A 144179-nucleotide genomic window follows, 5' to 3' on the forward strand; every position below is an offset into this window, starting at 1 on the left:
CAATGGTGTCATTTTTATCTTTCCAATTGCATATTCCTCGATCTCTTTTTACTAGAGCCTACATTTACTCCATTGCTGTAACTTAAATTTTTTTCAAGGAAAAATAAAAGTTGTATCATTTAAAGTTACTGTACCTTAACAAATGCACCTAAAATGGCACTGTTTTTGCATGCATGAAAGCTCAAAGCCTCAACAACTCCCAAGAGTGATTAATCTTCTAACACTAATTAGATATTTGCTAATTAGCGTCTGATGTGTGAAATGAAAAAACATTTTGAAGCTGAAATGAATAGGGTCTAGAAAGATAGGGCTGTGTTCCAGTTCCCCCTTTTCCATATTATTATCATATTTCATAAATATTAATAAGATCACATGATACCAGCTGCTCTATAAAATTATCTCTCTGAACGAAGGCTTTTGTTTGATATAATAGGGATGTGTCAATATTTTGCATTTGGAAGAAAGGACTCAATGAAGGAAAGCATTTTTTTCCTCAATGTTAAAGAGATGTCATATTTCATGAATCACTTTTATACTGGATCAACCAGTGCTACTTTTTAGCCTAGACTTCCTCCCATAAGGGAAGGTAGAAAACCTTTCTCCAAATTAACGCTTTTCTTCCTGTCTTACACCTTAATCTTATCTTGGTTTAAAAGAGAACTTACCAGAGTGGAAAGTATCCTAAACCTATGATTCTCTGTAATGAAATAATAGAAATCATTACGGAATGGTCAATTGCAATAAGAAATTTGGTAAAAGAGAGATATTTGAATTTCATTAATTGTATGCATGAGGACAGTCCTAAAAAAAAACCCCATATGCCATCTGAGTTAAAAAAAAAAACAAAAAACTATAAAGAATGAGATAGAGGTTTCAGTGCTTCAAGCTCACACACATAGGCTATAATATTCAAGTCATAAATATTAATTCATGTTGTATTCATAAAATGTAACATTTTGATATGAAATATTTCTCAAGGGAGAGCCCACATTAAACATATTTGTTTCTGAAAGAAAAGACCTATAATAATAAACTATTTCAGTTGGTGTGGGATTTTTTGAAAAACCACTCACCTGTGAATGCTGGTCATATCACAAATGATATCTAATTACAGCATTGATACAGTAATTTGAAATGATAGCTAAGCACAAGTTGACAAAGGTGACATTGAAACATAATGACGATGAGATTATCATTTTCTTAGGCTGACATTTTGTGATTATAATAATGCTGATCGAGATGATTAAAACCATAATGAAGGGAAAGCTTCAAGAACCAGAACAAAACACACTGAGATTAGAGAGAGGCTAACTATCATTTTTGTCTTCTGCTTCTTCAATATGCTTTGTCCTTCTGATGTAAAGTTAGGCACTTGTGTTAGTCCCAGGGAACCGTGGAAACTGTGGTTGATAGATGGTGTTTTCTACCTACTCACAGAAGTGTCTGTTTTTCAAAGCTGGAATGAGAAGATAAGGTCATCCATGCCAATTTATCCATTTACACTGGGGATTGTTTTCCAGTTGGCTCTGAGATCGCGTATCAGCTCCCAGATGCAAAACATCAATATACTATCTGCACTGATATTCAGTTACCAGGACACCAGCTTAAAATTCATGGTGATCCCAAGGCTCTGCACTGTTGCAAACAACAAGCGAATGGGAAGAGTCTGGCAGACGTTACCCCTTCACTTATCATTACATGAGAATAAAACCAGACAGCTTTTAATTATCAACAACAGAGAAGTAAGTCAAGGGGAATCATACCCAATCAAGACATCACCAGTCAATCCAGCGGGCAGACTGGCTAAACTTGGGAATGAATGACGCTCTGTACTTTGCTCAAATGAGCCTATTTAAATTGCAGCAAGTTCAAAGTATCTGATGATACTATAATTCCAGCTGAATTCTGAACCTCATTTCAAAAATAGAAGATAAATGTGTCTCAATTATTTAAAATCGCCTTCCAACTATCCATGTGTTCTCAAATTTGGTTTTCATTTACCTATAGTATACAGTGCCTTAAAGGCTCATCACAGATCTATGGATATTCATCTGGAAGTAATTTGCAAAAAATCTCCGCCACCAGCTAGGTAGGTGCAATTGTCCCATTTTACTGATGAGGCAACTGAGACACAGACTGACAGCTATGGGCTATAAGTACTGCCTCCTAATGCGGAACTTCCCATTATCTGGAAGTGTCCTACATTCTGCAACATTTGAAAAGTTTCTTTCCTCCCTTAAAGGATAAGCTGACTGCCTGTTTTATAGCTCAGATATCATGGCTTGGTTATTACCACCTACTTTTCTGCAAATCGTAAGGGTACGTTACAGTGTGAACTGCATGACGTCCAGTGTACCTTGTTCCTTAGTAAAGTCTCTATCTCATTGTAATCTTCATCCTTATATGTTCCATGCTAATGGTACCCACCTGGTTTGTAACAGCACCTTTCCCCAAGGATCACCTATGACTTTAATCTTATGTGCCATGTGCTTAGGAAGAGGGAACCGTGGGAGCGAGGAAAGGCTTATACATGTGCACAGTCAGCGTCAGAGGTAGAAAGCAGTGGCCTTTCCTCAAGGTCGGATTTCGTTTTGTTTGTTTTTCAAGAAAAAGAAATTATCATCATTCCGAGATAAATACACTCTTTCTGGTGGATGAAGTGCGTGTCTCTCCACTTTTAATCACTCTATCCTTAGAACTTTTAATTTTTCCTTTCAAATCAACTGCTGACTATTGATACAATAATTTGAAATGATACCTAAGTGCATGTTGACAACGGTTACACTGGAACATAATGATGATGAGATTATTGTCATTATGTGACTGTAATACACACATTTTATACAGTACCTCCTTTGTTCCTGACGATGTTTTTCTTTGCAATTTATAGATGAAGAAATCCAGCTCAAAAAACTTTAAATCGTTTCAATTCATTCCCTCAAAAATATTTACTGAGCACATACAGCATGGTGACCACTGGGTTCGGGCTGGACATCTGATTTTGAGACAAATAGACAACCTAGAGTCTACACTCTCACCACTATAGGGGCTGGCTGAGAGCTTAGGGCAATGACAGACGAGTTCTATCTATCTGCTGTCTGACTCCATGCTAAAATCATAGGTACCCCAAAATTAATGAACTCACAGACGTCTGTGTTCTTTGCATTCTTTATCATTAAACTGTAGCCCATGAACCAAATCTAGTCCGAAGATGGTTTTTGTATGGCCCATAAACTAAGAATGCTTTTTCCATTTTTACAGTGTTGTTTAAAAAAAAGAAAAATATGTGACAGAGGCATTATGGCTCACAGAGCCCTAAATATTTACTATTTGGCCCTTTATAGAAAAACTTTGCCAATGGATGATTTTTATGAAGGGAAGTTAAATCTGCCTTCAAGGCCTTTTATGTGACTCCTGAATAACTTTGTACAGAGAGTATGTGTTGCTGGTTTTGTGGTAGTGGTTATAATTTATTTGCAGCTATGTTCTAGTCATTGTGAGAAGCATTTTTTAGCAATATGAGCCTAGGGAGGCATTATTATTATCCCACTTTGCAGGTAAAGAGATTTAGGCTCAGGATGGGCAAGTATCAGAGCACACGGTCTGACGACTAGCCAGGATTCAAACCTTACTCTGTCCAGCCTCATCACTAGTCTAGACGGCATCCACACGCCAGTAAGAAAAAGGTGTCCCCTCCTGATGGATGCAGACTGTGCCAGAGCTAACTGCTTGGCAAGGGGATTAGGACCTAGATTTCTGCCCCACTTTCCCTCTTGCCAAGCTTCCTGCACAACCACAAGCAAGCTGAGCTTATAAGTCTCTCTGATATCTTTTCATTCTTGAGCTTTAATTCTCATGCATTAACCTTCAGTGACATCCTCATGTTTGGTACCTTCTTGGTACTGTTTGTTCACGTAAGACTTTGGCTGTTCTCTAAGCAGATTTAGGTTTCCTCTAAGCACCATCACTGTGGCCATCTCTGCTAGGCTTCTACTTGTTTCTCAGGCCCCAATTCCCCTAGCTCCTGATATTCATGACAACGCTTGGAAGCTGCAGGCAGAAGAGGGTCAAAGAGGCGAGTCTGAGTAACTCTACCCACTGACTTGAGCCACAGAGAAGCTAGTGTCAGATGAGTAGGGAACTCCCCTCAAAAGGTCAGTAGCTAATGTTGTGCCTTTGAGCTCCTCACTGGAACCTTCTGAAAAGGCACATCCAGAAGGCACTGGTACAAGCAGAAAAGGAGATGGGCAAGTCATCTGAACTTTGATTTTTACAGTTCTACATCTTTGCTCGAAAAGAAAATACACAACCATTTCATCTCAGAGAAGTGGTGAATTCACTTAACCTAAAACAACCACGTTAACAAGATGTTTCTAACTGACCAGAAAGAAAATGAGGAAAGAAGGTATCACATTAAGGAGAAACTTTGTCCTTAAGACATGGAAAAGGCTGGGCTCAAGGGACTCTTGTTCAGGTCCCCAGGTGTTCTGCAAAGGTAGATATGACATCAGGAACAAGGAAGGATACGAGTGACAGGGCAGTGTAGAAACATGGTTTGAGAGATGGATGGTGGGTGGAAGGAGAAATCTCATCAGCTCTTACCAGTATTATTCCTAGACCATCCACAGCTATCCGTCTTATTCTCAGTCTCTCCTCCATCCTGCACACCAAATTAATCCTTCTAAAAATTGTTCCATCGTGTCACTCCATTGCTCAAATACCCTTCAAATGGTTCTCACTGAAAATTATGTCCAACTGCCTTTCCCTGGCATCCAAACATAGGGTTGCAGGATAAAACATGGGACACCCAGTTCAATTTGAATTTCACATAAACAACAAGTAATTTTTTCAGCATAGTATGATCCAAGCAAAATCACCTGTATTTTTATTTGCTAAATCTGCAAATTCAAAGGCGTCTTCAATCGGGCCCCAACCTCCCTTTGGAGCTTTATCTTCTTGCGTTCCACTAAAGTGGTTTTCTTGCTCTTTGTAATGCTCACGGCACAGTCCAGTCTCCAAGGCTTACTCAAGCCTGCACCCTCACCTGAATGCCGATTTTATTTTTCTCCAGTGAAGTACTACACCGCAGGCCCCCAAGAGTATTCTTAGCCCCTGAGAAATCAGATCTATGAGATGTCTATGGACTCCTCATTTGACCCTTGGTAAATAGCTGCATTGTTTTTTATCAACACTTTGATACTGCTGGTAGGTGGCACCTTTGGTTATTTAAGCCCTGAATTGCTATGCTAGTCTGACCAGTATGTCATGTTCCCAATGTATTCTTCATTACGGACAGACGTGGTGACTCAATTTGGCTTAAACCTCAAACCAGTTGCTCCTAGAGCCACTGAGAGGTTCAGTGGCTTGTCTAAGACCACAAATCTGGCAAATAACATAGCAGGCTTTGAGCCTACTGAAGAGTGTGTGTGACTCCTAAGCTATGCTGTCGATTTCTGTTGATTTTACCCGTACGTGTATCGTGCATCTGATCTTTTTTTTTTTCCATCTCTATGCATTCCACTCCATGCCTTTTAACCAATATGCTGCATACAAGCAATGGCTACCTGGCCAGTTTCTCTGCCTGCGGTATTCCTCCCAAGCTTCTACCATAATTCATTGTACTCAAGCCTGTGAAAAATCTTCCTAAAACCACTATGAACATGGTACCTGCAAGTTCAGGAACCTTCATTCTTCTCAAGGGTATTGGCTTGTTTTTCCAGCTTGTCCATTTTCGGACCCCAATGGACTGTTTTGCTTTACTTGTACTAATCCCTTTCATGGACGTTTTTCACCCAAGCCGTATCTTCTCTGAATATATCCATTTTTTCTGCTTCCCTGTGCTGTCTCCTGGAATTCTCCACTTTCCCATCTCAAACAATCAGGGTCTTTCAATTTTTTACTCATATTCTACCTCCTTCAGGAAGCTTTCCTTGATCATCCTAGTCAGAAGTTATAGAACTTTAAGTTTAGGAGGAAGACCTTAGAGTTCATCTCATATCACATTCTAGTCTGCACATTTACCCATTGGCTACATATTTATCTTCCCACTGAATAAATATTTTGTGAAAGTTGGGGACCATGGTCCCCATGTCATACCTTCATTGCATCATTTGGATTAGATTACTTACCATACGTTTTAGGGTACATATACACATGTATTTCAATTTCAATTAGTTTTTACTAAACTTTTCATATGTCTTACCTAAGTAATAAAACTTTAAATGTCTTACAGTGACAAACAACACCTATCATGGTCCTAAGATCTTAGGCAAGTTACTCACTTTTAAAAATATTCAGTTTCCTCATCTGCAAATGGGGAAAATATTAGCTCCTATCCCATGTGACTATGAGATTGAATGAGACCACACCGACCGCTCAGGGCAGCTTAATAGCTGTGTTTGGAGAAAATTCTAAGTAAAGACATGCTGAATAAATAAATGATGTTGGGGAGAGGTACTCTATTTCCCAATATACCTAGGAACTGTGACCTAACTCACAGAATCAATGAAGATGTGAAAAGATAGCCTGCTGGGTAATAACGTTTCCTGAAGTTCAAGTACTTAGAGAGGAGTACCTAAGTTCTAATGCTCATTACAACATAACTTGTTGGGCCATTATTTATTATAATAAAGCAAAAACAATGGCTTTGAACCTTAGTTCATTTTCTTTCTTTATTTGAACCTTAGTTTATTTTCTAATAAAAAGTTGTAGTCTTGGGCTTCCCTGGCGGCGCAGTGGTTGAGAATCTGCCTGCCAATGCAGGGCACACGGGTTTGAGCCCTGGTCTGGGAAGATCCCACATGCCGCGGAGCGACTAGGCCCGTGAGCCACAATTGCTGAGCCTGCGCGTCTGGAGCCTGTGCTCCGCAACAAGAGAGGCCGCGATAGTGAGAGGCCCGCGCACCGCGATGAAGAGTGGCCCCCACTTGCCACAACTAGAGAAAGCCCTCACACAGAAACGAAGACCCAACACAGCCATAAATAAATAAATAAATAAAATTAAAAAAAAAAAAAAGTTGTAGTCTTTGAAAACAATATAAAGGAAGCCTATAATTCTTGCCTCATGCTTTAAAATCACTAGTAGAAATGCATACAGGGTATTCTTGAGTGTAAGACAGCTGTCACCCATAGCTCCAAGAGGCAGGAGGGGGAACCTACCATTAGAAACCCCTCAAAAAGAAAGGAAGCTGCTACTGCAGCTACTTCTAATGTTTAACCAGGTCTGTAAACATAATATTAGATGTCCTGTGCTACGCTGGTGCCATTTATTTGAAGGCAGTGAGTGAAACCGCTTTAGGCTCCTGTGCTCCTTGCCGTCATGGACCCTTGTATGGCTGCCTTGTTTCCTTCACTTCAGCTCAGTCGAGCCATGTACCCTCTTCAGCCTTCTCCACTCAGACGGAGGAGTTAATGCAGTTAGATTGCTCCTGGGCTTCCAGCAGGACTACTTCAAATGATATTACTTCCATTTGTGACATGCATCACCAGCAGTGCTCACATTTGAGGCCAACAGCAAACAAGACAACTAAGTCCGCTTGCTGGAAGAAAAGCCGCGCTTCCCCCACTGAAAAGCCAGGCAGCGACAAGGCTATAAATTTGTCAATTTCCTCAACAGCCTGGTGGTGCGCGGGGCGCCACCTGAATGGGACTCTTGAGCGAGGCGACGCATTGCTCTGTGCTCACAGGATGTGGAGGGAACTCTGTTCACAGATCACAAGCCCATTTTTGACAACACGGATCGATGCAAGGAGAGTGAAAACTTAAATCAGGGATTTCTTCTGACAGCTGCCATTTGGGGAGAAAATCCACTTTGGGCCAAAAAGAAGAGCCTCAAGAGCACCCACCACACAGAGTTCCTCGAGGATGAAAAGACATCATGGAAGTAACTTAAGAAGCTCAGAGCCTGATAGGACGGTCGGAACTACATGAAGGGTACCGCTCACACATATAGATATTCACGTGCAAACGATTAGACAGCCCTTCCCAGTTTTATTCCTTATTCTTTTATTTTTTTATTTTTATTTTTTACAATTTTTTAATAGATTTCCTAAGCACTTGTGTTTTATTTATTTTTTTATTTTTATTTTTTAAAGGAACTCCTTTATTTATTTATTTATTTATTTATTTATTTATTTATTTATTTATGGCTGTGTTGGGTCTTTGTTTCTGTGCGAGGGCTTTCTCTAGTTGTGGCAAGTGGGGGCCACTCTTCATCGCGGTGCGCGGGCCTCTCACTATCGCGGCTTCTCTTGTTGTGGAGCACAGGCTCCAGACGCGCAAACTCAGTAGTTGTGGCTCACGGGCTTAGTTGCTCCACGGCATGTGGGATCTTCCCAGACCAGGGCTCGAACCCATGTCCCCTGCATTGGCAGGCAGATTCTCAACCACTGCGCCACCAGGGAAGCCCCTATTTTTTTATTTTTAATTATTCCGTGTTACAACTGATTTTTTAAAAAAGTTTCCAAATTATCTGTGTGAGCAACTGATTTTTTTAAAGTTTCCAATCTGTCAGAGACAGAAAATATAATAAAAAAATAAATTATTAGAAAAATGGATATCCTGGTTATGTCAAATTGCTCTAAAAGTTTCTAACATTCTCAGTTTATATATCTTCTTGTGGATTGGTAGCAGTGCATTCTGCTGATCACACTTTGAGCAACACTATTTTGGGATATGTTCTATACAGTTTAGTACAAAGGACTAGTCTCACATAAATGGTTAAGGAGCATTAAAGATTTTTCTTTGTAATATATAAAGTATATATAAACTACACACTGGTTATAATATCATACCCCCAATTCTTTCAAGTTTGGAAGAGTAGTCATTCCTTTCTTGTCTAGTCCACTCATCACTTCAAACATGCTAGTATGGGGTCTCCAGAGGACCCGTGAATGCTGGGCTCTGGGAATGCTGTAACCTCTGTCACTTGTGTTTTCTCTCATCACAGTAGACATTTGAGAATTTAAAAAGACTAAGAGAATATATTACAGAATTTGGGAATGTTAACTTTAAATCAGTGATTTATTTGTGATTTTATAAGCTAACCCAGACAGCCACTTATTTCTGTAGTAACCGACAGAACCCAATCAATAATTTATATTGTTTTACATGTAAATTAACTCTTTTCAAGGCTTCAGAGGCGCTTCCTATTAAAACTACCCTTCATTCCAGCTCTCCCTCTGTGTTTACTCCATGTATTCAGACGCTCTGGGTTGAAGATATATGGTGGGTACTCATGAAAGACATGAAGGTTCTCCTAAGTGCGAAGGTGAACACGTTAAGATGTAATGATAAATTATGTTAATCCCAAACTCCTAATCATATACACACTACTATATATAAAATAGATAACCAAAAGGACCTACTGTATAGCCCAGGGAATTCTACTCAATATTTTATAATAACCTGTAAGGGAAAAGAATCTGAAAAAGAATAGATACGTGTATATGTGTAACTGAATCACTTTGCTGCACACCTGAAACTAACACAACATTGTAAATCAAATATATTTCAATTAAAAAATAAAATTAAAAAAAAAAAGAATTCAATTATCACAATATAAAGAAAAAAAAAAAAAAAGATGTAATGAAGAAGAGATGATCCCAAACCAAGAAATGGGGGAGTGGATTCTAGTTATAGCAACATTAATTAAAATCACAGGACTACAGTTTGTTCCAGGGCTTAAAGAAACTCCTGAGATCATGCCTCAGTTTCCTTATTTGTAAGTGTGAAAACTAGAACAGGGACTTCAGGACCAAGAATCTGGCTCAGAAGGCAAGGGACAGCGATTAAACAGAAATTACTGCTGACCGATTTGCTTTTTCTCCACCTGAGTCTAACATAAAATTGAAAAAAAAAAAAAAAGTATACTTGGTTTATTCACTCAATTACCCGAATCTAGTGTATGTAATCCCACATGAAGAAGGGATAAGAGTTCTCTGGATAAAATGAGGCAAGTCAAGCCAAGGTTTTCTTACTGATGATGGTCTTTACCATTTTTAGAAACAGATTTAAAGCAGACTCTTAGAGAAATCTTTCTCCTATTTTTAATTTCTATTTCAATAGTAGAAAGTAACAATACTTACTCAAGTAAACTAAAATTAAAAGAAAACCATATGGGAATGCATAGTACAGAATTTCAAGAAGCCTGAAGACAGCTGTTAGTGGCAAAGGACAACCAATACTGGGCTAAGAGGCTTCTACAAACACACAAAAGGAGAGACAAGGGTGTGAATAGCTTACCGCAATTCATTGCAATGAGCTCATCAGAGATTATTTTAATTAAGTAATATCAGCTATTGATTGAGCAGCTACAGATGCTGGGCACTTGAAGCACCATACAGTGTATGATGGACTCAAAGAACGAAATTCAGATAAGTTAATTTTCTCCATTTATACAGCTACGGGTTTGAATCCTGGGTCACACAGTATGTGCCAGGTACTACGGTTAAGACTTTTGCACGCATAATTTTATTTAATCCTCTCAACAAACTGCTAAGGTAGCTATATTATTATAGCGTGACTGTAAAGATAAAATTATCGAGACTCAGATTAAGAAATTTAGCTAAGTTAACACAATAAGTAAGGTTCAGAAATGGGATTCTGTACAGAGAGCCCATGCTTTATTCTTGACACCATTCTTTTTCTCCAGTACCCTCTTCCACCTGGCAGCAAGGGGCAGGGCATTCAACCAAACACCAAGCATGCTTAGCCCAGGAAATCTTCCAGTTCATTTTGACTTCCAGATGAGCCAGGGACAAGAAAGCCAATGACCTTTCTTATCTAAGATGAATATCTTTCCAATTATTGCACACCACTGTCACATTACATCATTCAAGATTGCTTCCTAATTCGCAGTCCTCCAAATTGTCAGACTTTCACTGGACACTTTAATTATTGAAGTTTATCTAAATAGAAAAGAGGCAATAGGAAATTTGTCAGAAGACTGATTTTATATAGCTATGAAAGCAAATGCTGAATACCTTGTACGGGCTTATTAAAAAGTATTTAAGGGACTTGAACTCAAACTATTTTTCATTCTTTTTTTTCCCCCCCCCCAGAAAAGATGGAATTTCTCCGGAGTTTTCAGAAAAGCTACAAGGTGTCATGATACAGCCATTTTGATAGGGCAGAAGCATCCTCTTTGCACACTGAAGATAAACTGTTTTTTTCCTCATCAGAGCGAGAACCCCCTAACGCTATGTCATCTGATTAAATTTTCATTCAGTAAGCATTTATTGAGCGCTTACCGTGTGCTATGGTTGAAGTATTTATTGTACAAGGATTCATGGTCTCTGCTCTCTCAGAATTCTGAATCTATAATTCATACGGCACACATAATTTATTCAACAAAAATAACTATAAAGAAGTTTACAGAAAATATTATGGGATCACAGGTGAATAAGCAACTATTTCTACCCTTGGGGTCAGGGAATGCTCTAAGAGAAAAGGGGCCATTTTCTCCTGTCTTTGAGGTATTAGCATCAGTTTACTGAGCAGGACAAGGGGTAGAACAATCCAGACAGAGGGAATGGCATAGATGTAGAGAGGCCAGGAAATGCAAATCGTGGGAAGAAAATGGTGGATTTGAAAAGAGGCCATATACCTACATGAAAAAGGAAAATAATTCATAACATGAAATTCCAATCGTCCAAATTTTTGATATCCTGTACATATAATTTATGAAGGTCTGCTGAACTATTTTTGGAAGGGGCACTGTTTTTTGTTGACTCGTTAGGCCTACTGAACATGATCCTTTGGGTTGGTCTGTGCATGAGGGCCTATGTAATATTTCAGATACATCCTTTTTATATCAGAAAGTTAAATTCAAGAATTATTTTTCCTATGCGGACATGCGCAGTTCCAGCTGTCCTTCTTTGTAAATAACAATTCTCTTTTCCCATCTGAGACGTGGAGGATGGGGGTGTATGAGAAGGGAGTGTGCTGAGTGGGGACTCTCAAATCAAAAATCTTTTTTTTCCAGAGAGTTCATTCTTAATGCCAGGAAACAGGGGATTGATTGTACTTGAATCCATGTGGGCCCCACGCTTTTCTGGGGTAGAGTGTGTCATATAAGGTTACAACATATGCCCTCAGAAATATTTGCATAAACATTTCAGCAAGATTCCATGATCTTCTCTACTTGACTGTAGATTATGAACATTTCAGGAGCACATTTCCAGAGACACTGACTGACATTTGTTCTAGAAAACAAAGACTCTCTAAATGTATGCTGATAGAGAAGGCATTATCCATGGTAGAGGGCACAGACCAAACAATTAGCCACTGAATAGGAAGAAGAAAGAATCTAACTTCCTAGGCATAGAGATCTAGAGAAACTTATGGTTTTTTTTTTTTAATTTTGTTGGTATTTATAAGATAAACTATTTTTTAAAAAAAGAGCTAAGAAACAGTCAATGTTGACTAGGAAGTAATCACGAAGCGCAAACAAGCCAAAAGAAGAAAAACGTAATTCAACAGTTGTTATTGTTGTTTTCTGATTATATAAGCAGTAATATAGGCTTGTTATGGAACATTTAAAAAATACAGAAACATGCATTGCCACTACCCCACTGTTAGGAATCTGTTGCAGAATATTCCATTCTTCTTTTCTAGGTGTGTGTGTGTATGTTATTTCTTACATAGATAGGGAGCATACATAGATAGTTTTGGACACTGGTAGCTGACTACATGCATTCACATCTTGGATATTTTTTTCAGAGAGTACTCCCTGTTATCCAGTTATATTCCAAACATGCCTATTCCTTAACTATCTATTTAGGCATTTTAAAAATTCTGGATTCCTGCAATAGAAGTATCTTTTTGTTGTTCATGAAGGCACAAGAAGATGCTAGGCAACTATTAGATACTGTTCATGTATTCTTCTTGTTTTTAAGGCCATGGATACATTCTTTCCTACTGCAGCTCTTTCTTCCTTGATTAGGTGGGTTGGCCATTTTCAATTATATCAATAGTAATGAATATGAAGAAAGACATTCACTCCCCAATTCCATGCCCTGATAATTGGGAGATAATAGACATCCCTCAAATATATAATAATACCACTAATGAAATAATACAAACTATATTCTTCTAACAGTGTCCACCAAACCACATAACTACTGAAAACGGTCGCTAGGGAATTAGGCAGGTTTCACTACTTGCTTCTCTATTTTCCTCTTACACTTCTCCAAAAAGACTATAACCTGCTAGAAATTTCAAGTTCAAGGTGATTTCTACAGTAGAATTCATGACCTGAGAATACAGAAGGATCTCAGTCTAAATAGAGACACCCATCGAGAAACTGCCATAGGTGCACACAGAAATGGCAGAAGGGTTACAATTGGTCCTTTCGGTCCTAGGTCGATGGGACTTTAGTGATATCCAGGGTGCAGTTTACAAAGAGGAGTCGACCCTATGGAAATTTCCATGTTCTTGAAATCTTATTTTATTTGGTCTTTTGTTAAGGAACTGCCAGCACACTCATGCATTCTTTCTGATAGCAGATCCCAGTAGAGCTGAGCCATATGTTACTCCTTGGTTCTTGGAATAGGGTGCTTAGGTTGACACTATGGAGGCTCAAGACCTATAAATAACTGCTCCAGGAAACACCCTTATATAAGGAGCATCAGACCTAAAAAAAAGGCTGACATTTGGATATTGGTCAAAATATTACTCCTTGACATTAAAGTATGTCATCACAGTGTCATAATATTGTGACACATTATAGTGTCACATCAGACCAACCACCACACAGTACAAGTCTAAGGAATCCACTTGTACAGATTTGCACGTTCAAAATTCCTTCCTGATATTCTAAAGGGTGGTGAGCAGCTTGAAGAGAGGGCAGTGTGTAATTTATGTACTTGATTTGGAAACTGGCCAACACAGTTTGGGAAGATCCACACAGAAACTGTTCATCAAGCTGATTAACAAACACAAACAAGGGATGATTCTTGTTAACAGCACCAGGTTGGGAAATACCAAAATATTGTGTTTCCCATAAGATACTTACAAGACTTGCTGTGGGCACCACTTCAAATGTATCCTTGTTTATGCTGCTAGCTTCTTCCAGGTGGGGTGAGGATTTAATTCGTAACAGAGAGGCCTGACGTTTCTTTTTACCCCATTATACGGGAGGGTATGATAATTTTTATATTGTAAGAGGGTGGTTCTTGACTCTGGTTGCATATTAGATTCCCTTGGCATTATGGGCTGAATGTTCATGTCCCCCCAACACTCAGATGTTGAAACCCTAGTCCTAATATGATGATACTTGGAGGTGGGGAATTTGGGAGGTAATTAAATCATGTGAGTGGAGCCCTTATGAGTGGGATTAGTGCCCTTATAAGACAAAGCCAGAGAGGTAGCTCACTCTTTTTCCTCATGAGAGGATACAAGAGGACAGTAGTCTGCAACCTGCTAGAAGGTTCTCACCAGAACCTGACCATGCTTGGCACCCTGACCTCAGAATTCCAGTCTCCAGAACTGTGAGAAATAAATTTCTGTTGTTTATGGTATTTTGTTACAGCAGCCTGAACTAAGACACTCAGGGAGCTGTTAGAAAAATACCAATCAATAGTCTGGGTTCCTACCACTAGTGATTTTGATTTAATTGGTTTGCGGGTGGGGAGGGAGTTATGCATTGGTATTTTTTGAACGCTTTCCAGATTATCGTAATGTGCACGCAGTCTCACAAGCTACTCAAAGGACGATCTTCAGACAGGCAGCATCAGGCTCACCTGGGACGCTGTTAAAAATGCAGAATTAGGTCCCATTCAGGTCTACCGAATCAGAATCTGCATTTTAACATGATCCTCAGGAGAACAGAACACACATCATATTTTAAGAAGCACTGCCATAGGGAAGGAGACAGAATAATAAAGTGAAGGTATTTACCAATAGTTGATAATAATAAAGATAATTACATAGCTAATGCTTATTAGGTGTTCATTATGTGCCAGGCATTCCTCTAAATACTTCACATGCATTGACCCCTTTAATGCTCAAAACCACCTAGAGAGAGAGATATTGCTATTTTCTTTTTTTTCTTCCAGTTTTGTTGAAATACAATTGACTTATAACATCGTATAAGTTTAAGGCACGTAACATAATGATTTGATATGTATATATTGTGAAATGATTGCAGTAAGTTTAATTTACATCCATCACCTCACAAGTTACGATTTTTTTTTTCTTATAATGAGAACTTAAAGATCTACTCTCTATATCTCTGTTTTCTAAGTAAGAAAACCAAGGTTAATGAACTTGGGCAAGGTCTCACAGCTACTGAGAGCAGACTAGGCACCTACAAGAACTTTCTCCTTTGTATTAAAGAAATATGTGGTTGGACAGCCGATGATGAAGAAAATTGAAGGACTTGATATTCTAACATGTTGGCCTAATTCAGTAGTGCTGACTCAACAGGGATGAGGGGCTATGTGAAATGCGAACGGCTTTTCTGTTGTTATCTACAAAGAATCATAGTCAAGATAGCCAAGATAAATACACAGTAAATGTGAGATATTAGGCAAGTCTAGGGGCACTATTATCTCCAAGGTACTCAAGGATCAGACCACATTTAAAATTTTGAATTTGGGTCTTAAATTCATTCCTGGGTCATAAAGCCCAGTTGATCCCAATGAAGTCTACAGAGTCATAGAAAATATCTCCAAAAAGGAAATATGAAGTGAATTCTGTCTTTTCTTAAGAAAAATTATGAGCACTACAATTTGGGAATAATTTTCTCAAAGTGGCAAGGTCTCCCCTGGTCAATCTAAAATAAATATTATTCTATTAGGTGCTAAATAAATATTTGTTGAGTTAATGAATATGTATACAAAGTGCTCTTTCGAAGAAAATTATATTCTGGCAGCCCTTGCAGTGAATGTGGCCCATACATGGGTTTTATTTGGCACATGTAGTGTTGTTTTTTAAATGAGCCATCATCAGATATCAGGGGATTTCACTCAGAGAGACACAAATCCAGGTTTCTAGTTTTTCTTTTAAAACTGGAAATTCTGGCAACACTGAGCCTGTGCTCCTATGTGCAACAATCATCCAGCACCGCATGGGTGTTCTCACAGCAGTGGGATGCATGTTCACTAGTGACCCGCTGTCCCACCTGGAGTGTGCCAAATGGTGGCCCCCAGAAATATAAGTCAGTGTCCTAATTCCCAGAACCTGCAAATATTACCTTATATAGAAAAAGACTGAATATCGCCTTATATGGCAAAAGATGTGATTAATGGTGATCTTGAGGGAAGAATTTATCCTGGATTATCTGGCTGGGCCCTCAATGACCTCACCTGTATTCTTATAGGAGAGAAGCAGAGAGAGACAGACACACAGAGAAAGTGATGTGAAGAGGGAGCAGAGGGGGATGTGACTGCAAGCCAAGGGAGGCTGACAACCTCCAAGGGATGCTGACAGCCTCCAGCTGAAAGAGGCCAGGAACAGATCCTCCCACAGAGCCTCCAGAGAGGGTGCAGCCCTGTAGACACCTTGTTTTGGACTCTTGGCTTTCAGAACTGTGAGTGAATAAATTTCTGTTGTTTTAAGCCACGCAGTTTGTGGCATTTTGTTACGGCAGCCCTAGGAATCTAGTATACTACCTCTTGAACACAGATGCCCTTGCATCTACACGGGATATTTTTATCAGGACAGAGGCTTTTTGCTGAGGGTGGGGTGGGAGGGTAAAATGGACAAAGGAGACCATAGAAGTAACAGCTCCTGTCTCCCAGGGCACGGTACTCTACAAATCCAGGTGTTATCCCTTAGAATGGATCTAGTTGAGATTCACTCATTTTTGTTCTCTGCCAGGATACTTGTTATCTTAATATGAAAGTTATGGCTTTTAGATAGATTTATATTTTTATATTCTAACTTTATAAAATGCCAGGATGAATGTATTTCCCTTCAGGTATGACATACATAATATAGGTAAATGACCCTTAGAGACTGAATACTCCATAACCCTCATTTTTTCAAATGGGAAAACTAGACCCAGAGAGAAAATGAGGGGCCCAAGGTCACACAGATAATTAGGGCAGAGTTCGGCTTAGACCTTCTAACTCTTGGTTCATTGATCATTTTACATCCCAGTCCCCTTTTATGACCTAACTCTTTCAAGTCCTAACTATTAGCTTTTGATCACTGAAATAAGGTTGACTGTGAGATCCATTTAGCTTAACAGAATGCCACTTTTGTTCAAATGTAAGTGTAGACATGCCCTCAGTCTATCAAAGGGAATGTTTTAAGTCCATGTCCAAATGGGACTTTTTCTGAGCAAACTAATTTGTCCAGAACATTTAAATCACATCATGTTTAACTACAAAAAGGTCTTGTCATGATATAAGCAGTAATTAATACACTAAAGAGTAGGGATATTAAAATAAATTGGACAGGAACAACTCAATTGGTAACTTTCTAAAGGGAAGAGAGAATGCAAGAGAATATATCAATTTATTAGAAAGATCTGTAAGGTCTTAAGAAAACCTGAAAAACATGATTGTGCTATACAAATTGAGGGTTAACAGAGAGAGTTCAGCACTCAGATGATACTATAAATTAACACTGTACACCGATGTTCTTTTTGGTATATGAAAAAAGAGAGTAGAACTTTTAATTAAATCTTTTCTAAAGGTAATTTTTTTTAGAGCGATCAAAGATGCCCCAATAAGGCGAGAACTGACGGTTATAGTGTTGCATTAGCTAACTTGTAGACCTTTTTAAGCCTCAGGTGGCCAAGTCACATTTGGACTCTACTCCACATAAATTTTACACTCCATCACAAGGGCAACATTTTCTTCAATGCTGATCCCAGAACTCCCTAAAAATACATGGGGGGGGGGGTCTCTGCATTGCTGGAACTAATTCATGAAATACTAAGGATTTCTGCAACCAGTCAGAAGGCATAATAAAATATTATGTCAATATTTGGCTGTGCCGAGAACCTACCATACACAACGATAAGCTCGCCTCACCAACGCCCAATATAAAGCATACAGGATGAATGTTTCTGCAGAGTCCCTGAATTAATCCAGTGTCTTGTATCATGTCTCGCTCTAGCCATGCCACAGCCTGTTTATTCAAACTCAACGGACATTCAAAATTTGTACTTCATTTATAGATCTCTCTTCTAGTAAGCAAATGTATTAGAAATCAACCCAACTGGCCCTTTCTCAAGGAAAAAAAAAAATCAAACATTTGAGTAGCGATATACTTGCTTTTTACTGGCTCAAGGAATGGGTTTGGCTTAATCCAATTAATCTGAGATACTAAAAGTTCATTCTGACAACCTCTGTCTCTGGCTATGAATAGCCTGGGTGTTGTTTATTTCTGAGACCTGTCAAAAGTGACACATGATAGCCTGTATCACCCTCTGCAATGGCCACCACAGCCACAGCCCTGCCAGAATGGTCGGCTCCAAATGACCATGTTATTGGCATCTGACCCTTTTGTCACCTCCATCTCACCAAATCTTGGCTAATTAATTAGAGGTGAGTTCTAACTTATAGGCTGTTATGGCAAACATGATCTGGCACCAAAAACCAACCAAACAAACAAAACTGAACTGAGCCATTATTTAGGAATTTGAATTAATACTAAGAAAGAATTAAGTAGTTAAGAATTAGAGCTGAAGGTGAGAGATGAAATTGGGAGACAAGTCAGATAGGCCATCATAGGCCCTATGGAGGCAGAGTTATGGGGAAGCAGGAACAGTGAGTAAGCAATGCCGTGATGCAGAGAAAAGATAGAGTAGATGATAGCAAAGATTAGAGAGAAGAACACACACACAGGAGCCAAGCCACAAATACCATGGACAGAGCACTAAATGATGAACCTTGAACTCTAATCTGCAGAGGTCTTTGGCACCTTTTTGTACCTAGAACAATCTGGCTAGAAAAGTCTACCCATGTCCAGGACAGCTCTCATTCTTCATCTTCTGTAGACATAATGGGACAACTTTCCATATTATTACTCTCATACAAAATCCCACCTTCCCACTCCTTATGGAAGGAACATGAAGGAGTCTGTTTCTGGCAAGCAAGAGATTAACTAAAACCATTATATAAACTTCACCATTCATCTGATGATGTTATACCATTCTCCAGGTTTGATTATGTACTATTTGAGATATCTCTTTGCTTCCTGCAGAGATCCTGCTGTTTCATAACCGCTTTGTTTGAGGTTATATGGGCATCTAAAGAGTAGGCATCTTGATATACATTGCACAATAAGACCTAATCTAACACAGACACATACTGGCTACAGAGAATACAAAAATACTTTAAAGCTCAAATGTGCACTTCTCCAACTGCTCCTTGCTGGGTATTTTAGGGCACTGGTTGATTAAATATCTGGTATCATTAACTTGAATTTTAACTTCAGTTAAATGTTTAGGCTCCATTTAGTCTATGCTCACAAATGGTGAATCAAGGTTCTAATTTTCAACACTCTTTAGCATGATTCTTTGGTTTTAGAAAGTTTCCTATGTTCTTTTAGGTGTCTTAAAGTACTCATTTACCACATCTTAAATGATGCATCTTGCAAATATCATGTTAAAGCTAAAACTAACATTAAACTGAAAATTTAATTTGACATGTTTCTTGGAGTCCCTATCTAAATCTAAACTAATTATGTGTGCATAGATGTGTGTGTTTTAAAAAAAACAATCACCTTTTGATTATGAATTATAGGTCAAAACCCATTTCTAGGAAATAATAAATTCAAACTATTTAGACATCTCGATGAAGTGGTTACATATTTTAGATTCTTCACTGTCTTCTCTTAGTGAACTATAATTCCATGTATACTTAGAGGTAAATGAGATGAAACAGTGAAATCTGGACACACTGAATTTTTTCCTTATTTTGAAAGTAATATAACAATTTTAGGTGTTGAGCCGTTGGCTCTAACATGTAATAAATGTATATTACACACCTAGAATCCTTATTCAAGAAAACGTATTGTTTTGGCATAGACAGTGGTGTTCTTGTTTGAATGATTCAATGTCTTAGAAAGAACTTCTGATGTTAATGTTAGTGCCCCTGGTATTCCTGTTCTATAAATGGATCAATGGCAGATCTGGGAGTAAAACTTAGAATCAAGTACCTTAACTGATCAAGCAGTCAGCATGTATTCAGTGACCTCTTATATGCCCAGCATTGGGACAAACCCTTTAGAAAATGTGAAATAAAATAAGACAGTGTTTCTGCCTTGGAAGAGGTTCTAACCTGGATAGGGGGATAATATTAAAGCAGAGAAGCCATGGGAGAACCACAAAGGACACAATATAATTAAATGCATGGCTGTCCTTTATCAGAACAGGGAAAATAGAGTGGCCTACAGTGGAGGGGAAAGCATTAAGGATTTGAACCCTGCACTGAAAGAGGAAAGGGTGTGGACTAAGTAAAGCTTTGTTCTTTCCACATTCTCTACAGAGGTACTGCTGCACAAACTGTACAAGAAGTAAGCCACCATAGTAGGTTATACCTCTTCTCTTCCCCAAGGCTGAATCTAAACACAGACAGCCTAGGTACAGGCTACATGTATGATTCTCAAGGTCCAAGAATCCTCTCTTTTCCCATCTTCCCAGTGGTTTCTACCACCATCCCCTTGTGAATCAGGCTCAACATTCAATCACTTGTATTCTTTTGGAGACAACATAAAATGAACATGGGCCTTAAAGTCATAAAAATTTTAGTCTAGTTCTGATCTGGTCCTTCTACTGTCACTATGTGACCCTGGGTTGATTACTTCATCTTAATTTTCATGTTGGTAATCAGATTATTAGAGACTTAGCAGATAGAACATAGGGACTTCCTTGGTGGTGCAGTGGTTAAGAATCTTCCTGCCAATGCAGGGGACACGGGTTCAAGCCCTGGTCCGGGAAGATCCCACATGCTGAGGAGCAGCTAAGTCTTGCACCACAACTACTGAGTCTGCGCTCTAGAGCCTGAGAGCCACAACTACTGAGCCCGCATGCCACAACTGCTGAAGCCCGCATGCCTAGAGCCTGTGCTCTGCAACAAGAGAAGCCACCGCAATGAGGAGCCCGCGCACTGCAATGAAGAGTAGCCCCCACTTGTCACAACTAGAGAAAGCCCATGTGCAGGAACGAAGACCCAACTCAGCCAAAAATAAATGAATAATAAAATAAATTAAAAAAAAGAATATATGACAAGTGTTGGCACATATATGCAGTATTGTGGAGACTGTATGAACACTCACATGGTCATCAGATGTTATTTACCCCAGTTAACCCATACACATTATCTGAAAATTACAAACTGAGCTATAGGAAATGACCAACATTCAACTTTTTTGTCCTACAAAATGACAATTTCACACGATTCAACCTAATAGTAATACATTCATCTACTTTTAGTTATTACATATTTTCTCCAATCTTATCATTGAATTGAATAGTTAGTGGTTTCTTGGGACCCTGAGGGGGTGACATAAAAGGCAGGTTTTGATTTTGGTCAAGGTAGAGGAAAATCCAAGTTTTGGATGTTAGCTTTACTGGCACCTGTGGTAGGGTCATTAGACAGAAAGTGAATGTTATTACTGAGTGTCTGGATTTGAACCAAGGGAAAGAGAAGGAGAAATGAATTTAAACTAGTAGATATTTTTTTCATAGGACAGACCCAGCTCTCTCCCTGTCTATCCCTCCTACCCTCCACCACCACCTGTACACAATATTCTCTTTGGGGGACAGGACAGAAATCAGTTGACTGCTATGCTAGGTTGGATGGCATCATTCTTTCCAAAATAGCACAGATCCAGTAAAGAACTCGAGCTAGGCAAGAAACTATAGTCCAAAGGAAACCATAAACAAGACCAAAAGACAACCCTCAGAATGGGAGAAAATATTTGCAAATGAAGCAACTGACAAAGGATTAATCTCCAAAATTGACAAGCAGCTCATGCAGCTCAATAACAAAAAAAAACAAACAACCCAATCCAAAAATGGGCAGAAGACCTAAATAGACATTTCTTCAAAGAAGATATACAGATTGCCAACAAACACATGAAAGAATGCTCAACATCATTAATCATTAGAGAAATGCAAATCAAAACTACAATGAGATATCATCTCACACCAGTCAGAATGGCCATCATCAAAACATCTACAAACAATAAATGCTGGAGAGGGTGTGGAGAAAAGGGAACCCTCTTGCACTGTTGGTGGGAATGTAATTTGATACAGCCACTATGGAGAACAGTACGGAGGTTCCTTAAAAAACTAAAAATAGAACTACCATACGACCCAGCAATCCCACTACTGGGCATATACCCTGAGAAAACCATAATTCAAAAAGAGTCATGTACCAAAATGTTCACTGAAGCTCTATTTACAATAGCCAGGACATGGAAGCAACCTAAGTGTCCATCAACAGATGAATGGATAAAGAAGATGTGGCACATATACACAATGGAATATTATTCAGCCATAAAAACAAACGAAGTTGAGTTATTTACAGTGAGGTGGATGGACCTAGAGTCTGTCATACAGAGTGAAGTAAGTCAGAAAGAGAAAAACAAATACTGTACGGTAACACATATATATGGAATCTAAGAAAAAAAAAAAAAAAGGTCATGAAGAACCTAGGGGTAAGACGGGAATAAAGACACAGACCTACTAGAGAATGGACTTGAGGACGTGTGGAGGGGGAAGGGTAAGCTGGGACGAAGTGAGAGAGTGGCATGGACATATATACACTACCAAACGTAAAATAGATAGCTAGTGGGAAGCAGCTGCATAGCACAGGGAGATCAGCTCGGTGCTTTGTGACCACCTAGAGGGGTGGGATAGGGAGGGTGGGAGGGAGGGAAATGCAAGAGGGAAGAGATATGGGAACATATGTATATGTATAACTGATTCACTTTGTTATAAAGCAGAAACTAACACACCATTGTAAAGCAATTATACTCCAATAAAGATGTTAAAAAAAAAAAAAGAAACTATAGGTTTGTTTACTGTATATGCTTTTAAATGTTCCCATATAAAACCTCCATTTGTCAATGACCCAGCAGGGAGTAAATGAAAATGCTTATTCAGACCCCTCAGTAGAGAGAGCTCCCTTAATCCGCTCACTGATGAGATAACGCTGTAGGATTACAATAATCAACTTGCAGTATGTCCTCTATTAGTACTTAAAACTGCAGCAGTTCATAAGCACTAGGAGACATTTCTTCATTTACATAATATAGTGACAGACTTTCACCCTTCTGAGACCATCCATTATCTCCCTACCCCTCCCCTGAAGTATTTCAAATAGGTACAATTATATTGAGGATCATTTAACAATAATATCCTAAATGCCTGAACTTAGAAGAATATATATATATTCTTTTACATATATATATTTCCTTTTGTGTGTATATATATACACACACACACAGAAAAGTGATGTATGTTTATGTAAGTTTGTATACGTATATATATACATACATACATACACATATATATACACATACATACATACACAGACATATCCCATCACTTACTTTAATCACCAAATTATAAACATATCTAGATATTAACAGTGACATTAAGCTTCTCAGCTTCCTCTTGGAGTGAGAATTACAATGAACTGTCTGTGAGACTGGTATGTAAATAGGGAAAGTAATAATGCACAGACTCTTCTTAAAATACTTTCTGTATCACTATTAGTTTATGCAGTGACATTTTAAAGTTATGTCCCTCTACATCCATTCCTAGTTAGTCAACGGAATGCCCAGTGACAAAGAGAGAAGGCGCTTTCTGATACACATTGTTTTTAAAGTTGGTTAAAATTCATGTTATGAAATTGCAAAAATTTAGATAATTCATTCAAACTTGGCTTTTTTCAGTGCACTTTTCTAAAGTAAATTTTAAGTGTCAAAAATACATATCTTGTGCTCATTATTAATGCTAAATACCACAGTGTTTTGAGCTGCCTCGTGGCAATTGTAAAGAAAACAGGTGTTCTGATAGATTATAAAGTGAGAGTCAGATGATGTGTAGGACAGAATTTTAATGAAGCCGCAAGCACAGAACTCTGACTGGCCTCTTGAATGTGATGTTAAAACCCTGAAAGTAGTTTTAAAGACAAAATAGCAAGAACGCAACTCAGGAAGCATTTGTTAATAATCAACAGGTAAATGGAATGTGGAAAATCATTATAGTTAGAGACCTTAGCATTTCAATGTAATTTAATATAACATTAGCCTAAGGAGAAGGTGGGTATAATTTGAAAGGACATCCATGTCTTTGTGTATGTGCAAATATACAAAGAAAGTAATTTAATCACCACATTAAGTTACTAGTCAAGACCATAAGCAAAAGCCACAATTCTTCTAGATGCAGAGGTGCTACTGGAGATGGGAAAAGGCTCATGATTATGGAATCAAAGAATAATTATCAATGTCTTTAATTAGGCAATATTTAGAGATCTTTTGTGAAACCTAACTTTTCTCCCTTTTGTTTTTCTTTAAAATGTCTAGGGAAGACATGTAAGTGAAAATGCACTGGGAGTTTTATGTGTCTGATGGAATTGCAAAAGAAAAGACCTAGGCTTCATATCTTCAAACTCTTAAAAGGTCAGGAAATAAACACTATATATTAAGGTAGCTGATATCTTTCACTAATAACTATGAATTTATCTAGTTTCTCTTTCAGAATCCTAGATCGCATCTGGTTTTCCTAAATATTTTTCCTCTACATTTCCCCCAATTTTAGAGATGGTTATGTATAATTTATATCACTAGTTTAGTTACAAATATTAGCATTTTGATATGTTTTCTGACACTCGTACACAATCATTATCAAGAGAAATTTCTGAAAAAAAATTGTGCCCTTCGGCTAATATTTTAGCTACTTCAGAACAAAGATTTCTAGAGAGTTCATCAAAAGGAAAGAACTTGCATATGAATAAAATTTCCTTTGGCCAAATAAACATAATTAACAAGAAAACTGGAAATAAACTTGTCCCACATATTTATAGAGTAAACTAAAAATTGTCCTATGCTTTGCTTATCTATCTTCTTCAATGAACTTTAGGCTGTTAGAAGGCAAAGCTCTAGAGACTTCTCCCTTGGTATCCCCAGAACTTACCATAGTAGCTGGCTCCACAGCCATTGGAAATATTCCATCAAGATTCATTTGCATGAATAGAGAACTAAATGTCTATGCATGATATAGAGTTCTGAGAAAATATTAAGACTACATGAAAAGGCAATCTACAAAATGGTTTATAAACTATGTGCCTTGATTTAAATATCGTATAAAATCTATGAATAAAGCAATCCTATATTTAACCTATAAGATTGGCTGTGACATAAATGATGCTACTTTCCTACTACTGGTGTTATGGAGACTTACACATATACTTTGCTTGTAGTCTACATCTTGTAGACAGTCAAAAAATTGTAACTTTGCCAACTCTGTTTATATGAGTGCAGTCTGAAGTGAATATGACTGTTGTTTAACTTTCATGCTTTAAATGCACTTTGCCAATGACCTGTTATCTCTCAGATTAAAAAGGAACGATGAATGGACTTCCCTAGTGGCACAGTGGTTAAGAATCCACCTGCCAATGCAGGGTACATGGGTTCGAGCCCTGGTCCGGGAAGATCCCACATGCCGAGGAGCAACTAAGCCCGTGCACCACAACTACTGAGCCTGCGCTCTAGAGCCCGTGAGCCACAACTACTGAGCCCACGTGCCACAACTACTGAAGCCCACTTGCCTAGAGCCCGTGCTCCGCAACAAAGTGAAGCCACCACAATAAGCCCACGCACCAGAATGAAGAGTAGCCCCCGCTCATCGCAACTAGAGAAAACCCGCGCACAGCAATGAAGACCCAACGCAGTCAAAAATAAATAAATAAATAAATAAATAAATAAATAAATAAATAAATAAATTTATTTTTTTAAAAAAAGGAACCATGAACCCTGGGAAGAAGAAATAAAATAACTTTATAACTCTCACTTCCAATATTTACCTTCAAGAACTTACTGGAGCAGAGAGTTTTCCTTACCATCTCATATGAATTGTTTCCATTTCCAGCTCTACACATCTTGTCCCTTTTGTAGGGAGTGCACTTCCCCTGGCTTGTTACCTGTATAAGTTCTACCTGTCAGTCATTCAGGCCCTGCACTTCCTCTAAGAAGCCTTCCCCAAACTTCCGATGGGATCTCTCACTCCTCTGGATAGCTCTAGCATTCGTTTTCCAACAATTACTTGTCACTTCTTATTTAATGGCTATTGCCATTATTTATTTTTTATGGGAATCCTGGTATTTCTAACCAAATTTCAAACCCTTAAGACACTGTTATGTGTTTCTCTGGGAGGAACATTGAGTTCTCATTTCAAGGATAATTCTTTTTCTTTTCTTTTTGTTTTATCTATATGAGATGATGGATTATAACCAAACCTACTGCTATAATATTTCATAATACATGTAAATCAAACTACAACGCTGTACACCTTAAACTTATACAGTGATGAATGCCAATTACGTCTCAATAAAATGGGGAAGAAAAGAAGCACTGACCCGTTTATCGTTTCATTCACCTAACAATTCCTCTAGGAAGCTGATGGGGCCGTGGACCTAGCTGACTATCCACCTTCCCATCTTCTCTATAAGATGGTTGCTTCCTTGAGGGTAGGGTAGGGATGATGTGTTTGTATTGTATCTTCAGGACTTTGAATAATACCTGCTAAACTTGCATCGCTAGTGAATGATAGCTTTTGGAATGAATATATGGGAACATTGAGATTCAGTAAGCTGCAATGTCCTATGCAAGGTCATGGGGCCACTTAGCTGAAGAGGGCAGGAAGGTCTCCATCTGCATGCTTCCTAGTGACATAATCTAAATGAGATAGCACTGCAACCTAAAGAACAGGTAATCCGGACATTTAACGAAACAGCTAAGAGAACAGTTGACTAAAGAGCAGACAACACTTAGATGCCTTATCATTCTTCCTTCCCAGAGAACTAAGGCATTGATTTGACCACAGTGAGACCCAGGAGAGCAGAGCCTTAGTCAGCAGGACCACGACTGTAGGCCAACTCAAGAGCCAAGCTAACAATAGGATGTCGGCGAAGGATAAACTGCTTCTCCTCTCATGGAAGTGGCTCCTGCATGTCTAGGGTGAGATATTTTGAGAAACAGGAAAGCTTCTGCTGAATGGATCTGGAGGAATCACAGAACATGACTGACCACCCCACGGCTAAGAATAAGTGCATTTCATTAGGGCAGATGAAAAATGTGTTTTCAGTTCATCCAGGCAAGCTCACCTGCTCTAAAGTGGCCGTGCTGGTAGATTTTGAGAATGATGTGATACCAAAGATAGAACACAACATGCCAAAGCAAACATTTAGCAGCATAAATATAATGAGGTTTCACAGAGAATCTACATAGTTAACAGTATTTCCGACCAAACAAGCTCAGAAAGCATTTCTCTGTCTACTCTGAGCATTTTCACTTCCAGGAAGCAGGCTTCGCTCATCACTCCAGTTTCAGCCTATATTTGCTGTTTACTTTCCTTTCACTGAGTTTTACTCTATTATTAAAATGATATTCTGTATTTTATTGCCCCTGAACATCTCCAAGTAAAACATATTTTAGTGCCCAAAGAAGTGCAGGCATATTTTAAAGAGGTCTTTTGAAAACACTCACAGCGTCCATGGGTCATGTAAGTGACATGTTACTAAGGAAGATAAAAGAGAGCTCAAAGTAAACCATTATTCCTTGCTTTCTAGCCAATTAAATTAAAGCCAACAAATGGCTTAAACCCCAGTGGAGCGAGAGTTACAGATTTTATCTAATGTCTATGAAAAATGAGACTTTGGGGAAACCTTTGTGCTTCAACCCTTCCACAATTAAAATCATACCTTCAAACCAGTCATACGTAGTCCCATTTTCTTTCGAAATCCAATCCCCTATCACTTCTTTATTCGTGTACTAATCAATTATAATTTAAGGGCACTGACAACTAGCAGTGTTCTGTGATGGCGCTCATCATCCTTGCTTCACCGTAAGATACAATACCACAACTTATCCATTTAAAAACTGTAAAAGGGGGAAAAAACCACAAGAAAACTACTTCATAAAAATAGACACCACAAAGGCTCAGACACAGGAAGAATTAAATTGGTTTCCCTGGAGTTCCATAGGTAATTCTGACATTTGTGTCACTGGAGGGCAATGGATAAACTATATTTTAAAAATAATTTTGTAATAAATCTTAGCCCTCTTCTAAACCTAAGAGGTGTAGTTAGGAGGCTAAATATACTGCCAAAGAAACATCAGTAAAAGAAAAACAAACAGGTGCAAAAGGTGCTATTCCTTTCTGCTTATTTATAAGAACGGATAGTGCTCATGCTATAAATTCATCACAGCCAATGATTCCAAGGGGTCCCTGGAAGAGTAGGGATTGTATAAAATAAAATAAAGATTAAGTTTATTAAGCACCATCTTGTGCCTCAGCATCCAGTGTGAGGGTAATCATTTTAAATGAACTATTTCGAAACAATGTTGATGAAACTCATAATTTAAATAAGCAAGGTTTAGAGTTGCCAGAATAGCTGTGTGGGCCTTGCCACGTTATTTTAGCAATTAACCAATATATCTCAGTCTATATCAGAGATCTCTTACGGGATACAGCCCACCATTTTAAACACCCAATTGTATGCATTCTCAAGTGCTTTCCATGGATTTTCACGTCTCATTCCTCGTATTACCTAGATAACCCAGTCGCCAAGATGTCTTTTGGTATCGTCAAGGTATCTTTTGAGTTTATATAACCAAATCCAACTGATATTCAACTACTTTCAAATCTAGAGCTTCCCAGTCCACTTCCTAGGCAATTCTGAGGTTGCCTGTCTGCTTAAACTCTCTCTGAAACAGAATGTCACTCGACTCAAATGCTCGGTATTTCAGCTTTGCTTTAACGTCCAGGTGTGCTGCCTATAAAGCCTGATCATGACTTCTCCTAGAAGTGCCTCTACAAATTGAGAAATTCTACCTCAAATCCCACTCTTCATGGAGAAGGCTGGAAATAAAGGCATGCCTTGGTATTAGCAACCCCCAAAGGTGGAATGTCTGCTTAGTTGAACTGATTAACTCTGTGGTTGGAAAGCTGCGGCGAGTGTAACATCACTCCTGCATTCTATGCCAACGGCAGACATAATTATTTGATCACCAACCAGATCCTTTCGGCTTTGTTCAGGCTTGGCCTGCTAGTGTTCAGAACACAGCCTACCAGGAATACCAGGCAGTCACAACCAAGGGGTTGGAGCTGGTACTTGTGACCCCAGTTCAAGTTCATTTCTCTTATTCATAGAGGAGGAAACGGAGAGTCAACAGAGAGAAGTAAATTCCTCTCTGCCCCTAACCTAGTTCACCTAGAGTCCTTAAGATTGCCTTTATGGGAAGTCCTCTTACGACAAAGGCATGCAAATTCCGTATCTACTGTAGGAATTGGTAGGAAAGACGAATTCGGGGTGAGCAGTGTTTAAAGGTGGTTAGAAGGAAGCTATTTTTATTCTAGAGTGGGAGAAGGAGGAGAGAACCAGCGTGCAACCCTTCCCAGCACCTCCACTGGACTTCGGCAGTAGCTGAGTTCTATTCTTTCCTCAAGGCCAGCTCACATTTTACTTTCTAACTGAATTTTTTTCTTACCCTCTGGACCTCTCCAAAATGGAAGATAATCTCTTTTTGTTCTGAATTCCCACAATCTTTTATCTCTCCAACTTGGAGGACAGTCAACATTGTCTTTGGGTGTGTTTTATCTCTTCTCTACTAGATTGTAGATTAGTTTAGGATATAGGGCTATTCTTATTTATCTAGGAATTTATGCTAATCCCTTATCACAGTGCCTCATCCACAGAAGATATTCAATAAATATCTGTGGAATGCATGGCATAGAACAAAATGTGGAAAAAGTAGGGATGGCAGCAAGGAGGTGGTTAATGCCATGTGCAAACATGATCTCACCTAGTTCCCCAGCTCCATTTCTCTCTCTCTTTTTAATTCTGCCCCACAGAGCACTTTACTTGGAATCCATTTCATTTTAAAATGAGAGATGAAGAAAGGCAATAATTTATATTTGTATTTGGAAACATAATGAGACTGGGGATTATATATGTATGGGACAGTACATTGACAGTTTGCAATTACAATTCAAGTGATGTAGATATAATCACAGGTGGAGTTTCCCAGTCCAAAAGAAAGATAACCACCACAACAAAACCAAACTATACCACACTGTCAACATTTTTTCCTTTCCTTTCCTTTCCTTTTCATCTGTTTTATTTTATCAGGTATTGACTTTCTTCTATAACTACAGTTTGGGAAAATAATTATTAAGAAATTTTTATAACGTGAAACATAAAATGCTGATCCTTTATATCCATTTTCCTTTTCATAGAAAGGGTTCTTCCAGGAGCAATGGCATTTTCAAAGAGAATAATGTGAGCTCTACAAATGAGTGACAGTTTTCTTTGATATAACTTAGAAATTCCCTAGATGCATCACAAGGTGCCACAGGACTGGTCATGGACATTATTTTATGGAAATTCATATTACGGGGCACATGCAAACTGCTTTAGAGAAGATGTTGGCAAGCATACTGTTGCATTTAGAAGACAGGAGAGAAAGAAAGTCACTATTAACTTGAAAACTTTAGAGGTTTAATTATTCATGCATTAATAAAGCTACATTCCAAACTGAGCAAATGCATTTCATATTTTAGTACATTTAAAAAATAAACATCAATTAAGTTAAATTGAACAAATATTTATGGAGAGCCCATTTGTGCTGAATGCTGTGCTAGGCTCTGTACGCATATTTATATGACATACTAACTTTCTTTGGAATGGATAAATATGTGGTGTGTACATATAAAATGGAATATTATTCACTCACGATAAAGAAGGACATCCAGCCATTCGTGACAACGTGGGGGGACCTTGAGGACATTATGCTAAGCGAAGTAAGTCAGACTTAGAAAGACAAACACTACGTGATATCACGTACATGTGAAATCTAAAAAAGCTGAACTCGTAGGAACAGAGAGTAGAATGGTGGTTACCAGAGGCTACAGGTTGGGGGAAACTGGCAGATGTTGGTCAAAGTGTACAAACTTCCAGGTATAAGATGAATAAGTTTCAAGGATCTAATGTACAGCATAGTATTGTAGTTAACAATACTGTGATATACACTTGGAAGTTGCTAAGAGAGTAGATATTAAACGTTCTCATGACAAAAAAGAAATAGTGATTAGACAATGCGCTGCAGGCATTAGCTAACACAATGGTGGTGATCATTTTGCAATATATAAGGGTATTAAATCAAGATGCTGTACACCTTAAATTTACACATTGTTATACGTCAGTTATATCCCAATAAAGCTGGGAAGAAACACCTTAACATAATTTAGTGAAAAATATGTTGATAGTAGAAAGGCAGCCAGATATGAGAGTTAAATATCATTCTTCAGTTACCCTCACTTGTATTTTAGGTCTAACTGTGATACATTGTTCTATCATTCTATTTATCCACACCAGATGGGCTAGGGAGTCAAACAGACACAGGTCCATTCCTGGCTCTGCCACTTAATAGTTTTTAAACTACATTGGGTTACTCAGCATCCCTAGGCCTAAAGTGGGATAATAAATAACAAGAGTATCTTCATTTAATAGTGATATTGTTAAAAGTACGTGAGGCAATGCTTGTGAGGTGCTTTCACGGTTCCTGGCACATGTTAAGTGCTCAATAAACTTTCACTCTTATTACCTGTATCACTAATAATAATGACCTCTGTTAGAAAACTCGAAGAGCTTTAATTACCCATTAAATTCCAAATTATTAGATTCTAGAGTATGTAATTGTTACAAATCAAAATATCACAATTGGAATAAGAAATATCATTCTGAGAAATAATCAACCAAAAGTAAACGTGTTAATTAAGTGTCAAGTAAAGGCATCTACCTTAAAATTTGTACTTGAAATAAATCTGCAGAGAATATACAACTTTTCAAGTTATTCCAATAACTTTGGCATCCTGAATGTCCTCAATTATTTTAAGCCCAGTAAAACTATCTCTAAATGAATCTCCCATGTGAGGAAACTGATTCAACAATGACTCAAGGGGAAATACAGCATTGCTTCTCACCACAATTAGAAATTTTAATATATTTAATTTAAGGACAATTAGTCTACAGTCAATGGAGTTGACACTATCTGACGGTTACGGATAACATCCAGAGGTAGAAAAATAGAGACAAGAAGAATGACCTTTATTTGTCACAGTGAGAAACAGTACACCCTAAAATATTAAAAGATATATCAGATATTAGGAGAAAAAAATTGAGCTTGAGATTCTAATTTTGAGAGAGAGGGTTATGAGACCACTCTTTGTTCAGTAAAATTGACCAAGTAAAAGGAAGCATCTACTACAACTCTGTTTCTGAATTTGTAATAAATAGCTTCTAACACTGGCATATTTCTCTTGCACAGGAAAAGATTTTAAAAAAGGAAAACTGTTCTTTCAGTGAGTGCCTCATGGTGGTATGTTTGGTGTGATAACATATGAAAGACAACTGAGGTACTCTGTTGTCCTGACTGTGGTTTTTGGGTTTTTTTTTCCTTCAGATTCTGTGAATACGTGGAGCCATCAGGATCCGGTTTATAATTTCACTGAGCTGAGGTTTACTCTCGTAACTAAACAATAAAGTTAAAGTAATGAGTTTCAATCACAGGACTGCAGCACATAGTTTAATTTACATGGATAATTAAAATCACCACGCCTACTGTCCTTTCTTTGTACTTGGAGCTGTCCTAGAAAGATAGCTGGATATTACCATGATCCCTTTTCCATGAAAGGGTGAGGGAGGAGAGAAAAGGGGTGTGGAGAGCCATTTAATATAATTCACCCACACCCTTTCGAAGTTGAAAATGCCTAAGTGAAATATATTTGGCCCAGTTGGTTTTAAGTTCCAAGTGAAAATTATTCTGATAATTACAGGAAGTTTAACAAACTGGCATGAGCATTTACAACAGAAAACACTACTTCTGCCTTCACTTTCCAGCATGTCCAGTGGGGTTTCCTTGGTAAACGAGTTGCATATCTTTATCTGCTGAGTCACAGAGCTCTATCTATGGGCAGTAATTTCTCATTCCACTAATCATTTGCAAACTATTATTTAACTGTCAGAGCCCCATAGTGAAGCGACAAGTTCTAATTTTATAGGAGAAAGAAAAATAAAAGCTACAGAGAAAGAACCTTCATGGATTTCATTTAAAAAAATTCAGATTCCATATTCACTCCTAGGGTAATTATTATTTATTGGTGAATTACTTTGCTAACCCATCCACAGCAACCTGGTACTTGTTTTATATTTTCTTTTAGTTTTTTTTGAGCTCTGCAACAAAAGTTAGAGCCTAGCAACTTGATATTGTTTGACAGGGCTGAAGGGGAAGCCATTATTACTTGTGACACTAATGCCACCATTTGCATGATGTCACTCGGCCCAGGCCAGGTATGGGATGCTACATCCACCCTGAATTGAAGGTACGTGGTGGCAACAGGTATTTCTGAGAGCACTGCTGCAATCTATGTACTAATTTTTATAGAGGTTGGGAATTTTATATAAACGGTGTATACTCTGCCATAAATTTCTTAGGTATCTTTGCTGGATTATATTGCACTTTTAATATTTTATTGAACACACTGTATCTTTGATATGGACAAACTACTATCAAAAAATGAGAGATTCTATTTTTAATGAGGAGTGGTATGGCGAGTTGATACTAGATCCCAAAGCCGATGAGAAACTTACTCTAAAAAAATTAAATAACTAAACTTACTTGGGAGTAATACAGTTAATGAGATTGAATTAATATTTTCTTTTAATTTCTTAAGAGATAGATGCTATTCTGTTTATCTGAGAGCACAGCATACTTAACAAAATTAGAATTAGTTTACCATTAAGAAAGTTGATAGTTGACTTCTTGTACTTAAGAACAACATACAGAAATCCAATTACAAATTCAAAAATGCTTCCAGCAACTTGTTTTGCTTTAATAATATGTATTAATAATTAACTGACATTTTGCACTAGAAAAGTTGTTGAAGTCTGATGGCTAATTATGTGAGTGAAGATAGAACATTCACAAACAAATTAATTTGGATTTATTTAATTTAGACACGTTTAAAAAGTAGAGTCAAGATGATGGATAATTTTCAAAGCCAGAAACTCATGTCTAGAAATATCTTCAAATGCTATACAGCAAATACTTCTATGTGCCAATTATGAATGATGGTAAAAACAATCACTCATATCCTGCAACTAGAAATCAAGCAAGAATTCAGTAAAGTAAAACAGTTAAGCTGATAGTTTTAAAGAGTTACACTTCTTTTTTACCCTCCCTTTCCTTAATAATGGGATTGGGCATCAGGAAATGGACCAGAAGTCAAGCAACCCTTAAGTGTCATTATACCCAATGAACCTCTATGCCAGCAAATCTGACTCAACTGCTGAGTCTTATTTACTAAAAATAGCTTTAAATAGAACTTCAGACATCAACATATTTGTAACAGTAAGATACCAAATTATTTTTCTTTTTTGAACAGTATCAACACGTGGTTTCTGATCTTTTTATTCCAACCTGGACTGCAAACCAATTTCCACAAAGTTAGCTGTAGTTAAAGCCATTCTCTCCAAGTCATACAAAGAAGAACCTTCTTAGAAGGATCATGAAGGGGTTTGTAAATAGGTAGAAAGAATAAGTCCAATTGCATGAAATTACTTGCACGTATCTCATTGTTCTTACTCTAATAGTCAATTCAGTATTACATGGATTCTAAAAAATTTTGCTAGAGTCCATGTGAAATATTATATGCTACTCTAAAAACACATGATGGAGCATGTGATACACACAAAGGGAACACTCTTAACGACACTGCCATGCTGATATTTCTGTCTGAAATGCTTTTCTTTTCACAGGTCCCTTGGTCAATTCCTACTCGTATTTTAAGCCTGAGCTTAAAAATCGATCCCTAAAACAGATTTCCCCTGTCCAAGATTATGCCCCCTTTAATATTTTCTCATCATCCCCTTAATTTCCTCTTATAGAACCTATCACAACTAATGATTATACATCTTTTGTAGTTTTTCAACTCATGTCTGTTCCTCTTAACTCCATGAAGACAAAGCCTGTTTCTATTTTATGGCTCACTATATTTCTTAGTAAATAAGTATTTTTTGAAAGAATGAATGAATGGCCACCTAGTTTGTACCACTCCTGTTTTGTGTATACTTTACAAAACATCCAGACTCCACACAAACTGACAATTTTAAAGAACAAGTTTACCTGCATTTTTCAACTCCCCTATTTCCATTAGTCTTTATATAATAACAAGAGTTTGGTTGACAAAGCAATCCTTTTCCTGTATCCACATACACAGTTTGTTTTTCTAGGGTCTCTGTACTTTATATATTTAAACTTAGAATAAGTAAGTAGCAGGTAAGACTGTTACATATTCTTCTGCTCTTGCATGAAGCCTCAAAAATAATACTAACAGTAGAGTAATAACCATGGATTTTATAAACATATTTTGTACTTGACTAATTTACACATGTTAAAGATTTGATGTAACTAATAATTCATCAGTCTTTTCTACATGCAATCCAAGAAAATGAAAACATCAGTTTGAATATCAAACATAATGATACAGAGGCAGCTTTCAATCATCACTAAGAAAATGATGGCATCAGTTTGAATATCAAACACAATGATACTGAGGCAGCATTCAATCATCCATGTTAATAGAATAGATACAATCCATCCTCATCAATAAATGCAAAGCCTCACTTTACCCTTAATTTGTTTTCCTCTTTAACCCATTGTAAGATCTGCTAAGAGGCGGAAAAGGAAAGATGGAGGCCACCACTTCTATTTTTGCCTCTGCCCAGCCTCTTCGAATGGGGATAACTAAAAGTAGTATAATGTTTTTCAACTAAAAGTAGTATAAGATCCTTTAGGAAAAAGGAGAAGAGGAGGAAAGAAGGAAAGCAGAAGAAGGAGGAGGCATGGTAACTCACAAAGAGAATAAGGGGTCTCTAGATATTCCACTAGGAATTATATTTTGGAAGAAATTCTGAGCTACCTAACAGAGGCTTGCCAATAACAGAAGAGAGAATGCAATGACAACAGACGTTAATTCTGGATCAAAACTAAACAACTAAAGGCAGGTCTAATCTCAACACTCAGGACAGGCATAACAAAGTTCAGTGAAGTTATCAGACTTTCATGTACACAATCCTCCTGTAAAGAGTCACAAGACTCTTCCTGGTCTTCCTACTTCCAAGTGGTCAAAGCAATATTTCTTCCAGTGAGATGCACGTAATTTTTCATTATATGGTTTCAAATCAAGTGCCAGTCTTAGAAAACAGCAACAGAAAATCAACATTGTGAAGTATTATAGATTTTGCATGTCTCAACAGCTGTGATGAATTAGTCACAGTTACAATGAACTGTAGGAAAAATCTACAGGCAATATATTGCTTTTCCAAGTTCTATATTAAAGTAAAAGAAAACCCTAAAGTAATATTATATAATAAATTATTGTAACAGTGGTTGGCAGTAGGAGTAATTTAAATAAATTAATTTAACAACCTTTAAATATCAATAAGTAATAAATATCTTCATGCATGGAGGTCCACATTTCACTTTATTTAGAAATAATGAATAATGCTAGTAGCCTAATATAACCCTAATAAGAGAATAGGAATACTCTAAACTTTAACAATTTTCATTAGAAGAGCTCAAGTATTGCTTCCATTTGACTGAAACTGCATCTGTTCCACATTAGGCAAGCAAAAGTTAAGTTCTGTAAAGATGTTCCCAAATTAACTTTGCAAAGGAAAAGCAAAATAAACCCAAACACTAAACCAAATCATGCAATCGACCTCACTGGCAATGATCTATTCTTAACTCTAACCTGAACTGGTTGTCACACCTCAGAGATACTACCTGGCTTTTGACAGTGAGATTCTGGTGCCTCAGATAATCTACTGTAGAGTTTTTCAAGTTACTTCTTTATTTCCAAACACCATAAAAAAAAAAAAAAAAAAAAGAGGGTGTTTTCCTATTGGCGTAAACAATACACGTTTGGATTAACTTCCAAATAGCCATCATCATCCTCATCTTCTCCTCTTCCTTCTCCTCTCTCTCCTTCTGCACACTGCACACCACTTCTTACCCTCCTCCTCCCTAAAGACTGAACTTCACAATGGCACTGTCTAGGTTAAGCGTTAGATTCCTTAACTAAGAAAAAGGAAGATGCAAAACTGCATACACATTATGCTCTTTTTTGTTTTTTTTAACATTTTTATTGGAGTATAATTGCTTTACAATGGTGTGTTAGTTTCTGCTGTATAACAAAGTGAATCAGTTATACATATACATATATCCCCATATCTCCTCCCTCTTACATCTCCCTCCCTCCCACCCTCCCTATCCCACCCCTCTAGGTGGTCATAAAGCACTGAGCTGATCTCCCTGTGCTATGCGGCTGCTTCCCACTAGCTATCTATTTTACATTTGCCACTCTCTCACTTTGTCCCAGCTTACCCTTCCCCCTCCCCATGTCCTCAAGTCCATTCTCTAGTAGGTCTGAGTCTTTATTCCCATCTTGCCCCTAGGTTCTTCATGACCATTTTTTTTTTTTTTTTAGATTCCATATATATGTGTTAGTGTATGGTATTTGTTTTTCTCTTTCTGACTTACTTCACTCTGTATGACAGACTATGTTCTTAATAGGTTTTCATTATGTGTTTTCAATGTTTTAAAAATATAATAATAGTAAAGATTTTGCATTGTGGGGTACTGAGTTATTTTTAGCTCTTAGTCGTTTACTGGATTGCCAAATTTCCCACAGTAAAATGTATTACTTTGATTAGTAAATGATAATAATATACAAACTCCCAAATGTTATTTTTAAGCTTAAATTAGCTATGGACCCTGCCTAGAAGAATGTATGATTCCATACATATGTGTTAGGGGCAGGACAGGAATAAAGATGCAGATGTAGAGAATGGACTTGAGGACACAGGGAGGGGGAAGGGTAAGATGGGACGAAGTGATAGAGTGGCATGGACATATATACACTACCAAATGTAAAATAGATAGCTAGTGGGAAGCAGCCGCATAGCACAGGGAGATCAGCTCAGTGCTTTGTGACCACCTAGAGGGGTGGGATAGGGAGGGTGGGAGGGAGGGAGAGGCAAGAGGGAGGAGATATGGTGATATAAGTATATGTATAGCTGATTCACTTTGTTATATAGCAGAAACTAACACACCACTGTAAAGCAATTATACTCCAATAAAGACGTTAAAAAAAAAAAGAATGTATGAAGATCAGACTCAAATATCTTACACAAAAATGTATGTAATCAACTTATGAGGGTTGACTCGGGGAGTGGAAAGGATACAAGTTGAGGTGGTGGGTTGCTCACTGCTCTGCACTGATCAGATAGCTGGACATTTGATCTGAAGAGGCAAGAGAAGACACAGCATGGCTTTGAAGAGCAAAACAGCACAGCTGAAATAAAAGAAGACTAAACAGGTTTGCAGACCAACTCTGTAAAAGCTGGGTTTGATTATGAGTCTGAAACAGAACCTCCAAATTTAGGAAAGAGAGATTTGTTTGGATTGATTTATTAAAATTTAAAAGGGTGAAGTTTTAACCGTAAAGCAGGACAATTAACAAAATAAATAAAATATAATTCATATAAAATATTAGGAGGTTGAAGTTATATTGGTGATTTTAAAAACCTGCTTCTTACTTCTTTGATAAATTATGTGTTGCTATTACCTTTAATTCTGAAACCAGCAAAGCCTCAAAAGTTGGTGTGAATAGGCTCTACTAAAAGGTTGTTAAAAATCCAGATCTCCGTTCACCAGCACACATTTTGATGCATTTAGTCTTAGGAGTGACTCAGGAATGTGCATTTTTAGTGCAATCCCCTCCTGAAGCCGATACAATTACCCAAGAACCACACTTTGTAAAACACTGGATCGCAATGGGATTCAGTGATGTTTGACTAAAGGCAACCATTGAACCAGCATGATTTTCTAGGCTGATATTCTTAGCCATCTTGAAAAGAAGAGAAAGAACTTAACCATGCAAAATGTTATGTCCTATAATAACTAAATACTCCATTATAGACAGTGAAATATAAAATACATTGGAAGGGGCTCAACAAAGATTTGAAAGCTTTTCTGTATTGTTTGTCCAGTGAATATTAAAAGTTGTAGTTAAGTGAAATAGCAGTTAGAGAAAATGAAGGAAATAAATAGATTGCAAAAACTGTAATCTGAAAGTAGCATTTTATTTCTATCTTGAGCATGTAACACATTTTTCTTTCATTAAACTGTGGCATGCTGTTTTCTAGCGTCTATTCATCCTATTAGCTCCTGATTCACAATCTGACTGCTTAGACTCCTGATTCTTAAACAAAAAAGAAGAAATAGGTCACTCAAGCTCTTCCACCAGAGGCTGTAGATACACTAGGCTCAGACAAGTCTGTTGAATCCTTAACATGGCCACAATGCCTCACAATATCATGATCACAAACCCTACCCTGTCTTGGGTAAATATATGCATTCTGGTCATTTACAAGTGAAAAGTGGTCAGAGTTTTATGTCAAAAATGAAATATTCCTAGCACATCTCAGCCATGCCAAAAATATCTAGAGCAAGCAACATGACCTAGTACTTTTTTTTTTAATTTTTAATTTTTTCTTCCAAGTTCCCTGCTATCTTTGTCAAACATCAAGTTTGGAAAAATAGTTCCTTTTAAGGGGTGACAATTACACAAGTAATAACAAAAACCAAGCTTTCTCTTGACATATTCCTATTTCACCTATTTTTTCCCCTCTTTCCCCAGTACTTCTGCTGTGATAATTAATTGATTCGTTCAATAAATATTTTTTTCTAAGCACTGCCACCCAACACCAAAATAAAGTAGGGGGTGTGGTGAAATCCAGCTACCCCAAATGCCCAAATCCTCTTCACCAAGGAAGAGGGAGCAACTGAGTTAACAAGTCCTCACATTGACTCAACCCAGTTCAAGGCAACAAAAGAGCTCCCACTCTTGGTCTCAACTGTAGGGTGGGTGATGTGAAAATCAGCAGAGATTTGGGAAGAATGAGGAGATGGAAGAAGGATTTGGAGGATGGGGATGGGGATGGAGAAGTCAGTAAAAAGCATCAAATGAAATATGAGAATGTACTGAGCTTTACGCCACTGACCACTAATAAGATACGGATTAGGACAACTCTGTGAATGCACCTGTACAAAGTCCACGATCAACATGAACAAGAAGACATGGCATGAGATGCTCACTGAAAATCCAATGATGGGTGATCACCTGGTACAGGTCATATGGTGCCAGTGGCCACAAAGAGAAGATACATGGAGGTGAGGAACATGGTCCCTGCCTGCAAGGAGTTCACTCCTGCCCGCAAGTCAGTTCACTGACTGAGTTCACAGTCAGTCACCCACACTGACTGTGACACTGAAAAGGCCAGCCCACAGAGATTCCCAAGTAAGTGCGATGGAACACAGGTCGTGTGATTTGGATCAAGAAGGATGACAAAGAATTAGCAAGGCAAAGTGGAATAAGAAGGGTGGTTCAGGTAGAAAGAGAAGCTTGACTCAAGTCATCCGGAAATGACAGTAAGCAGCATGTTTTAAAAAATAAATGATTTGCATGACTAGTATCTACAGCCTGGGTATGGACAAAAGTGGCCAGAGAGGCAAAAAAGAAAGGCAGATTGGGGCTGTTTATAAAAGTCCACACTCGGATAGCATATTAAAGGAGTATGGAATTGATTATATAGTAACAAAAGCTACTAGAGATTTTAAAGCTGAAGAACAAAATGAGCAGTTGTGAGTCACGGAGAACACTGAGAGGGACATTTATTATTTGGGGCCACTCAGTAATTTTTCCTTCAGCCAAACAGCTGTCTTCCCTTTGAGGAACTGCCCCTCTCCCCGAGACTCAGAGTTGTTGATGCTGGTTAGTCAAACACCCACTGCATCTCATCACACCCCAGGAGGATCCCATTTTCTCCCAGAATCTTCTACTCATCTTCTAGAGACAGCTAGAAACCAGGCATGAAAAGCAGGCCAGTTCCATCAGACACTGCCTGCCTGGAATTGGGACTTGAGCCCAGTGATGGACACAAAAATAAGGTAAGTACTCATTTTACCTGTTGTTTCCTAATCAGGCAGTTCTTCAACTGCTCACAATTTCTCTCTTTCCTTCTTCTTAGCCATTCAGGTCACCTTGGTTCCTGCCCATTTCTTTTTATTTTTTAAAAATTTTTTGAGACATAATACGGGAAATTTATTGACAACAAACTACATTGCAGGTTATCTTTTTACATTATATTGCGTTGATTGAGAGCATACAAATCATATCTTAAAAAATCAATAATAAAAAATACTCAATGGGGGGGACAAGGACATTTATATTTTGGGTTTAGTATTCACTGGACAGAAACCTCAAAGGCTGAAGTGATTATTAAACAAGACAGTTGCCAATTAAATATGGGACAGACCTGCTGCAGATGACAAGGCACTTCAACCCTGTCACCTCTGTTCTCACACCTCAAACATTGCCAGACTTATCACACACACACACATACACACACCCCTTACAGAACACACACGCTTATATACCTACACACACACACACACACAAACACATATTCCTACACTTACATACATACTCATTTCAAAGGACATACATTCACAGACGTGAGCGTGCACGCACGCACGTGTGCATGCGCATGCACACACACACACACACCTTGACTGGATCAGAGCAGGGCAAATACTATGAACTAAGTGTGTCTTCCTTAGAGGGCATCTTCGATCTACTGAAGAGTCCTAACACCCATCTCCGTCAGTTCAAAGTCATTGGGAAGCTCCCAGGAGCAGCAACGTTGGATCCATCTTTTCATTTTGACTTTTTTTCATGGAAATTTCAAACATGGCCCACAGCAAATGAACTCTCACGTACCCATCATCCAGCTACAGAACTCATCAACTCATGATGATTCTTGTTTCCTTTAGCCCCATCTACCCTCACCCTACAATGGAAAATTTTGAAGCAAATTCTAGAAAGAGCATTACGTTATCTATAAATATTTCAGAAAGCATTTCTACAACAGGCATTTTTTGCACACATTCCCCAGGCCCATTTCTAGCACTCGGTACTTCAGCCTGCCCAGCAATTCTCTGAGTGCCCACATTCTTCCACTGAATTCCTCTTTTGCTCATTTTCCCAGAGTTGTCTATGTCGCTTGCAACTGAGGAATGAGACCTGATAAAGGACCTATGGTGAAAGCCATATGATGGTGGGACAGTGAAGGGCACCCCTCGGACAACGTTAAAGATACAGGACACTTGTTAGCAGTAGTAAAAGGTTCCAGGTGACACAGTGGAAGGGGCCAGAAAGGGGAAGCAGGTTGAAAACAGGCAAGGAAAGAAGACTGGCTGAACTAGGGGAGAAAGCACATATATTTTGGAAGCTACGGTGCGTTTTCATACACTTCAGAATTTTTGTTTTTGCATTAGACCCAGTTTTATTTTTTTTTAAGTGAAATCTTTTTTACAACCATTGCACGTGAAGCTCTCGCCCTCGGTTTTGTAATAAAATATAAACAATCATACATTTTTAAATAATCCCCCAAACAGAGAATATTTTCATTGTCTCACTAATGACACTCCCACACAGGTCATCCTCTCCCGAAATCAAAGAGACAAGGTGGTAAGACAGTTTCAAATTTGGAATAAAACTTTAAAAATAAAATATGAAAAGTATAATTTTTCTTAATTCATGTTTTGCCATCATCCTTGGGAGAAGCCAAAGGCTCTCTGTGATGCCGTCTGTGCAGGGTTGTCTACTTAGTGTTAGGGTAGAAGCTTTCAAAGAGCAAGTGCTTTGCTTCCTCTCTCCACCTCCCCAGCACCTGCGTCAGGATGCATGAGTGTGCAGCTGTGTAGTACGAAACCTTTAGACCAGAGGGTTGATGTCTCAAGTGTAAGAATGAACCCTCTTTGGTTGAAAAAGATAATCCCTGAAATGCTTACTCCTCACGGCCATGTCACACTCCCTTAGAAGTTAAGCTATAAAACCTGAAATCTCCAAATCTGTGAGCAAAGTGGTTGAAACATGGCAAAAGTAAGTGTGGTCACTGAAATACAAAGTCATTCAAGAGACAGACCTAAAATCAGGCTACAAATCAAGATAGCGTCTGGAGAAACTGGAAAAAAAGCACCAGACCTGATGCTTTCTAAGAGTTTCCAGAGCCTCTGCATCCAGTGAACAGAGCTAGATAGCAAAAAAGACTAGCAGATGGTACAGATGACAATGTAATCCTAGACACACGGAGGTCATGTTCAACGTTAAAAGCATGCTGCTCATTAGGACAACAAACTCACCCCCTCCGCGCCCCCCACAAGAGCAGAGGTTTGTAATCTGTAATTGGTCAGATATGAAAGGCCAGCTCACACTCTCTGGTCAGCTCCCACAAAGAGCATCTTGACATAATTCTGAAGCTGTTAGGATCCAATGATCTGAAGGACATTTTTGATTAGAGGTGTACCAGATGGAGAGATATCAGAAGACAGCAAGGTAGCACCATATCACAAGGATGGAGGCTATTTCTGTGATAATGAAGAGACTGTTCAAACTTGGGTCCTCCATGTTCACTCTCAGAGGAGACAACTGGCACTCGGGAACACTTAATTACCAAGTCACCCTGTCCCAAGCCATTCACCCTGTGGGTACCCAATAAATATTAATTAAAGATGATGATAAAGAACAGCTTATTCGGGGGTGAGACCAGTTTGCTGTTTGGCCGTGCAGTACCTATCCTTATACACCACCACAGGTAGAAGAGTGAGGTAAAACGATTTTTCTAATTGAAACTACAGTGGGTCTTTAGGTAACAGAATGTAATTACCTAACCTGGAATTTGGCCAGAGCAATGGGGTGTACGCCTCATGTTTTCAAAGAGGAGGCCACGATTGTGCAAAAGCAGGAAAGCTTCAATCCACGCTGACGTTAAGTGACAAAACTGACCATGGTGAATGTGGAATTCTCAAAGGTAACTGATGGGCCGACAAAGATAAGGCATTCCTGAGGTATCTTAGTACGTATCTATTTTGTAGGAAAACATCTATTTGGAATAATCCATGAAAAGAGTCTAAGGAATTAGACCTTGCTGCAGGCCACACATCTTTCATGTGCCTCTACTTCACTGTGAATTATACTGGGAGGTATACTTCTGTATTGGAAGGTATCAATAGTTCATCAGGTGCCAGGATAGAAGGAAGTGAGGGGCAGATTCTTTCTCTCCTAAATGTCCTGTTAGGACTGGTTTGTCACTCATGCATCTTTCCTCATCCGGATACATTTTATCCCCTTTGATTATAGCATCCTACTTGGTCACTCTGATCGTATAACATTATAACTTGGTCCTCCCTTTAGCCAGAGAACAGGGTTTTGACAGGAGACCCCGGCATAACCAGAAACCAGAGGAGGATACTCCTCTTCAGCAGGAAGTGACCACCAAGATGGATTAAACTGCTGCCCAATTCTAATTATGCAAATACTTTTGACAGAGTCTTTCAAATTTAAATTTTACACGGCCCTTGTTTTTAAATCTGCAACTCATGTGCTTATGTGCCTATTTTATTTTTTAAGTCTTTCTAGGAGTACTGATTTAAATTGCCCCATTTTTGAGGACTACGAGGGGAAAAAAAAAGCAAACCTACAGATGGCTAGCATCTGTGGTTCGACAGCGTTAACATGTGCAATAACACACAGTCTCTAATTGAATACAAGAATGTAACTCAATCCAGGGTCTGTGCTAACATCATAAACCATGACAGTGCAGCCCGAGCAATTAATAAATAGTAATAGCATCTTACAATTGAATTGTCAGGAAGGGCATTGTAATGGAGGTTTTTGCAGGATATTCTTCGTGGATTACACCTGCTAACAAAATAAAAGTGGATACTCTTGTAAAATCTTGTCACAGACATTAATTTTTAATGTGTATCATTAAAGAAAAAAACCAACAACAACAAAAAAGGGAAGATGTATAATGGACAAAGAGGAAGTGATTAATAACTGCCTGTTGTTCGGGAAAGGATTTGGTCTCAGTGACATTAAGTTTCAGCTTACCAAAATCCATCTGAAGGTACAGATCCCCTCAGTGTCATTTTAAACATTGAAGTAAACATCAGAGTTGAAAGAAGTAATACAAAGAGACAGGGCAATCTTCTAAAGCTACAAGGCATTTCTCCCTGTTGCTGATAAACATACCCTTGAACAGTTCAGAGCTAAAAGAGGAAGGAGAATTTTGTGAATATTTCAAGCAATAGGCTGAAATCAATCACATCAAGATCACAGCGTTACCCTGGAAGTACTATTGTCTGCCCTAACTTAATTTCTAAAAGGACTTGTCCTAGCTGTGTTTTAAAATCCATTCCAATTGATTTAGAGTTCAAGATCATCTATATTTGTGGCAAGGCTGAATTACCTTTGCTTGCACTAGGAATTCTCTTTACTCTGGGTTAGTACAGGGTAGAGGAAAGTATGAGAGAACCTATATAATATTCTGCAAAATTTTAAAACCACTGAAAAATGAACCTTGGCTTTGAGGTCACAAGAAACAGTTTTCAACCAATGGCTTCTTATTTCTTAAGCTGAAACACAGTTTATACTGACTATATGTTAGGCTAACTTTATTTTTATTTCTTTATTTATATTCTTAATTGAAGTACAGTTGATTTAAATATTGTGTTAGTTTCAGGTGTTCAGCACACTGCTTTTTGTTTTTTTTCTTGCAGCTTATACTACAAGATACCAAATATAATTCCCTGTGCTATATGGTAAATCTTTGTTGCTTATCTCTTTTATGTATAGTAGTGTGTATCTCTTAATCCCATACTCCTAATACTCTCTCCCCTCCGTCCCCACTTTGGTAACCAGAAGTTTGTTTTCTATGTCTGTGAGTCTGTTTCTGTTTTGTATATAGATTCATTTGTATATAGATTCATTCACTGTATTATTTTTGTAGATGCTACATATAAGTGATATGATATAGTATTTGTCTTTCTCTCTCTGACTTACTTCACCAACTATAATATTCTTTAGGTCTATCCATGTTGCTGCAAATGGCATTATTTCATTCTTTTTTATGGCCGAGTAATATTCCATTGTATACATGTACCGTATCTTCTTAAGCCAATCATCTGTTGACGGGCATTTGGGTTGTTTCCATGTCTTGGCTATTGTAAATAGTGCTGCTATGAATACTGCGGTGCATGTATCTTTTCAAATTAGAGTTTTCATCTTTTCTGGATATAAATCCAGGAGTGGGACTGCTAGAGCCTACTGTAGTTCTATTTTTAGATTTTTAAGGAACCTCCATACTGTTCACCATAGTGGCTGCATCAGTTTACATTCCCACCAACAGTGTAGGAGGGCTCCCTTTTTTCTGCACCCTTTCTAGCATTTATTATTTGTAGACTTTGATGATAGCCATTCCGACTTCTGTGTGGTGGTTGTGTGATACCTCATTGTGGTTTGTATTTGCATTTCTCTAATAATTAGCCATGTTGAGCATCTTTTCACGTGCCTGTTAGCCATCTGTATGTCTTCTTTGGAAAAATAACTATTTAGGACTTCTTCCCGTTTTTGGATTGAGTTTTACTTATTTATTTTTGATATTGAGTTGTATGAGCTGTTTGTACATTTTAGATATTAACCCATTGTCAGTTACACCATTTGCAAATATTTTCCCTCATTCCGTAGGTTGTCTTTTTATTTTGTTAATGGTTTCTTTTGCTGTGCAAAAGCTTTTAAATTTGATTAGGTCCCATTTTAAAATTTTTGCTTAGGCTAACTTTAAAAATTCAAACTGTTACTGTTTCTAACTATAAAAGAAATGTAAGGATTAAGTTCTTTTTGTTTTGTTTTGTTTTTAGGTTGCAAACAATAAAAACTAATTTAAGTTATCCTAAACAAGACAGGGGTTTCATTGCAAGGATGCTGAACACCTGAAAGGATCCACATAAGAGAGGAACAATCAGGGACCAGGAAGGGCAGAAACCAAGGCATTTCCACAGAGTATTGGTAGCAGTTATTTTGGGAACTTCCTTAACATGCATTATTGTTCTTGCCCTAATCATTTCTGGGTCATAAAACACACCTGACCACCACTGTCCTACCCTTGTGAACCTATCATCAGAGACTGCTTTAAAGGAAGATTGCTACTGTAGGCTGAAGAAGCATTGCCAAAGTATTTTCAAGCACAACTCCCATTTTGCTATTGCTGACTCTGTCTCCATATTTATGTCAATTCTGGTTGTCTACTCTCAATTATGCAAAAATTTAATTTTATAGAGGAAACTTTACATTACTTTGTGATCTTGAAAGGAAAGCAGTATGATTACGTACCAGTTTATTTAACTATGAGTTTGCATTAGCTTACAAAACTGAGGGTGGCATTTGAAAAATTTGACCTTGAGGGCTTCTCAACAAATGTGTGTGGTGTTCATTTTAAATTATTAAAATAAAAGCTTTATATGAAATAGTCCCACCATTGGAAAGATTGCATATCATCTAAATAAATTCATTTGCTTTTGTGGATTGAAAATGTCATCTAACTACAGTTCATAAATTTTAGAGACTGTATATTAAAATTATTCATAATAGTCTAAATGAAATCTTAAAAATATGAATTATTGCAATTGGTTGAATATATTAGGTTTTTCTTATTCCTAGCGTTTTTATCTAGGGTCATCTGTTCAGTCCAACTTTAAGTCTTGCTCATAACAGGCTAAGGTAGACAGTTACAAAAATGGCATAATTGGATTTTTAAAAGAATCTTCTATTTTTCTAACAAAGAATAGAGAAAACACATATACAGTTATTTCTTTAAACCTTCATTTCACTTGAAATTATAGTCCTCTTCATGTATTGGCTTCAGATATGTCTGTTTCATACTTGTTTGTATCTGTAATTCTCTCTATTAGTAGGGAAACCCCCTACTAATCCTCTTGCCCTGGACTGGACACATAGGGTCAGTACTTGCTGAATTAATGAATGTATGAATGAATGAATGAGAAAGAAGTCACATAAGTATTGAAAGCATTTCCTAACTGTCCCTGAGTTGGTTTTTCAAACATTTGATCACATTACTTCCTTGTCCAAAGATTTTAATTCGTTAATATCTAAAGAATCAAGTTCCACATCCTCTAAACCTTTAAAACTTAAGTTTACTTTTCCAGCCTTTTCCCCCACCAATTAATTGTTACATCTTCTGCAAGAAGTGTGCTTTCTTACTTTTGGTACTATTGTTGCTCTCTTGCATCTCAGAGACAGCTGCCTATTCTTTATCTAATGCTCCACGGGAGAATATTCTCTTGAATTTCCAATACTGATTATAGTGAGTCTCACATACACATGAAGTACTAGTTGATTGAATCAACTAATGGATAGTGATAGGTCATGAAATTCTAATCATCCTTTAGGAATGAACTCTAATATCATTTTTTGCCATGCAGGTTACCTAATGAGTCCATCTAGTAGCCATCTTTCCTCCCTCTAAACTCTCTTCCATCACCCAAGTAACAGATCCTGTTGCCTTCTCGGCCAGGTAGGTCCTGACCACTCCTGCTATCTCTATGTCATTCTCCATGCCTTCCACCCTATTTTATATGGTTTATTAGCTTGAGATTCTTCTTCCACTATAATAGCACACCAACTTCCTGATGTCAGGAGTCTATACTTCCTGTTAATAGGTATAGACACATATACGCTGAATAAATGAGTAGGTTCCTACAGAAACATATGGAAATATTATTTACTCCATTGGATTCTAGATATTTGTGCTCAAGTCTTTCTCATTGACAAAATTCTCAAAAGTTAAGATAGCAGGTAGGACTTCTCTGGTGGCACAGTGGTTGAAAGTCTGCGCGCCAATGCAGGGGATACGGGTTCGATCCCTGGTCTGGGAGGGTCCCACATGCCACTGAGCAACTAAGCCCGTGTGCCACAACTACTAAGCCTACGCTCTAGAGGCCGCAAGCCACAACTACTGAGCCCGTGTGCCACAACTACTGAAGCCCGAGCACTCTAGGGCCCGCCTGCTGCAACTCCTGAGCCTGCGTGCTGCAACTACTGAAACCTATGTGCCTAGAGCCCGTGCTCTGCAACAAGAGAAGCCACTGCAATGAGGAGCCCGTGCACTGCAACGAAGAGTAGCCCCCGCTCGCCACAACTAGAGAAAGCCCGTGTGCAGCAACGAAGACCCAACACAGAAAAAAAATAAAAGATAGCAGGTAATTCATCTTTGATCCTGCACACATAAATGTACTTTCATTTATTCAATATTAATAATAATAATCACAAATATTTATTGTGTGCATAATAGATACCAGGAACTGTGCTAAGGTTATTACGTGCTATATTTTATTTGATACTCCTAGGAAACCTTTTAGGTAAAAACTATTACTTCCACTTTTTAAAAAAGATTTATTTATTATTTATTTATTTATTTTTGGCTGTGTCGGGTCTTAGTTGCGGCAGGAGGGATCTTTCGTTGTGGCACACGGGCTTCTCTAGTTGTGGCACGCGGGTTTTCTCTTCTCCAGTTGGGGCGCGCAGGCTCCAGGGCTCATGGGCTCTGTAGTTGTGGTGCGCAGGTTCCAGAGCATGTAGTTTGTGGCATGCAGGCTCTCTCGTTGAGGTGCACAAGCTCAGCAGTTGTGGCTCATGGGCTTGGCTGTCCCGTGGCATGTGGGATCTTAGCTCCCTGACCAGGGATCCAACACGCATCCCCTGCACTGTAAGCTGGATTCTTTACCACTGGACCACCAGGAAAGTCCCACTATTACTTCCATTTTAATATGAGTAAATAAAGGCTTCAGAGATGTCGAGTCATTTGCCCACATCATAATAGATTCAATGCCAAGACCAGGACTGAACACAGGCGTATCAGACTCCACAACGTATACACTTAATAAACAAGGTTCCATGACACTTCTTGTTGTATCAATAAAGTTTTCCTGAATGAGTGATTCAATGAATACACAGTTCTCGAAAACAAAAATATCTGACTTTTATTTAAAAACCAGAATCATGGAATCCCACAGCAGGAAGTGCTCCTATCAACCACCTCACCTAACCCATGCTCACTCCCTCTTCCACAAATGCATCTTCTCTATAATTTCCTGGCTAAGATTTTGCCCAGCTTCTACTTGGAGTTCTCTAGGGAAAAGGAGCTGACTTTCTCTAGAAGTAGACTTTAGCACTGTAGGTTAATTTTGAATTTTAGGGTGAGTCAAAATCATATTACAGTGAACCGAAATCTGTCTTCCTGAACGTTCTATTCACACATCTGTTTCTTTTCCCTGTGACCACATAGGATAAGTGTAACCTCTTCCTTATCATGACCAATGAGCCTTCTCTTCCAGAGACTAAGCATCCTTGTTTCTTTTGTCTGCTTTTTACCTCTGCGTAGTACCAGGGATAGCTTACTGGAGAATATGCAAAGCTTTATACAAATTATTAAAGAGAGTCATATAAATTTTATAAAATTACAAAAGCCTAAAGATAAAATAAAAGGGATGATTTGCTCACAACCTTCTTAATAACATTATGCATTACTGAAAGAAAGCTAACACACTGATTCTTTCTTTCTTTGTGGAGAGGCTGTAGTCAACGCATTACATGCATTATCTTGTTGCATCCTTATAAGGTATCACAATGTAGGTGCTATAATTAGTAAGTTTAGTAATTCGATCATGAAACTGAGTCTCAAATAGGGTTATGCACTCTTCAAGGACATTCAAGTAGTAAGTGAAATCATCATCATCATCATCATCTCTGATTCTAAAACCCCTGCTCTTTTTTTTTATTGGGGTAGAGTTGCTTTACAATGTTGTGTTAGTTTCTGCTGTAGAACGAAGTAAATCAGCTATATGTATACATATATCCCCTCCCTCTTGGACCTCCCTCCCACTCACCCCCATCCCACCCATCTAGGTCACCACGGAGCACTGAGCTGCTCTTAACCACTACTCTATACTGCCTCATAATTTGAAAATTAACTATATATAAATAGACATTTACAAAGTGAATTATGCCATTTGAATTTCAAGGATTTCTACAGTTTTATGATGATATAAATTAAAGGCTTCTCTGCTATCTCACCAACTTCTCTCTTACCCTACCTCAAGCAATAAGTTTTACATTGAAAACACCCTTTTAGTCTTTAAAACACTTATAATGCAATAGCCATAAAATTGAAAAATTGCCCATCATCCCCTTGCTCTCTCGCTCTCTTTATTTACATCTTTTCAGTCTGGTTTTGTTCTGCTTTGTTAGGGCAGCAATTACTTGAGATAACATTGCCATAGCTATTATGCGATACCCAAAGATCCCATGTACTTTGTTCATTCTCTTGATGACTCCTGACCCCTTGGTATTTTTTAGATCAGGTAGTTAGTTGAGTGTGGGTGGGTGAGAAAGTAAAGAGATGAATGTACAGGTGAATGGCTGTACAAGTTTAATTGGGACTTTTAATAAAACACCTTGTGGACTGTTCAGACGAGAGAGTAGAGAGCTGGGTATCCTTGACAACTGTGTAGGTATAGAGCGAAACAAAAGAAAGACCAGGGAATTCACAGTAGGAGATCTAAGCAGTAGATCATTGGGGTAACAGCTGACAGCCTTTTGGTGAAAGCCTCAAAATTTTTCAAATGTGTTCGTGAAATGTACCATGGATAGTGGGTCATTAGAACATGTGAACAAAAGGCATTAATAACTGGCATAGTAGCTGATGGACCACCGTAAAAACTGATGTTGAGTGTTAAATTTTCTGTGTGGTTACAAGTAATGGTTCTAAGTAATGCAGTTACAGATGGAAAGAATGATCAGTAAATAAGGAGTAAGAGCCAGCTTTTAGCACCACTAACTATGTATCATTGAGCTGAGTTTCCCCATAGGTAAAATGGGGTAAAAAAAAAAAAGTTTATCCTACTTATGCCACAGGTAATTGAAAACAATGCTCATGACAGTTTTGGGATACTGAGTGGTCTCATCTGAAATTAAAGTGGACTTCTTAATGATCATGTGTGAAATCCAATAACAGCAGACATTTAGTTTAACTGCAGGACATTCATACTCACCCCAGGAAACAGTTCACAATTTTAATTCAGGGATATGCATTCTTTTGATGTCAGTACATGAGATTCTGTCTACCTCTAGGAGTTGACACTTGCCCCTGGAAAAAGCCGTTGAGCACAGCTTATTCCTCGTGTCACCGTGATTGGTTTAGGAACAAATAAGTGATCCATGAGATTTTTGCTGGAGGCCCTCTTACTATCCTGACAAGTGAAGTCAATGTGGACTTGAGAAATAGAGAGACACCAAGTCCTAATGACAACATTTGATTCCTGAATCTAGCTACCTTACCCTGGGACTTATCATTACATCATACAATTCATTACCCTTTTGTGTTTAAGCAAGTTGAGTTAGAGTTTTTGTCACTTGTAACAGAGATTTAACTAATAAATCATTAACTAATAAATCAAGAAATAACTTGAATCTATTTAATCTTGGTTAAAAAACCATGCTTGCACTATATTATATATTAGTGTTTCCCAAATACTTAGGATGAGGCAACGCTTTTGTCATAAAACATCTATCAATTTTGGAGAAATTACTGATAATATGATAGACATTTTGAGACATGCAGGTATAAATGATCACTGCTTTCAATAGATCTTAGTCTACCATATCTAAAACAGACAATGCTAATTCATCAAAAATACATTATACACTTAAAAAAATTGGCAAATGACATACAATTACATTTCATGAAGGAAGACATACAAATGACAAATGGGTAAGGTGGGATTCAACCCAGTAAAAACAAATAACTCAAAACATTAATAGACGGAGTTAGTTAATAGGAATATACCAATGTTAATTTCTTAGTTTTGGCAAATGTACAAAGATTATGTAAGATGTTAACATTAGGGAAAATTCTCTATACTATCTTTGTGACCTCCATAAATCTAAAATTCTTCCAAAATAAAAAGTTAATTAAAATTCATATGTATTTTGCATATTAAGTTGGCAAGATTTTTTAGCAGCAATATAAAATGTGGCTCAGTGTGCTGGAAAAGGGTATCCTTATAACTTATGATGGAAGAGTAAATGCCAACTTTCTGGAGGTTTATTCAGTTAACATATCTGAACCCATAAAGTCAGCTCACACTTTGGTCCAAATTACCTCTTCCAGAAAAATAATTCTTAGGAAATAATCTGAAGGATGTACAAATATTTATGTAGGTAATATTCTTCTATTAGTTAAAAATTCAAGCTATGTACATATCCAGTAATAGGGATCTCATAAATGATGGAACATTAATACAACGGGATATATTTTACCAGAAACAAATCATACTGTACTAGATAAAAACACCTAGCAAAATCGGAGCTTTCTTGGGTAATATTAAGTGGGAAAAAAGCACATCAACATGTAATATATATAGTATAATGCCAATCATATTATTATTTATTTCTGAAAAGAATATATATATATCAAGCACCTATGGTGTTTGGCATAGGGGATTTGGACAGCAATGAAGAAAATACACAAAAATCTCTGCCGTAATGGAGCATATAGTGTAGAGGCCAATAAGAGCAATAAGCAAGTATGTTGAATAGTATGTTAGAAGGTGGTAAGTTTCATAGAGAAAAACAAAGCAGGTTGGGAGATGGGGAGTGTGGGAATGCCATAGGGAAGTGCTGGAATTTTAAATGGGTTGGTCAGGAAAGATCTCTGAGAAAATGATACTTGGAGCAAAGGCCTGAAGATAGTGAGGGAGTGAGGCTGTGGCTTTCTAGGGGAAGAGTAATCCAGAAAGAGAGACCAGAAAGTGCCTGGGTTTGGAGGTAAGGCCATGCCTGGAGATTTCTAGGATCTGCAAGGAGGCTAGTGTACTGGAGTATAAAGGAAGTGGGTAAGAGTAGTAAAAGTTCAGCACAGGGTAGACTGCATAGGTCCTTGTAAGAACGTGGCCTTTACTTTGAGTGAAATGGAGAGCCACTGCAGGGATTTGAAATGAAGGGGGACGTGGCTTGATTTACCTTTTAAAGAGATCATTTTGGCTGCCATTTTTGAGAACGGAGATTGAAGGAGGTAAGAGTGAAAGCAGGCCAATGCAATGGTGCAGGGGAGCAATGATGGTGGCTTACACCAGAGCAATGGCAGTGCAAGTGGTAAGCCAGTAGTTAGATTCTGGAGATATTTCTAAATTATAATAACTGAGAGAATTGGATGTGGGATGAGGTGTGACATGAATCAAAAACTACTTTAAGTATTTTGACCTGAGAAAACGGAAGGATGGAGTTGCCACTGGCTGAGATGGGGAAGGCTGCAGCTAGGGCCAGCTGGATGGTAAGACACGGAATTCAATTTTAACATGTCAAGTGTGGGATATTTATTAGACTTTCCAGTACAAATATTAAGTAAGCAACTGAATATTTAAGTATGGAGTTCAGGGTAAATCTCATGTAACACTGGATCTCATACAAATAGAGACACAAGACTGGGTAAGATCACCAAAGCAGGGGAGATATTAAGTAGTGAAAAGCAACTTCCAGGAGTAAACCACGGCAAACTCCAAAACTAAGAGGTCAGAGAAAACAAACTCTTGTTCTTGTTAGAGAAAAGCAAAGCAAAGGAGACTCAAAAAACCAGTTAATGAGTTAGGAGCAAAACCATCCTGGAGGCCAAGGGAACAGAATATTTCAAGGGGAAGGGAGTGATCTGTTGGATCAAATGATACTTATAGGTCCAGTAAGATGAGACTGAGACTGGACAATTGGATTTAGCAACATGGAGGTCATTAATGACCTTTACAAGGTCAGTTTCAGTGGAAAAGAATGTGTTTTAAGAGAGGGAGAGAGGACAATGTGTTGACAGTGATTTCCAGGCATTTTCCTATTAAGACAAGGGAAGAATTACGGCCATTGCTAGCAGAGGAAGTGGGATCAAGAATAGATTTTGAAAAAATAACATGCGACATAAAAGCACATTTCATACATATAGCTAAGCTCCAAGAAAGAGAACTGATGATGAAAGAAGAGAGAGAAAAATTCCTGGAGCAGGAAGAAGGAATGTGACCTAATAGTTCAGGTTGGTGTGTGTGCAATTCTGTTTATCTATTCAAATAGTATCTGTGAATTCTGTGGGGTTTCATGCAGTCTTCATCGTCTCAAATATTTCAAAATATTTTCACAATAATTTTACAGATTATTAATTTTTGGACCAGAAAATACTATGTTAAGAAAGCATCAAGCATTTCTTTAGATTTTGCATTACATATTGTTGCAAGAGATGTGGAGGAAAACAGCTGAACACAAAATAAGTAACCCAAACTTACGTGAGGTATCCCACCTGAAATTTTCAAGAGTAACACAGCTAAGGAACCATCCTATACTTTTATCTGCCATATTATATTTCATATAGTTCTTTATTTGGTACTTAACTAGGCAAATGAGGTAACAGAAGAGGTTTGTGAAAGCAGAAATTCCTTGAGTTAATGCTATGATCTGAATGTTTTTGTCTCCCTAAAATTCATATGTTGACATCCTAACCCTCAAAGGAGATGGTATTAGTAAGTGAGGTCCTTGGGAGGTGCTAAAGCTATGAGGGTGGAACCCTCTTAAATGGGATTAGTTCCTACAAAAGAGGCTCCAAAGCAATCCCCAGTCCCTTCCACCATGTGAGGATACAGTGAGAAGTCTGCAACTGGAAGAGGGCCTATGTTTGATCTCAGACTTAGAGCCCGCAGAACTGTGTGCAATAAATTTCTGTTGTTCATAAGCTACCCAGTCTGTGGCATTTTGTTAGAGCAGCCTGAATGGACGAAGACAGTTAATCAGAAGAATAAATGAAGAAAGAAAAACTTCATGAGAGTTGAAAAGGCATCGAACCACAGTCACAGACACAGAGCTCACAAACATAGTCATACACGCATACCACACACACAGGCATACAAAACACATGCATAAACACGCACAATCACATGCATACATATGACTCACACAAACATCCATACATGCGTATAAATACACAAACATATGTATACAAACATACACAAATACACGCAATCACATGCACTCACACCTACACACATGCACACATATTCACACACATAGATACACACAAGTCTGTCTAGTTCTGGTTTAGCTTGAAGGCCTTTGGTTTCCTCTGGTGCTTTCTTTTCTCACAGATAAATACCCCACATGTTTGTGCAAATTCAGGTATTAGCCTGAATAACTAAGATTCTTACAGCTAACTTTTTAAAGTGACACTAATATCCAGGCCCCAAACCAAAGATAACTGGAATTAGACTAGATCATGGCCTGAATACTCAAAAAAAAAAAAAAAAAAATCTCCACAAACCTCCACTATAGCACTGTGTAAGACGAGATGTCTTCAGGTCATCCTATCAGAAGTCCAATCTAACTTGTAAGTTATTCTGCTTCCCCATTAAGATAGCACAACAATCTCTTGATATTTTCATACGTATATATGTATATTTTTTCTGAACTTTTACATAAAACTTTTCATTAATTTATTCACAGATGTGAAGTATAATTGCTCATTTGATTTTTTTTGCTCCCACTCCATTTTAAATCTTGCATAATATAAAAAGGTGTACACCAGGCGCAGATTTGGTCCTTTGATAAGGCTCAACTTGCCTGGGCAAAGCATACAGGGGATGGGGTTGTCACTTCCAACTTATACAAGGTCCTCAACCAAATCCTATCCAGTACTTGAGAGACAGAGGGAAAAAAGCATTAAATTATATTCTTCCCTTTAGTGATGTATTCTCTGGACATATATCCATGCACTAGTAACTTGTGTAAGATATTATTTAAGGAATGGAACAAAAATAAAACTATCAGACAGACTGTGGGCTCTCGGAGGGCAGGAGCAAAATCCTATGAGTTTATTTCTATCCCCAACGCAAGCACCGCTCTGGAATATGGTAGATACTCTTATATGTTTATGTTACTCAACCTTTGAGTAGAATCATTACTTTTCATTTATCACTACCTATACCACAGTTGCCATAAAAATCGTTCTGAAAAGAAGACATGATTTTATTTTTTTCTCAGAAATTCTAAGGATACTTTATGGATCAATGAGGGGGGAAGCATTTCAATTAGACACTGGAGACAGTTTTAATATGATTGTGTGTTTACAGATGTGTGTTGTATATAACATTGGTGTGTGTACATACATGGAGGAAGAGGCCTCTATCAGGCTTCATATACGTGTGTATATGGATAGGTACACAGGTATATATCATTATTAAGGTGGCTATACCTACATCAAAAGGAAAGCAGCATCTTGAATCAATAGTCAGAATTTTGCAGCCCAGTAGGTACCAAGATACAAAATATGCACCCTCTGCCACCCTCCATTTGCTCTGCTCTTGCCCCTGTAACTTGTTCCAGCACTGAGGTCTTCGGTGTCATAGGGACACCGTTCTTTACAGGCCTTACTGTTCTGTTCTTCAGCAACTGCACTTTGGAAGTGACAAAAGCCACTTCCCAGGGAGCTTCAAGACAGCCTCTTAGTAACGAAAGTCTATTTCCATGCCCCCATCCTGCCCCAAATTCCATCCTCATGATACAGAAGCACAGTTAGAGATGAAAAATACGCTTCATTATCTTGGGAGCGCAGAGAAAGATGTTATGGCTTTATTTAGCAGTTGCTTTTATGTTTTTTAAAACATGTTAATTTCATTTTTTTTTAATGTAATTGTGCATTAAATCGTCTCAGACAATTGTGTGATTTGGAAATAAAAGTCCAACAAAATAAGTAAAAGCTATAATGTGGTTTTTTTTCCTTCCCGTTTTTTGTAGTCTGTTTTTATGTTCATTAAGCATTAGCGTCTCCGCTCCTTCCTGGGAAGATTAATCTGAAGGCTCACAGAGACTCTTGCCTTCCTGTCTTTAGTTCTCCTGGTGCTCTGAGCTTCTCCCTGTGGCTTCTGCATCTACTGCTCATGAATTACCAGTCCCAACAACATTAGGACTTATAAAGCCTCATAATCCTTTAGTCGACTCCCTAACAGGGCCACCAGTTGGATGATGACCTCAACCCTGGGGGAGAAATTGTAAAGAGACCTAAACTGCCTAAAGTAAAATTATGAATTCCAGCCTCCAGAATATCACTGTACTCACGCAGAGTACTGGTGATAGATTTTTGCTTTTTACTAGAATGTACGCAATGGAATGTATGCAGTGTAATTCAGCATGTTTGAGAGATGTTTATCTTTCTCTTAAAAGTTGGTCCATTTAATGTATACATAGTTATCTACCCTATCTCCCATTTTAAGAAGTTTGTGAGGCATGAGACTTTCTGATGGATGTTAATGATGGATTTTGGGACTCTTGAGTAGGGCCTCTGTGTCATGAATTGATTCAAGACTAATCTCATACATGTTAGATTGTTTTTTACAAATGTCCCTCAATACATATGAATAATCAAACTCTCTCTTTTGTCCTACTTTCTTTAGTCTGTTTTAATGTAGATTATTGTTATAAGGTATTATACTGCCTTTAAGGAATGTGTACTAGTCTGCTGGGCTGTTGTAACAGAGTACTGGAGATTAACCATGGAAATTTATTGTCTAATGGTTCTGGAGACTAGAAGTCCAAGATCAAGATGCTAATAGGGTTCATTCGTTCTGAGGGCTTAGGGAAGGATCTGTTCCAGGCCTCTCTTGTTGGTTTACAGATGGTCATCTTCTCCCTGAATCTTTTCACATCATCTTTCCTCTAGCATGCCTCTGTGTTCAAGTTTCTCCTTTTTATAAGGACACCAGTCGTTTTGGATTCAGTCCCACCCCAATGACCTCATTTTAACTTGATTACTTTTTAAGGAGGCTATCTCCAAATGAGGTCACATTCTGAGGTAAGGAGGGTTAGGACTTAAACCTATGAATTTTAGGGGACACAATTCAAACCATAACAGGATGTAAAACTTTTTTTTTGTTTTCTAGTGGTGTTCACCCAACTTAAAAATACATAGCTTTCCAAAGACACATTCTGAAAAAATCACTAAAGAGTAACTTTTCTTTCACAAGTCTAACATGAAATTTTGTATGATACAGGCAAGATTATATATAAAACAAACAAAATCACACTTAATTTACTTGTAGTGTAACCCTCAAGACAGATATATGTGTATGTATGTACACATGCACTAACTTATACAACAACAGAAGTATGTGTATATAACCAGCGTTGAAATTAATTTCCGCCTGAGGCTACTATGAAATGTCAATTAAACTGCCAAACTTTCAGAGCTTGGTACTCTATCTTCCTGCTTTAGGGAGCTTTTGTATTCAATTTATTGTTAAATAAAACAGCCAACTTGGCAGCAGAGTTAGATTAACAAATTATAATGAACTTTATTTTTTGCTTAAAAAAATAAGGTGAGCTAATATTCCTGGAGAATAAATTTCAGAGAGCTTAAAGATTTTGAGAGAGGTTATTTGTTTGTAACCATTTCAAGTTGAGCAGGAGAAAAAGAATGTGCCCACAAGCTTGTTTGAATTAAACAGAAGTATGAAAGGAACCTGACCAAAAACTAATAGTGGTTTTGTTTAACATTTCTTTTATTAACATTTACTATTTTATTAGGAGGAACTTGACATCAGAAGCCAAAAGGAGCCATGGAACAGCTGTGGGCCTGAAATTTAAATGTCTTCCATTTGACCCATTTATATTCATTTTTTACTTCCTTAAAAAGTAAGCACGCACACACACACATACACCGCCCGCCCCCCCAATTAAATCAGCTTGTCTGCAGAGCCCACTCATCTGATTGTGCAGCTGAGGCTATCACTGCTCCAATAAAACTCTGTGATGCTACTCTCTACCAAGGGGGATTAGGGAACTTTCTGGAAGGTCACTGGGGCAAGAAGGCATCTTTTTTCTGATTATAGACTTTAAATGTTTGTTATTATTGGCATATGTGACACGGTACAGGTGGGCTAACTCCATACAGGGGCTGGGCTAAGTGTTTTACATGTATTATCTAATTTAATCCTCTCAACAATCCATAAAGGTGAGGCAGAGGAGAATTCAACAGAGATTAAGTGACTGGCTCACCAACATAAATATTAGTGGCATTGCTGCAGCTTTTGAAAGTTTGACAGTGCGAAGAGGGGAAGAAGCTAAATTTAATGTAGTAGAAGAAAGACTCCCTTTTAAAAGTCAGGTGTGTATTTCTCAATTTAAGTGAGAGAAAAGGGCTGAATATTTCTATTTTATTATATCGCAGCAAACATATTGAGCTCCTACTGATTGCCAGACACTGATCTAAGCACTTTATGTATACTACCTCCTTTACTTTAACTGGGAAAACAGCTACCCTATGAGATAAATTCCACTGTTATTTCCAATTTCCAGAGCTTAATTACTTTACTTAGGTCACCCAGTTGGGATTTAAAGGCCCCTGGCTTGCTCTAGAGCCTTTATCTTAACTATCATTTTACTATTAGGCTTTAATAGGATCAAGCAACCTTTGTTTTATCAAGCAACTAATGGGTAGCTAGACTTACCCATAGGGCGTGTTTATAAAAATTAAGGTGTGTTATCCAAATCCTTCAAATAAATTTTATATTAAATAAATGAAGGCAGTATATCATCTAAAAACATTCTGGAAATAGACATTTTTTCCAAAGAAGACATAGAAATGGCCAACGGGCACTTGAAAAGATGCTCAACATCACTAATTATTAGAAAAATGCAAAAGCAAGACCACAATGAGGTATCATCTCACACTGGTCAGAATGGCCATCATCAAAATGTCTACAAATAATAAATGTTGGAGAGGATATGGAGAAAAGGGAACCCTCCTGCACGGTTGGTGGGAATGTAAATTGGTGCAGCCACTATGGGCAACAGTATGGAGGTTCCTTAAAAAACTAAAAGCTGAGCTAACCTATGATCCAACAATCCTACTCCTGGGTATATACCTAGAAAACATGAAAACTCTAATTTGAAAAGATACATGCACCCCAATTTTCATAGCAGTACTATTTATAAGAGCCAAGGCATGGAAACAACCCAAGGGCCCATCAACAGATGACTGTCTTAAGAACATGTGGTATTGTATATATACAACGGAATATTACTCAGCCATAAAAAAGAATGAAATATTGCCATTTGCAGCAACATGGATGGACCTAGAGATGGACCTTAGTGAAATAAGTCAGAGAAAGACAAATACTGTATATCATTTATATCTGGAATCTAAAAAATAATAAAAATGAATCTATATGCAAAACAGAAACAGACTCACAGACAAAGAAACCAAACTTATGGGTTACCAAAGATGAGAGGGAGGGTAGTAGGGACAAATTAAGAGTATGGGATTAACAGATACAAACTACTATACATAAAATAGATAAGCAACGAGGATTTACTGTATTGCACAGGTAATTATATTCAACATCTTGTAATAACCTATAATGGAATATAATCAGAAAAAAATAACTGAATCACTATGCAGTACTCTTGAAATTAACACCATAGTGTAAATCAACTATATTTCAATAAAAGAAGATCTCTGATAAAATAATCTGAAATTTGAGCAACTAAATTATTCACCATAAAATTATTATAGTATTAAAAAGGGAAGAAAGTTAAAACCAAATATCTTAATATTACTAAAGGAGAACTCAGATTATGGCACATTCAAATGAATGAATAATATTAAATCATAAAATTAACATTTACAAAGATTGGCAAATGGTATGGGAAACTACTTATAAGGTTTTAAGTAATATTGAGTATTGTTTTTATAGTAAGTTTTCAAATATATAAAAGTATCTGAAAAAAGATCTAGAGGGAAATATATTGATATGTTGGCAGGATTTATTCATATCCAGGTGGTAAAGATTAAGGGGGTGGAGTTTCACTTACACCTTGTAGCCTTTTTTCAAATTTTGTATTGGTAACATGTATTACTCATATAATCAGGGAAAATCATATTTTTGAAAGATAATTCTATCGCAATGAGACATTTTCCACAACCAAACTAAGCACCTCAGTTTTTGTGCATTCAGTATTTAAAAACAGGGATCAGGAAACTTTTTCTGTATAGAACCAAACAGTACATATTTCAGACTTGCCGACCAACCAGCAAAATTGAGGATATTATGCAGATACCTAACAAGAAAGAAAACAAATGTCCTCCCATTTTTTGACAAAATTCAAAATATAATCCTAATAATGGAGTATTCCTTTTTGTAATACGAATGAAAAGGCTGAAATTCTTTTCATGTGTGTGCTCACATTTTGCTTAATTGGGATTCAAAGTGAGCATTCCCCATCACCAAAATTTACTGCAAATGCTCATCTGTTAATACTGATCTATAATGAGATTTTTCGTATTTTATCTTTGAAAGTGGTTTTTCACACGGATAGGTGACACATGGGGCTCTTGAAACGCCGTCGAGTTGTGACTGCTTCAACTGCAATTTATAGTGCGTCCAGCAGTGAGCGACACATATGGCCTCTGCTGTAACTACAGAACAGTGTCTTCTGTGGTATGAAGGCAACCACATACATACACAAAAGAGTGTGGCTGTGTGCCAATAACACTCTATTTACAGGACGCTAGCATTTGGATTTCAAATAATTTTCAGGTGTTACAAAATATTATTCTTCTTTTGAATTCGAAACCATCACAAATGTAAAAAACAAATTTTTTTTTCAAAATAAAATGTTCAAGAAAGAAAAGATACATCTATTTTTAGCTAATGGACCAGGCAATCACAGGCAGCAGGTTATATTGGGTCTGTGGGCTGAAGTTTGCTGATCCCTACTCGAGAAGTAGACAAGCCTCTCTTGTAAACTTCATCCAATAACCACCTCTGAGAGTAATGAATACATTAATATATCCTTCTAAAGAAGCAAAATTACCTTTAAGTAAAATGATGTCTCTAGTATATCTATGAATTAATTCTGTGGGTAAAGAAACTACACAACCAGACAGTGAAAACCATTTGAGAGACAATCTGAAGGAGATGATTACAGCATCGGAAAGAAAATCAAGGTTCTGAGAGCTAAACTCAATGTTACATCCTCCAGACCTCTGGATACTTTTTATGGGAATTCTAGATTGTCAGAAATTATGCTAAACAGACTCATTATCTTAACCTTTTAAGAAATAACATCAAATATTTAGAATGTTAAAAATAAAGCTGCCAAGTCTATTAAAGTTCTATACCCCTATCTTCATATGTTCATATGTTATTTCTTCCCTGACTGGCTACCTGAGGCCTTAACAGAACACAAAAGATATGTGGAAGGGTTAGTCAGAGTTTTGAGCAGGAAAATACTTGATGAGGCTTAAAGATGAAAAGCGTGTTGAAACACATTAGCCATCTGCTTCCACCATATCTTTAGTGCAAAGTTCCTCATGAAACATCTCTATACATCGGGATTATCTAGGTTCCTTGTTAAAATGCAGATTCCTGAGTCCGAGGTGTTTCTAACAGGACTAAATTTGGAGAATTAGAGTTTTAGAAGTTGTTTCAGGCAAACATTATATGGTTTCCATTTACAAAGCATAACATTTCTAGATTTTCCTCTTTAATAATTTACATACGTAATCTGCCTCTTCCACTCACCTCCTTATGAGATAATTTCTTTTCAACAAAGTAATTTCATATCTAGTAAAAAGGTGTGCATTCTTATAAAAATATCATAAAAAGTAATCAATGCTTATTCCAGGCAGCTATCTGTATAACTCATATCATGGGAATGTTTTACACTCACTGATGGAGAGAAAGGGAAAGTGAGCAATCACGTAAGGGAGGTAACCAGGGAAAGCCTCAAGTTGGGATGGAAGAGAAGGTACAAGTGACTACTGGATTAAGTGTTCCATGTGAAGCTTATCTATTAGGAACAGGGATTTAAATGTGCAAAGCAGAGAAAGGAAATTTGCGAGTCAGTCACAAATCAGGACCTTTCTCAATCACTTCTTAAATTCTTTAAGGTAACTACATTCCTTGAAGTGTGGTCTGAAATGCCCAAGGTACTTCTGAAAAAAATTCAGATTCCGGGACCTATCCCAGACCTACTGATTCAGAATTTCTGCAGTACGGCCATAAATCTGTATTTTAAATCACCTGGCCAACCATACATGCATTAAAATGTATTAAAATTGATGGATGAATGGATAAAGAAAATGCGGTATGTATGTATACGAAGGAATATTATTCAACCATAAAGAAAGAATAAAATCTTGTAATTTCTGACAACATGGATGGAACTTGAGGGCATCATGCTAAGTGAAATAAGTCAGAGAGAAAGACAAATACAGTTTAATCTCACTTATATGTGGAATCTTAAAAAAAAAGAAAAAACAAACAAACCCCTATCTCATAGATCAGATTATTGGTTGCCAGAGGCAGGGAGCATGGCGTGGGCAAAATGGGTGATGGGTATCAAAAGGTCCAAACTTCCAGTTATAAAAGAAATAAGTCATGGGGATATAATGTACAGCATGGTGACTATAGTTACTGCTGTATTGCATATTTAAAAATCGTTAAGAGAGAAGATGTTAAACATTCTCAGCACAAGAAAAAAATTCTGTAACTATGTATGCTGATGGATGCTAACTAGACTTATTGTGGTGATCATTTTGCAATGTATATAAATATCGAAGCATTATGTTGTACACCTGAAAGCAATATAATGTTACATGTCAATTACATCTCAGTAAAAATGTGTTAAAATGGGCTACTCCCTGGGCACATGATTCCATTTTTTCTTTTGAGTTGTTAAAAGTCTTTTAATTTATTCATTTCAACAAAATTCCTAGCGATCTAATTACGGCAAAGGATTCTATATACAATAAAAAAATCAACTTGCAGTGGTAGCCTCAAAAAAAAAATCCACAATATACTTAGGAAATGCAGATAAATGCATTGGCTGCCACAGGCAGAGTAATAAATGTCGTGATACCAATAAATCCAAGGTGCCAAGAAAACATTAAAAAATGAAAACAGAAAATTTATGTTCAGGTAGAGTCAATTTTGCCTTTAGTATGCTGTAATCTGTTTCTTTTCAGATGTTTTTTCTGGGTGATAATATTTTTAATCATAAATTATTTATTCATGATTGAAATTTACCTACTTTGATCGTATCTTTGATGCTGTTTCTAAAAAGTGACCTACTAACCATTTTCATCAAAATTATCTGGAAGGAAATGAGTCCAGTTCTTCGGCTCTTAGTCAAAGGCTTAATCTATTCAAGATTGTTCCTCATGAAATTTTGTTATTAGTTCAAGATAGAAGAACCCCAAACATTATACTTTTATATTTAATTGTGTTCAGAGAAATAAAATATGAAGAAATTTCTTCCTGTCTTGTACATGATGTAATTAAATAATTTGGGGGTTGAGTGGAATAAAACACAGCAAAAGGTCTTATTTCCAAATATTCTAAGAGAGAAGCCATGATAAACCCAGAGGTTTAGATAAACCTGGGTTTGATCCAAGGCCTAACTTAGAAGCTGTGTGTCCTTGGACAGCTTACTCAATATCATCAAGTTTGTCTCCAATTATATCTACCACACTAGACTTAGCAACATACACATCATGTCAATTGCATGCATATTTGATATACACAAATACACACATGTACCAGTATATGTACACCCTATTATACACAACACATATACAAGTGTACCTGTGTACACACACACACACACACACAAAGTAGTTATAAGTAATCATGCTTATTTTGTAATATTGTAGACATTAAATAAAATAATGAATATAAAGTGATTACACAGCACCTGGTTCATAACAGGTGCTCAATGAACACTGGTGGTAGGGCTGAGAGAAAGAGAGTGAGGGATTTGAGGTTGGAGTGAAACAAAAAACAATATCGAGAACTCATACCATAAAAGTGAGAGGAAGGTAAAAAAATTTTAAAAAAGGTTTACTCCTAAGACCTTGAATAGCTTTACTTGCTGTAAATAGATACAAGTTGCTTCTGTGCTATTAAATGTAGTAGCCATGCTATCCTCTCATTGATTGAATGGACATCATTAGAATAAGCACAAAACAGAGTATCCACAGACAGGTTATTAGTATTTCATCTGAACTCTGAAAATGTCAAGTCATATAGGGCTGATGGATGGTGATATGAAACCCATTTCCAGTTATCATATGTTAATGATGGAAACAATGTGCAATCTACAAGGATGCTGAAAACCCCAGAATGAGCAGAGTACAGAGTCTATACAGTTACCTACATTTTCGGCCTCATTAAAATATGCAGATCATATCATTAGGAGACAGTTTCCTGGCAGAGCCTTCTCCTAGAGTTCAGTCACAGGCACACATTGGCAGTTGTTAGTACAATGAGTTTAACCACAGCAACATTCTTCTATGTAAAAACAAATGCAAAAGAAGACAAAGAAGCAGAAGCAGCTCTTACAAGCTATGTTTTCATTTAGAGTGTTCTTCCCCCAAAGTATGAGTCTGAATTTTTAAAGACATGGTCATTGATACTTGCTGGTTTTGTTCTTCCCAAAACACACCAGAACCTTATATCGCAACTTCATATTGGTTTTCATATTTGGGGAGCGCACAATAATAGATTTAACGGGATAACACATGACACTTAGGTTTAATTCAGCAAAATGATTAAGAGTAGCTACTGAATTGAACAAACAGTGATTTGAAAGACCTTCCCTGACCAAACTTCAGTGTCAACCCAGATGGAAAGCATTTAAGTGTGCATCTCAGTTCTTTATTTCTTCCATGTCTTCCCTTCATTTGTTTCTTCATTACTGCCTTGGTTCCTTCCTTCCCACTTTTCTTCCTTATTGCCTCTCTTCCTTCCTTCCTTCTTAACCATCTATATGTCTAATCTATCTTTTGGGGGGGGTTGGGCAAGATGGTATTTATAAAAATATCTTACCAATAAGCCTAATAGAGCCTCACAAAGTGAACATTTTTGACGTGAAGGCCCAGTATAGATACCACCTTGAGAAAAATTGGTGAATGAACAGGAATACAGAATGGTAATAAGGAGGTGACTAAATAATCAAAATTACTCTGTGGATATCAACACTGAACAATGCAGTAATATGAAACCGCATGTAAACAAAAGATGTCAGCTATCAATATTATTACAAATAAATACCATTTATTTAGTTTCTTCTGTCAGTGGTTTTTCAAGTGTAGTCTGAGACCCCTGAAGGTCTCCAAGTTTAAAACTATTTTCATAATAATGTTTACACATTATTTTCTTTTTCACAGATGGTGCAACGGCAATGGAGGCTAAAACTGGTGGTATCTTAGCATAAATCAAGGCAGTGGCACCAAATGGTGCTAGCAGTCACTGTATTTTTCATCATCATTTACTTGCAGGGAAAAAAATGATAGTTTCACTCAAGAATGCCCTTGATGAAGCAGTAAAAATTATTGATTTTATTACATATTGACCTTTGAGTACATTTAAAAAATATTCTATGTGATGAGATGGTAAATATGGATGAAGCATTTTCTGTTTGTTGCAAACAAATATCCAATAGTTGGACTGAGGAAAAGTATTTATGTGATTGTTTGAGTTATGGGTGAACTATTTTTTTTCCTATGGGACATTGTTTTTACTTAAAATAACTACTGAAAAACAACTTACGGCTATTCAGATTTCAGTATTTAACAGATGCTCTCTGAAAAATGCATGAAGTGACTTAGTCACTTTAAGGAAATCAACTGTAGCAGTTATTTGTTGCCAATGATAAAATGCAAGATTTCAAGCAAAAATTAATTTCGTGCAAAACATGAATCCACACCATGAGCATTTCAATACTCAGCTTTCCAATACTTCAAGACTTTTCTGATGAGCTTGATGGTGATATTTACAAATGTGATTTTTTGACATTTTATAATGAAATGTGTCAATATGTGGAAGATCTGCATATCTCAGTGAACCAATATTTTCTGAATGACCAAGGCATGGTGTTACAAGTTATTGCATAAGAAAAAAGATCCATTCCAAGCTCAAGAAAGTCAATGGATTTTAATTTAATAGAGTAAAAAAAATATTAATATGATTTCAAAAAGATCCCACACTGTAAATAATATTTAAGAAACTACCACTTGTTGAGTTTTTTAATAAAGTCAAATAAGAATATCCATAATTAACTGAAAAGGCTAATAAAGTTTTCATTTTCTACCTAAATATCTGCATGGGGCCAGATTTTCTTCATATGTTTCAAGCAATGAGCCCAGCTGTACTAAGTCAGGATTGAAGATATTTAGAAAGAACAAAATAATGTCATTCTTCTACTAAATTTTTTGAAATATACTTATTTTTCATAAAGCATGTTCTTTATGTTAACATGTGATGAGTTTATTATAGCTATTTTTAAATTAATAAATGTTAAATATTTCTCAGTTTTAATTTTTAATATAGTAAATATTGATAAATGTAATTTTAATATACATACACAAAATTTCTTTGGGTCAATATTTTTAAGGGTGTAAAGGGATCTTGCAACTAAAATTTGGAGAAATGCTATTCTAGGTACAGTCTAGGTATCTGATTCTTTAGCAGTCTACATATTATTTATTAATTTTAACCATGTCATCTTACTTGCATTAAACATATTACCATATAAACCTAAGTTTAAGATAAGTGCCCACCAAAAGAGATATCTCTTAGAAAGCAGGTATTGCATATATTTGTGTTCATAAGTTTATGGTATGTCCTATCAATTACATTACTTTCACAACATACTATGCTTGCGGAAGATACATTAGCATCTCAAACGATGCTATGTTTGCAAACTTTTGGAGGTCCACTGACTACACTGTAATCACTGAAAAAAGGGAGAGAAACTTTAAAAATAATGTAGATTTTATCATTTTTCCAGGATTTCTACAGCCTGCAAATAAGCATGTTGATAAATTTTTTACGCATCTCTCTTAAAAAACATGTAGTAACTGTTTCCTATGGAGATAAACATTTGCCTATGGAATGAATGAAAAAACTAAGAGTTGTAATGGATTTTTGTGGCTTGGAATACAATTGATAACATGCATGAATTAATGAATTGCTATATCCCAGAACCCTCAGAATGAAGTGAAGCTGAGAGCTCTGAAAACCTGCATTAGTTAACAAAGACATTAAGTATGAATGTGTAATTAAAACTATCACATGGATATTGTGTTACAGTTTGAACAAATATACAGTACAGTTAAAATTTTGTATAACTAAATAAAGACTATAAGTGTACACGACTATTTCATTTACCTGTAAAAGTTTTCACAATTAACTTGGCCAAAAATGTTTTTATTTTTAAAATTTCATCATTTGGCTAATGGGACAGCTTTTTTTCTTGAGATCACTTTATATTCAAGCTAGATGAAATTTGTAATCCTTTATGAATGCTGTTAAGAAAAAAATAATTTTACCCATGGGAATCTGAGAATCAAAGAGTTTGAGAACCTGCTCACACTTGCACAGTTAGTAAGATGAGAATTGGAATTGGAACCCAGGTCCATTGCAAAGCTCTTTATCTTCCCATATGCTGCTGTTCATGAAGTATTTGCTATGGCCCAGGGCCTGCTCCCACATAAATATATGAGAAGGGGAGTGAATCTCTTAATCCCAGAGATTACAGTTGACCCTAGAGTAACTTGGGGGATAGAGGTTAAAATCTGCTTATAACTTTTGAATCCCCCAATCCTTAACTAGTAATAGTCTACTGTTGACCAGAAGCCTTACCAATAACTTCAACAGTTGATTAACAGATTTTGTATGTTATATGTATTACATACTGCATTCTTAAATAATAAACTAGAGAAAAGAAAATGCTACTAAGAAAATCATAAGGAAGAGAAAACACATTTATAGAACTATAAAAAAATGTTTAAAAAGATCCTCGTATAAGTGGCCCCATGCAGTTCAAACCTATGTTGTTCAAGGGTCAACTGCATAACTACATATCTATATATAGATATATATTGCATCTATCATCTATCTATCTATTTATATCATTATCAATAACACAATGAGAATGATTATATACATTTGGCAAATAGCTCCAGCAGGGTGGACAGTCACATCTATATAATATGCAAAACCTAAAGGGCACTTACTCACAATAAGTCTATGTAGGTACCCAGCTCAATATTAATCATAAAGATATTAATCTTTCTTTTTTTTTTTTTTGGAGAAAGTACTATACAGAGGTGGGAAACTGGTAAATGTTAACACACGTATGATAGTGTTATCATGCAAGAACTGAAAAGCATTCAGTTTTTTTGTTACTGTGTTTGTTTTTAGCTTTTCTATTCGCATCCCAATTTGTTTATTGTCCAGCGGGGACATAGAGAAGTTATTAAATTCCTCAAAGTCATGGAGAAAGTCACGGCTGTTCTTGGGAAAGGGGCTTACGTATTCCTGAATCCCAGGCAGGTCCTATTGCTTCCTGCAGTGGATGGGTCCATGTGGAATGAAAGAATGCTCTTAAGCAAATTCCAACTATGGTTTATTAACTTCACACGTAGCATTTATCTTCTAGTTTCCAAAAATAGCAGAACCAATTAAACTGCCTGTTTAGCATGAAGTTTTTTTTTAACTTTTAATTCTTCTTCAGATAAAGCCTTTATAGAAAGATAAATGGAACGTTACAGATATGACAGAGAGGGAGGAAACCGTCACCTCTCCGTCACCACCACCATCTTCTCTGACCATCACTCTAAAGCAACCAAGGCAAGACCATTTCTGTTCCTGAACTGATAATATAACATCCTCAGTCAAGCAAACCAGGCCATTTTAGGCATGATGGAGAGTAATGAAAATTTTTTATTCCAGACAGTTGCTAATTTGAAATAAAAGTCCAACAAATTCTGTGTTCTGTCCACTGTCAAAACAAGATTAAATAATTGCAGCAAGAAAAATAGCAGGCTTGTAAAAGAAGGCTTCAGAACAGTGTTTTACTTTACACTTAGAACACTGTCTATAATTTCCAATCCAAGGTATAAAAGGGGGAGTTAACTTGGTGAAAACCCTACAGGGATTTAACTTTTGAGATGTTTCCTTTAAGTTTCTCTCTTACAACTCTTCCCTTAAAGAACCACATGCCCAGCTGAGGGCCACAGAGAGCTGGAATTGGAATTTCTACACTGGACATCTTCAGTGAAAAAGAAAATGCAGGAAGTCTTGACTCTGAACATTAAAGGGAAAATAGTGCACAGGAGACCTCGACTCTCAATGTGGCTTGATTACCATCAACTTCCAGACACCACACAAGGTCTAAAGAGCAAAAGATGGATGAGCAAATGGGGTCTCCAGCCTGCTTTGCCGGGAATGGAGCTGCATGTCAAGGAAAAGATTCCCTGAAACTGAGGCTCAGAGAAAGAAAGTGATTTTCCTTGTATCACACTGCTGGGACTCAATCTACCGTCTCCTGACACTTAATCGAGTTCTTTTTCCACTGTACTGCAATGCTGTGAATTGGAGATTATTTTTTTTCCTCCTCTAGATTTTTAACATAAAATCTCTCTTGACTTTTTCACTGTTATAGGTACCACAGTCATGTGTCTATTACCACACACCTGCGTGTCTAACAAGAGCTGTGGGAATGCCATAGGAAGCATTCATGCGGTTCTGTTGAATGTGTATGGTAATTATTTGACACTTCAAAGAGGTGGCAACCGTCTTGAAATCATAAAATTGCAATTATCTTATCAAATTTAATATTCTGTACACTTCAGAACTAAATTTTTTTTTATTGGAGATGGTTGCATCAATCAGTAGAGCTGATTGAACTCAAATTCTTATAGTAATGCACCTTGTATTACTTTCATTCTTAGAGTTTTGTTACTATAGTAATTCACTTCTTTGTTCCCACCACCATGCTCTTATCTATCTATGTATCTATGTATCTATCTATCATCTATCTATCCTCTTTAGAAAAGAGCTAAAAATCCATTCCCTCTTTACAAACATTCGGAACACCCTACTTAATGGGAGAGGATGCTAGCTCATATCCAAAGGGACAACGAACTATGACTGTACTTACAAGTCTAACTCACAAATATCCCAGTCTGACTTGATCTGTGTAACTTAACAAGGAAGAACTACTGCCAATCTGCAGAGTTAGGAAACAAGGCCATGCCATTAAGCAGAAGTATCTTTATAATATGGACTACATGCTTTCTGAGCGAAAGAATCCTCTCTAGAAAAGCCAAGGTCTTGTAGATTCATATATATTTTTTTAACACTTTCCCTAAAAATTAAAGTCCAGCAATTCTAAAGCACTTGTTCAGAATCATTCAGCTTTCTAATGATACAGCAGAAAAAGAACACAGATGCCTTGACAATTCAATGGCTGCTCTTTCATCAAATTTCCACAAGCAAACTGATAACCCCTTTCCAGAAGATAGACCTCCTTAGCTAGGCCTCTATAAATAATTTTACAAGAATTAGTAGTTTCTTAATTTTACTGCAGAATCCCTTTCTACTTGACTGTAAATGGCTATAATCACCTTGTGTTGCTTCCCTGCCTCCATGACAGGTCATGTGATACTTGGTGATAGCATACCAAGGCACTGACTGGTTCTTTTCAGATCACTGAGTAAAGGCAACTCCTCTAACTTCCCCTCCGTGGAACGTACCGTCATTCTTAGACCCATATTCTGATCAGATTAACTAGAAAATATTACACTGTGTTCCTTTAGTCCTGCAACTGGGAAAGAATCTTTCTCTCTAAGTTGAAACACAAAAATAAAAACCAAACCAAATTAACTGCAAATAGATTTTGAGGAAAAGAACTACCCTACCCCACCTCTAAGCCAAAAACACAAGCACTGTGAATACTGCTCTTAATTTTTGAATGCACCATAACGTGGAATATCAGAATCATAATGGAATTCAAAGCCTCTAGTGGCATATTTGGAAGAACAACGTTGATCTATAATTGCACTGCAGCCACATAAAATAAGCAATTATATCTGTCAATATAGATAAATATAATTTCTGTGTTTAAGGTCTGCTAACTTGATTTCCGTGTTGGTCACCATCTATTACTGCAAAACCTTGTATCACTGGCTTATTAAAGCTTCATTGTGGCAGGAAATTTTAATGCCCATTTTGTTCCAGTCCATGCAGAAAGCTCTGTATTCACAAATGATTGACACAAGTAATCTTTTCTAGTAGACTGTCTGGGGCTCACTGATCACTGCAACATTTTACTGTGGATAGAACAGAATTTTAACTATTAAACTTGTAAAGATCATTTATTTAAAATAAGTCATTTTTGGAAAATATGACGTGTATAGACAGAAGTATAAAGGAAGATAATGAATACTAAAAATATGGTAAATTTATAAGATTCTGATGAAACAAAACTCATTTGCAGTTTTTCCAAAATAGAAATAAGGAATCTCTTGTTTGGTAAAACAAACATAAGATTCCAGTTGTGACTGTACCCATATCAAGTTTCTATTCTGTATAGTTTCTTTTAATAAACATACACAGCTAAGAAAATCTTTGATGTCATATTTTTGCTAAAATAGTTTAGGTTTTCAATTGCCAATAAAAATGGATTGTAACTAAAAATGTAAAGGGCTAAGAATGAAATAAAAACTTAACTGGCAATCAGAAAAATAATCACAGAAGTAATTTGTTAATGGCTAATGACTCATTAAGTCTAACACTAGCATCATAAACCATGGAAGCACTTTAAAAACTGTGGCCCCAATTAAAAGGTTACACACAATGACAAATATTCCAGAAAAGCCAGACTTGATGATAACAGACAGTCAGAGTTGTGTCTAACATATTGCATTGAAGCCTCAGATTTAGAAAATTGATTTATAACATTAATCTTTACTTGGGAAAATAACAAATGCTTATCATCATCAGACTGTAATTAAAAAACAAATAGTCTTGCAAGAGTCTCTTTTTACTGTAGTTTATACGATGACATTTCTGCATTGAAAAATATGTTTTTTAAGTAACCATCAAACATGTTTATTAAAACCTAATTACACAGACATAAAATGTGCATTTTGATGCAGTGCTAGGACTAATCCCTGGTTTGATGATCTTCCTATCGGTCTAACTTCAGATTCAAAACACAAACACACAAACTTTTACTTTTTATCTATTGTCAAGATTAAACACTCCTTGTAGAGTGTCTGATGGAATAATTTGATTAGGACAGTGTTTAAAGTTTCTATGCAAATCTAAAGGCACTTCTCATTTTTAATACAGGAAAACAGAAAGTCAGAATTAAAGAATTTTAATTATGCATCATTTGGGAGGACAGAGATGTTTACAAGTGACATAATTTTTCAATATGGTAAAGTAGACTATTCAACTGAGTTTAACAGAAGTGTTTTCTATCATGGAAGTGTCACAATTTTAAAAGACTATTTGCTTGCTTTTCTTGTGCATATTAAATGTTAAGACTGCTAAACTGATACGAGGAAGAAATGGTGGGAGAGCATACAACAGACATTTCATTCAACCATCAGTGATTCTATGTACACGTTCCTATAAATTGCCTAAGTGAGAAAGTGGTTTTAGAACAGTAAATATCTACATTTGATGCTTGATTCCATCACAAAGAGAGAATCGCTACACATTTTAGAAGAACAGGATGAAACCCAGCTTTGCCTGATAGTTTTCTGAGCACTGTAGATTTTGGGTTTCCTATTTCTAAGAAGTATGGAAAAAAATAATAAGGATGCTGTCATAGGCAAACTATTCTAGCTATCAAAAATATATGTCAATGGATTACAGAGAGCCTGATTATTTCATTCAGATTTTCAATACAAAGTGGACAGTTTCTGAACACATGGAGTTTTATTTTTCTCCCTTTCCTCCATGTCTAATATTTTAGAGTTCATCTTACGCCTAATTTCTGAGAAGAGCACACACAGACATTCTAGTGTTGCAAGGTAGAATATTCTTATTTCTGAAAATTCAAGAACTCCTGAAAGCCCTGTTTGCACTCATGGTGGACCATCCTTCCAGAAAAATTCCTGTAATGAAATGTGAATAGAATAGATGCCAGTGTATGGGTTTATATTTCTGATCAAGCTTCTAGTGAACTTCATTACTTCAAACTATCCATAAATATAAGATTTGGCCAAATATTTAATCAACCTGAATGCTATATTGTATGAAAACTTCCACCACATACATAAATTATGCAGGGCCAGTAGAATAACCTAACACATAAAATTTTATTTCAGTTGATTCGGTACCATGGTACTCTATAAAATAAGTTCTTATCTTCCTCATAATTCCAGCCCTATATTTGCTGTAACAACTATGAAAGGGAATAAATACTTTCTCCAGCTTCTATAATGTTTAGGAGGGGTTCTATTTAGAAGGTGGAATGTTTTAAAAGGTATCTTTGAAGACTCCTCTGAAATGGCATAAGGCCACTATTTCCCCCCCTCAAAAGAGAGTAAGAAAAGCTTATCTTCCATTCTTTTTCTAAATTTTAACTATGGTGAGCATGTGATTTAAGGATCAAGGTGCTGTACCAACTGCTGAATCCAAAGTTAGGATTCATTTCTTCAAAACTGGCTGGGCACCCTCTGGTTCATCCTGTGATGCTTGCCTCAATGGCATATATAACACAAGGATACAGTCGCAAAAGGCGATTGTAAAAGTCCAAAACACTTTACACAAATTCCTGTTCAGCTGAGGCCTCCTCACACACAATCAAAAGGGATGGGGAGACGCCGCTCAAAGAAGAAACCATTAGAGACATTGTACAAATATGTCAGAATATGGACCATACATGAATAAGTGATTTTCATGATCCTGAAAGAAAAAGTTAAAGATACGCTTTCACAAAATCATTTTCCATTGAAAACAATATTTTTGGAAAACTGGAAGTCAAAACATTTGTAAAGGGACTTCCCTGGTGGTCCAGTGGTAAAGAACCCGCCTTCCAGTGCAGGGGACATGGGTTCAACCCCTGGTGGGGGAGCTGGGATCCCATATGCTGTGGGGCAACTAAGCCTGCGTGCGCCACGACTACTGAGCTCACGTGCCTCAACGAGAGACTCCGCGTGCTGCAAACTACAGAGCCCATGCGCCCTGGAGCCTGTGCACCACAACTAGAGAGAGAAAATCTGCATGCCACAATTACAGAGAAGCCCGAGCACCGCAACAAAAAAGATCCTGTATGCCTCATCGAAGATCCCGCATGCTGCAACTAAGACCCAACGCAGTGACAAAAATAAAGAAAATAAATAAATAAATAAAATAAATATGAAAAAAATTTTTATAAAGTTTGTAAAAAATACTTCCATACCCATTTATTTATTTTTACCTAACAGGAAGAGTAAAAATATATTTAGCTATCATTTGTAAATGTATTCCTTGGAAGATGTTATCACAATGCAGGATGTCAATGACTAATATAATTACAGTCAATGAGAATCCTCCAAAAAATAGCACACAAGAAATTTGTCGCATTGTATGTATTGAGACACATGTAGGTTTTGGGACTCCATTAATTCAATTTACTGTTTTCTGTTATGGATATCAGACATTGTGGAACTGTTAAGACTAGGTAGATATGAGTGTGATGAAAAGTTCTTGCTGTGCCTCTCCAAAAACCAACTGAACTTGGAGCAGTAGGGCTGTCTTGTGATGACAGTAGGTAGGAAGTAGTGTTCTTCGGCCACACAGGAAGACGGCTGAAGGGGAGTTAGGAGTGCAGGAGGAAGAGTTCAGCTGTCTCTGAACACTGAAATGTCAAACTACCTTTAGGGACCTTTCAGAGCCAGGCAAAGGGAACCATATTGGTAAGTTCAGCTTTACCTCCTCTTCAAGGACAGTCAATAATCTTATAGTCTAAAGAATAGAAAATATAGCCAGACTGGGGGTTTAGATGTGAAATCGGTCATCATTAGATCTTTTCTTTCTTAAGAAAGATCACATTTAGATCAATATCATTAAGAATCAGAATCTTTATTTAGTCATTCTCCCTGGACATTCATGGGCTTTGGATTAAGGCAGATACTGATAAACCCCAGCTTTGTCATTCAGTAGCTCTGTGACCTTGGGCATGTTCCTTCCCATGCTGACCCTCATCAGTCAATCAGAATAATAACACTTTCACAGGGTGATTGTGAAGTCCAAGTAAAACCATGCAGATTGTGGAGTACATGCTTAGAGCAGAGTAAGAACTCAGTTCATGCTTCTCCCTTTCACCATCTCTTCTCATCTAACAAGAGGACAAAAAATGCTTCAAGAGAAAATATGAGCTGATTTTTTTTATTGAACAAAACGAGATACATTCACCTTTAATAACTTCTCACACTATTTCTGCAACCCAACATCATAAAAAGAGCCGTATTAGAATCATTAAATAAGCAGACATGTAAACATTTACCAAACCAAAGAGCTATGAGTTGCACCTAACCTTGAATGTGCTTTACCACTGATACCAGAGAGAAACTGCACTTGACATCACCTGCAACTTAAGCACCTCTAATAATGTGTGATCGGCCAAACTAGAGAGATGTGAAATATTTGGGGAGATCTGGGTTTTAAAATATTAAATATTTAAAAAATTTTAAATATTTAAAAAATTTAAAATATTTTAAAATATTTCCCATGGTAACCATATCAATGTGACATGACAAGTTTGAGACACATTGTGGCGGGGTGGGGGGAAGTTATGGATCATAAGTTAGACTCAACTGTAGGTACTATGCATGCTGATTTTCTGAATTAAATGTGAATAGTTCAGTACATTTCCAGTAAATGCATAGTTATGTGGTGTTTTGTTTTTTTTTTTCAGAGAATTTACTTGGAAAGAAATGAGTCTCTTGCTAATACTAATAAAAGGGATTTGAAAGCTGAAACAGTATCCAATCTTTTTTCTACAAGGGTGATTGACCATAATCTCCTATAAGTTAATACAGTCAAGCCTGTTGTGAAGAGACAGGGTCTGTCTTCAATTTTTGCAGAGCAGGTTTACAAATGATTTGGTCTTCTGCACTAAGGTAAGCATATTTATGGCTCCTCACCTTAATGTTATAATGAAAACGGGTTCAATTCAAAGGCTTCTATCAATAATACTGGATAACGGAAAACATAAAAAAATACCTAATATGGTATTCATGATACAGGCTCACATTGGCAATTCATCACTAAAGATTTTTACTTGTTTTTCCTTCTAACTGCTATAAAAACTGTGTATCCAGATAGATGATTAGATTGCAACAGATGTTAACTTCTTTATTACTCATATATAGAAAGAGGATACATACTTGTCAAAGATATGCTCTCCAGGAATATGAGGTTGTAGATGGCATTAGGGTTTACCTGCTTAATCCTTCAGTATTCTCTTTATTTTTAAAATTTTATTGAAGTATAGTTGATTTACAATGTTGTGTTAATTTTTGCTGTACAGCAAAGTGATTCAGTTATATGTATATATAACTGAATATGAATAATATGATAATATGAAATATAGTATAATATAAATACAAAAATAAAAATATGAAAAAGAATGGATTATCACAGGATATTGAATATAGTTCCCTGTGCTATACAGTAGGACCTTGTTGTTTATCCATTCTATATATAATGGTTTGCATCTGCTAATCCCAAACTCCCAATCCTTCCCTCCCCAACACCCACCCCTCCTTGGCAACCACAAGTCTGTTCTCTATGTCTGTGAGTCTGTTTCTGTTTCTGCAGTATTCTCTTAATGGGAGGGAAAAAAGAAAACAATGTTCTCACTAAGGCACTTTTTCTCCAGATCACTTGTGCTTTTCCTCATGGCTTAAACTCTTCACTCCTTCCTGATAAGAAGCAAGTCTCTTGAGATAAAAACACTACTCTGCGTCAGCAATGAAATCACATACCATGACGGTAAAAAACTGTCCTTAAGTTCCCCCTGGGGCAGTTCTGCCCCCCCATTTATCCAACAGTGAGTTGAGGCAGCTCCCTGGGATTTTGTGCTCAGCCATCTTCATCCTTATTTGAAATTTCAGTGAGCTTTCATGTGCCGGCCTACCTCCTTGCCACCACAGTAAACATTCTAGATTCATGCTTTAAATGTTTTCTTCTATGAAGTACAGCTCTTTGACCTTCTAATGATTGAGAAAGGAACCAAACAACTAACACTCTTGAGAAGTCGAAATGAAACAAATAAATCGTGTATAAAATTAAATATTTTTTAAGATCCAAGAATATTCATATTTTATTGAAAAGGCATCCACTTGCCTTTGAGTTCAAATCAGTTGCCCTGGAGTAAACCCTGTCCTCTGGGCAATGACTAGCCAGTTAACAGTGGGTGGTCCGGAGTGAAATAATAACTTTGGTTGGAGTTCTGATTCTGTCCTTTGCCATCTTTATGACACTGGACTCGTTTCTCTTATTCTCTGAGATGTGTTTTCCTTACGTATAAAATGCGGATAAAAATAAGAGACGCATCTTATGTGACTGGTACGATGCTTAAACAAAAATACCCACGTGAAGGGCTTATCAAGGTGCCTGGTACACAGCACACGATCAATGAATGTTGGCTGTTGTTATTATCAGTAGGCATGCATGCCTGGTTATGTTTGCAGTCGTGGCAGTAACGCTGAGAAGGAGAGAACTATAAGTTCATTCTTTTGAGCATTAAGACCCATGATCTGCAGAAATTAAACTAGAAAATATGATTTGTTCTCCTACCTTTTCTCTTGCCCCTTTCTGGATTTCCATGAAAAAAGTAGCACGTTATTTTTTTTAATTTTTGGTTCTATGGGGACTGTGGAGTTCACTGCATTCATTACTTACTTCAGTACCCTATGGACCTTATTTAATCTGAAGAAAATCCAAGGAAGGGGTGCCTATGTGTGTATGTATGTGTGCATGTGTGTGTATCTCCGTGTGTGAAATTGACCAATCAAGGGGCTCTGAAACTTGACTGTCCTATCTGTCTCTTGAGGATTCACTGCTTTTGGGCTCTGTAGCTTATTTCTATCTCTAACTTCCAACTATTAAGCTTTTCACAGGCCATCAATCACTCAAATCTGTTAAACTTAAATTCATCTCAAGCATACTGCAAAATGCTGTATGACCAATAGGCAATACATATCTGAAATTACCAAGAATGTTAACTTCTAGGTGAAACAAATAAACAAAATACAATTCATAAATTAGAATCAAATCATATTACCAGAAATAGTTAAATTAATTTATACCTTATAGTAGAGATACATTTGCTTATGCTTTGTACAGAGGTTTATTTATCTGGCATAAAACCCTGGCTGCTAATTTTTGTAGATAGTATTAGAGATATAAGTAAGGCACATGCAATATAAGTAACCACATTTTTTCTAAAATATTTATTGAGTGCCCATCTATGTATTAGATATGGTGCTGAATAATCAGAGTTCAGGGCAGTATAATATCTCTTATAAACATTAAATAAAATATCTAGGAAAGGCTGAGTTTGCTGGAAAATAACCAACACACTGGCATCACAATGTGACATCATTCCCCAATGAAAGTGATTTCAGTAGGTATTCCTATGAATCTTCGAATTTGTTGGGGGGTGTGCAGGGGGGTTCTTCTAATTGCTAGAAGAACATCCAAGAAGCAGGCTGTCTCTTGAGGCCATCTAGTACATGGACCTCAAGGAAGCAGGCTTCTGATAATGTGGCTTCTGTAAAGCAAAGAGTCCATGTCTTTCTTTTATTTTCTTCCAAATATGGGAAAAGCACAATGGTATCCCTGAAGGGAATCCAAGCATCCCCAAAAAGAACATTTAAAAAAAGACTTTCTGGACTTCTATAAATCTTAATAGTTTTTTAAAAACACAACAACATATCTGAATATGAGCTAAAAAAATTTATACCCTCCCCAACAAAAACAAAACATAGGGGTACAGAGTGCTTAAAATAGTGCTACAAGCCTGGAGGGATGTTCAGGTGATAGTGACAAAACACTGCACTTAGTCTAGGCTTTCTTCCTACCAAAAGGTGCATTACGCTAACTTATTTGTTCCTTATTTGTGGGTTGAAACGAAAGCTGAGTTTACAGTTTCATTGCAAGGGCATAAACAACTGCAGTTTCTTTCAACAGTGTGAGTTGCACAGATCACACAATCCTGAAGTGATGGATTTGAAAACCAAAGGTATTAAAACAAAAGGAGTCCCCTAAAAGCCCAGCCAGGAGGCAAATAAAGCAGACATTTTGCACAACTGAAATGCAGTAGATTTGTTTTAAAACATGTTTTTTTGGTGGTTTAGGGAAATTGACATTGTCTTTGTTAGTGTTTCACAGAGGCATCTATTTTTAGTTATACAGCTGAAACTCTCCAGCCCAATGAACTGTGGCTGTCTGTGGTGTATTCAGCAGAAGGAAAAAAAAAAGACACTTTGCCATTAGTTCTAAAAATATCAGTGACATGTCAGGGTCATCATCTCTATGCTAAGAACTATGGAGAGTTAGAGATGAACTTATGTCTTTCACACTCAGCATCTTGAGTGCAAATGAAATTTTAAAAGAACCTTTCACAGTTTTTAAGCTGAATATGCATCTCAATTCACAATCTAAATACAAATATACCTATAGCAAACAGTATAACTGGAAAACTGGTGGGAGATGGCTCACATCTGAACTCCATATGGGAGATGGGAATGATTTTAAACTGAAAGTATCTTATTAACATCTATAATATAATGCATAATGCTACAGATTACAGATATCATAGTAAGATATTGTAGATATTATCTTACAGATGTTGGATAATATCTTACAGAAGTTGGATGGGGCACTGGATGGAGAAAGCTTCGAGAAAAGGATTCTAGGCTGGATCAGGCTCGAACTAGATTTGCAACTTGAGACGAATCACTTCACCTGTCTGGACTTCAGTTTCCTCAACTTTGACATGAGATAATGGCTCCTTCCAAATTGAAAATTCCATACTTTGGAAATGGGAGAGAAGCTATACGCTTAAATATGTTTGTCCTATTTTCCATGAGAGACACAAAAGTTAAATACATAAAGTCTAATGTATCTATATATAAAACAAGTGTTTTATATATATATATAAAACGTTTGAATAACTGTGTTTGTCTTTATATACAGTGATATGCAGAGTGATCTGGGGGCCCATCTAGTTTGTAAACTATAGATACAAACAAGAAGTAAGAAAATACTTAGGAAATTTACTTTTGAGTGACACTGGCTATGTTCTCAATGTGTGTGTACCAGTTTACGTGACTGATTAAAAAGGAAAGTTTGCCGCCTGACAGCCATTAGGATGGTTACTATTAACAACAACAGAAAATAACAAGTGTTGACAAGGATGTAGATAAACTGGAACCCTTATGCACTGTCGGTGGGATTGTGAAATGATGCAACCACTATGACAAACAGTACGGTGGTTCCTCACAAAATTAAAAATAAAATTTTCATATGATCCAGCAGTTCCACTTGTGGGCATATACCAGGTCAAATTGAAAGCAGAGTCTCAAACTGATATTTGTTCATTCATGTTCATAGTAGCATTATGCATAATAGCCAAAAGGTAAAAGCGACCCAAGGAACTATCAAAGGATGAATAGATAAACAAAATGTGGTATATACATACAACAGAATATTATTCAGACTTTAAAAGGAAGGAGAGTCTAACATATGCTACAATAAGATGAACCTTGAGGAAATTATGCTAAGTGAAATAAACCAGACACTAAAGGACAGATATTGTATAATTCCAATATATGAAGGACCTAAATCAGTCAAGTTCATATAAACAGAAAGCAGAACAATAATTGTCAGGGGTTATGGGGAGAGGGGAATTGGGAGTTATTGTTTAACGAGTAGAGTTTCCCAATGGGTACAGATGAAAAGAGTTCTGAAGATGGATGGTGGTCACGGTTGCACAACATGTGAATGTATTAATGCCACTAAACTGCACACTTAAGAATAGTTAAGATTGTCACCTGGATGTTATGCATATTATCCCACGATAAAAAAAAAAAATGAATAAATGAATGAATGAAAATGTGACTTGAACCTGAACGTACTGGTTTTTAATGCTTAGACAGCATTTCACAGCAGATAAGAGGACAGATTCTGGAACTAGATTGCCTGCCTTTGAATTCTGACTCCACCTTTTCACCCCACCCCCACCCCCGTGCGCTACTTTAGGTCAGTTATGTAAACCCTCTCTGACTCCTTTTTCTCATCTTCAAATTGAGGATAAAAATAGTACTCTCGATGGGCATTTAGGCTGCTTCCATGACCCGGCTATTGTAAATAGTGCTGCAATGAACATTGGGGTGCATGTGTCTTTTTGAATTATGGTTTTATCGACAGACGAATGGGCACAGAAGATGTGGTATATATATACAATGGAATATTACTCAGCTATAAAAAGGAACGAAATTGGGTCATTTGTATATACGTGGATGGATCTAGAGACTGTCATACAGAGTGAAGTAAGTCAGAAAGAGAAAAACAAATATCGTATATTAACACATATATGTGGAACCTAGAAAAATGGTACAGATGAACCTGGTTGCAGGGCAGAAATAGAGACACAAATGTAGAGAACAAACGTATGGACACCAAGGGGAGGAAAGTGGCGGGAGGCGGTGGTGGTGGTGTGATGAACTGGGTGATTGGGATTGACATGTATACACTAATATGTATAAAATAGATAACTAATGAGAACCTGCTGTATCAAAAAATAAATAAAATTCTAAAACAAAAATAAAAAGACAAAACAAAACAAAAAACAGTACTCTCTTCATAGGATTGTTGGAAGCTAACATGTGTGGATATAGTACAGCATTTAGGAAGGGACCTGGCAAATATGAAGCATGATATAGATGTTGCCTCTTGTTATTATTCTTAGTGTTTTTACTACTAATAAAATTCTGTTGCGATGTCTCCTTTTGTATATGATGTCAGCTTTATCTTCTTAAAGATAGCAATGAAATCCTTTTAACTTGCTTGACATTTTGAAATCGCTCATAATTATAACTAAAAGGTTGATTGCTCTGAAATAAGGAGGAAAATTAGAATATTTTCTTACTTGCTTTTTTTTTTTTTTTTTACTGTAGTAAACAATATTTATTCTATAATAATTTAAAAGTTTGGGAAGGCAAAGGGTCATTGCAGAAGACTAATACTTTGACCTGTGCAGCCTGAAGAAGTAATGCTATCACCAAGTCGAAGACAATCAGCAAAATGATACATCACATGAACAAAAAAAAATTGGCTGCCTTAGCTGTGCCTCTTTTCATCGATGATCGCATTTGAAAATCTTGGCATAGTTTGCAATAGGTATATTTAGCAAATATTTTGCCAGAAAGTTTCTTGGGTAAGTAGGAAATTTTGCTGTGACTTAAGGAGGGGTGTTACGCTAACTCTGGAAAAAGTCTCTAAAGTGATTGTTCATTTGTTTGACAAAAGAAGAAAAAAAGTGTTCTCTTTTTTTGGCGGGGGTGCGTGTCTATGGTTTTCAAAGGTGCTGAGGCGTGGGCTCTTTCAAAAAGGACTTAACCATTGTGCATAAAGTTTGGGGAGGCGGAGAGCAGCCTTTAAAAGCAGGAGGCAAATGAGCTTGAATTATCTAAATCTCATAAACTTTCGTCTGTGCGACAGGATTCCACACTTTTTCAAGTGATTGGTATGCTTGTAACAGACCCACTTGCTAACATAACTGAGGTGTTCTGCTTCTCCAGCGCTTTAGAGTGAACTGATAGGGCAAAGAAGAGAAAAGAGAGCTTTCCAAGATGGCTCTGAGGCTAAGGAGAAAAGAAGTTATTAAAATAACGCTTACATTTTGGCCTAAGGTAAGAAAGGCCTGTGAGAAGAAACCATACACTTCCAAACACAACTGGAGACAGCACAGTGGACAGAGGAATTCTCACTCCTGTATTCAGCTCTGGTAACAGTCTTCTCTCAGGCAGCAGCCTCAGAATCCACTATGGATTTCTCAGAAATGTGGCGTGACTTATGAATGTGGATATTCAGATATTGGCCAATATATACCTTTAATATTATCTGCCTGAACCTGATGAACAGATGGCATAAACTAAAATCAGCTTACCAGAAATAATTATACAAAATGAAAATTAGATGGATGAAACCTAAAATTTGATGCTTTCTATATTAAGTCAAAATTAGAAATAGATAAGCTCATTTATGCAGCTAATAAATTGAAAGCAGAACATCCATCTTGTGTAAAAAGGAATACTCTGAAATGGAAATTAATATCCTAGTGCATAAACACTTTGAAGCCCAGTTACCTCTAGGTAGTCTACATTTTGTCTGAAAATGATGTTTTTACTAAACAACACAGTAAAAGCTCCGGAACAATGGCAGAGCACATAAAAAACCCACAGATGGGGCTTCCCTGGTGGTGCAGTGGTTAAGAATCTGCCTGCCAATGCAGGAGACACGTGTTCAAGCCCTGGTCTGGGATGATCCGACATGCCGAGGACAACTAAGCCCGCGAGCCACAACTACTGAAGCCCGTGTGCCTAGACCCCAAGCTCTGCAACAAGAGAAGCCACAGCAATGAGAAGCCCGCGCACCATGACGAAGAGCAGCCCCGGCTCGCTGCAACTAGAGAAAGCCTGCGCAGCAACGAAGACCCAACGCAGCCAAAAATAAATAAATAAATAAAATAATAAATAAATAAATAAAAGAAAGAAATAAAAGAAATACACTTACTAAAAACAATCTAGATTTATTTTTTTAAAAAACCCGACAGATGTGTGTGTGTGTGTGTGTGTGTGTGTGTGTGTATTCATGAAAACTAAAAAGGTACTTAATAAAAATAATAGAGTTGGAAAAGAAAAACAGGTCGGATTTAGTTCAATTTCATTTATCAGTACTTATTAGGCACCTACTAAGTGTACATTCCATAGTGGTAAATTTATAGAAGAAACCACAAAGGTCATTATACACTTGTGGGATTAGGTTAAGTCATTTAAAGAATTAAGCTCTCCTTCCTTTCCCCAGGATACTCAAAGTGGTTTGAGGTCCCCATTTGACTACAGTGTAATTAAGCAACCAGAGACAGTGGGGCATCTCTTCTGAGGACATGCCTAACTGCATACAGCCAACTTTGAGATCTCAACCAAAGAATGAACACCTTGGCTCCACTCTGCCCAGATATCAATGTGGCATCTACTAAAGAAGCTGTCTCCAAACTTTAGGGCACAATAGTTCTTCTTAAGGACAGCCAGTGAGAAAAAGTAAGACCACTCAACAGTCATTCAAAATTCATGATTCAGTTGTTCTTTCTAACCTCCTAAGGACAAGAACTTGGTGTCCTCTCATCATCTTGCTACCAGAGACACTCTATATTATTTTTTGAAGAATCTATGAAATTGATTTGTAATAAGTGCCTGTTAGAGGTCAAGGTGCAGCTAAGAGCAGCTGTGTGTCTTCTGAGAAAAGGTCATGGCCGTTGCATACAAACAAGCTTGAAAACTATAATCACCCTTGAATATTCTCTTGGGTCAATGACAACTTAAAAGCTGTATAAACACAAGGAGATATGGGGAGACACAGAACAGTCTTTAAAAGCAAGAGCCAAATGAACCTGAATTATCAAAGATAACTGGGACAGCAGATTCAGTTAACTTCTTTATCAACTAAAATTAATGTACTGACAAATTAAAAGCAACAGTGAATTACATGCATTTCATATCTGGCAGAGACATCACTTGGAAAAAAAATAAAAGGAAGATGGATAATGAAATGTTTTATTTTAATGTTCCCAGGAGATACATTTGAAAAATATACACCCATATCAGCAACAAGGGGATAAGCCATGCTTATGACACTCAGAAATGAAGCATTTCAACATACAGCCTTCTTCAGGAAATTTGATAGTTTGTTTGGATTGAGAGGAGATACCTGTTTCAATCAAGAGCTATATTTTCACTTCAAAGCTCGGAACAAAACCCAAGCGATGAATTGCATGTTTTGAGTTTGACTACTCAGAAATTCCTTTGTTCTAGTGTTTATCAGTGAACAAGAAACTCTGTATAATAGGGAATTTCTTTGGCTTCTCAAGAGAAAGAATCCAACATTAATGGATCGATGTCACATTTGGAAGAATGACATGAATATAGGAAGAATAGATAAATTTGAGTTAGAAAAGATCAGAAGGTGAACTATTGATTAATTTATGATCATGTATTGCTTTGCTTCACACTCCTGTGGGTCAAACACACAAATTCTATTTTCTGGGGGGAAACAATTGTAGTTGACATATGCATACTTCTCCTACCCCCTCTTCTATTTCTGGTAACAGCATTCCTATATTCACTGAAGCAGCAGCCCTGCTCTAACTTTAGGCAACATGGTTTGGGAGGGAAAATTCCATTGCAGATTCCTGTCATGAACATGTAACCCAGACTTGGATGATCATGATGATAGTCATTCAGGGATGAAAGTGCCTAAAACCAGGCCAATCCTAGTGCCAGGCGTTTTGCTGGAACTATGGTAGAATATAGGTCGTATAAGTCTGATGTTACTGTTAGCCAAAATTCCAAGGTAAGCTGGCCTGAGTGCAAGGGTAACCCAGAAGAAAACAGAATTAATGGTTGGTGCAGTGGGTAGGTGGGGCGGGGAGAACGGGGGTGGTGGGGAGAGAAAGAAAGAAAGAAAGAGAGAGAGAGATAGTAAGAGAGAGAGAGAAAGAAAGAGAGAGAAAGAAAGGAAGGAAGGAAGGAAGGAAGGAAGGAAGAAAAGACAGAGAAAGAAAGAAAGGGGAGAGAGAGAGGAAGAGAGATTTCTAGTGTCATTGTTCTTTGAACCCTGGTATTTAGCCATGCCTGAAGCCATCCATATTCACTCCTTGATCTTCCTAATTACATTCTCTTTCATGCTGATGCTGGTTTGAACTGCAGTTCCTCTCATTTGAAAGAGTAAACATCCTGACTGGTACAGCTCTTCAGATTTGCCAGTGAGCAGTATGCCTATTGGAAAGGAAAGAGAATGTTTCTACCCTTACCCGCTTTCCAAGAACAAATTCTGTTCTCCTTTACCCAGGAATGACTCAAGGCATTGCACTTACTCCTCTGCCATCCCTTTAATATACCTTTCTTGGTGATCCCCTGTGACCCAGTAATACGATTATAGACATTGATGATTTACAAGAAGTGAAAATTCAGTTGGAATGATTCAAAGTGACTTTGATAAACTACGATCAGGGAGACATGTATATTCTTGAAATACACATTTTCATTGATTACCTGTGTCCCTAAACAGTGAAGAGATGGCAAATAATAAAGCTTAAAACCATTAGAGGCAGGGATGGAGGAAGACTTAAAACATGTTAGTAATTGGCTGGAGCGTGATTCACCTAGTGAATATTCCAAAATGAATCAGAGTTCCTCCAGACCAAAAGATCCACTTCCCTTTCAAATTTTATATAGAAGCAAACTGAATGCTTAGATGAGTGGATGGCTGAACTGAGTTTGATGTTTTTGCATGGACTCCATTTACAGTTCATGACTCTAGTCCCTAAATTATCCGTTCTTTTGATCCTGAATTGATGGTAGATTTGGACTCTATGGCCTGTTCTCTCCCTGGCCTATGAACTACATGGGGATAAAAGAGATAAAAGGAAGCTTGGCGGGCCTCTAATTTAATGACTTCCCTTAGAAATGAAGAAACTGAGGTACAGAAAGTTCAGTATGATTTGTCCAAAGTCACACAAGCAGTTAATGATAGAGTCATTCTGAAGTTTCCTGTCTTTTCTTTTATAATGAGATTCAGAGATGTTCCAAACGCTATGTTTCATTATCAAGGGAAAAAGATAGATTTGTCTTTTTTTTACTCAAACAGTAGTGACCGGGCATGCTTAACCATTTCTTTCTTCAATTAGAGGTGGAAGATGGGTTTTCTGAGACAAAAAGAGTGGGTCATTTCAAGAAAACAAATGCATTAGAAAGAGGATTTGTGAGTCTCTACATGAACTGGAAAGCTTTTAAAACTCTATTAAAAAAATGACTTAACCTGTTGTTCCCAGCTTCTATTTTACTGAGTTATATAAGGAACTGAAGCTTCCAAAGGCAGTTACAATATATTGTCAAATTCCCTCTCTGGGCTGTTTTCCATTTCTCACCCCACTTTTCTTGTGCTCTCTACCTCTCTTCTTCCATCCATGGAAATCTGACATGCTGTCAGAAAGCTCATCTTCTCATTCAGCCCCCCCCCCACCAACAAAAATTCATTTACATTTCCACAGCTGCCATATTGGTCTCTGATAATAAGAATTTGAACTTACTGTCAGTGAATTTGATTTAGTACCAGCACAGATGCCTTAAACTAAATAGATCCGTGCATCAGGGTTCAGAGTAACATGGGCAGCCATTATGAATAAGGTATATGCCTAAGTCTCCTTTCCAATACCCAGGACATTCCATTTTCACCACACACCTGTTGTTACTGACGAAGTGGAAAACCACAGCATAACTGGGTTCTAGTCTCATTTTAGCCACTATCTGGCTCTGTCACCCTGGGTTACCCACATCTTTCCTCTGGGTTTCTGTTCCCAACCATAAGAGAAGAGGTTAAAGTGAACATCTACTAACTCATAAATCTGACAAATACTCCATGAATTCCTACTATGTCCTAGGCATGTATAATTCACTGGGGAGAAAAGACAAGGGAGCCATAATGCACCTTCCCCCCACAGAACCTTCCAGTCTAGGACCATGTTAATCTCTCACTTTCAGTGCATGTATATTTATAAAGAGTCAACTCTTTAGGAAATTTTGAAAAAAAAAAAAAAAGATTGTCCATCACCCTACCCGGAAGCTAGAAGCAACCACATATAACTGACTTGAGCTGATGTTTTCAATTCTATTAGATGGTTTATTAAACCTAAGCTTTGTTTTTTTCATAAGTCACTGTCATACCTCTTCAAAGAACTATGTAGGTAATGCTTTGTGCTCTGATTTAATTCTTAAGTCATAGAAAAAGCCATCACACGCCCTACCCAAATTTTGAGGAAACCTTCGCTGATTGCAGCCTTAGGAAGAACACTTGTTATCTGGTGCCTGCTCCCAAAAGCACCCTTGAGAAAGGCAATGTCATCCTACAGGCCTCAGACAAGTGTGGAAACTGAAGGAAAAAAAGCACGACAGGACGGTATAGGGACCCAGGCTATTCTTTTCGGTTTCTCTTATTTCAACACAGAATCTCTAACTTCAGAGACTGGTCTTCACAGGGATAAAACAAATGTTAATAATCATAAGGAGAGGAAGATCCTGAAAGCAGAGACCCAGGTATCCGCACCACGAAGACAAAGACCCTTTGCATAAATTTCAATCGTTCCTTCCTGGCACCACACTGTCTAGTCATATAAAGCTGTAATTGAAACCATGTGGCATGTGCACGGGGCTCAGTACAGCTTCCTCCAGGGTCGTCTCATGGCCGAGTCCTGTGACGGGTATCTGACAATCTTGGGGTCAAGATAGCGTCGCTTAAATATGAGAAACGACACGCGAACTTGCCTCCTCAGGGAAAACAAAACTGGTCTGAATTAAGTGTGTGCAGATAAACACTTCTGCTCCCAAGTGTGTGTTTATGATTTTATTGACATCTTCTGTAGGAGAGGAATACATTTTATGAATCAGTTTAGCAATTCATTTTCTAATGTAAAAGGCAGCAGTTATCATAATTTTTGAAATAGTGATTTTTAAAAATAAAAAAATGGAAACCATATATTCTTGCAAAATATTACATTAACCACGGATATCAACACATGAAAGAGTCAGAACAGTGAAATATGATGTGATATTAATAGTAATACCCCACAGAGAAACATCCTCTAGTTTTTGACTAATAAGTCATACCACCCATTAAGGTATCTAATTTAGCACAGAGTGAAAGTCGTGAAAACTAAACTGAGTTAATGCCGACAGCAAATGAGGGGAGAGTTGAGAACGTACATCCTGATTTGAACCTGAGCACCCCCGCGTGAGCTGAGATCATTTGCTGCCCCACTGGTACTTCCTTCCTTTCCTAATGCTCCCAACATTAGCTATTTCTTAAGAATCACCTACTTAGAAGAAGCTATAGACCTCAGAATCTAAGTACACCCATATGGAAAGTCACAGAATAGCTTATGGTTCTGAAAGCCTTACTTCCTCATCCACCCCACATAGACTCAGGAAATATTAATGCGCACCAAATAAAAGACACAGTTCTTGGTGGAAGGGAAATAACAGGAAGTTAGACAAGGTCCTGGCTCTCATGGGACTTATATTCTAGCAGCAGGGAGGTCATTAACAGGTAAGCAAACAAGATACATTTTGAAAATAATGAGCTATAAGGAAAAGAAAGCAGGAAAATATGATCGTCTGTGGTAAGGGATTAAAGGAAGGTGAGAAAGAGACATCTGGGTTTTTTGTTCAACGGTGATAAAACAAGCCTTGCGAAAAGCCAGGAAGAGTGTCCCAGTCATAGGGAAAAGCAAGTACGAAGCCTCCTGAGCTAAAAACGAGCGGGCATTTTTGAGGAAAATAAAAATAGCTTTATATATATAGTTTTTAAAGAGGGAGCAAAAAGAAGGTGTAGTATTTGAAGTCAGGGAAGTAGGCAGGGGACAGAACATGAAGATATTTGAAAGCTACATGAACTGCATTTACTATCTACCCATCCATCCGTCCATCCATCCAACCATCCATCCATCCAAATATGCCTTATACTAGACAAAGGGACTATTTTCTTTTCCTAATGAAAATGTGGTTCAACCCAGGGTATATCTGAAATTACAAAGTATCCAAATATCAAAGAATACAACTACACACACACAGACACACACACACACCCCCCTACACTTCCATATCTTTAGTGTCTGTGAATTTAGCCACAGTGTAGCCAGGCTCAGCTGTTGCTGCAATCCAGAAGGTACCCTTCGCTCCTGTTGAGGTACTGTGTCTGCAGAGGGCCTGGAGCCACCACACATGGGAGCCTGGCAGCTTCCACGCACCCTCACCTCCCACTCACCATAGATCCTCATTATCACCTTGTCAGCACTGGAGTCTGTTAACCTCTTCAGGGCCCAGGCTGACAGGCAGGATCTGCTTATTAATTTGCCTAAGCTCAATTTCATTGTTGCCTGAAACACCAAACTCTATTTTTCTCATCTTAAGGACCACTGCTAGGTACTCCAATAAAAGCAGAGAGCAAACCATATAGCACTGCCTATATTCTTTCGCTTTCACATCTAAACCGGCCACATTACAATTTTAGTTGGGAGATTAATTTAAAAATGAAAAGCATTTCTAAAGCATATTCACAAGTGATGAGCTCTTGTTTTTGCTTTTTCTTTTTCTTTTTGCATTGTTCTGCTACTTAGAATAGGCTAAGAACCATGAGAACTTGGTTAATAAACCTTCTAATTGTTCTTCAGCTGCCATACGAACTCATGCAAGGTTGTCACCTTGCAGTATAAAGTGATATTACTGAAATTAAGGCATTCTAGTTCCTATTTATTTAGGCATGTAAACTTTCTTGGTATGTTTCTGCAAAACCAGTTTCTTTGATAATAAATGCATTTAATTTTCCTTCTAACATGGTATGTATTGCTCCCCGGTGCTACGTGTTGGCTGACAGCATCAACTTTTGCACATCCCTAATCAAATTTCGTCTAACAGAAAGCTGAACTAAGCATATTTGTTTTCCTATTTATAGCAGCATGTGCTTACATAACATATGAGCTAGCAAGATTTTTTAAAAAACCAATCCAAATCTTCAAATGCATTCATTATGTTTAGTTTAAATAAAAGCTATGTTCTCCCATTAAAAAGAATATTAAACACAATTGGAGACAGGCAGAAGCATATTGCTCATTTTCCAACCAGTATCATCGCTGTGTTCATCCACAATAAAGCAGAACAGTGGGCAGGAATTTATTGCTCCTGGGGAAAATTTTCCTCTCCACCCTCCCCATTTGCACAATTGCCCTGGCATTACTCCCCTCTCACTGGCGCACGGTGTCTTTGGTAGCACTAGTACAGTAATGAATTATTACAATGCAGCCGGCTGGGGTGCGGTAGGGGCATACCATTGTGCTGCATGGAGGCAGCGATTTCACCGTATCAGTAATTCTGCCTGCCACTGGGAACCACTGTAGCTGAAACAGATGTTTCATGTTGATAAGTGGGGACTGGGAAAGGAACTTTTATCCCACTGTTCATTTTTCTCTACTTCCACTCCCCATACCTGGCAGCAGCTCCTCCAGTACAGCTGTCTCTTGCAAGCCAATCTGTTCAATCCAGGCTCCTAGGTCTCATTTCATAAATCAAACTCAGCGCTGGACAAGCCACAATCTCAGAGTACCCTTGCTGCTTTCCTTGGTGGAAATGCCGCTGTCACAATGAGAGACACTGGGCCAGTTGTGCTTAGATTAGTGCACTGTCACAATTCATTAAGAAAGACAGCCTGGGCAGGGGCTCTTTTTGGTATTCTGCATTCACTGTTCAGGAGATAGTCCCATGTGCGGCATTTTGCACTAGGCATTCACCTTCAGATGAAGCATTTGGGAGGAAGCCCAGAAGTTCTGCGGGAAGCAGTTCCATGCGATTCCAGTGGGGCCAGGTGCTACTGCTCATGTTTGCAAAGCATTCCCTGGTCCTCTTTACTGGAAATAAAACTTTACTGGCTGAGTCTCAGGTCAGAGATGCACGCTCAACTCCGGGTCGTAACAGCTCAGGAGCTCAGCGAGGATCAAGGGAGATGCTCGTTAAATTAGCTAGGAAAAAATTTACTCAAGTTCAAACTATTTTAACACATTTTACATACACCAATTTATATGCAATTTCAACTTACTTTAATAACTAAGTACATATCATGTAGTAATTATTTAAAACACCTACCATTTATTAAGTACCTATTATGGGCCAGGGATTGTGCCAGATTTTTAATACACGTTGCCTTACGTAATCTGCACGTAATCTCTGGAGTGGGATTTGCTCTCCTCATTCCATAGAGTAGGAAATGAGAGAGGTTCTGAGGCTTATCTAATGTAGCTAAGCTTTAAAACCAGGTCTAACAAGTTCTAAAGCCCACATTCCTGACCATTTGTTAATTCTAATCCCTGGCGAGCATCTCCGTGTGTGTGTTTGTGTGTGTGTGTGTGTGTGTGTGTATTTGTTTTAAAGACTGAGATGGGGTGAGTGAAAAAATCAAGATGACAGCTGGGTTACCAAAGTTAGACATTAAATGGGTATCAACTCTCCAAAAAGTTTAGGTAATAATTCTTACAACATTATTGTGTGTTTGAAAGCAGTCATAATAAAACATTGAGAAATGGTTAGGGATAATAGTTCAGGCAAAAGGCAATTAGAAGAAGGTGAAAGTAGGTTTCCAGACTTCATGAAACACTGCTGGTGGATACTGAAATATCAGTTCCAAGTCATATATTTAGAATGGTATAATAAATTAATACACTTTGGCCCAGGAGATGTGTGGATGGAGCTTTAAATGATAAACTTTCCAAATCAGAAGGCAGAGTGATTTAATCGATGCCAAACAAATAGAGAAACTGGGGCAAAGAGCCACTATTTATATTTGTAGGTCTTGTCCAGGCTTTAGAGATAGGGCACCAGGAGGGAGGGCTAAAGAGGACTATTCAGAATTTATTTTATTATTTATTTTCAGAATAATAATTTATTATTCTCTTCAGTCTGAAGAGATCCAGTCAACAGACAAGAAAGGGAGTAGATTGCCTTTCACCGGTCCCTCAAAGTTTAAAGTCCAAGAGAAAAAAAAAAAAAAAAGAAAACTCAGCAAAAAACCAGAATTCAAACTGTTTACAATTTTTTCATTCCAACTCAAATCACTTGCATTTCAGTATCAGTCATTCATTAATATTGTCAACACATGGTTTCAGGAAAACAAGAAGCTACACTCCCATTGCTCAGCTTATCACTAGACCAACAGCTGAAGAGGTCCACCAACCCCAGGGAAGATTAAACATTTCACCACAGCATTATTATTTACAAGGACACATTGAGCCACAGTGATTAGCATGTACATAAGCACTGAGAAGAAATCAGGCCAGACTGAACAGACTGCAGTCAAGAGTCCTAAAATGAAATGGCTTCTCTCCATGTTTCTTTCTGCTCCATTTGTGGTGTCCAGACTAGGGATGGTTTGGGCAACCACACCGTGGAGTAAGCAATGTCCTAGCCAACACTCTCAGTACCCTGATCCAGACAAGCAAAGTCTGAGGGATTGGAAAACCATGGATTTTGGTCCCTGAAGACCTAGGATCAATCCTGCCTTCGCCATACCCTGGCTGCATGATTCTAGGTTAGTGCCATCCTTATCACATTTTTTTCATATGAAAAATGAGGATAAGACCAACCCTGCAGGGTGGCTGGGGGGATAAAAATGGATGTACGAAGTCCCTTTATAACAGCTTTTAGTTATTTGCTACCGAGTTCTTCATAGTTCCTACCTCTTAGATAGAATTGCTTTGAAATTATTTGCTTTTAATTTGTTTCCCCTCCTGGGATGTACACTCATTGAGAGCAGAGACAACTCTGCAACTGTGCTTGTGTCCAATATATCTGCCCAGAATTAGGACAAAGCCTGCTTAGTGGTTCTAGAATGAATAAACAAATGAATGGCTTACGTCTTTCTCTTACGATGAAGACTCAGGACAGTGCATCTGTTAATATTGGTATCATTTGTTTACACTCTAAACTGGGAAATTTGGAGACATCTGAAGATGCTTTTAACTACTATTACTAGTTCTTCTACTACTACTACTACTACTACTATAAGCAGGTGAAATTGATGGAACACTATATACCAGGACTTTAAAAAGTGCTTTATGTGTAATAACTCTTCATTGTCTCCCCAACCCTATAAGGTAGGTGTCATTATTATATACACTTTTCCAAGTGGGCAAACTGAGGCACAGGGAAATTGTGCCTGTGATCACTTGAATATCAATAAGGAAAAATATGTATGATTCAGTGTACACATTGAATCTGATAATACTGATATTGTGACTGTTTTTCTAGAAACACATTTTCAGTACAATAATTTGTTTTAGTATTTGCCGAAATGTTCATTTACTGCAAAAGTTCAGTGAGATTTTACCTAGCACAAGGTATTTTGGTTACAGATTAGAAAAGACACGGAGTTCCTCCCCTATTCCTGGTCAGCATAAACTCTTACTACTGTGTTTTCTGAAGAAAATTACTGCCAACAACATGATAGGAACTAGTGGAAGTTGGAGAGTTGCAACTTTTGGAATAGAAATCTGATTTCATTTATTTCGGGTCAGTAATCTACTTCTGGGTGAGTTCTTTCTCTACATGAGGTTGAAGCTGGGATGCTTCTTTTAACTTGCATTTGTTTGAGGTGTGATTACTTCTGTTTTTATTTTAGGTATTTGCTAACAGTAGTTTCTGATTTTTCTCCAGACATTTCATTAGTTCTATATTGAAACTTGATTGTCCCCAAACGTCTGACTTTTCTTGATTGAGAGCTTACTCATCTATTACATATGAAAGTCACCAACGTTAATTCTTTTACCACGGCAGAGTTCAGGACAGTGTGTGTGTGTGTGTGTGTGTATGTGTGTGTACATATGTATGACTTTGAGACAAGCCTACTGGACACTGGATGTGTAGAAATATAAAAAAATATAAGATGTTTAAGACTTTGATTATAGTTTGACTATGCTGATAAAATTTGAGGCTGGAGTTAGTTTCTTGCGTTACTAAAATCTCTTGAGACTACCTTACTTATCTACTGCCATAATACCAGTCACTATGAATTGAGGAAATACAAAATATAATTATTAAACATTTATTTGCCAATGAATATACTAATATTTAATGCTATTTTAAGTAAGTCTTTTTGAACATAATGAATTAACTTACTGGGATAATGTTTTGAGGAATCAGAAGACAGATTTTTTACCGTTAAACACTACAAAAATCCATAAACCATAATTTAGCTGTCTTTATTTTAACTCTTAAAAATTAAAGAGTTACCATGTATAATAAGCTCCTTTGTTCAAGTTAAAGGGGATACTATTTCAGGAATATACTAGAAAATAATAGCAAACAAAAGACATTGTTTGAATTAGTATTTTCCACCAATTAAGATGTTTTTCAGAAGTACTTGTACTATAATCCTCACCTGTTTTTAGGACAAACAAAAAATATTTTATCAACAAAATTTCACTGTAAATTTCCCACCATTATAATCCATCTGCTAAGAGATTTATTCAAAGTTCTTTAAATGTTTCAATGTAATAAAAACACAGGATCCGTGTATCTATTCACAAATTAGTTCTCAAACTTTCAGAATGTAGTCTACTCAGATCATGTATGTAGTAGACCCCAGGTTAGTAAACCTCTACTGTAAAGGGCCAGGCAACCAATAATTTAGACTTTGTATCAGATGGCCTCACAGTTGAAACTTCTCAACTCTGCCTTTGTAGGGCCAGCAGCCATAGACAATACCTAAACAAGTGGGCTTTTCTTAGTTGTCCTGATAAAACCTTATTTACAAAAAGAACTTTGGGTGTGAATTTGACACCTACATGGTAATTTCCGGACCACTGCTAGACCAGCATCACCAAGTCCGTGCAGAAGCCAACCATCACTGCGTGGGTGCTCACTTTCTTGGGTTTCATTATTTCAAAACGTAGAACAGATGGAGAAAATGTCAAGCTATTGAAATGTCCTGACCACATGAAAGGCTTTCACAGAATTACAAAACTTATCGTCATCTCCCTCTTGACCTAAATGGTTAATTTTCAAAGGTCATCAAGCAGTGTGACCTTTTGTGCATTTTCAAAGTTCTGTATGCACAGCAACTTCATTTTTAGCCCAGAAAAGGTAATGTTTCATAAACCATTCCTATATAAGCAAGTTGCACAACTCCAAGTCAAGATACCTGAATAATTGGGGTAGGATTCCTACGTCTTCATAACCAGCCCATGGTAAACTCAACAGGGACGCCCACACATATAACAGGTCCCTTGCACTGAGAAGGTTAGAGGTGAGAGCTCTCATTGAAATTTGACCATACTATACAGTTTCCCTTTTTACCCATCTAATAATTCCAAGACACAGGCAAATAGTGCTATTTTTGAAAAATGCCTCAAAGATCTCAAATCTCTAATACATTTTAAGTTCTTTTAAAATTAATTAATTATTTTATTAGAAACCTAAGTCTCTCATTGTATAGATTTAAATAAAAACAGAATCAAGAAATGCTAGTAAAATGATATAATTTTTTCTAATAAAATTGGCATATAAATGTCAAACTTTCATAAGATCAATAGTATCAAGTGTTGATAAGATTGGAGGGAAATGGACATCTCTTACACTATTGGCGGAAGCTTGAGTGATATAGCTACTTTGAGGGCAACTAGACAATACTTATTAAAAACTGACATCCTTGTAATCTAGCAAATCCATTTCTAGTTATCAACCAACGGAGAGATATCCACACGTACGTAGGATGCTTATCATATCATTTTGTGTAATACAAAATATTGCAAATAACATGGACATTCATCATTAGTAAATGGTCAAATAAATGATTCACTCATGTAATATAATGCTATAAACAGTTGAAAAGAATGAAATCTAGTCATGTATCGACGTGTATGACCCCATCTCAGAAAACATCACTGGATGAGAAAAGCAAGTAAAAAATGATAGGAATTTATAAAAATGATCACCTGTAGGGAAGTGAGGAAAGGGCTTGGGTTTCCATTATGTAGGGTTTTCAGAGTGGAAGAAATTGTTTAATAATATTCAATTTTTTGAGAAGAGTATGCTCTTTTCCATTATTTTCTCCTTTGGTATAACTAAATTTTTGAAACAAACATCTGAGGCCCAGAAAGCATAAGAGATTGACCCAAGGGTACATGTCAAGTAAATGGCAGAGAAGGCAACCGATTTTAGGGAAACTCACCAAATGATGCTCCAGCTGTGACCCTTCTCTGTAGCTACAACATTCTCCCAAAAGAAAATAGAATAACTTCCCTCCACTGCCTTACCCATCTTCACAAGAAGAGCACGAAACTCATTTTCAGAAGGGGAAAAATAAAATTTTATACAGTAGAGTAAAAAAAAAAACAATGTTCAATAGAGAAAGGCTTCCCACACCCTTTACCACCATAACATATGAAAGGTAGAGATAATTTTTCTCGCTCCCGTTTCTACCTGAGAAGAAGGGTTAAGACCATATCACAGAACAATTTATCAGTAACAGTAACTTATCCATTAATGAAATGGGGAACAAAATTACTTTGCATTTGATTTTCCTCATTAGAATTTGATAAAAGGGGATTTACAGAGTTCAGTTGATACAAGTATAGAAAACTAGCTGAAAAAATTGTATTTAAGGAAGTGCATGCTAACAGAGTATGCAAGATGTACAATAATATAGTTTGATGAGTGAGTTCCGAAAACATCCACAGAGTTTCACAGCAATTTTACTTGAAAAATAAAGAGCTGACTGAATGCAAAGAATAGAAAATTATTAAGATTTGGCTACCGTAGAGACAGGTACTAGTCGGTCGCTAATGCTAAATTTCCTTAAAATATTACTTGTCCTCCTGCCCCCCACCCCCAAACAAACAAACAAACAAAAAATAACCTCTGCTATATTACTTTTTAAAATATGGTCAACATTATGGCAAAAATTGCCTTTAGTCTGGGCTTGGAAAGTGTTAATATTCAAGTAAATGTTCGATTAATACCTAGGAAACCCAAAGGGCAATTCACTCTCCATAAAGGAGAGCAGTCCTGGAAAGATGATATGGGTGGGTGAGCATGCAAGCATTTTCAAAGCAGCCAGCTCTCCATGACCTTGAGGAGTCGGGTGGGAAACTGATGCCTCCTGGGTCATTAGCTTGCTGGGCAGTTGAGGGAGGGGTTAGCAAAGAGCAGTTTGGAACATCCACACGCTGGTTAGGAAAAGGTACCTGGAGTCCTCTATGTGATCAGGACTAATTACAATTGACCAATTAGATACAACCAAACAATGTTACTGTTCAAATGTGGCACAGACTCTTGATTTGCCTGGGCACCTGGATTCATATGTAAGTACACTGTAGATGCTAAAAAAGCTTAAAGAAGGAAGGAAAATGAAAGAGATGGAGAAGAGAAAAATAAGGGACTCTAAAAGCAGAATAGGAAGGGGAAAAAGGAGGAAGAATGGGAGAGAGGATGAAGATAGAAGACATTAGAAAAAAATTAAAAGAGGGAAAAAGTCTGCCCACGATTAATATTACATATATCACTTTTTTCTTGTCAGGGGGTTGAAGAGTCACTACGATACTGAAGGGAAAATATTCTTGGTATTTCATATTCTTTACATTTCCCCACTAACTATAGATATTACACATAAGTTTAATTTGGACAGGAGAAAATGAATATATGCTCAAGATCCACCATACCCTGCTCCTAGACTTATGACCATCATGGCACTCTTTGTTCCTAAGCCTGAATCATCCTTTTCATATAGGGATCCCGGAAGCCATTTCCAATGAGTCGCAGTTGGCACCCTAGATAAACACTGTTTTGCCATCTCTCCATTAGGATCATTGTCCTTGTTCTACATTTCACTTAGCCTTGAAGCTTTTATCTCAGGAAACTCATTGTATTATGGAAATTCTATTCAATAACACAAAAACATTTATTTTCATTAAATTGTTATAAGTAGAATGATCTCAATATACTACTGAAGAGACGAGAAAATAGGACCATGTTATCTAGAGTTATTAAAACAAGATCTGGTTATAACATATAAAGGGCTGGATAGACATTTTTAAAATAAAATCTATTTACTGAAAACAAATTATGTCTGAAAACATCAGACAGTGGTAATTGGGGAAAGGTTAGAACTACCATGTAAAAGAAGACATTATTTTCCAGCTATAGGAGATGGTCAAAGGTATAAATTAAATTAAATAATGCCTTTATACTGTAACTGAATTAGAATTGGCAATTATGCATTATAGATAAAATGCTCCATCTTTTAAAATTTGGCCTTGGTAATGATTTAGAATCTTATTCTTTTCAAGAAGAATATAGATGGTTAAGAATGCTTCATGAGTCTCAGACAAAGTGTTGAATATTCATGAAAGGCTACTGAATTCTTTGTGACTTAGGAAGGAGTAGCAAAAGGATAAAGAAGGGTAATGTTATTAATAATATTTCCACACATAGAGAACTTAACCACATGCCAATCTTTTGAGTATTTATATACAGTTTATTATTCACTCATGCATGGACTCTAGGAAATTGGTATTATTATTCCAGTTTTCAGAGGGAGAAACCAGCCTAGAAAGGTTAAGCAAGTTTCCTAATATCACAATAAGCAGAGACAGGATTCAATTCAAAGTGTTTTCACCATAGGATTTAGTGCCCTTAACAGTTGTTGAGTCACTGAATCACAGCTTAGAAAGCAACCCACATTGATTCTTGTTTCTTAGTCGCAAAAGCAGGTGAAGCATCTCTACAAAGCAAACCATCTCCTTTCTAAAGTCTTCCCACTCACTACAGGCAGGGGGCCTATGATTTTAGAGCTTCTGCTCACATTTGCAAAAAAGTTAACAGGTATATTATTTAATCGAGATACAACTTATGTCCTACTCTCTCTATAAGTCTAACTTGATCCTCTCTGCCTCCTGTGAAAACGGCAGTGCTAATTCTCTCATGTGGTACATGGAAAAAACCTTGCTTGGTTGGTTTCCTCATAATAGTGCCTGGCATAATATACAATGTTCAGAGGCACTAAAAATGTTTGTTCAAGCTTCATTTGATATGTTGATTGCATAGCTGCACACCTCGAATCTCATACTTGCATATCATCTATGTGAGCATATGTGTGAGACACCTACTAGGCACTTAGATTTGAACCTACAGAGGTAAGAGAGAGAGGTAATAGACACTCCATAAGGAGGAAATAATGTGAACAAAGGCACACAAGAGGAACATCTTGGGGATTCATGGAGGGAAAAATACATAGTTCATTCTGATTGCTGTACAGATTTCCTGATGAAACTAAAGATGGGAAATAGATTGAAGGTAGACTGGATTATCAGGTAGTTAGTAGTAGACTCCATTTTATACGGAGGGATTTCACACACTATGTTATTCTGTAGAAATATTAATAAGTAATGATTGGTAAATGGTATTTTGGGAGACACTGTGATAAAGAGATGTCTTCTCTGTTAGAACCCTGAGAACTTTCACGTACTGAAGTTACCAAATATGGAGAGCATTCCCCAAATCTCTCTGATCGTACTATCCTTTTATTTTCCCCCATGAAAAATTCATAAGACACACATTAGGAAGTTGTTCTGCTTATTGGAAAATTGTTTAAAATAATAGACAATTGACACAATAAGTGAGATACACATGGAAGATTACTCTAGGTTTGGAGCACCTATGTATACGGCCATCATGTTAGCATTCAACTACTAAATACATTCTCTCTAGCCAAGTGGTTCTATTTGCTATTTTGCTAATTTTTGGACAAGAAAATAGATGGGTCATATAGCATATTCAATTCAACCCTCAAATTAATCTAACTCTTGTCTATAATTTCCTATCTTTTTTCCCCCATAAGGTTAAAGAAACTCACAGAATTTGACCTAACTATACAACAGTCTCTTTGTGCTTGAGTAGGTATTGCCAATAAATAACAATATATTCTAAATTTCAGCTATTTTATGAATATGAAATCATGAATTATATGTCCCATCAATACTTCTAGCATCTCCATTATACTAAATCTGGATAAAATTCAGGGGTAAGCCATTCTGTGTTGCAGATTTCTTAATCTTTTTTAAAATGATTTTTTATGAGGTTCAAAAGTTCAATAACTGAACATAAATTCATTTTTTTCATGTTATATCTGAAATATGAAACAATTACTTATTTAGAAACAATTTGGCTTGGGTATCTTAAGAGTAAAATATTAATGAAAATATATTTTGTTTGAAAATGTTTTCATGTATTATTAAATTATTTGATTATCTTAATGCATTATTATAATTTCAAATATGTTTTATTTAATAACAGTTTATATTAAGATATTTTTAGAATATCTGAAAAGTACCCTGTCCATCATGTTAATTAAAACTCATATTCATATGAAAACTTTTTCTTGGTAAAGAGATAAAGGGATTCTACGGCAGAATAATTCAAAGGTATGTTATCACATTGATTTTTTTGTACTTACATAGACCTCTTTTTAATTTCAAAAAAGACATATTTGAGTTATTCCTGGATGGTTCATAGATCTGGACTGTACTGTATTTTTTGCAAATACATCGATTTAACAATAAGGAGTTTTTTCAATAAAAGGGCAATGACTAATGTGCATTATGATACTTTATTCCAAAATGTTTCTTAGAAATTATCTTACTATTTTTTGAATTATGTTAATATTAATATTATATCTGCACTTTAGGAGCTAAATAGATAAATATGGAAATAAATATAAATATCTATTTGCTGGAAAGATACAAATAGTACAAATGTTACATTGCTCTATGTTTGGGTATTAACTATGCTCAGGCTTTACCTCAAGAAAAAAATTAATTTGGTAAAAATCATTCCTTAAATTGCTTCAGCTTCCCTTTTAAATAGAAGCTCAAAAATGTAAGAACATCAACCAAAAGCATAAAAGGAGAAAAATTCCTCAAAGGAGCAAGAGCACATACAGAAAGAATCTAAACATTAGACAGAATCTCAACCTGCCACTGTTACCCTTCCTGAGTCTAAAGGCTGAAATTAATTTTAAAGTCTTATTTGGTAGTTTTCCCAATAACAGTGCCTAATATAATACACTGTACACAGTAGCCATTAAAAATGTTCATTCAAGTTCTAAACCGAGTAGAGAACTCTCACAGTTTCTGTAACGTGGCCACAATGTCTAATCTGTAGTAAAACTGACTTGAAACCAATCAATGTCTTATAAATTCACTTGAGAGGCAAGGAATATGAGTTACCTGCTGTTAGTAAGTTTTGTTAAGGGGGGAATATAGAAATGCTTATGCTTATTGTTCCAAATTTACTCAGGGTTTATTACCAAAATTCAATTAATCCTTTGGGAAGTGAAACAACAATGTATTTTTTCTCTTGGCAGAGCAAAAGTAAACAGAACTTTAATAATCTAAGTGCTATATTTTAAAACAGTCTAATAAATTCCAGATTTACCTTAAAACATTAAGGCATTAATAGGTATTGAGTCTGTTTATTGATAGTCTAACTTGAGACTCTTTGTCCGAAGGCGCCTAAGAAAAACTTTAAATTTCAGGGCTAGGAGAGTGGTTGTCATGCATTATACTCTATCTAACCACCTTAACATTTGCTGAATATAAAGTTTAATTTCCCCCCCTCCTTTACAAATAATTCTCAGAAGTGTCGAGGAAATGAGGGGGAAAGGTAGCATTTAAAAGTTAACCAGAATAGAAAGGGAAAGATGTTTTTCACTTATGAAAAGCAGCACCAATAATTATTCAATGAATTTGGAAATCAACTCCAGCAGAGAAGTATATGAGATTCCTGCTGATATTGGTCATCTAAGAAATAATGATTTATTTTTGTTTGGTATATGCTTACTTATGTGAACACAATTTTCCACTGTGGAATCAAAATAAAATAAGTGCTCCAACTGCTTGCAAGGTTTCTTTAAAGAGACGAAGAGAAACAAATTGGGCACTAATGAGTACGTTTAGCCAAGCTGATTCACTCTGTAACAGTGAAGTGTACAACAAGCAGAAGAAGAATATGCAGTGAGGTTACCTTAATCGGTTTTTATTTTTTAAGTGCAGAGAAGAACTGATAAAGGTTATATCTATGGAAATGATAATTTAGAGCGATATTAGACACCCTTGCTTTTCAATCTTTGGTTGCTTCATGCTGCAAAACTCAAACGTTTGTAATTCAGATGTAAATATAGCGAGTCCATCCATCATGAGCTGTTTTGTGGGTATAAACCACTTACTGTACTTTTCCAAACTGGGAATGTCACCTAAAAAATCTATGGTGGCAAGCAGGTAATTGAACAGGGATAAAAGTTTATTTCCAGGGGAGGTTTTATTGCATTAGAATTTAACTTCTATATATTTTCTCTTATCTTGGCCATTATTTTTCTCAAGTGTAGATATATACTCAGACTTTCAGTTTACAGAAAGCATTGAAACATACAATGAAAAAACAGCCCAGAATCATTTACTTAAGTGGAAAGTAGTAATGATTCTCACCGTCAACACATAAATGAATAAAACTTTTTTTTATTCTTGTGATGTAGCAGTGAAAATATTAGTTGCAGGCATTCTGTATGAGAATGTCCTTTTAGGAATAGTAGGTGGTAGGAAAAATAAGTTTCCCTTGTGCTTCCTAAGGTGTGATCCATATGTATGTGGATATATAAATTGATAAATATGTGTTTATGTACAGGGATAGGATAGGTATTCATATATATTTCAAGATCAAATGCAATCTATTTGTAGAAAACACTAGCTAGGCAAGGAGGGAGGACGATAATGTAACGCAAAACAATTATCTTACATTTCCTTCCATTTAAACCGTTTTCTCAATCTTGTGTTTGTACAGATATAATCCCATTTTTTTCAAGTAAATTTTCTTTACTTTACATAAAAGATTTTTAATGTGTCCCCCCTCCCCATCCATGTTTTTCCTAATAGTTAGATACAATTTCATCCCAGGTTTAACATTCCAAAGAAATTCTCCTGCCTTCCTTGCCATCAAGTTAAATAATGGTGGAAACCAACCTTATCTATTGTATAATTCTCTTCTGAAAAACATCCTTCTTTTGCACAGGCTGATATTAACCAAGCAATGAAATAAGGTATATCATTTGCTTCTGTATGTAATGGTTCAGATAAAAAGAAATTCGTTAATTGTTTTAATGTCCTACAATCTAAATGTTATGCCCTTACTATGAAAATTTCATAGCAATATTATGGCTAGCCTAACAGTAAAGATTCGTAGTTCATTTGTTTTATATTTAAAGGATGAATTCCTTTATTTATGTATGGTTTTAGGTTTGGGACTCCTCTTAAAAACAGAAGACAAAATATTCTTAATTATTTGGATATTGTTTCTATATAAGCTATTCAACTAGATATTTTGAATCATTAAACACTTCTGAATTTCTCAGTTTCCATGAAATAGTTAGCTTGTATAGAAACACTGGAAATATGGAATAGCAGCAGATTACTTATTTCTATTTGCTATTACCTGGACCCTTGAAAATTATGGACCAAATTATCTGCTAGACGTTGCTTGGCTTTGACATATGTAGGCAAAATGAATGATTTGGGATTCAAAATGGTTTTGTTAGAAGGACTTTTTTGAGAGCTGTCACATTAGAGTTTAACTGATATGTTATTAATGGGAAAATGTCCATTTTTAAAGCCCCTAAAGCCCAAACCTGTTTTGGGACGATGCTTGTTTGTTTTGATTTTTGCTGCTAGGGCAGCCCCATGGGGCCACTTAATAGGCTGCACCACCTCCCAGTCTCCCTGGTTATTCTAGTTGTGATGGCACTTCCAGCAGAGAACAGCTAAAATTAACAGACAGTAAACCGGACCCCCTGCTAACTCCAGAGGCCCAAATGCCAGGAATCTCAGAGAAAATTGTCAAAAATTTCAGATATTAAGGGAGAGGAGGAGAGCACAAAATAAATTAATGAATGGTCCAGGTTAGAGAATGAAGGCGACACTTAAGGGAGACCTAAGTGTTTCTTTGAATACCTCTGTCTGCTGAAGGCTTACCGCTGACAGAGCAGTATGTATTCATTGTCTCTTTTCATCTTTACCATATGAGTGATGATGATCATATGATGACCATACAGGACCATAATGATGCCCATTTTATGGATAACAAAGTGGTGGCTTAGGGAGCTAAGTCACAGAGTCAAGATTCAATCTTGGTAGATTATTGCATATACTGTTATCATTTTTAAATGTAAATTACACCATTGCCACTCCCACCCCAAAAGCCCTCCAATGGTTTGACTTTCATTTAAAATAAAATCAAAACTCCTTATATATCATGGCCCTACATGATTTTGCTCCCATCCCTTAATCAGTCTCATCTCTTATGCCCTCCAGCTGTCATGTAAGGCTTTATGGAGATTCCCTTTCCCTCCACCAGCACTCCACACCCATTCTTCTCAGGACATTCAGACACGTTGTTTTATCCTGGGTTTGTCCGTGACTACCTCCCTCCTTATAATTCACAACTCAGCTCAAATAATATGTCTTCAGAGAAGCTTTCCATGACCTTCCTGAAGAAGATCTTTGATGCTTTACTCACATGTTACCACATTGCATTTTCTATTCTGCAGTCCTCACTTGTGATTCTTGTCCTATTCAGGTTAAGGCTTTCCCCACTGGAATTAAATTTCATGAACATGGGGATGGTGTTGTTTACACCTATGTCTGCAGCACCTTGAGGGGGGCCTGGCACAGAGTTGATGTGCAGTAAGTGATGTGGGGTGAGTTAATTTAGTCCTCACAACAATCTTCGGAGAAACATAGGAGGCAAGCTTACAAATGAATTCTCTATTATTCAAGCCACAAACCTTACTGCATAGAGAGGAACAATTAAAACAAACCCAGAGGCAAAATCATGACCACTTTTCTACAAACTGATTCTAGACCCTCATCCCTGCCAGAAGTAGTCTTAATGAGAGGCACTGATTTTGAAGGAGAAAACGGCTGATTGCAAAGCAGGTAAAACTGTGAGAAAGCTTTAAGTTATTTATATCATAGGGTTTCCATTCAAAAATTCCATTTATAGATTTGCTAGAAGAGAGAAGTAAAACTATATGTGTATATAAATATTTTGTGGACAGAGAACATTACTGATGAAGAAGAATTTTATTTTTATTAGTGATGGCACATATTATCAGTGAACTACCACAAGCATTTGGAGTCCAAAAGAACAAAGCATGCCACTACCTTGTTTGAGGCTCTGGCCACTGTTAAAAAAGAGAGGAAATATATTTTTCCCTATGTACTGAGCTCGGCTTCGATTGAACAATTATTCAAGGTGGATATCATTTATAAGGGTAGCCAGGGATAAAGAAAATACGTTTTTTCCCCCATTCCTAAAACAAGGCTACTCAATTTTGAGATAAAATCAAATACATCATATACCTCATTCAAACCTTCAATATGACAGCACTGGAAAAGTATCCCAGGCAAACTAATCATGCTTCACTTTTGCAAAGACACCTGTGAAGTTTCAAATTCTTTTTTTCTCAATTTCTAAACTTCTTTAAGTAATCAACTGTGGGTGAACATAGATATTAAAAAAAGAAGTTTAATTGCTACTCCAGCTCATGGGTCTACTAGCACATTTTAGGTATTCAACAAATGAGTGCTACTGATTATGAACATATTTAAAGACTGAATGTTATTTTTAAAAATAGAGGCGATCATTTTAGAAAAGTAATGTAGCTTTCCAATTGTTTTGCATAGGTTAAGATTAATTTGCATTCATTGAACATATGCCAAATCATGGTATCCCAGTGACTAGCACAATGCCTGGCACAGTTGGTGTACAGATATTTGTGTGAGTGAATGAGTGAAGCTCATTATATGGCACAGGGAAGCCAGGTGGCACAGGATTACATACATTACCACAAGCAAACTGAGTTGACACTAATTTAATATATTTTTACCTCACACTAAGGTAATGGTTGATAAGGACCTTAATACTCGACTTTTAAAATGTTAGCACAGTGTTATGCACATAGTGGGTGCTCAATAATGTTGAATGGACAGATTTGCAATACTAGACTTAATTCCATCTGACTACTCTGTTAAATTTTCAGTTAGATTATAGATACTGTAAAATCCAAATACACATTAAATCTTGGTTTCCTAAAAGTATGACATTTAAAATATTTGTAGAAAAGCTTTGTCACAACTGATTTGAATGTTCGTATTTTCTTTTGCTTCAATTTTGATATTGGCTTGTAATGTCTCTTTTCATCATATGTAATATTGGTAGAACAGGCAACTCTACCCAAATCATAAGAATTTCTCAATGATTGGTTGTCCAAAGCCATTACATGAACCGTTGGATTAGATTTGGCTGGGTGTGGCAGTTTTTGGACCTTAAGAAATCAAAGGACTTCTTAAAAGTATCTTCCAAAAGCAAATGCTAGAATCCTATTCAAGTGCCTATGTACGTTATCATAGAGCAAAATAAACTGAAATTGGCTGCTATATAATAATTTCTGCAAAAGCCCATTTTTTGGATACTAATATTTGACATGATTCATTCTTATTAATTTGTTGGAATTGTTTATTGTTAATAATGCAAATAGATAATTTTTAATTATCCTTAAGTAACATTGCACTCTTAATGGTTTGAAATGGATGATAAGCAAACCAATTTGAAATAAAATATGAACATGTAGTATAGTATTATAACACTATACACTTTCTTGACTGTTAAATTTTTTTAAAAAATGTTCTTTTTGTAGCTGTACTGTATATGTTTACAGTATATGTAGTAAATAAAAATATTGCCAAATGTTTGGCTTGGTGAAAAAAAAATTAAAAAATAAAATTAAAAAAATAATAATAATAAATAAATAAATAGAGGCGATGACATTCTTTAAGAATTTCAATAACCTGTAAAAGTTTGCAAAAAAAATGTACAGAACTGAAATTTGCTTGCCCCTATCCCAAGCATAGAGTTATGAAGGCACCTTATTGGTTTAGAGACAGTTGGGATCCATTTCCTACTAAGTGTTTCCATGTAACCATAATAGTGAGAGTAATTGCTTTTTTATTAAAAAAAAAAACAATCTGTTGGGGAGACAGTATGATCTCGATTTCTATACCGTTTTGTCTTCTGCAAGAAGAGAGTATTTACTCAAAATTGAGACATTAAAAGACAGGCAAAAATTAATAGTAACTGAAAAAAAAAGCACAGAGGAAATTCTCAATAAGTGAATATGGATGGAAAAATAGAATACGAGATGCTGAAACCTGAGATTGTTACTGTTGACTAACTCTCTCTCTTTCTCCTTCCTCCTACCCTCCCCTCCAGCCCTCTATCTTTTTTCCTATCTTTTCTTTTTTTTTCTGAAACTAAAAATTGGACATATGAACACATCCTGACCAAATGATGCCCTCTATCCACTCTCCCGTTTCTCACAGTACTCCAGCTGGGGAACCACATCTGGAATACATCTGTCCTTGTGGTTTTTATTCTAGGATCTTGAAAGGCAAGCTGTTCATGTCACTGGTGGAGCTTCAAACTTTTTGTAGTGAAGACGATCTTTGAGATAATCATTTATGTATCAAAATCAATCTACAGCATCCTTTTTCTCCCTAGAATTCAACTTGCTGCTATGTCTCTAAATTCTCAATGAACATTTGTTGATAAACTCTAAAATTAAACACTTATAGGTATGAGGAATAAATAGGTTCAATTGTGTCGACAATTGCCCATGCTTTGACAGAGTTGACACGTCAGTTCAGTTAAACACTAAATAACATACAAAATGGAATGAAAACATTATCAAAATTCTTAAATCTGATATTATTTAATAAAACACTTGCAATATAATTTTTAAATAATATTATTTTGAATAGGAGTGCACATATTTAAAGTGATGTTATAGTACCATTTTTATCTAATACCAATATTAGCATGACTAATATTAGGATTCTAGAAGAAATATATTTTACAGGCAGACTTGTAGCCTTTAATACTCACAGTACCTAGCCAGATATGTCTCAAAGGCACTATAAGACCTCTATCATTCTTGGAAAATATCATGTTAAACAATAATTGGGAATGGCAATAATAATAGGCATATTTATTAAGCATTTACTATAAGACAGGCAGCGTATAGAGAAGTAACATACTACAGAACTTATGAGACGTGAGGAATTTAGATGAGGTTTAAATAACTTCCCCAAGATCCTGCAGTAAGTTAGTAGCCAAAGTGGCTTTGTCACAAAATCAGCCTGATTCTAGAGACAGGCAGTATTTGACTAGAATGGGTTCATGAATTGATCATTCTCTGTAATCTCTTTATAAATCACAGCCCTATGGACAACATTTTGTTTTTATGCAATATAGTCTTCTTCAGACAAAAATACTGCATTGCCAAAAAGCTATGCTGGCAAGATAGATGAGGAGTACATGGAACAGAAAGGGGTTGTTAGCAGTATGCTGTTTTTAAAGCAGTGGAGCTGATGTTCTCTCCCGTTCCTAAAAACACCAACATGAGAGATAACGTAAGAAGAGCAGAGAATCTCTAGGTCCATCCATGTCTCTACAAATGACCCAATTTCGTTCCTTTCTATGGCTGAGTAATATTCCATTGTATATATGTATACAGAGTGAAGTAAGTCAGAAAGAGGAAAACAAATATCGTATATTAAGGCATATATGTGGAATCTAGAAAAATGGTACAGATGAACCAGTTTGCAAGGCAGAAATAGAGACACAGATGTAAAGAACAAACGTATGGACACCAAGGGGGGAAAGAGGTGGGGGGGATGGTGGGATAAATTGGGAGGTTGGGAGTGACATGTATACGTTACTATGTATAAAATAGATAACTAATAAGAACGTGCTGTATAAAAAATAAATTAAAAAATAACAACAAAAAAGAAAACTTAGATGACAAAAAAAAAAAAAAAAAAGAAGAGCAGAGAAGAGTGGTACTGGATTACTTTACTATGGCATTGCTCACAATGAAGAATCTAAATCTTGGTTGACTGAGTAGTCAATTATACATGTTGGACAAAGTAGATGGAGAAAGTGGATGATTGCAGGCACTCGGGATGTACAGAAAAACAGGCAATTTTCTTTTGCAAATACATTCCCATGATGGGCATTTTCATTATTTCCCCCACAAGACTGTTATGTCTTTCATATCATAATCATTCTATAAACTTCTGAATCCTTTAATAATGTTTAAAGTCAAGCCTAAAATAACATCGACTTTGAGCCTCCTCTCCCCGTCAGTGTAAGAGACGATCTTGCAGCTACCGCAAACAACGATCAGATTAATAAGTTGTCTGCTAAAAGTGGTGTTTACGAGTCACCAAGGAATGACTTCTTTGACTTGTGGGAAGAGATCAAGAGAGGAAAAACTGATGCTAGTGCAAACTGGGAAGGATGCATTTAGAACCCTTGAGACTTCTGGAGGATTTGGGAGTGTGGGCCGTAGTTAAGAAGCATCACAAACATGGGGTTGGAAATATGACATCTAATAACGGTGGAGAAGCTCTTGAAAATCTGAGTGATGTAGATTAAAAAACACTTTTAAAATGTAGATTAATTAGAATTTCAAAGAGAGATTGACTGCAGTGTGTTCCTCCGGGACTTGGTGTCTAGGGGCAGAACAAAGGGAGTCCTGGATCTTAAGCTTATTTTGAAGCCCCTTCAATTCCTAACAGCACTGGTGTGGGTGGAGGAGGCAAAGACAAAGCTACCATTACCCAGGTTAAAAGGACATTTAAAGGTTTTAAGACAGTGGGAACAAGGGGGAAACAGGCAGGCTTGTGCCTCTGTGACTCCAGGTTTTCCTTGTCATCCGGATTTATTCTCTGTATTCAGAAATAATTCACTGGTACTTGAAACTCTATTTACATTCCTAACACTTACAAATAAATTTTTCAAACTGCAGAGTAGGTACCATAACCAAACATATGAAGCCATCCATATTCCTTGTTCTATCATGAAACGTAGAGCTCTAAGATTGGGAATCTAATAAAAGGAAATACGAGGGGAATGTGATACCTGCAAAAATGATTAGCCACAAAATATTCCAGTTCCTTCTATTGACTTCTTACATACAGCAGGGTTTCTAAAGATCGCATTACCCTTCACAATAGTAATAATAATGCTGGGACTGTGCAACTAACAACAAGAGGTGACTGAGCACTTGCTATGGGCCAGGCACTGTGCTAAGTACTTCCCAGGGATGATCTCACCTAATCTTCACATCAGCCTTGCGAAGCACCTGTCACCATCCGGAGCAGCAGCAGCTGCTATTTTTCACGTGAGGAAACTGAGACGTAGAGAGGTTAAGTAATATTCCCAAGTTCATATAGTTATGAAGCTGTAGAATTAAGGACTAATAGAATAGAATACCTTGTCCTTTAACTTATTTTTACATACATTGCACAAATGTTCAGCAAGGTAATCCACAAATGTCTAAGGGGAATAAAAAACAAGAGCATATCAAAACATCACAAACTGTATGTTATTTAGAGTTGAAAATATAGAAATTGAAGCGTGCATGAGACTAGTGCCTGGCACACAGCAAGCACGGAGTGAGTGTTATTTGTTTATTATCGTTAACCTAGTTCATCCACGGGGTCATCCTAGGAGATGGGCATGATCTCCACCATTTATAGATGAAGACATGAAGATACTAGGTGGTCAAGATGGTTGTTGACCCCAGAGCCCAGCTCTTTCCATCACGCCCTCCTGCTTCTCAAAAGACTGATTCACTTTTTTCTTTCAGTTTATTGGATTATTTCCTTTGATTGTCCGGCTTGTTTTAACAGTCATCAGAATTGCAGTTTTATACTGCCCTCATCTGTCTTGGGAGGAGTTAAGTGGTATTTAGAAATAACTCACAGATACTTGAAACTCTCCTATTTACATTTTCAACACTTACAAATAAATTTTTCAAACTGCGGAGCAGGTACTATAATCAAACATATAAAGCCATCCATATTCCTCTTGGACACTAACACGAAATTGCACTGTGCAAAACCTTATGATAACTACATTTCATTGGCAAATATTTATCGCATTTTTGATATACTTATAATAAAACAGCTTAATCCATCATTTCAACTAGATATGAATGCATGATTTTTTCTGTAGATTATGTACTTCCTTTATGAAACATTATAACTCTCAGAGCTGAGAGTATAGTTTTAAAAAAAAACTTTAAGAATAATATTTTCAATAATTTTGGAATAAGTAATATGCTAACAAGTACACAAGTCTCCATGCTCAAAGCGGAACAGAAGTTTTTTTTCACGTAAAATACCAATTTCATATAATGAAAACATGACTTTCACGAAACAAAACAAGATGTAATTTCACATTTCTGGGGGGAATATTAAGAGCCTTTATAAGATGTCTGCTTTAATTGTACTGTGAGGTGAAGCATTCTTAAAGGGTTGCTCTCTCATTATCACCATCTGGATAAAATTCTGATCATAACAATTAAAAATAAAAGTGATGAGACTGCAGCAAAATTATTATAAATATTGGGAACCATTTAATAACCTTAGTTTTATTACAAAACATAAGTCTGAGCAGAATGTCTTCAAAAGTGTCATGAGGTGGCTCTTTTCTAATGTTGAAAAACGTGTTTCATTAAGATGAATATGAGGCAGCCTGGATTCTGAAGGAGCTCACATTTTTGTGTGAGGGAGGGATGGAGGGTAGGAGGTGGTGATGGTGCAAGACACTTCAGTTGTTTAAAGTACTCTGGAGACACTGCAAAAAGGGACTGACGTGCTCTGCCAGGGGAAGGAGATAAAAAGAACTATAGAGAAATATAAGAGTTGTAAAGATCCTTGAAGGATGCATGGGCATGTATTATAGGTCAACAAACTGAAGAGTATTTGAAATTAAAAAAAAAGAAGAAAGATAGAGTTAGTGGATGTACTGGCCACAAACAGTGCATTTCGTCTGGGGTACAGGCAGGGAAGCAGACTTCTTGTTTTGTTTTGTTTTGTTAATTTTATTCACTTTTTTCTAAATGTGTTGTGGGTTTTTTTTGTTTGTTTTTGTTTTTTTTGGCTACACCACGTAGCATGTGGGATCTCAGTTCTCTCACCAGGGATGAACCCGTGCCCCCTGCATTGGAATGCAGAGTCTCAACCACTGGACTGCCAGGGAAGTCCCCAGAGAAGCAGATATTTGAAAGAAATAATTTTAATTTGACAATTCACAACCACAGAAAGGATTTATTCTAAAGAGATGATCTCGAGTACTACAAAGAGACCTGGGATTTGGGACAGCTGATGTCAGTGCAGGACATTTAAGAAGTAGGGGTGTGGGAAGCAATGCTTTTACTGTAGTGGATAGCCTCCAGTGGGAAGAAAGGGAAAACTGTAAGTCCCACAGGAGAACCATAAAATAGTTACAGGTGAATTTCAGAACACTTAACATTGAACTTCACTCATGGCTGAGGCTGAATGAAAATGATTCCAGAATTGCTAACATAGAGCAAAACACTTCCTACAGATTGATCTGTCCTGTTCTCTGCACACATCCCTGAAGAAGGTGTGGGCTGTCCTTTTCCATTGCACACATCTTGGGAAGAGTTCAGCGGTAAAGGAGAGCAAATGTTTAAGAACAGTTATTAAAAGAGGAATTATTAACATCGCGATAGTTCAAGGAGGCATTCTTAACGCTAGGCACATCAATCTTTCAATGTCTTTTTCCCTAATTTTCATAAACATTGCAATCGACAGCTTGTTAACAGTTCATTGAGAACACTAAAAAATCTTGCGATAAACAACAGCCTGCCAACCTCACAGTGGACACAATATCTAGCCATGCATTTTATCCACCTCAAAATCAACCTAGTTTACTAATGGTGAGTCCAAAAGGTGGCTTGGCTGGTTGGTATGTTCATACAGACAAGTGCTCAAACATCATGCCATCCAGCTCTCATTAAGGACTGATTAGCAGTTAATTTATGTCTTTCAAGCTAGCTAACTTCACTGAGTAAATGTCTCTATGACCCCTAAAAATGCTAAAATCATTTTATTTGAATAATTGCAAGTGTTAGGAACACCCTCCAAATCAGAAGAAGACACTGAAAAAAAAAAAAAAATGGCAGACACGAACGATTTGTATTTCTTGTGTGTTGCTTAAAAAAAAATCTAGTTTCACGTGTGGCTTTTTCTTCTTAGTGGTCTAAAATGGAAAATCTTCCTGATTGCAGTTTGAAATATTCTATACAGGAGCAGGAGTCAACACTGCACCAACACAGAGAAATCTATTTGTGTTTTCCTGGTAAGAGTGCATCATAAAACTACAGGGTGTTGTCCTTCCTTATCTTTGGATGAAAGCCTGATTATAAGCTCATTTCAGTTGAACAAATCTCTCTGGAGTCCCCGCTGAGCAAGGCATTTAAACTTGAAAGCCGAGAGGTCTTCATTTTCTGTACCCTGACAGTGTGCTCCTTGCAGCCCTGGCATCAGGATTCGTGCGGATGCATTAAGATTCAAGGGGGCATCTCACATTAAGGCCTTTAGTCACTCCACTTTACATTTTTCTTCATGAAATGGACATCAAACAGACTATTGCTATCGGTGGCGGGCATCCTCGTAACTCCCTCTTCTTCCCACCTGGAATTGTCTTCTCACAAGGAAGGGAGATGTGAAATAAACACTGAATCATCCTAGAGAACACTCCAGGATGCACAGAGAGGCTGCATGAGGACGCACTGCTGCAAAGCCCTTGGGCAATATAAGAGATTGGGAAAGAGCTGAAAACCCCTTGAAAAGGTAGGTAGGGAGCTTTCCCCCTATTAGCTTAGGGCTACTGAAGTTCCTAAAGGTTCATAGCTGAAGTCATGGATATACTGATTTGCTTGAATAAACAGACCTCCTGGGATGCTGATTGGGAACAATGAGAACTTACTATGTTGAACCTCATACTGCAGACTTCTAAAGTATTTTGAGTATTGTGAAAATGTTAGCCATATTTTTTTGGTTTTTAGCCAGGATATTAGGTTATATCCAACTGGAACAGAATAACTGTTCTAATTGTCAAACCACCATCACCACTATCACAAATGGCAAACAGATAGGATTACAACTTGTGAAAGCCATGAGTATACCTTATCAGTGGAGAAGGTAATCATAACCTTCCTAGGAATACTACCAAAAGTACTATGTGGTACTTGAGAACAGTATGCTAAGGAATTTTATATGCATTAGTGTGCAATATTCACAATAATCTCATGTAGCAGATTTTTCCATTATCTCTATTTTTATGGATAAGGAAACAGTCTCACGATGAACTGTCTAGGAATTCACAGAGTGGAAGAGCCATTTTAAACCCAGACTACTGGTCTCCAAAGTCTGTGCTCTGGATTAGCAGATTAAACTGCCCACAGAATATCTTTATGTTCGTTACAGTTCTTTCTAGAGGTTCAAAGAGGGGCCACCTGTTGAGTGGACTTGACTCTCTTTAGAAACCTCAAGGATGACACCCTATAAGATGCCACACCAAGACTAGTCTGATCTCTAGTTCAGTAGAGCTAAAATAGGCACTTAAATTAGTTGACTTACTGAGAGCAAGGTTAATGTGCGTACCGTGGAAATGTTAATTTTGGTATAAGTGACTACTCTGTCAGAACAATGTTTTGCAAAACAACCGTTAACACTCAAATATAATTATCTTTATTGCTGTTGTCAGAAAAATAATACTGAAGAGCAGGGATCAGTGGCCTAAATTAGACTGTTTCTTTTGAGATGTCAACAATACTTTTTTTCATACAAGTTTTATTAATTAGAGAATAAGTTTTTGCATCAACATTATTACTGTTTAACTGGGTCCTCAAAATACTTTTTACAACTTAATAAGCCTTTTCCAATTCTTACTATTCTGGTCCCACAATCCTGAATTTGAACAAAGGTCCTCTCTGCTCTGGTTCATTTAGTTTCATCTCGAACTTTAAAAAATGTCTATCCTTTTCTACAATGGCCTTTAAACCATAAATGAATTCATTTACACATTAACTTAGTTTCGCAACAAATGCTTTGAGCGTGTACAACCTAAAGGCTCAGTTTTAGTTTTGTTAGTAGACAAAACAAAGATTTCTTCCACCCGCCCAACCATCCCAGCAGGAGAGACAGATCAGTGGTATACAAGTAAACTATATAGTAGGTTGGAGGGTTTTAGTACTATGGAAAAAAGACAAGGGATATCATGGTAAAGCAGAGGTGGGAAGGGAGTTACAATTATACATAATAGCCTTGACGTTTGAACTTGCAGGAGACAGGGTTAGACGAGAAGGTATCTGGGAGAAGACCACCCCAGGCAGGGAGAGCAGGTAGGGCAAAACTTCCTAAACTGGTGTGGTCTGGTGTATTGAAAGATAACGTGGCTGGGAAGGGGCAGGGCAAAGGCGACTCGTAGGAGGTGAGGTCACAGAACTTCCAGGGTTCCGCTGCTGAAAAGAGGGGAAAGACAGCTACACCACCCTTGTGTCATACTTATTACAGGGAGACATGGGCCTCACAGTATAGTAAGAGATAAGCATCCAGGAGTCCACACGATTCTTTGATTTGGTCCTAGAATGCTTTAAGAATTTAATTAACGTTATTCAAAACTCAGAGGGCTTTTCAAAAATTGGATTTCAGGGTTCTCTAGAAGACTCAAAGGATCTGACACCCCACAATTTCATTCCCAGAGGGCAACAACTACCTGTCTATGTTTCAAGGACATGTGCTTATCAGGTTGCAAACTACTCTAGCTTCTGGCATCCTGATTTGGTAGGTGACTGACCACATTTTGCAGAGTGTAAAACTCTGTACCTGTTTACACCCTTATCTTTTACTCTCTTTTCTTTTACCATTTTGACTACTATTTTTCCTTCTAAGTTCAACTTAATTCTAATTCGCTCCATAAAAAAACAAAAAGAAAAAAACAAAAACAAAAATTCTCTGTTGCTGCAAAGTCCTGGAATGTTTACCGTTTGGTAGAACTTGGAGTGAGTTTCCTCTCCTTACTTGTAAGTTGTCTTTTAACCTGATTTTAGTTCCAGTGAGACCTGGGTTTTCCCTCCTTGGATCATCTCAGTCTTACAACGTAGGTATTTTTATTCATAGTTTACTGAAGAGAAGTCGCATAACTCATCCAAAGAAACACAGAAAGTGATGTGAAAACTCAGGATTGCAATCTAGGCCTGTCTGGCTTTTGAACGGAGGCACTTTCCACAATGTTGGGCAGGGGATGTGCTGAAATATCTGATGTAACTTTAAACAAAGCCATCTCTTTGTTTCAGGCATTCTGACTGAGCAGGGCTTTTCAGAGCTCTAAGCAAAATGGGAAATGATGCTGATGAAACTTTATCTTTGTAGATATCTAGCCATCAACGTAAATTATTATCTTTATCTTTATGTGTGTATATATAACCTTTCATATATAGATCTATTTTATATTTTATTATATATATAATTTTAAGTTTAGATGGCTTAACATGGTTATCTACATTACTCAAATTATTAAATTTCCCCAAAATGCTTCGTCGGGGACTTCCCTGGTGGTACAGTGGTTAAGAATCCACCTGCCAATGCAGGGGACACAGGTTCAAGGCCTGGTCTGGGAAGATCCCACATGCCGCGGAGCAACTAAGCCCGGGCTCCACAACTACTCTAGAGCCCATGAGCCACAACTACTGAGCCCGCATGCCACAACTACTGAAGCCCCTGTGCCTAGAGCCCGTGCTCTGCAACAAGAGAAGCCACTGCAATGAGAAGCCCGCGCACTGCAACAAAGAGTAGCCCCCGCTCGCCGCAACTACAGAAAAGCCCGTGTGCAGCAGTGAAGACCCAACACAGCCACAAATAAATAAAAATAAATAAATTTATATAAAAAAAATAAAATAAAATGATTTGTTGTATTTAATGTTAAAGTTTAAACTACCCTGAAGCAATCATAACTTTAAAGACGTAAGTTTGTTCATTGATAAATATAGGATAATGATTTATATTCATTCTCGATACCAAAGGATGCTACATGATTTACTCATCACCCTCATCACCAATTGCTTTTACCAATTCTGATTTCCCCGTTCTTGACCTTTCAAAGCCAAACAAGACAAATCCTAAGAATAATTAATATTTTCCTCCTTCTGGAAAATACATTAATATTTTTTAGAGAAAAAAGTTATAAAAGAGAAAAGTACCGATTGAATCCAACAATCACATAAAATTTTGGAAGTATCCAAATCTCCATGTCCTCCAAATGGCCACAGATTCTTTACTACTTATGCTCTGCTCATTGTTCTGGATATGGCTGAATGGTCAGAGGTTTGTTTGCAAAACATTGCCTTTCTCAAGTTTCAAAATGGAAGAAAATATAATTAGTCTGTGGTTTACCAAATGGAAACGTTAAAATAAAATATAGCAACAAAGCCATCCTTACAATGTGACCCAATTAGTGAGTTGGCTGTTCACCTTCATTAGGGACTATGGGTACAAAGTCTTGTTTGAAAGAACGGAAATTATTTTGATTCCATACGTCTCTATAAAGCAGTTTAATTTGATTGGGATGGAGAGTAGGCTGCACATGGACAAGCACAAACACTAAGTGACACATTATTCAATGCAAATTAGTGCACTAAAAATAAATACAGAAATGTCAAAGAAAAAGCAGGGTCAGTCTCTGAATGTGCACAAAGGGAATGAGGGGCATGAATTATCAGAAAAAAATGAATATTAAATATTGGATCTTTGGAGTCCCATCCATGCTTCAGGGGACCTTAAGGTTGTCTGGGACCTGAGGAGGACTTGAAGACCATCTTGAGAAGTGACCTCTGTTCCCAGGTCCTAATGGAAGACCTTGTTCCCTTCAAATTCCCTGGACCTACTTAACACACTGCCTTCTCCAGGAGAAGCCTCAAGTGTTTTAGTCAGAGAATCTCTCAGCTATCCTGTCCTCCTTTATTTCCCATTTTCTTCCTACAATGCCTTGGAATGACATACATGGGCTACTATTTACCTTCTATCACCTGCTGCTTCTATCACAGAAAGCATCATGTTACATGTCAAATGCAGAAGTGGAGGTTCTCTGTGAACAGGTGCTCTAGGTGTGCCCTTGACAGGTTGAAAGAAACTGTAGAAATGTATCAAATCTTCTCTGTCCATACAGCCTTGGTTTTTAAATCCTGCTAAAACCAGCAAGTACCCACCCTCTCACATCCTATGGAAGAGGGGGAGCATTTTAAAATAAAACATGAATTAAGGAAGGAAATAAAAGTGATCCAATGTTTACAAAATATGGTATCTAATGTGCGATCGTATGTGTGTGTTTTAGAAATATCTTCATGTAAATTTATTTTTAAAAAAAGAATGCAAATTCATCTAAGGGTAATGGCAGTAGAGCCGTACCGGCAAGGGTGCCAGTGTTGCTTGGTGCCTGACTGTATCACTGCAAAGGCAGATACGCATACCTTGGACCCTGGCTCTACCTCTTACAGCTGCATGGTGACGGGCAAGTTGTTTCACATTTCTGAGCCTCTGTTTCCTTGATTATAAAAAGGGAACCATTCCACTTACCTTGCAGGAATGGTATAAGTCTTAAACTAGATAATACACAGGAAGCACTTAGCACAGTGCCTGGCTCAAAAAATTATAAATGACAAATAAAATTAGCCAGTTATGTGTGCTAAGGAAAGGGGAAGAGAGAGACAAGAAAAAAAGTGCCCAAGTCCCTTAGGTGGAAATAAGAAAAAGCAAAAGGCTCAGTGCCACAGGGAGGCAATATGAATGGATATAATCAATATTCAAGAGATCATCTGGCAGCCTGGTATATATAGGCTCTCCTGGCATTGGGAGAGAGGTGGCAGGGAGATGGAGTGGGAGAGTGGCACAGTTCTCCAGGCGTGGAATGATGAAAGGGGGCAGGGATGGGGCTCTAGAAATGGAAAAGAAGGGGTGATCTAAGAGGCTCTGCTGGGAAAGAATCAGCAGGTGTTGGTGATAAATTGGACATGGAAGGTGAAGAGGAGAGTCGAAAATAACTCCCAGATAAGGGCTTTAGGGAGCTGGAAGAATACTGGTGAGAGTGACAAAAGGGAGGACTTGATAGGTGTCTTCCTATTACCTTCAAAGTGAAATAACCCAACTGATAGAGTTATCAAGCAGCTCTTCTAAATTTGTAATTCTGGGTGATTAAAGTTAGGGACAAGGTGAAGGGGCTAAGGCATACACTAAGATACTAAGACAACATTTTCTTTTAGATTTTCTTAGAAATTTCAGAATCAATTTAGCAGTTGATGGAAGCAATAACTATACTAAGAAAAGAAAAAAAAATACTCCATGGTTTGCTTTGTGATCAAATGACAATCCTGCTTGATAAATAAAAGGGATCAATTACACATAAATTTCTATAGCATACTAAAAGGAAAAGAGTAGTTTTCTGCATGAATCTGGTTTGGAGTTAAGAATGTCAGTACCCATTTCCATTGTACTCCTGAATATGCTCTCAGTAAACATTAAAACGAAAACAAAACAAACACAGCCAGGGAATAATTCTCATGCAATAGTAGTACTGAGGCGACTTCACAGTTGTACATGTTTTGGGAATCCTGCAGTAAATTTGGCCTAATGTAGTCTTATGCCACCAGTATCTGTATCACCAACAACTGTCATCATATGCCTTTCAGAAGCATCTGACAGTTCGTTTATCTTGCAAACAGTTGCAAAGCAAAAAAAAAAAAAAAAAAAAAAGTAATGTTATATTTTAAGCTGCTTAAAAACTCCTTGCAATTAGGAGTCCCAAATGTATCTGAATCAAAACAACCCAGCAATGTTCTCAGGACTGCTGTAAATGCAATACATAGATGAGAATTTACAGTGTTCCATAAGCAGGGAAATTGTGATACCAGATTGCATTTACTTTTATCTTACCCAAAGTAACATTATCTTCCACAACCATAAAGAAACTGCACCATCATATAAATCTATTGAAAGGAATTGGCACTGTTACAATAAAGGCATCCATATACTGTGGTTTATTCTTTGAAAATCACCCAAATGCCAGTGTCTAAAAACAGAGACTTGATTTCTTCCTGGATTGCCACTAAGCACCTGCCTCACTCTTACACACATATCCCTCAAACTATGTCAAAAGCAGGAACAAATTTCCTAACCCAAACTGAAAAGTCCTTGGTTCTCCAAATGACTATAAATTGCATGGCTAAGTGCATATGGCCACAGGGCTGTCACAGCTACTTCTCCTGACAATTCATCATAGCATACTAATTCTATAATATCATTACTGCGTCTCTTCTCACTGTACTGATCCAGCCGGTTAATTTAATCAACTAATAATAGATTCAGAAATGGATGCAAGGGGCCCTAGCACTTCAAATTATATTACTAGAGATGTACCTCGGTGAGGAGGATGCATTCCTCGCCATCCGACATAACCTCCAGAAGATAACTGCCTAATAAGTTAGGTGAGGTTACCTCTGAATATTTCAGTTGGAAATTACAACCGCAGAATTTTCTTTCAAAATCAATACTTTTTTGCTTAGAATATATTAACCATGTCAACAGGGGAACAAAACTAACTCTTTTTCGAAGCGCCGGGTTCATATTGGATATTAATAAGACACAGGAACTCCAAAGTTTTCAAGTTAAGTAGAAGAGATCAGAGTTCTATGATTAACTGCAAAGTGAGCCATTCAAGAATGGACAATTAATTTTATTAAATTTTAATCTTCTCTGCAAATGTCAATGATAATTAGAAAACATTATTCTTTAACATCACAGACCATCTTGCGTGTCATGAAGAGTATAATAAGTTAATTTATTATAAAGAAAAAATAGTTTGAAAACATAATGTTAGAAGGTATACAACAGGTAAAATGAATATCACAAATATGCGCATATATTTTCAAATGTACAGTAAAAGCTATAGTACATTTTTAGAAGAGTCACTTATTTGAAAAAATAATACAATTTCCTTTTAATACCTTTCTATCAAAATGGAGTTGCCTATCTATCCTATGGTTGGAACAGAGATCGACAGAAAAGTTCAAGTGTGTAAGTGTGTCAGCCAACTTAGCACCTAGCTTTACTTTGCAATTAACATGTGGATTAATTAAACGTTACTCACTTGTCTTGGCAATGATTTTTACCTGTAAAGACTCCTGAGGAAAGAGAATCAGCTTTCAAAGAAACTTTTCATATTAACTGAGGTTTTATCAAAGTGATATTTCCCATGTAAGTCATGAACATATGAAGATATCTGGTCCTTCCACTGATTTCTCCCACCAGTGGAAAGAAGGACTCTTGCTCCTTTGGATGGAGCAATGTTCTCAGAAGCCCTAAGATGAGAGGCCATAAACCAACCGTTTGTGTAGTGAAAATTGACTTAAGAGGGCTTAAATTTTGTCTGTACCTATTACTTTACATTTAATTTTACTTTCAATGATTTAAAATTAATAGTCTACAGACACAGATCTGCACTTTTGTCTTTTATTGCAAAACACAAGGTCTGGGACCCAGACATGACAATCAAATGAAGTGGAGAAATGAGGCGCTATTCTCCAGCCAACCAGGGTCCTAGTGCATTCTAATGGTTCCATGAATCTCTGGCTAAGTGTTAGCTACTGTTTTTCAACTCATATGGAACCAACTCTGTTCATTTATGTTACTTATATTACCTGGACACCTGTAGCTATTAGGATTTCCAAATTCCCCTTAATTGATCAAAAACTTTAACCAAATGAACTTATTTACTAAGCAGAAACAGACTCACAAAGAAAACAAACTTGTAGACCTTCAAGATGGCGGAGGAGTAAGACGTGGAGATCACCTTCCTCTCCACAAATACATCAGAAATACATCTACATGTGGAACAACTCCTACAGAACACCTACTGAACGCTGGCAAAAGACCTCAGACTTCGCAAAAGGCAAGAAACTCCCCACGTACCTGGGTAAGGCAAAAGAAAAAAGAAAAAACAGAGACAAAACAATAGGGACAGGACCTGCACCTCTGGGAGGGAGCTGTGAAGAAGGAAAGGTTTCCACACACTAAGAAGCCCCTTCAACGGAGGAGACGGGCGTGGGCGTTAGAGGGGGAAGCTTCGGAGCCACGGAGGAGAGCACAGAAACAGGGGTTCAGAGAGCAAAGCGGAGAGATTCCCGCACAGAGGATTGATGCCGACCACCACTCACCAGCCCGAGAGGCTTGTCTGCTCACCCACTGGGGCGGGCGGGGGCTGGGAGCTGAGACTCGGGCTTCGGTTGGATCGCAGGGAGAGGACTGGGGTTGACAGCGTGAACACAGCCTGAAGGGGGCTAGTGCACCACAGCTAGCCGGGAGGGAGTCCGGGAAAAAGTCTAGATCTGCCTAAGAGGCAAGAGACCATTGTTTAGGGGTGTGCGAGGAGAGGGCATTCACAGCACTGCCAAAACAAGCTCCAGAGACGGGTGTGAGCTGCAGCCATCAGTGTGGATACCAGAGACAGGTATGAAATGCTAAGGCTGTTGCTAAAGCCACCAAGAAGCCTGTGTGCAAGCACAGGCCACTATCCCCACTGCCCCTCCTGAGAGCCTGTACAGCCCACCACAGCCAGGGTCCCGTGATCCAGGGACAACTTCCCCGGGAGAACGCACGGTGCGCCTCAGGCTGTTGCAACGTCACACTGGCCTCTGCCGCCGCAGGCTCGCCCCACATTCCATACCCCTCCCTCCCTCTGGCCTGAGTGAGCCAGAGCCCCCCCATCAGCTGCTCCTTTAACCCCGTCCTGTCTGGGCGGGAACAGATGCCCTCAGGCGACCTACGCGCAGAGGCGGGTCCAAATCCAAACCTGAAGCCCAGGAGCTGTGTGAACAAAGAAGAGAAAGGGAACTCTCTCCCAGCAGCCTCAGGAGCAGCAGATTAATTCTCCACAATCAAATTGATGTACCCTGCATTGGTGGAATACCTGAATAGACAACGAATCATCCCAAAATTGAGGTGGTGGACTTTGGGAGCAACTGTAGACTTTGGGTTTGCTGTCTGCATCTAATTTGTTTCTCCTTTTATGTTTACCTTAGTTTAGTATTTGGAGTTTATTATCATCGGTAGATTTCTTTATTGATTTGGTTGCTCTCTTCCTTTTCTTTTTTATATATAGATATATATATTTTTTTCCTTTTTCTCTTTTTGTGAGTGTGTATGTGTATGCTTCTTTGTGTGCTTTTGTCTGCATAGCTTTGCTTTTATCATTTGTCCTAGGGTTCTCTCCGTTTTTTGTTTGTTTTTCTTTTTTAACGATAGTTTTTAGCGCTTGCTATCATTGGTGGACTTGCTTTTTGGTTTGGTTGCTCTCTTCTTTCTTTATGTTTTCTTTTTTTATTACTTTAAAATTTCTTTATTTCTAATAATTATTTTTAATTTTTTATTTTAATAACTTTATTTCCCTTCCTGCCATCCTTCCTTCCTTTCTTCCTTCCGTCCTTTCGTTCTTTTTTTCTCCCTTTTCTTCTGAGCCATGTGGCTGACAGGGTCTTGGTGCTCCAGCTGGGTTTCAGGCCTGTGCCTCTGAGGTGGGAGAGCCAAGTTCAGGACATTGGTCCACCAGAGACCTCTAGGCTCCACGTAATATCAAAGGGTGAAAGCTCTCCCAGAAATCTCCATCTCAACGCTAAGACCCAGCTCCACTCAACGACCAGCAAGCTACTGTGCTGGACATCCTATGTCAAACAACTAGCAAGACAGGAACACAACTCCACCCATTAGCAGAGAGGCTGCCTAAAATCATAAGGTCAAAGGCACCCCAAAACACACTACCAGATGCTGTCCTGACCACCAGAAAGACAAGATCCAGCCTCATCCACCAGAACACAGGGACCAGTCCCCTCCACCAGGAAGCTTACACAATCCACTGAACCAACCTTACCCACTGTGGGCAGACATCAAAAACATCGGGAACTACGAACCTGCAGCCTGCAAAAAGGAGACCGCAAACACAGTAAGGTAAGCAAAATGAGAAGACAGATAAACACACAGCAGATGAAGGAGCAAGGTAAAAACCCACCAGACCAAACAAATGAAGAGGAAATAGGCAGTCCACCTGAAAAAGAATTCAGAGTAATGATAGTAAAGATGATCCAAAATCTTGGAAATATAATGGAGAAAATAACAGAAACGTTTAACAAGGACCTAGAAGAACTAAAGAGCAAACAAACAATGATGAACAACACAATAAATGAAATTAAAAATTCTCTAGAAGGGATCAATAGCAGAATAACTGAGGCAGAAGAACGGATAAGTGACCTGGAAGATAAAATAGTGGAAATAACTACCGCAGAGCAGAATAAAGAAAACAGAATGAAAAGAATTGAGGACAGTCTCAGAGACCTCTGCGACAGCATTAAACACACCAACATTCGAATTATAGGGGTCCCAGGAGAAGAGGAGAAAAAGAAAGGGACTGAGAAAATATCTGAAGAGATTATAGTTGAAAACTTCCCTAATATGGGAAAGGAAATAGTTAATCAAGTCCAGGAAGCACAGAGAGTCCCATACAGGATAAATCCAAGGAGAAACACGTCAAGACACATATTAATCAAGCTATCAAAAATTAAATACGAAGAAAAAATATTAAAAGCAGCAAGGAAGAAACAACAAATAAAATACAAGGGAATCCCCATAAGGTTAACAGCTGATCTTTCAGCAGAAACTCTGCAAGCCAGAAGGGAGTGGCAGGACATATTTAAAGTGATGAAAGGGAAAAACCTACAACCAAGATTACTCTAGCCAGCAAGGATCTCATTCAGGTTCAATGGAGAAATTAAAACCTTTACAGACAAGCAAAAGCTAAGAGAATTCAGTACCACCAAACCGTCTTTACAACAAATGCTAAAGGAACTTCTCTAGGCAGGAAATACAGAGAAGGAAAAGACCTACAATAACAAACCCAAAATAATTAACAAAATGGTAACAGGAACATACGTATCGATAATTATCTTAAGTGTAAATGGATTAAATGCTCCAACCAAAAGACACAGACTGGCTGAATGGATACAAAAAAGACCCATATATATGCTGTCTACAAGAGACCCACTTCAGACCAAGGGACACATACAGACTGAAAGTGAGGGGATGGATAATGACACTCCATGCAAATGGAAATCAAAAGAAAGCTAGAGTAGCAATTCTCATATCAGACAAAATAGACTTTAAAACAAAAACTATTACAAGAGACAAAGAAGGACACTACATAATGATCAAGGGATCAATCCAAGAAGAAGATATAACAATTGTAAATATTTATGCACCCAACATAGGAGGACCTCAATACATAAGGCAAATACTAGCAGCCATAAAAGGGGAAATTGACAGTAACACAATCATAGCAGGGGACTTTAACACTCCACTTGCACCAATGGGACAGATCACCCAAAATGAAAATAAATAAGGCAACACAAGCTTTAAATGATACATTAAACAAGATGGACTTATTGATATTTATAGGACATTCTATCCAAAAACAACAGAATACACTTTCTTCTCAAGTGCTCATGGAACATTCTCCAGGATAGATCATATCATGGGTCACAAATCAAGCCTTGGTAAATTTAAGAAAACTGAAATTGTATCAAGTATCTTTTCCGACCACAACGCTATGAGACTAGATATCAATTACAGGAAAAAATCTGTAAGAAATACAAACACATGGAGGCTAAACAATACACTACTAAATAACCAAGAGATCACTGAAGAAATCAAAGAGGAAATCAAAAAATACCTAGAAACAAATGACAATGAAAACACGATGACCCAAAACCTACGGGATGCAGCAAAAGCAGTTCTAAGAGGGAACTTTATAGCAATACAATCCTACCTCAAGAAACAAGAAACATCTCAAATAAACAATCTAACCTTACACCTAAAGCAATTAGAGAAAGAAGAACAAAAAAACCCCAAAGTTAGCAGAAGGAAAGAAATCATAAAGATCAGATCAGAAATAAATGAAAAAGAATTGAGGGAAACAATAGCAAAGATCAATAAAACTAAAAGCTGGTTCTCTGAGAAGATAAACAAAATTGATAAACCATTAGCCAGACTCATCAAGAAAAAAAGGGAGAAGACTCAAATCAACAGAATTAGAAATGAAAAAGGTAAAGTAACAACTGACATTGCAGAAATACAAAGGATCACGAGAGATTACTACAAGCAACTATATGCCAATAAAATGGACAACCTGGAAGAAATGGACAAATTCTTAGAAATGCGCAACCTTCCGAGACTGAACCAGGAAGAAATAGAAAATATGAACAGACCAATCACAAGCACTGAAGTTGAGACTGTGACGAAAAATCTTCCAACAAAAAAAAGCCCAGGACCAGATGGCTTCACAGGTGAATTCTGCCAAACATTTAGAGAAGAGCTAACACCCATCCCTCTCAAACTCTTCCAAAAATTGCAGAGGAATGAACACTCCCAAGCTCATTCTATGAGGCCACCATCATCCTGATACTAAAACCAGACAAAGATACTACATAAAAAGAAAATTACAGACCAATATCACTCATGATTATAGATGCAAAAATCCTCAACAAAATACTAGCAAACAGAATCCAACAGCACATTAAAAGGATCATACACCATGATCAAGGGGGGTTTATCGCAGGAATGCAAGGATTCTTCAATATATGCAAATCAATCAATGTGATACACCATATTAAACTGAAGGAGAAAAACCATATGATCATCTCAATAGATGCAGAAAAAGCTTTTGGCAAAATTCAACACCATTTATGATAATAACCCTGCAGAAAGTAGGCATAGAGGGAACTTTCCTCAACATAATAAAGGCCATATATGACAGACCCACAGTCAACATCGTTCTCAATGGTGAAAAACTGAAACCATTTCCACTAAGATCAGGAACAAGACAAGGTTGTCCACTCTCACCACTGTTATTCAACACAGCTTTGGAACTTTTAGCCACAGCAATCAGAGAAGAAAAAGAAACAAAAGGAACCCAAATCAGAAAATAAGTCAAGCTGTCACTGTTTGCAGATGAGATGATACTATACATACAGAATCCTAAAGATGCTACCAGAAAACTACTAGAGCTTATCAATTAATCTGGTAAAGTAGCAGGATACAAAATTAATGCACAGAAATCTCTTGCAGTCCAGTACACTAATGATGAAAAATCTGAAAAAGAAATTAAGGAAACACTACCATTTACCATTGCAACAAACGAATAAGATACCTAGGAATAAACCTACCTAAGGAGACAAAAGACCTGTATGCAGAAAACTATAAGACACTGATGAAAGAAATTAAAGATGATACAAACAGATGGAGAGATATACCATGTTCTTGGATTGGAAGAATCAACATTGTGAAAATGACTCTACTACTCAAAGTAATCTACAGATTCAATGCAATCCCTATCAAACTACCACTGGCATTTTTCACAGAACTAGAACAAAAAATTTCACAATTTGTATGGAAACACAAAAGACCCCAAATAGCCAAAGCAATCTTGAAAAGAAAAATGGAGCTGGAGGAATCAGGCTCTTGGACTTCATACTATACTACAAAGCTACAGTAATCAAGACAGTATGGTACTGGCACAGAAACAGAAATACAGATCAATGGAACAGGATAGAACGCCCAGAGGTAAACCCACGCACATATGGACACCTTATTTTTGATAAAGGAGGCAAGAATATACAATGGAGAAAAGACAGCCTCTTCAATAAGTGGTGTTGGGAAAACTGGACAGCTACATGTAAAAGAATGAAATTAGAACACTCCCTAACACCACACAGGATAATAAGCTCAAAATGGATTAAAGACCTAAATGTAAGGTCAGACACTATCAAACTCTTAGAGGAAAACATAGGCAGAATATCCCATGACATAAATCACAGCAAGATCCTTTTTGACCTACCTCCTAGAGAAATGGAAATAAAAACAAAAATAAACAAATGGAACCTAATGAAACTTAAAAGCTTTTGCACAGCAAAAGAAACCATAAACAAGATGAAAAGACAACCCTCAGAATGGGAGAAAATATTTGCAAATGAAGCAACTGACAAAGGATTAATCTCCAAAATTATAAGCAGCTCATGCAACTCAATATCAAAAAAACAAACAACCCAATCCAAAAATGGGCAGAAGACCTAAACAGACATTTCTCCAAAGAAGATATACAGATTGCCAACAAACACATGAAAGGATGCTCAACATCACTGATCCTTAGAGAAATGCAAATAAAAACTACAATGAGGTATCACCTCACACCAGTCAGAATGGCCATCATCAAAAAATCTACAAACAGGGCTTCCCTGGTGGCGCAGTGGTTGAGAATCTGCCTGCCAATGCAGGGACCACGGGTTCGAGCCCTGGTCTGGGAAGATCCCACATGCCGCGGAGCGACTAAGCCCGTGAGCCACAATTGCTGAGCCTGCGCGTCTGGAGCCTGTGCTCCGCAACGGGAGAGGCCACGATAGTGAGAGGCCCGCGCACCGCGATGAAGAGTGGCCCCCACTTGCCGCAACTAGAGAAAGCCCTCGCACAGAAACGAAGACTCAACACAGCCATAAATAAATACATAAATAAATAAATAAAAATTTAAAAAAAAAAAAAAATCTACAAACAATAAATGCTGGAGAGGGCGTGGAGAAAAAGGAACCCTCTTGCACTGTTGGTGGGAATGTAAATTGATACAGCCACTATCAGTGGAGAACAGTATGGAGGTTTCTTAAAAAACTAAAAATAGAACTACCATACGACCCAGCAATCCACTACAGGGCATATACCCTGAGAAAACCATAATTCAAAAAGAGTCATGTACCACAATGTTCATTGCAGCTCTATTTACAATAGTCAGGACATGGAAGTAACCTAGGTGTCCACCGACAGATGAATGGATAAAGAACATGTAGCACATATATACAATGGAATATTACTCAGCCATAAAAAGAAACGAAATTGAGTTACTTGTAGTGAGGTGGATGGAACTAGAGTCTCTCATACAGAGTGAAGTAAGTCAGAAAGAGAAAAACAAATACCGTATGCTAACACATATATATGGAATCTAAAAAAAAAAAAAAAAAAAATGGTTCTGAAGTACCTAGGGGCAGGACAGGAATAAAGATGCAGATGTAGAGAATGGACTTGAGGACACGGGGAGTGGGAAGGGTAAGCTGGGACGAAGTGAGAGAGTGGCAGGGACATATATACACTACCAAATGCAAAACAGATAGCTAGTGGGAAGCAGCCGCATAGCACAGGGAGATCAGCTCGGTGCTTTGTGTCCACCTAGAGGGGTGGGATAGGGAGGGTGGGAGGGAGACGCAAGAAGGAGGAGCTATGGGGATATATGTGTATGTATAGCTGATTCACTTTGTTATAAAGCAGAAACTAACACACCATTGTAAAGCAATTATACTGCAATAAAGATGTTAAAAAAATTAAATTAAATTAAATTAAAGAAATAAAGGTAAAAAAACCAAAGAAAACAAAGTTATGGTTACCAAAGGGGAAAGGTGGGAGGGGGAGGGATAAACTAGGAATTTGGGAGTAACAAATACACACTACTATATATAAAATAGATAATGCACAGGGAAGTTCTACTCAATATTTTGTAATAACCTATATAGGAAAAGAATCTAAAAAAGAATATATATATGTATATGTGTATACATATATATATTTATATATACACACATATATAAAAAACGGAATGACTTTGTCATATGTCTGAAACTAACACATTATAAATCAAATATACTTCAATAAAAAATAAATGTAAAAATTTAAAAAAGATTCTTCTACTGCAAAGGTTTTTATAAAACTTGTATTTATCATAAGATTATTATTTATCTTTTAAAAGAGGCTTTTAGATTTTCTGAAGATGATAATTTTACAAGATAGACTCATGCATTTAGAGATATTGACCTTAAAACTCCTTGTGGAATTGCTTCTATCAGTTTCAGAAAATTTACAGCAAAATGTGTTTCTACAAAAAGTCAGTACCTACCTTGTCTGAATCTTTCCTCTTTGTTAAAAAAAAAAGTGAACATACCATTGTAAAGCAATTATACTCCAATAAAGATGTTAAAAAAAATACATAAAAATCAAGTGAGAAAACTGTCAAGATCATGGTTCTGTATAGCTATTTTGAGAAACAAATGTAAATTCAGTAAAATGTCCATCCAATGTCACCCTTTGCTAAGTGTGATTCAAATCATGTTTGCCTAGCCTAAATGCAAGGAATCTTCATGAGCACTTAATATAACAAAACAAATAATTTTCCTTTCATCAATATACAACAGCTTTGTTCATTATTGAGAAACGTTAGGTGGTAAAGTATTGCGTGCTATGCATTTTATGCTTAAATCAATGTACTGTCTTGCAGTTATGCCACCTAATGTGTTTTTAAGTCATCCACTACAGAGATCAATGTGATTCTTATTTGATATTCAGTGTTAAGTTCAGCCTCATAAATTTAGAATTGCACTCTGTTATTTTGATGGTTATATATTAACCACGTACTGAAAGTTTTATGACTTTATACTCAGCCTGGCTGTAAATCATACGGGTTCCATACGTAAGGCATAGGGTCTGACTTGATTTTTATTGCTCTGCTCTGAAGGCAACAGATGGATGACTGGATATTTGAGGGAGGTAAACCTACAATGTGTTTGGATAAATACCTGAGGTCTGTGAGCATTAAATGCATGGTTCAGAAAATTCAAATTAGACAACTCATGGCAACCAGCCTCATAGGCATGGATAATAATGCAGCAGGAGGTGTCACAAATTGGCAATCTTTTTCATTAGTACCCTCACTGACATGGGCCCTGACCTCTTACAAGTTCATAGTGCTCACTGTGGTGAGTCAGTCTGACAAACATGGCCTCCCTTGGGCTAAATGTAAAAGGAGTGGCCTCACATTATCCAGACAAAAGTATAATTTGAAAAGATACATGTACCCCTATGTTCATAGCAACACTATTCACAATAGCCAAGACACTGAAACAACCTAAATGTCCACTGACAGATAAATGGATAAAGAAGATGTGGGGTGTGTGTGTGTGTGTGTGTGTGTGTGTGTGTGTGTGTGTGTGTGTGTGTGTGTGTGTGTGTGTGTGTGTGTGTGTGTGTATATATATGATGGAATATTTCTCAGCCATAAAAAAGAATGAAATAATGCCACTTGCAGAAACATGGATGGACCTAGAGATTATCATATTAAGTAAAGTAAGTCAGAAAGAGAAAGACAAATACCATGTGATATCATTTATATGTGGAATCTAAAATATGACACAAATGAAAATATGTATGAAACAGACTCACAAACAGAGAGGGGGAGGGGGTGGAGGAGGGATGGATTGGGAGTTTGGGATTAGCAGATGCAAACTATTATATATTAGAATGGATAAACAACAAGGTTCTACTATATAGCACAGGGAACTATATTCAATGTCCTATGATGAACCATAATGGAAAAGAATATGAAAAAGAATGTATATATACATAAAACTGAATCAGTTTGCTGTAGAGCAGAAATTAACACAATATTGTAAATCAACTATACTTCAGTAAACTAAATTTAAAAAAGGAGTAGCCTCATTAAGAGACACAGAGAGAGAGTTTTATTTTACTCAATATGAGACCTATATATTATTTCAGAGATTAAAAATAATGATGGATCCCAACATCACCTCCTTGAAACAATAAACTGGGTCATAACACTGGAATAGATTATTCCTCTAACAGAACTTCTGATTTATGTAAAAAACTGATAGAATTGAATTCAAAATGATCATCAGAACCAGTAAAATAAAAAAAACCAGATAAAGCCTTTTTAAAAAAAGATGCTCAAATGGTACAAAATCAGATACAATAATAAAAGTTTTTTACATAAATGATGTTAAATTACAGATATAAGTCCACTATAAATTTTTAATCTTTAGTTCTATTCCAGGAGATGAACACATGGCAGGGTCTCAAATAACTCATGTTCTCTAAACATGCCTAGTTAGTCCCTTTACTATATTTTTGTCATAAACTGAAGTCACTTTTTTTTCTTTTGATGACATATTTTCAGACTCTGCACTCATCTCCCTAAGTTAAACATGCAACGTCTTAAACTATGACTAAACTGACAGACGTGACAAAACATTTCAAAGGGAATTATGCTAGGCTGGGTCAAAAGTTAGATCAATTTTGATTTAGCAGAAATGTAACAGCCACCATTTTTTTTTTTCAAACCACTGGGAAGTGCGAACTGCCCGACCTTTCTATTTTCCCTGGTAGAGTATTTCCTTGATTTCTGATTCAAGGGAGAAACATAGTTAAAAATATTCCATATTTTCTTTCACTGCTTCCAAGATTGATAAGAGACAATCTCATAACGACAAAAAAGTCCGGCATTACCCACAAATACAAGTGGTAACAAGTCACTAGGCCATCATTTTTCTTACTGAAAGGGTATCTGCGGGGGGAAAAAAAAATTGACAGATTTACTGAGAGAAATTGGACTGTCGTTCAGTAATTAATGAGATACTTTTTTAAAAAGAAAAGAACCCATTTTATTTGCAAAGTTGGCATTTGGTTCACAAGATTGACATTACATCAGTGGTTCTCAAACCTGAGTGGGCATCAGAATCCTCTGGCGAGCTTGTTGACACACAGATTGCAGATTGATTCTGGATGTCTGTGGTGGGGTCTGAGAATCTGCATATCTAACAAGCTTCCTGGTGACTAACCTGAGGCTGCTGGTCTGGGGGCTGTACTTTGAGAACTACTGCTGAAAACACTTGGAGATTCTAGAAGTTCACTGAACTGGAGAGAGTCAAGTCACCTGTTAAAGCTAAATGACGTTTCAATATAGCTTCTGGGTGAAACTTCAGATCCCACTACACTGGATTTGGTACCTGGAGATTTATGTACCAAACAAGCACCCACAAAACATATCTTGGTCAGCCTTCTGATAATGTCTTTTTTTTTTTTTAAGATTTTTTTTGATGTGGACAAATTTTGAAGTCTTTATTCAATTTGTTACAATATTGCTTTTGTTTTATGTTTCGGTTTTTTGGCCCTGAGGCATATGGGATCTTAGCTCCCTGACCCTGGATCGAACCCTCACCCCCTACGTTGGAAGGCAAAGTCTCAACCAGTGGACTGCCAGGGAAGTCCTTGATAATGTCTTTTAATGAAAATACTCACATTTAAGTAGTCAATGTTTTTCTGGCATTTGTATTTCTATATTCTGTCCTTTTCCACACACATATGTGGTTTGATCAGCAATAATTTAGTCAAAACAGATGCATTTAGACATGAACGTGATATTATATAGTGTAATAGAGCACTTAATAACTGAGAGATGAAAAAATTAACCCCTTATGGTTTCAGGTGTATTCTGCACAATGCGGATTATGCTTGCCAAAACTGAGTTTTGCTAATGTGGTTTAGCAGACTGATAGTGAGAGTCATGAATGTATTCTAGATTATTTTATCATTTTGAAAGACTTCTTCAAATCTCCTGGAATCCCGTGGAGAAATTTTAAGCTAAGTTATTCAATTGCCTCTCATTACCACACACACACACACACACACACACACACACACACACACACAATGGGATAACACACAGAGCTTTTGAAAACTGAGAATTTAGATCAGGTTCTTGGTCTTGCCTCTGGACTGATACTCCATCTTTTTCAGTTAAAGACTCAATATGTCCCAGAAAGATTAGAATTCTGTTTGTGTTACACAATTAAAAGTAAAAGACACATTGTCTCAAATAGTGTGTGTTTCTAGGGGCAAAGGAATTAGTAATTGATCTACCAATTTTAAATTGAATTCCCCAGATGATCAAAGAATAGCCACAGTTATATAAGTATACATATCTATATATAAAAATGAGGTATAATTTATTTTTAAAATTTACTTTAGTTTTGATTACTTATATCACCATGCTCTCCTCTACTCTCTTAGCTTCAGAGACTTTAAGTAACTGGCCCAACATCACACAGTGAAGCAAATGGTGGACTCACGTTTGGAACCCATCTCAGTTACAAGGCTCATACTCTGACCTCATAACACTGCTTCCCTAAATTGACTAAATAAGTTCCTCTGTTCATGGAATTTATACTTAAAATTTTTTTCTAGGGAATACAGTATTTAAAACAAAGGAATGCCTATGCAATGTTTGGTTTCAGATATTGGATCATTTGGATGTGGCTGGAGGTTTACAGGTCCAGTTTCCATTCAGTCATACACACATGTAGTTGCCTATTTTGATACAGCATTCTTTACAGCACTAAATACAATGCACTGAAGTGTACTTTAAAATACATAAAGTTAAAAATTAAATGAACTTTCTTGTTTATGGACCCAGAAACATTGTTAGTTCCTTCTGAGCCCCCGGTCAACCTCTAACTTAAATAAAGAATGACAGGGAAGCTGTATTCCTCTTAGGGATTCTTTCTGGAATAATTTTAGGCCTGCTTTATGTATACTAAGGAAGCTGTCAGTTTATCTGATCTTCAAACACACCGTCAACTCTGTAGGGAGAATCTTTGGCAAATCAGAGACTGTTCACTTAAATGCATTTAATTTCTCCCCTTTTTTCAACACAAAAGCTGCGCCTCTACAACAATTCACTTGTTATTTGGAAGCTTTGCTAATTTTTAAAATTGAGTTGCAGGGAATGTAGATATAATAAAGACATTGCGAAGAAGAGTTTTATGTCTATACCACTGAATGGAATAAATCAATTCATTGAGCATATGGCTTATTAGGCTTAAATAGCTCTTTTCCAAGATGATTTTGAGCATCATATTTTGAAAGATAAGGTAGTGGGTTGTTGTTTTTGGATATTTCCCTTCATAAAGATAGGCCATCTGTCCCAGCAAGTGAAAAGAGTCGAATGCTTTGACTGCTATTTTCCTAATCAAGACTAATTCTAGCATATTTTACTGTACTGATTAACGAGATCTGACATTATATCTTGGAGATGTTTGCTGGTATCATCACTGAAAGGATTTTATGCTATCCACAAATATTTCTACATACTCCATTTTGAAAATGTAGGAATTTTATTTTCTGATGATAGAGAGAAATAATGCTAAAACAATGTAGTTATGTCATAATGAAAGCACAGAATTTATACTTTTTTAATAGGGGAATGAAATTAATATTAATTACAAGGTTCTACCCCCCCACCCAAATTCTTCTTTGATACTTTCCTTGTGACCGAATTCTTCTAACTTAAAAAAAAAACTAAGAAAAGCAGAGGGATTTCAAAACTACAAGAAAATTCTGCTATGAAATATCATCAAGTGTTAGCAATTCCATCAAGGATCACTCATATAACTGGTATTTCCCTTATTATCAATAAGCTAAAAAAATACTTGAATAATAAAAATGGCATAAGCACATTTAACATACCAATATACGTACAATTTTATGTAAAAAAATGTTTTCTCTGTATAAAGGAATTATATTCTTATTATTTAACAAATCAGACAAATGGAACAACACATACAAAACCATCCATAATCCTATTGTGTGTGTACACCATTGTTAATGTTTTTGAGCACATGTTTCTGGGCTGCTTTCTATGTGAGTTTATCTTTTTTTTTTTTTAAGCTTAATTGGTTCTATAATGTGCATGCCAATTTTTAGACTGCTTATTAACTTAACAATAGGTGGGTGAACACTTCCCTATGCTATTAAAATTTCACAATGGCTTCTGAAATTGCCCCTTCAGGATATGGAAGTTTCTTGTACTGTTTTTGCAACTTTTCTGTAAGTTTATCCACTTTGTTCTGTTTAAATATTCCCGTCTCCTTTTCTTGAGCACTAAAAATTGAGCGAAACAAATCCCTGTCTTAATGAGTACACATCTCTTTTCACCACATACAATCATTTATTACTCCTTATAATAAGAATAAACCTTTTGAAAAATAAAATTGGTTGAGTTCCTTATTCTTACTACTTGATTCTTTTCAAATGACATCTCTTAAGTTTTTCCTAGGTAGGTAGGCTTGAGTTCATTTTTGTGAAGAACAAGACCATTAAAATACTCCCCAAATGACTTCTGAGTTGTCTGTTAACTTTTATTCAGTGAGATGGTTTCATTACATAAAGTGACAGCAGCCCCTAAAAAATAATTGCAAACGTGTTTGTTTGTTTTTAATCATATATACATTAGATTTGGGGGAAGATACACAGAAAGCATACAGCTCTAAAATACTATTTCTGGCTGATACCTAGCCCCAAAGTAAGTACTTCAGCACATCTCTAACACACTCAATAAGCTTGTTATTATTAACTAAAGACTGCATTTCAAGTATATTATGGTATCACTTGAAGTAATAGCAACTGAAATGTATCTACTTAATGGAATCGATCTTTCATAAAGACAGCAGTAAAGTATTATCAGAAGTCACTTATTGAACTTTATTCTCAATGATATAATAAAAAGTAGCATGTCAGGAATAAAAATGTCATTTGTCACCTGAATCTCTGGCACCTCAGAAATGTTATCAAGAAGTAGGGGCATTCCTTGAGAAATACAATGAAAGTAAGGACTACTCTTCTGCTAAAGCTTCTTGTCAAAAGATCCCGAATTCATTCATACTCAGGCTCAAACACTAATGTCACACACATACATAGAGATATATTCTTGAGAAAGAGAAATATTTATTGCATTTCTTTTCCCAAGTCAACTCCTTAACTCCTCCAGTTCCAAGATTCCCCATGATTTTGAGAGTTGAAAGGATTTGAAAGATTGCAGTTTGGCGGAGATGAACTTATTTTCTCTATTGTGTTTCTCCAGTTTTTTTTTTTTTTCCTATGTGCTTGGTTTTCAAGGTAAATTTGTTAGATTTGATGTCTTTATGTATAACAAGAAATCACAATGGGCCACAATGGAATTAAGGCTATGCAATGAAATGTAGGGGTTTTTCCAGAAAAAAAATGAAGGTTTGTTTAAGTCTTATTCTTTGTATGAATTTTCCACTTTTAGTACCTCAGTATTAAATGGGGATGGGTTTTCTTTCCAGGAGGAAGGTCCATTTCAGTGGAAGTTGAAAATAAATGGCCCATGGACCAATACCTGTGGCTTGTGCTTTTGTTTGCCCTACAAATGATTTGATTTCATTGGATTTAATCAATTCAAATATTAAGAGACTTCACAACTGCAAAAAATTTGATTTCTGTCTTTATTTGGAAAACCAGAAGATCTAGAAAAATCTGATGCTAATGTCAAGGTGGCAACTACCAACCAGAGCAAGATATGTCTCCTTGAACTCAACGCACGTGCTGGCCCTCTGCAGTTCCCACCACTTGCAAAACACATATATCTATATTATCTACCTGGTTGCTATAGGCATTTGAATGGCACCACTGTTTTCAAGTACCCTATATCTCTACAAACCAGCCACCACCAACCATCGCTGTAATAGTAATGCTCCAACACAGTGACAAAGATGACCTTGAACATCTCAGAAGCAAGGGTAAAGCAAGTGGTATATTTCAAATACGTATAGAACTAACCCACCCTCATTTCTTTTGCTTGCTTATTTGCATTCAATGTTTATCAAATGAATTGCTGGTGTGTGTTTTCCTTGAATGTTTAATTAATATTGCAAACAAACACCTTTTTTTAAATTAAATGATTAATGAAGAATTACATTTACCCCTGGCATCAGGAAATGCTGTATTCTGTCCACTACCAAATGTCCATGTGGCTCAGTGGCCCAGCAATTAAGCTAACAATACCACGACATATATAGGAGCTGAAATAAAAACTGAAACTAGGTAGGTACTTTCAAACCTATAGGAACAACTCCTTTCCCAGGGAGGCAATAGGATGCAGAAAAAGTAATAATGAATTAGAAGTCAGAAGGGTCTAGATTCTAATCTTGCTTCAGTACTTACTGTATGATCTTAGATAAGATATCCTTCTTATAGGACAGTTTCCTCATCTGTAAAATACTTTCTGTTCACAGAGTTTTGTGAGGAAAAAATTGTGCTCATTATAATCTAAGACATTGTGTGAACTATAAATCAAGGAATAATATTAATGGTAATTGTCTTAAAAATCCAGCTGATAAAGTAAGGATGGTGGTTTCCTGCTGTACCCATTCACATTTTCTATTTCAAGGATTTGACCAGGCCTTGAAATATTCAATCAATTCCACTTCAGCATAGGCAACTAAGCATGCAATTGCAAAAAATAATTGAGCTCTTTAAGTCCATCGATAATACTTAATTCTATGAATATTCATGCGGAGAATAATGCAATTTCCACAGGCTGCCTAATGTCAGGCTGTAAAGAGGGAGAAGCTGATTTTGATTCGGAAACTAAAGCAAACCCATCATTAAACATCCTGGATGAGAAGTGACAAGGTGAATTGCTACACACTTTAAGCAAACTTTACAAGAAAGTTTAATTAAATGAGTCTATTCGTTTTTTGCAACCTCATTTAGACGCATTTATTTAGGTATGGCATTTCTACTTAAAGACTTGGTGAGCCACTATCTTTGACTCAATTACTACAAAAAAACTCTCGGCATGCTCTCAGACTTCTATAAAGGGTCCTATTTGTATCTTGAATATTCTTCTCTGGTTGAAATTCAAATGAGAAAGTTTTAACAGCACATGATAAACAATACTTTAAATTTAAAGACGCAAAAGGCTTAGTTCTTGGGTTTCTGAAATCCTGGATTACCTAGTGAATCTAGGACGTTATCTGTTCCTCAACAGATAATGCTATGAAATGGGAAGACCCGTGCTAGTTCCTCTTTTGGGTGGGTTGCCAGCACTGATTTAATTTTTTTGAATGGTACTACATCTAAGATGAGGGTTTGTGGGGTTTACCACCTGGAATTAAAGGGTGAGGCTGAGTTAGGAAAAGATGAACAGAAACAACTCTCATGGAGCTTTGCTGAGTCTTTCACGGAACACACTGTCAACACCAGGAGGTGTTTCTGAAGTCTTCGCTTGCTTGATTTAAAATAGAGGGTAATAGCCTGGCATTACCCAGATTACTTTTCTATAAAATATACAAGCTCTCCACGGGAAAGCTCATATTAAGTGACTGCCTAGTCAAGATATGGAAAACTGCTCAACGGTGATCTCATTTAATCCTCACAGCAAGCCAGTGGGATGGTACAGGATGCCTCGTTGTATAAAACAAGGAAATAAAGGAACACAAGGCTATGGGACTTGACCATGGGCCCACAGCTAATCAGCAGCAGCAAAACTGGGGTTTGAGCCCAGATGCAGGTAACCCCAAAGCCTGTGCTTGTTACGTCATACCATTCAGAAGTCATGCACGATGCCAAAGTCAACAATCATGGGAGCAGCCCCGAAGTGGAAATAACACAAATGTTAATGAACTGATGAATGGATAAACAGACATGGCATACTCATATAATGGAATATTATTTGTCAATAATAAGGAATGATACACTGATACATTCTGTAACACAGGCGAGCGAACTTTGAGAACATGATGCTAAGTGAAAGAAGCTAGTCAAAAACACCACGCATTGCATGATTCCATTTAGATGCAACGTACAGTATAGACAAATTCATAGGGACAAGACAGACTGATGGTTGCACAGGGTTGGTGACTCAGGGGGAGGGAGGAGAACAGGGAGTGACTGCTTAAAGGTACTCGGTTTCTTTGGGGAGCCCTAACAATGTTCTAAAATTGATTGTGCCGATGGTCACACAACTCTGCAAATATACCAGAAACCAGAGAATTGTATACTTTAAATGGGTGAATGTATGCTATGTGAATTACACCTCAAGATCGCTGTTATTAAAAAATGAGTTATAGGAGAAACCTGGAGAAGCATGAGCAATTTCTCAAGGGCACCAAGAAGTGGATGGAGATAATCAACACCCCCAGAGAGCGTTGTTACAGATTTCAACAGTCAGCAGCAGTGGGTCTGCTTTCACTGGAGAATGTGGTGAAAAATACAGAGTTTCCTGCAAGAGCAATTGTGACAAACTTCCTAAGGAGTTGCTTCCGGCCTTGCTGGCAAAAATGGTTAAAAGGGCTTCCTTCAAAGGTTTCTCTCTCTTGAAGGGGCTCCACCAGAGCTTTCTCATTTTCACAAGCTTGAACTCACCTTGCCTGAGGCCTAAGTGATAGTCAATCATAATATTTGCCTGCAGGAATCCTGCCTTCACTGTAATGATGGGACCTTCTGATCTTACCCAATGCGGATGGATAGTCAGTGATTTTGTATAACCCCAAATCGCCGTCATTAGTGCCTTCTCAGGGAAATGCACCAGGAAATTCTCCAGCATCCGAGGCCTTTCATCTGCCCTCCTGCCTCTTAAACACTGCGGTGCCCCTCTCTCTCTGCTACCCCTCTCTTCTCTCCATCTTCAATTTTAACAACTTTCTCTTGGCTTAGAGACAAGAGGAGAGGCACAGATGGCCCATTTTGAGATTTAATTTGGCTTAAAAGTTAGGTGTCATTTCCTTCATGAAAGGTAAGTAAAGGAGGGAGATAATTTCATAATTCTCCATGAAACCTTTTTTTTTTTTTTTTTTTTTTTTATATTGGGAAACTGGTGGTGAGGGCATCATGTTTCACACATTTTAATATGTGTAGCTGTTTCTGTGCATTTCCCTTAAAAATGAAAAGAAAAAATCTTCTGATGATAAGAAAATGACTTTTTAAAAAAACAGAAGCGGGATCATGCTCTAAGCCACCTCCGCCAAGGATGGAAGGAGGTTCGTGGGACGTCTATACTGATTTCAAAGTCACCACCATCTTTCTGGGTTATTCCCTAGTGGAAGTTTGTACATCTTTATAATGACTTCAGAATAATTTATCACATAGTAAAGATTTTAAAAAATCATTATCCTTTTGATCGAAAAATCCTTATACTTCAACTTTAATATGTTCTTTCTGAAGAAGTGGCCGCGTATATTTTACTCCTAGGAGAAATCAACAGCGGGGCACTCAAGCAAGGTTTTAGAAGGTTCCAATCTCACTTTAAAAAAATTTTTATGAAAGTTTTTTGTTGTGTCTCTCTACCATGACACATCTTTTGGGTGCAAAATATGAAGACCTTTGAAACACAGAGACAAAACCTAGGTTGGTGAGATCATTAGAAGGGAGATTCAGATATTCAAACTAATGGTTTAAAGTTAGTTTAATATTTAGAATTACTTCTTGCCTATGGCAA

The sequence above is a fragment of the Balaenoptera musculus genome, chromosome 3 (assembly GCF_009873245.2).
Source record: "Balaenoptera musculus isolate JJ_BM4_2016_0621 chromosome 3, mBalMus1.pri.v3, whole genome shotgun sequence".
In the NCBI taxonomy this organism is placed as follows: Eukaryota; Metazoa; Chordata; class Mammalia; order Artiodactyla; family Balaenopteridae; genus Balaenoptera; species Balaenoptera musculus.